This window comes from Eulemur rufifrons, chromosome 29, assembly GCF_041146395.1.
Source record: "Eulemur rufifrons isolate Redbay chromosome 29, OSU_ERuf_1, whole genome shotgun sequence".
Classification (NCBI taxonomy): Eukaryota; Metazoa; Chordata; class Mammalia; order Primates; family Lemuridae; genus Eulemur; species Eulemur rufifrons.
In genome coordinates this window covers 75,640,488-75,784,666 of record NC_091011.1, presented here as the reverse complement: position 1 = coordinate 75,784,666, position 144,179 = coordinate 75,640,488, and the positions used below count along the sequence as shown (strand labels likewise).

At 35.5% G+C, this 144,179-nt stretch overlaps 3 protein-coding genes across 5 annotated transcripts; 2 read left to right on the top strand and 1 right to left on the bottom strand.

The window, feature by feature from the left end:
• Window positions 1-11,900: 11,900 nt before the first annotated feature.
• Window positions 11,901-29,300, bottom strand: ASB15 (ankyrin repeat and SOCS box containing 15). The gene is made up of 9 exons (XM_069462299.1): window positions 29,194-29,300; window positions 27,627-27,679; window positions 27,406-27,537; window positions 26,124-26,282; window positions 20,641-20,886; window positions 18,842-19,013; window positions 16,636-17,206; window positions 15,958-16,111; window positions 11,901-12,073 (listed from the first exon to the last, which is right to left on the bottom strand). Exons 1-9 carry the CDS (start codon window positions 29,298-29,300, stop codon window positions 11,901-11,903), a joined length of 1,767 nt encoding a protein of 588 aa, XP_069318400.1.
• Window positions 29,301-62,158: 32,858 nt separating this feature from the next.
• Window positions 62,159-75,584, top strand: NDUFA5 (NADH:ubiquinone oxidoreductase subunit A5). 3 transcript variants are annotated; one of them, XM_069462029.1, is made up of 5 exons: window positions 62,159-62,179; window positions 62,500-62,544; window positions 65,669-65,785; window positions 71,844-71,909; window positions 74,985-75,584. In XM_069462029.1, the coding sequence occupies exons 1-5, from the start codon at window positions 62,159-62,161 to the stop codon at window positions 75,084-75,086; spliced, it is 351 nt and encodes a 116-aa protein (XP_069318130.1). In that variant the 3' UTR covers window positions 75,087-75,584. The 3 variants fall into 3 exon arrangements, with proteins under 3 accessions (XP_069318130.1, XP_069318131.1, XP_069318132.1); XM_069462030.1 differs by lacking the exon at window positions 62,500-62,544; XM_069462031.1 differs by lacking the exon at window positions 65,669-65,785.
• Window positions 75,585-87,442: 11,858 nt separating this feature from the next.
• IQUB (IQ motif and ubiquitin domain containing) lies at window positions 87,443-133,791 on the top strand. Its single transcript, XM_069462041.1, has 13 exons — window positions 87,443-87,547; window positions 87,674-87,968; window positions 89,961-90,095; window positions 93,641-93,802; window positions 93,889-94,061; window positions 94,267-94,422; window positions 101,207-101,417; window positions 108,107-108,282; window positions 117,661-117,831; window positions 122,702-122,878; window positions 125,961-126,209; window positions 129,887-130,072; window positions 133,609-133,791. The coding sequence occupies exons 1-13, from the start codon at window positions 87,443-87,445 to the stop codon at window positions 133,789-133,791; spliced, it is 2,379 nt and encodes a 792-aa protein (XP_069318142.1).
• The last annotated feature ends 10,388 nt before the right edge of the window (window positions 133,792-144,179 follow it).

The following is a 144,179-nucleotide window of genomic DNA, read 5'->3' as shown; positions in this document are numbered from 1 at the left end:
AAGCATCACCATTTTATAGTTTGGAATTTTTACTTGGTCACATTGTGTTTTTGAGAATTGTTTTTAGAGTCAACAATAATACAAGCCTTTTGAAAATTAGCATCTTTTGTTTGAAAAAAATTTCTACCTCGGGGAGAATTTTTTTTTTCGTAGTTTTTGATTCCCAGTCAAATGCACTCTGATATACTGTATCTCCCGATATACTGCTAATTCCCTTTTCAGTGAAAATAGAGCTTCCTCTTTCAACTTTTCTTTTCCTTTTGGTTTTTTCCTGAAAATGCTATTGTTTGTGTTTGTTTGTTTGTTTATTAAACATACATTTTCCAACTACCTGCTTGGGGACAGGTCTGTGCTGAAAGGTAGGATTACAAACAGAAAAACAGAAATTGATCCAGTCTCTGCCCCCAAGGAGTTCATGCTCATGAGAGGCAGGCAGACAGCTGACAATAACACAGTGCAGTGACAGCTCCAGCCAGGCGCCAAGGACAGGAGAGAAGAAGCAATGCAGTCCATGTCCTTCGAGTTGGAGAAGGCACAGGAGCACATTAAGAGCTTTCCAGGCAGAGAGAGCAGTCTTTGAGCAAAGGCACAAGAATATGAAAAATAAAATAAAATAAAATAAAAACCAGACTTTGGCGGAGGGATATAAAATAGGTGGAGTTGAGGCAGAAACTGTCTCTGATTCATGTACTATTTTCTAAAAATTGCATTGGTATCTGCCCCTGCCACTTTTTAATAGTCACCAGTACCATGCCCCGCACATGGTAGGTGCTTATAGTTGTTGAATACTTTTTGTTTGAAGGGCACTCTAGCTCATGCCAAGGAGTTGTGGACTTTATTGTTACCTGTTGTTAAGGGGATGTCTCTAACATTACCTGACAGCCGTCATCCACAGCCATCGTTTGTCACAGTTGCCTAATAGGCCACTGCTCATCTTAGCAAATGTCCTAACATTAATGGAGACTCAACAAGAAAGTGACCAAAACTCATGAGAACCTCCCAAAATCAGCAACACCAGCCCTGCCAGCACATCTGGTATTTCAATAAATAGTATTTATAGGTGGTGGTCAGAGCCCTCCTAGCTACACATGTATGCCATACCTACTTCAGTCTAACACTCCATGTGGAAGGACAGTCCCACTTCCTGAAGATGATTTTCTTTGCTTGTGGTTTATGTACTTTAGGCAGTTAATGTTTAGAAGTGTTGAGAGACCCTACCAATTGTTTTTTGTTCTCCTACTTTAATAATCCCCAAATTTCAGGAAGAATTTGGTAATTTCAGAGATTATTCATACTTCAAAATGCTTAGGCATTCCTAGTTATAACCACAAGGCAGAGTTAAATGAATGTATGAGTATATTTAACTAATATATTTAATATTTAAATATTATATAGTATATAATGTATATTTCATGTTTAATCAAAATCTTCATTACAGTGGTCCTCTGCTTTATGCTTAGTCACAGACTAAATATGTGTCATTTTAATGATTCGAGAGGATCTATATCCTCAAGCTTGAGAATGTTTCCTGAAACTACCTAGAAAATCTCTATCTAAGTGTCTTGCTGGTACCTAAAACTCAGCCTGCCCCCGCCCAGTATTTTGATGTCCCTTTCTGCCTTCCACATCCCCACCTCCAGGCTTCCACATTTCTGAAAACCGTGTCCTCATCCACCAGTTGCTGGAGCCTGTGTGTTACCTCTGGTTCCTTCCTTCACCAACATTGTCACATTCGATTGTAAGGCTTGGGCTCTTATATTTTAAACAGCTCTTGAATTCCTATTTCACTTCTTGCTGTTCCCCTGTCTCAACCTGAGTCTAAGCTGCTGTCCTCATTTTCCTGGGGGATGGTGGCAATGGACTAGCGGTCTCCCTGGTGCGCTGTTGAGTGATTCTTTCCCTTTTTCTACGATGCAGCCAGAGTAACCTTTTAAAAACAGAAATCTCCTCAGGTCATTCCCTTTCTAAAGCTCTCTAGTGGCTTCCATTGTCCTGCAGACAGAATCTTTAACCGTGAGCTCTGGGCCCTCCAGGATCAGGCCCTGCTCACCTCTCCAGCCTCCACTTGGGTCACTTCCTGCAGCCTTCACACTTGAGCCACACTGGGCTGAATTCTCCACACTTGCTCCATCCCCAAGCCATTGCACTTGCTCCTCTATTTGCCTGGAAAGCCTTTGCCTCTTCTACTTTGCACAGACCTTGAGTAATGCTTCCTCGGGGAGGCCTTTCCTGCTGTCTGAGGCCAGCTTCGTTCTCCAGCTCCCACAAAACTCTCTTTCATGGCTGTATCCCACTTGGAATTACTTGTTTCAAATAGGTCTTCACAGGAAAGGTGTTTTCTCCAAGGGAAGGGACTCTGTCTGTCCCATTTGCTGTCCCCAAGGGCTAGCATAATTATTATATATTCAGGAAGTAGTTAAAAAAAACACAAAGCAGATGAGTTGGGGTGTAGGCAAGGGTGAATCCAAGTCTTATAGAGCCTGAAGATTATATTATACAGTGTTGGGGACCTCTTTAAGAATAATAATACAAAATTAGTTATGAAAGTGAAAATGTACTTAAAACAATAATAGAAATCATGACAAACTACTGGGTCTTAGATGATTTAAACTTTTTTCTTTTGGGGTATCTTTAAGCAGTTTATATGAAATGCTTTCAGAGAAATGCTACCTAATTGCAGCCTGGCTTTTCCCTACACCCAGAACTCTCCACTACTCCTGAGAACCCTAACATTCACAAAGTCCTGGAGCTTCATGGCCAATCTGCCTTTGAGTGTGTCCCCCAGACAAATGAACAAGCCCAATTGGCCACTAAGTGCTCAGGTCTAATGGTGGCCTTTTTGTTCATTTCATGGATGGATCCTTGCATATTTAAAATGTCCTCAGATTGCTGATGCGGAAATGTGGAAGTCGTGCTATATTGTCATTTGCAAATTTGGAAACTTGGAAATTCTTTTGTTCTCACAAATGGTAACAAGCTGTTTCTAATTTTCACCCTCCTATAATACTTTCCTTTAAAAAAAAAAAAAGTCTTATCTAATCTCTCTCACTGTACAGGGGCAAGGTTGCCTCCCGAAATAGATCTAACGTGTTTCCCACTTACACAGGTTTGGATTTTCAACATTTCCTACAGAGGGTTTGTAATTAGGCTGCTGAACTAATGTAATGGCTCCTAAGGAAGCTAAGCTTCCGACTTTGCTCAGTCTGTTTGCTGGGAGCTTCTCAGATGGCTGGGAAGAGGCTCCAGGGGAGAATGTCAAGCAGAGGTCACGCTCTGCACAGACAACAACCAAACAGGCCACAGGGATCAGATGAGAACTGGCAATACCCTTATCAAGTCTTCACTCTCAAGCTTGGCAGCCAAGCAAATCTCCCAGCTATGTCAGCTTGTGGTAGCGAGCATGAGTCAAATTTAAAATTATTAGAGCTATTTATAATATAATATCTTGCAACTCCATAACATTTATAGTTTACCAAATACTTTTATATACAGTCAATGTGCCAGGCAGTATAACATAGTTACATGATCTCCATTTAATAATTGTGCATACGACCACTTACTGTGTGTGAAGTAACACTTGAAATAAATACTTCTGTATTACTTCCATTTTACAAGGGATAAAAATGGGTTTTGAGGTTCTGAAAAGTTAAAAAAATCTCCATAAGTGTGTTCAGCTAGTAAATGGTGGGTATAGTTATGTTCTATAAGTCCAAGCCGCTTCTCACATTGAGGTCTACTAGTTTGACATTTCAAAACGTACCAAAGTGAAAGACAGATGGGATGAAAGACAGAGATATGTAATAGAGCATCTAATGTTTTACCTTGTGTATAGTAGGTCTGATTACCATTTGTCGATGTGATTCAAACACGTAAAAATGAGTCCCGTGTAAGCAAATGAAAAGATAAACTGATAATGTAAAAAACTGCAAAGACAAAAAAATGATTTCCAGGAAAAGAAATGGAGAAACAAATGGCTGAATTTCATCAATCAGGTTTTTCATCTTATACAACAGTTTACCAATATGGAATTCCACTTATGGAACAGGAAACTTTTGAGATATATCACCTGAAGTTCTAATAAAGGAAATTTTGCTTGGGGTGGACTAGAAGGTCTTTCATTCATTTTAGCAACTACCTTAGCTGCAACCCCAAGTGTTGGTGTTACGGTTTTGAACAGAGTTGCTCACTATGGTATTAGGAAGAATGATGGGGAGGGTGAGAGCCCACGACATGGGTCTTTTCTTTGGGATGACTGTCACTTTAGAAAGCCCAAGTCCTGCAGGGAAATGGGACCTTAAAGGTCAGAAAAGCTTAGATCCTGTGGTGAAGGGGGGTAGAAACGTAAAGTCAGTATCAGAGGACAGAAATACGGGGACTCTGTGCCAGATGATGGGACAGTTAGTGCTTGAAAGCTGGTGTCTGCTTACTGAACTTTCTCATTTGCAATTTTATCACGAAAATCAAGGGCAGTGTCTTTTCACACAGACTCACAGCTGCTAGCTGACCTGTACTTCCATGGTTCCTCTGTGTTTTCAAGATCCATGGCCTCTGGAGTGTTTGCCTTCTCTGATTTTGTGCCTGACTCTCCCCTCTTTCTCCTTGTTCTCCTTCCTACTGCATCCTCAGGGAATCTGAGCTAGTTTTCAAAGGTGTGACAAAAAACTCATCCTACTAGTTATATGATCCTTTGCCAATTCATGCCTTTAACAGTACTGGAAACTCACTTTTAAAAACAATCTACATGTTTTTATGTATTTGTTTTTTCAATTAAAAAAAATGGTAAAGTTATATTACAACCAGCATGAAGATGTCAGAGGCTGGCAGAGCAAGCTGCATTTTTCTGGGTTTGTTACCAAAAGTTCGGTACTTGTCCCTGCAGCCAGGATGAGTGGTTTGAGGAGAAGGAAAGAGGAGTTTATTAATTTGCCAGCAAATGAGGAGGATGGCAGACTCTGTCTTAAAGTACCAATGTCCTACCTATAAGCAGAAATACAGGGCTTTTAAAAGGAATTTTCAGCTTTGGGCTATTGCTGTTTAACTATACTACTCTGGTGAAGACAATCTCCTGATTTCTGCCCAGGCAATTCCATTGAGCCATCTCCAGTGGTACAAAGAATAAAGGACACTCCCCTGCCCTCTGATTACTGACTTTGGGCAGGAATGCGGGTTTTAATTCCCAAAAAGAGTTGGGGAGGAGTTTAAAGAGACAACTTGTAATACATTTTGCCCTTCTTCAGGCCCTTCTGTTACAGCTTGAGGTCCAGTAAGATCAGTGAAGGCAGCAAGTTTTGTGTTGCCCTTGAAGGCTGTGTCATCATCTGCTTTTGCTGGTCTTATCAGCAGGACAAAACTAATAAATCATGTGCTGCTAGCACAAGAACCAAATGCTTTCCTCGGAGCCAGATTCCGTTGTTTTGCTGGGCCGCCCAGCGAGGTTGCAAACACAGCAGCACCTGCCTGCGAGAGCCACGCTGCTCCTATTCTTTTCTTTAGGGTGACTTACTGAGGTATAATTTACACACCATAAAATTCACCCACCTTAACTGTAAAGTTCAATGAGTTTTTAAAAAGTGGATTTACCAAGTTATGTAACCATCACCACAAACCAATTTTAGAATATTTCTATGACCTCAAAGAGATTCCTTGCACCCACCCCCCAGACAGAAGCCAGACAACCTCTCATCTGTTTTCTGTCTATATATATTCACTTTGTCTGGATATTTTATGTAAGTGGAATCATACAATTTGCGATCTTTTGTGTCTGGCTTCTTTCACTTAACCTAATGTTTTTGAGGTTCCTCCAAGCTGTAGCATGCTGACACCGTTGTATGGATATGCCACGTTGTGTTTGTTCATTCACCAACTGATGGGAATTTGAATTGTTGCCAATTTTTGCCTATTGGGAATGATGACCTCCTATTCTTGATGAACTGAAAATGATGAGATAGAAAGAACTTGGGATTTGGAGTCAGGAACCCCATGTTGAGTCCTAGCTCTGTCATTTACCACCTTAGTTAACTGTAAGTTTCATTTCCTTATCTATAGAGTGGACGCAATTAACCCCTTCCCTGCCCTGCTCCTAGAGTAATTGTAAGAATCAAGTGAGATGATATATGTGAAATGCTTTGTGAGCTGTAAAACATGGGACAAATGAAAAACATTGTTATTGAAGTAGTCTTTACAGATGTATTACAATGCACTCAAGATTCTTTCCATATTCATGAAACAAATGATCAAGTCTCTGAGCTGTAGAAAATATCTACACTTTTTCTTCTATGAACTTGGGGTTCCCACCCTTTTTCCCTTATCAAAGCCCATTATTTACAAAGGCTCTAAAATCATTCTACCTCTCTCAAATTTACTTGATTTTAAACCTAATTTTTGATTGTGAAATAAAAGGCTTTGTATCCTGTTGAAGAGAAGGTCTTCAGATGCTCTAGAATCACTGTAGGAAGTATACAACTCAGTATTGTTGAAATTCAGGTTTAATCAGGGCACCCTCCAACCCACAGACTCAATTTAACCGCTTGGGCTACTTTAGGTGATTGTGAAGGGCAGGCCCCACGTGAGGAAACTGGGTGCATAGTTGAGCCCAGATTGAGGGGCTTCTATTGAGTCAAAGCAAAGCCTGAACAAAATGTTAATCCTCTAAAGTGATTAAAATTTTTGTGTCATTGAAACCATACTAAACCAATTTGGGTGACTGTGTTTAGACATTCAGGAACAAAAATTGTTGACCACTGCATGTCATGCCTAGTTGTACAACTTGCACAAAGCATAAAAAAGAGCTTCCTTGAGAAGATGGCGTAGACTTTGTTTCAAACAGAAAGAACCAGATACTGGTGTCTCACACCTACTCAATCCAAAGGTAAGTAAGTATCATATTTAGTGCTTCCCTTCTACCTTTCCAACACTATAGGCTGCTTCCAGGAAGTTTTATCCTAAATCTCATTGGGAGATTGCAGGTTGGAAGGTTTTCAGAGCAAGAGCAATGGCTGTCCCCAGTTTACTGGAATCTGCAGCACAGAATGTCGAGTGCCTGTCAAGTGGCTCTGGTGGAATCACTGGCCAGTGCAGCCTTAGAACTCAGGCGCTCCCAGTGCCCAGATTCAAATTACTAGACTGTAGCCTTCTGAAAACAGCAAATCCCCAGACATCTCTAGCAGCGAAGTTACACAACACAGGCCACTGAGGTCAAATAAGTTTATTGCTTCTACACATCTTCTCCCCTGAGAAGCCCTTTCTTCCCTTGTCAACAATTAATAATCAGGGCTTTACTAAGCAAAAGAATGTGTGGGGTTTTATAGCCTCGAGACAATTCTCTGCTAAGTTTTCATTCTGTAAATGTTGTCAAAGAATTTAGAGATGATAGTGAGATGCCATATGTATTCCTAACATTATTTTTTCATCTTTTCAGATCTAATCACGACAATCTGCAGCTCTATGCCGTTAAGACCAGGTTCTTGACTTTTGTAATTCTGTCATTGGCACTGCCACTATGTAACAATGACAAGGGGAGCTCAGGTTTCACACGCAGTTACTCTGTGTTGCATATAGTGCTTTATACACTTATCTTAGACCTTGTTCAAAATCAAGGAACTAATAATATGCACAGCCTGGTTCAAAATGGTTCACAGTCTTTTTTTATGGTAATAGTCATTTGCATATTTAACTTAAGATAGTATAAAGGTAATTGAGTTTTTTTGGTCTATTTTTGTACTTTTTAACTAACAATTATATATATTTATAGTGTACAACATGATGTTTTAAAATATGTATACATTACAGAAAGGCTAAATTGAACTAGTTAACATATGCATTACTTCACATACTTTTTTTGGGGGTGAAAACACCTAAAATCTATTTTCTTGTTTTCAGTGCATTGTCATTAACTATAGTTACCATATTGTATAATAGCTCTCTTGACTTTATTGTTCCTGTCTAACTGAAATTTTGTATCCTTTGGTCAACAGCTCCCCAATCCCTCCTACCTCCCAGCCCCTGGTAACCACCACTCTGCTTTCAGCTTCTATGAATTTGCCCTTTTTCCATTCCACATATAAGTGAGATCATGTTTTTGTCTTTTTGTGCCTGGCTTATTTCACTTAATATAATGTCTATTTAAGTATAAAGTACATGTCCTTGCCTAATGCATTACGTATGGCACTGCAATAACCTGCAATACTACAGTGCATGTATGTGTGTGTATGTGTGCATATTACATGTGTATGTTATATACATACACTCATGTGTATGTATGTATGTAACATTTATTTTGTTTCATAAATAACTTGAAGCAGCTTAGAATTTTTTCATGTCCTAAATAAAAAATTTCTGATTTGGATGATGGCTATATACATAAGAAGAATGACTTGAATCCAAAGTTTGGATAGGAATTTCCAGTAAAAGGTCAATGACTAGCGAAAGGCTTAAGTGTGTTCTCTTTGTCCTAAGAGACTCCATCCTGTTTTAGTTTCCATACTATATGACCCATATGATTTTGTTCAAAAGCCTGCATTAAAGGGGGTGCTACCTATGAGTATTATATAATTGTTTTCACATCTTCAACACTGTCACTGTATTGCCTGGAAATGTGTCCTGTGACTAATTAAAAATGATTAAATGATATTCTTCAGGAGGCTTGCTTTCAACGTCCCTCTTGAAATTATTTTTAGCCAGAAATGGAGATCCTATTTAATGGTGACCTACAGAAAAACTAAACAGAAAAAAACAAAACAGAAAAAACCCACACTCAAACAAGAATTCAGATCTGTTTTTTTCCACCCAGAGTCTGTGTGTGATACAAAACAAAACACAGCGACTGAAACAGCCACAGACAGCTTGGCAGCATGGGGAGATGGCATCCAAACCCTACCACGTCGATCCCACAGTGGTTAAACAGGCACCACGGTAGAATGTTTGGCTTCTCCTAAGGCTCACTGGGGAGGTGCAGCTGTTACCCTCTCCCAGATAAAGTGACACACTCCAGCAGAAAGAGAGCCCTAATGAGATAGAAACTAATTCCTCTTTCCATCCAGCCCTCTCAAAAATAAAAACACTGCTAGAGGCCAGGCGCGGTGGCTCACGCCTGTAATCCTAGCACCCTGAGAGGCAAAGAGGGGAGGATTGCTTGAGCTCAGGAGTTCAAGACCAGCCTGAGCGAGAGTGAGACCCCCGTCTCTACTAAAAATACAAAAATTAGCCGGGTGTAGTGGCGCAGGCCTGTAGCTACCGTGACAGCACTACACTCTACCCAGGGTGACAGAGCAAGACTCTGTCTCAAAACAAAACAAAACAAAAGGATAAAAACACTGCTAGAAAAGTCCAAAATGAGGTGAGCAAAAGATCAAATCTGTTTTGGATGTAGCAATTACTTCGGTTTCATAAGACACATTCTTTCTCCTGCTTCACAAATGCCATAAGAACCACTTTTAAAACCCACAGCATGTGCAGTTAAGTCATTTCTTTCTATCCAAGTATTTCTTGAATATATTCACACAAAAAGACATCACAGAAAAAGCCAAAGATTTAGCGTATTGAAGCGTCATACAACAGACTTACATCTTCACTATTATTTTTTATTTATTAGAGCACTATGTTTAGGTAACAGTAAATTTTAATCACAATTAAGAGAGCAAAACAGAAATCATAAAATTACACAAAACATTACAGGTGAGATTAAATACATTACAGTTTAATTTATATAAAATATATCCTCTCCGGAACATAAGAGGTTAAAATTATAGCCTTAATTGTACAGGTTTTTTTCCCCCATACTTATTTATCTTTCAAAGGTAACTGAAGCTAAACACAACTTGAAAAATGTACAAACCAGTGAAGTATTACCATTGAAAGAATATGGTAACTCTTAAGATAAAAATAAATATAAGAAAAATACATTATTAAAAGCTGAGAATAATGAATTTAAATAATTATCTTACGAAGATCACGTAACTAATTCAGAAATTCAAAACTATTATTTTACCATGAGGTCACCGATTATTTTTGTCTGGGTTTTATATAACATTCAGTATATTCAACAAATAATTATTGAACTCTCTTTATTCTCTAGGGAATGTGTTTGGCCCTGAAAAAGCACTGGAAAATAGAACAGGCACAGACCCTGCCCTCACAGAGCTTACAGTCTGGCAGTGCAGTGAGGAAGACAGACGGGAACGTAGGCTTATAACACTGCATGAGAAGCTCTGTGCTTGGATCTTCCAGCTAGAGGAAGTGATAGCTCAGCTGAGACCCGCAGGGTAAGAGGGAGTTGATCAGGTGAAGAAGAGCAGAAAAAGTGGGAAGAGTGTTTCAGGTGGAGGGAAAAGGAAATGCTAACACCCTGAGGTGTAAGAGCGTGGTCTATTCTATGGCAGTGGTTTCCAGCCACCGTGAAATTTTCGCCCATCAATGGGGGAATAAGGACAGTGAGGTAAGTCTTTTCAAAGCTAAAGTCAATCAATTTTAATGACTAAGTTTATGACTACCTTATTTTCTGGCATTAAAATGGCCCCTCTTTTATGATGATGATAGTAGATGGCATTTTTTTTTTAAAAAAAATAGGTGATCCTATTTTTAAGCAAAAACAACCAGTGTGTAAAATCTTAAAGTCTGGGAATCACTGTTTAAAGAGTAAACTTTTAGAGGGTGTTTAATATAGTTAAAGGGAAGGGAGGAAAGGGAGACATCAAGAGATGAACTGAAAGAGGAAGGCAGGAGTTAGATCATGAAGGGCCAGGAGAGAACTTTGGACTTTAACCTAAGAGCAATGGGAATGACCTGAAGCAGAGGAGTGAGGCTCTGCCTAGGTGTGCAAAGGACCCTTCTGAGACGCCGCGTGTAGAGTGTGTATGGGAGACGGTGAGACAGAGGCAGGAAGCCAGACAAGCAGCATTGTATTATCCCAGAGAAAGGAGACAATAGCCAGCCTTGGGGCCCAATCCAGGGCACTGAGCATAAGATGACTTCAGGAGATAATAGGATTTGGCAATTTGTTATACTGGCTGAGGAAAATGGAGTGGTCAAGGCTGACGTCTAGGCTTTTTCCTTTGGAAACTGAATTGATCATTGTGCTAACTACTGAGCCAGAGAATGCAAAAGAGAAAGCCTTTTTCTGTGGAAGAAGGTAGTGAGTTCATCGGGGACATGTTGAATTTGAGGTGTCTTTGTGTTCCAATGTCCATCAGGCCAATTGTCTGCGTGGGTCTCAAGCACATGAGACAAAGAACAGAGCTTTGGATATAAATTTTGTAGTCACCAGCAAAATGATTGAGACCGTGGAGGTGGATGAAATTTCCCAGAGAACAGTGCATAAGAAGAGAAGTGGGCTTATGAGACGGAGTGGCCAGAGAGGGGGAAGGAGAGCCAAGAAAACAAGGTACTGTGAAAACCAAGGGAAGAGGTGCCATTTCAAGGAGGGAGCAGACAACAGTGTCAGGTGCTGCAGGAATCCACTGGACAGGGGACTGAAAGATGCTCGCTGATCACAGTGTGTGAACCTGCAGGCAGGAAGAGCTCTTTTACGCAGTGGAGCCATGAAAGACAGGGGAAATAGGTCAGCAACTGGCAAGAGATGTGGGTTTGAGAAAGTGGTTAATTTGTTTTTTAAACATAGAGACTTGGTCATGGACATTGTGGGAGCCACTTGATGAGAGTTTGAAGACTTGTAGCACATGAAGATAATCAGTAGTAATTCAAATACAAAATATTGGCTATCTTTAAAAACGTAAAGGTCTTTAAAGAAATAAATCATGATGTTCCCATAAGAATATTCGATTCACCTATAAAATTGTCAACGGACTTAAATACACGTAAGGATGCAAAATGATTCCAAAAAATTCTTTGAGGGAATCACATTTTAAAATATTTTTAAAACCACATATTAAAATATTAATTTTAAGTTATGGCAAGTTTAGCTCTTGTCCGTAGAGATCATACTCTTTAAATAATATGTATCTTTGAATAGCTGGTGGTAGAGGAAGCTTCTTCAGTAAGGTTGGCTGGCAGAGTCTTTGGAGTCCCATAAGTCTTCGAATTTTTAATCGACACAAATGCTTTAATGAACAAGGATTCTCTAAAATGAAAGAGGAAAACAAGCAAAAATTAAAAAAAAATATATTAGTGGATTGATCTCTAAGATTGTTTTAGAATAACATGAATAATGTCCTTCTGAAAAACATGTATGTGTGCTTTAGGAAGTGGTGATTTTAAGTGAAATTCATATTGCAATTAAGTATTTTAGACCATTCCACTAGAATGTAAACTCCATGAGGGCAGAGATTTAGCCTGTCTCTGTGCCAGGAAGAGTTTGGCTCATAGTAGGTATTCAACTAGAATTTGTTAAGTGAATGAATAGACTTGATTTTAGAAAGTAAATACTCACATAACCTGTTCATTTTTTAGAACTAAGTATTATAGAAGCCAGGCATGGTGTCACACACCTATAGTCCCAGCCACTATGGAAGCTGAAGCAAGAGGATCACTTGAGCCCAGGAGTTCTAGGCTGTAGTGTGCTATAATTATGCCTACGAATAGCCACTGCACTCTAGCCCATACAATATACTGAGAACCTGTATCTCAAAAAAAAAAAAAAAATCTTTCTGATGAATAATTATCCAGGAAATATTGATGCAAGTGATTCCATTTTGTCCATGGTTCAATCTGAAGTTTGTTTCCAGTGTCTGATGTCTAAACATTTCATATTTTCAAAAAAGTATACTAACATTATTTAAATATCTGTTGTTAATCTTTATTTTCAATTCTTAATCTATATTATATAGATCTATAATATATTGATATATTATACCAGAAATATGAATTAATGAAAGGGCAGCATAGCACACAGGCTTGGGATGTAGGTTCTGGACTCAGTCCTAACTCTGCCACTTAGTATTTGTGTGACCTTGGGCAAGTTACTTAACTCTGTGATTTTATTATAGTATTCTCATCTGTGAAATGTGGATAACATTAATGGTATCTACCTCACAGGGTTCTTTAAAGAGTAAACAGATTAAATCATATTAAATCAAAGTGTTAGAAAAGTGCTTGGCACATTGTAACCACTAAATAAATGTTAACTATCATTCAATTTAATAATAAATGTGATCACATTTCTATTACATTTGATATTATAAGCATTCAAATTACTCTTTTTAAAATTAAAACAATGCTTTCCAAAAATTAAGGCAACACTACTATTACCATAATAGGTAGGGAAAAAATCCATCTTTTAAAAAAAATTATTTTATTTTTTTTCCCTAACAAATATAGTCATACAGATACCTGGAGGAATCCTGACATCCAGTGGTTAACTGTGCTCATAGCAATAAACTGGCTTTGAGTCTGGTTGCAATAACGTATGACTGAAACAACAAAAATTCCCTGGTTTCGGTCTTACTTGGATTGCCTTTCCAAAGTCATTAGAATTAGTGATTCTTTTGCAATAAAAATATGTGGACAATTATTCCCATTTAGAAGCAAAATCTATTCTTTCTATGACAGGAGTACTATGTATGGAATTATAGAAACAGTCTGTGTTTTTAAGTAAGACAGGCGAGGGTTCAAATCCTTGCTTTTTCTGTTTATAACTTTGGAAAATTAATTTATCTAAGCCTTTGAGTTTTTTCCTAGTTATAATATCCAAACTACTTTAATATTTTTATTGCAAAATAAAATACAGATAGAGAAACTACACACATATATAGTTTTCTAAGTTATTATAAGTGATTAGGTGAACATCTTTAGCTACCTCCAAAGTCCAACCAAGGTCATGACACAGAACTTTGCTAGACACCCTAGAATTTCCTCTACAATCCACTCATCACCCCTTCCTTCCCCCATAAGTAACTACTCTTCTGACTTGTATAGTAATCAGTTCCTTCAAAGTTTCACTAAGTGCACTACCCCTACATTATATAGTATTGACAATATTTCTTTTAAAATTTTGTTATATCCTTTAAATATTTTTTAATCTGCAGGTTCTTCTCTGCACCCTCTTCTTGTCCTTTCAATTAATTTTTGAAGAACCCAAATGCCCTGTCATTTCCGACAACCTGAATTTTACTGATTACATTTTCACGGTGCAGTTCCATTGTCTTCTCTACTTTTTGCAAATTGATAGCTGGATCCAGGGACTTGATCAGACTCAGGTTTGATTTCTCTGGCAAACTTTAGCTGCTGCTGTGTCCTTTCACTGGGGACTGCATAATGTGATACTAGCAGCTGGTGATGCTCAATAATTATATACTTTAGTTTACTGGGGATAAACTGCAAAACGGTGATATCTAATTATACCAAATAATATAATTTGATATAATTATATTACATCAAAGTGGCAGCTACAAAATGGTGAATCTAATTATATAATTTCTTTTTCATTTGTTATTTGTAATATTTTTATTAAGGATGTTTTTGCTCATTTACTCTTTGGTTACTAATGGCACAAATCATATAGGTAAGGCAGAACAAACAGTTAAATCTTGCTTTTTATGCCAATTTTCAAGGTAATAAGTTGATCTTCTACTGTTCTCTGGAGATGACCAGTTTTTAAAATATCATATATTTAAACATATTGGATAGGTTTCAACTCATTGAAGTAATTATCCTTTCTGAAACTTAAATTGTCCTATCTTTGGCCAGTGGGACTCTCTTCATGTTGGTTCCTGACTTCTTTTGACATGATTCTTGAAGTATTTAAGAGTTTCTTTGCTATCTGGTATCCAGATGTTATTAGTTCTTGTTTTCATTCTAGTTCACTCTTCATATTTGAAATTAATTTTTTCTTTTTATTTCTAATTCTTTCTTCAGTTCTGTTACCTTATTTCTGAATTTTTCTAATTTTGATTCATGTTCTTTCATGTCATATATCATTTTTCTCATACTGTTTAGCTTTTTTTGAAATAGAAGTTTTCAATATTGATCTGTTCTAAGAATGCGATTTTCTGATGTTTTCATTGTGGGGATATTATTCTGTTCCGGTTTCTATTTTTTCTTTAATAACTATATAGGATTTGACTGTGATACTTTTCTGTTGCTCTTTTTTTTTTTTTTTTTTTTTTGAGACAGAGTCTCACTCTGTTGCCCAGGCTAGAGTGCCATGACATCAGCCTACCTCACAGCAACCTCAAACTCCTGGGCTCAAGTGATCCTCCTGCCTCAGCCTCCCTAGTATCTGGAACTACAGGCATGTGCCACCATGACCAGCTAATTTTTTTTTCTCTGTATATATATTTCTACATATATTTTTAGCTGTCTGGCTAATTTCTTTCTATTTTTTTTTAGTAGAGACGGGGTCTCACTCTTGCTCAGGCTGGTCTCGAACTCCTGACCTCGAGTGATCCTCCTGCCTCGGCCTCCCAGACTGCTAGGATTACAGGCGTGAGCCACTGCACCCAGACTTTATAATATGATTCATTTTCACAATAACTAAACTTTCTTCTAGAGAATACACAATGGCCTGTCTGTAAACACAAATCTTTGATGGTAAGATTATATCAATAAAGACCTGAGAGAAAGCAAGTCAAAAAGGATAATTCTAATCCCTTCCATTTATTCATTTACTCCATAAGTATTGATTGAGTAGTTACTGCTTACTAAGAACTATGCTAAACCTTGAAAATATATTATAAAAAGAAACAAAACAGATCCCTGCCCACATGGAGATTGATTGCAGACTACATATTGCATGATATTTATAGAAATTAATTTTCAAAAAATGAATTCTAGTCAGAATGTTAATATAGATGTAGTATTACTCATTATACAACTAAAGAGTTGGAAAATATCAAAAAAAACAACAAAAAAATATTTTACAACAAAAAAAATGTTAAGGATGATTTAACAACCCCAGATAATTCTGAAAATAAAGTAGCACTGAAAAAGTATTAAAGAAGACCTTAAGAAACTTCTCCCACATACATTTTTAATAAAAAAATTGTAGGCAAAACTGTTGTTTTTTACCTAGTATTTGGCGGATTTCTGGCCATTCTCTCTGTACTTCTAGCGCAGACTTCAGTTTCGCACACAGAGGGACATGATCCATGTAATCTATCAATATACGAATAACACTGCCTACCAGGTGCTTCATCCAAGGAACTGTAATAAACTCACAAAACTGAGAGAATTGATAAAATTTAACTTAGTGTACTTTAATATACCACATAAACACTCAATTTTGTTATAAAATTACTCTTTATCTTTTACAGAAAATAAAAGATCCCTCCTTATAATGAACAAAAATGAAAAATAAATTGCTTGCTTGTTTCTGTGAAACTATCAGCCCTGAAGACATATGCATGGCTCTGATGTGATTGTAGTCAACATAACATGGAAGAATCACGCTTCTTTCCACCTAGCCCTGATATTCCACCAAATAAGCATTAATGATTAAGCACATAAGTTTTCACGTTCTTCTACATTCAGTTTCCAATTCAAGAAGAATAAACAATATCTTTTTTTTTTTTTTTTTTGGCTAGCTTTATGCTTATATCCCCATAGCACTGTAAACAAAAATTCAAGAATAAGGACAATTTAAAAATTACAGTTGATTTTTCCTTTCTTGTAACATCCCTAAATGAGTGAAGGCTTGTAAGAGTTAGGATGATGACCCAATATGAAACAGAAAAGGATGTAACTCACCGGGTTATCTCTTATCACACAAGATGTCCATCCTGGCAGTACCTCTTCCTCTATCTCTGACCACACAAAGGAGTTTCCAAAGATGTCCCCATGCATGCAGTCAAAGCACATCTCCACTTGGTAGCCATTATTCAGCAATAGCCTCAGCATTACCTCGTCATTTAGGGCATACTGAATGACACTGGGGAAACGAGTGTCATTCACGTGCATAAAGTAACAGTTGACATTAGCTCCATGGGAGAGAAGCAGTCGGACAATTTCATGATTATTGGCCCTCACTGCCACAAGTAGGCAGTTGAGGGGATCCAGGTTTGGATCTGCACCCGCTGCCAGAAGGACTTCTGTGCAACGGATATCATTATTAGAAACGGCAAAATATAGCGCAGTCTTTCTCTCATCATCGTAGTTCTGGGAAATGTGGTCAGCAAGGAGGGTATTGACGTCAAAACCATTTTCAATGAGCAGTTCTAGGCACTGTACATTTTGTCCATCTGCTGCTGAGTGAATTGGTGTTAGCCCACTTTTCTGAATTGCGTTTTTGGATGTTATTGGGATAAGATATTTCAGTGCACTAAAAAAAAAAAAAAAAGTCAAATATCCACATTGCATAAGGAAAACCAAGAAATTGAAAAAATCAGCTTCCTCACTAAATAAGTGAAGGCAATTTATTTAGTTTCCCTTAATTTCACTAGATAACCTTATACTGAAATAATCTTTGTCCATCAAGCTATTATTAACATTTAGTTTAGTGTGATTTAGTTTAATTTAGATTTATCTTCCTATTCTAAATATTCCTGGGAAACATGCTGGATCTTATATGAATGGTCCTAGAACTTTGGTTCCTCAGGAACCCTCTCCGCTTTCCAGTTCTTCTCTGAGCAATACAATTTTCATAAGCAACCGACGCTATTTAATAAAAAATATAAAAGCAAGCCTTTCTGATGCCATAGAAGAATGCTTCATATTCTTGACCATTTGAATTATGGAATCATAGAAAGTGAGAGGTGGAAGTGACCTTGGATATAATTTAGTCCAACTGCTTCTTTTAACTGAAGAAGTTAATATGAAGTCTGGAGAAGTAAAATGACTTGTCCAAGGTCACACGGTTAGATGTGGAGGTGGTCTAGAATTTAGGCTTCTTGGTTTCTCATTAATTATTCCTCTTTTACTGATTCCTAAGCAATATATTTTTTTAATATTGGCCATGTACATCCTGTCTGCTTTCATACAACTTGCAATTGAATTATTAGCCAAAAGAAGAGTCTTTATTATTCCATCAACCTTACATCTGTCCAATTGAGATAACAGCTTATGTTTCTAAGTACATGTGATAAATCGTTGTAAATTTCACACTTGACTAACCAACTAGACATGTATGAGAGCCACAAGCAAGGATAACTTGATCTCTTGTGCCTAATTCAGAGCTACCATGTGTGAATTTATGAACACTGGGAGTAAATCCAGATAAACTTTAACAACATGTCACTTAGCATCAATTATACGTCACTGGCCACTTAGCCAATGTGGCCACTGAAAACTACATATCCTAAGTATTTCAAAGTTTTTCAACTTATAAAATATATGGAATTGACTGCAACCATCTTCTCATGGTGGGTAGTTTAATATAGTGATTCTAGACGTCTATTGATGTGTGCATTATGGCATATTTTGTGATTTAAAAATCTATCCAACCATTTCTATGGAGTAAAGAAATCTAAACTCATAATGAAACTTTTCTATTGAAGAATATATTTAGATATAATATATTTGACATTATATTATAAAATCCTGGAGGTGTTAAGAAATAATTGTAGTAACAATGATAGTATTGTTACAAATTTAATCCTTTATCAAGAGCGAAATTTTTAGAAATTCTGTAGTTTTTTGCTGAACACAATTTTTTTTTTTAACAGAAAGGCACTCTTGGTTGGCTTGTGCAGAATTCTCATGTAACTTAATTCCTTTTAAAAGAGAATTTCTTTTCTTTGTAAAATTACTATAAATTCATTTTTGGAAGTATAAGAATATGAAAAGAAGGAGGAAAATCAAACAAGTTCTAAGCATCTAAATACAAAACTTGTGAACATTTTGACTATTTCTCTTTGGATTTTTGGAGGGTATTATATAGAGAGAGACTTGTGATTATACTGTATATACATATTTGCATTTTTAACTTAAAATGATCACCCTGTAATTTATCACTCACAGATAATGTCCCTCGTAGGCAGCTCGGTGTATAGGAAGATGCCCTGCTCGGTTAGGTACGTTGCCACTTCCTCCATATTCCAGCAGGAGGGAAATGCAGTCAGGATTGCCACCTCCTGCTGCCTCAAACAGCACTGATGCCCCATCATCCGCCAAAGCAAATACATCACCACCTGGCAGCATAAAACACGTGGCAGGATGATAACTGGCCTTGTTAAAATAGCCCCCTTAAAAACAACCTGTTGTTTTCCTTTCTAGTTAGGACTTAAAAGTATAGAATTCAGAGCATCTACGTTCTCAGTGTTTTCAATGGACAGTTACGCAGCATGCTTCACTTTATTAGAAAATCTCTGGGTCACAAAAACATGAGAGAAACTAACAAGTCAATTTTCATGACTGGCAAATGCTTTCAGAAAAATGGATCATTAGACTTTTTTACTTGAAGACAATAATGAACACTCTTTCAATTCAACAAATATGTATCGAGTACCCTCTGTACACAAACACTGCATGTGACCACAAGATGAATAAAGTTGACTATCTTAAGGAGCTTAGAGAGGAAATGAAACAAAATGTCATCAGACAACACAAACTGTATGACATTCAAATGACATCAAGACTAGGAGGCAGGATGCAGGAGACAGGGGTCTGTGTTTGAATTATGGCTCTGTTGCTTAATGTGAGAACCGGGGGTAAGCCATTTACTTCTATGCACCTCTGTTGCCCCATCTCTAAATTGGAATAATACAGCTTATTTCACAGGGCTTATTTGATAATTAAATAAAGTTTGATCAAAAACATTCATCTTTTCTCCATAGAGGATCCTTGGGGACCATGTGATCCTAGCCTTTATTTGCAGATGAGAAAACTGAGGACCAGATGTTGAGCTAACCAGGCTAGGGTCTAACAATGAGTAGGTGGCCCAAACCAGTTTAGGAATTAGGTCTCTTAACTGCTGGTTCTGTAGTTCTGTGGTTATATCCTTCGAGGATATAAAGGATGGCAATGTCACAGTCTGTTGCGGAAAATTAGGAAACGATTAGGGGAAGAGGTATCTCAAGCAATTGACCTTGAATTGTGCTGGAGAGATGAAGGCAAAGACTTGAACCAAACCCACACAAAGGGAATGCCAGGTTTGTTTGGGAATACTGCTAGTTTATTTTGTCTGGAGTGTAGGATACAAGATGGGCATAGTAAATAATAAACCTGGAGAAACAATTGAGGATGATGCCGTAGGGATTTTTCGAATAGTTCACACTATTGTAGCTGTGCTTTAGGGAGAGGAACCAAGTTGCAGTATGTAGCATGGAATCTCTGATGGGGAGACTGGAAACCCAGAGAATGGTTAGCAAATATTTGCAGTGGTCCAGGGAAGATGTGAGGGACCTGACCATGATGGCAGATGGATTACAAAAATGGGGACAAGAGAGATGCTATAGGATTTTGCAGCTGATTGCGTTTAGGAAAGAAGGGGATGGAGAAATTAGAGGTAAATCCAACCTTTCAGTCCTGGCTGAGAGAAATTATTATATCAGTAAGTAGAAAATGAGGAGAAATTCAGTTTAGGAGAAGCCTTAGGGAATCACCTATGTGAAAATTGGGCTGCTTCTACAGAAAGCAGTAGGCCACAATATATAGGGCTTACCTGAGTTGTGGCATAGGGGCTTATTGATGGGGCTGAGTATGAAAGTCTGATGCCCAGTACATTCAGGGGAGGAAGAGGACACAGTGAGGAAAGGAGGAAAGGAGTGTCCAAGAGGCAGGACAAAAGTCAGGAAAGTGTAATTCCTTTTCACATACCTTTGTGGATTAGATGTTCCAACACATCACAGTGACCATACTCGGCAGCCACACCTAACGGTGTGACTCCAAATCCATCTCTCAGGTGGACGTTGCCTCCATGTTTTAGTAGCAGAGCTATGATATCTTTCCGGCCTTGCTTGGCTGCTTCATGCATTGCTGACCATCGCTTGACACATGGCTGGTCAAGGCTGGGGTTGTGTTTAATCAGAGTAGATACCATGTCATAGGAACCCTTTTTTACAGCTTGAAAATTATTTTTAAAAAAGAACAGCCAATAGTAAGTATATTACCACAAATACTTTAGGAGATATTAGACTAATAACCAAATTTAATATTAAAATATATATTAGTCATAATCTTTTCTTCTACAAGAGAATATTGTATTTCTCTAATGCCTTCTGTTTCTCATAGACAAATTTCCATTTGTGGAGTATAACGTATGCAAGACAATACTCTTTTTTCTTTAACATCTGGAGGAGGGGTAAGAGTTTCATGGAAAACAGTGTGCATCACTAGAAAAGGATGACGTGTTTACTGTTTCTACACTTTCATTTCTTCACTAACAAAATGGAAATAACATCTACCGTTGGGTTGTATGAATTAAATAATGTATATAAAATGCTTAGTACAGTACCCAGTATATAATAGGAGCTTAGTAAATAATAATTATTAGTAGTATCATTTTATCACTCCTAGGATCTGGGAGTCACATGAGTAAATAATGTTTACCAAGTTTTCCTTCATAGAAAAAGGTTTTTTCTTCCACCAAAGATAGCAGTAAGTATTACATGAACTTCTCTTTCCTATACTTTTAATGGGAGGTTATCAACAGGACTGTTTAGAATCTAGGCAGGTCAGCTTTTCTAAACAGGTGAAGTGGCAGATAGTACAGTACAATTTAAGAGGCTCAGTAAATCAGATGTCTCTCTCCCTCTCTGCTTGTCTCTAATAGCTCAAATTACACTGTTAAAAGTTTTTTCCCGTTTTGGATTATTAAGAGATTGTCTCCATTTAGCTGTAAATACTTATGAAAGATGTAAAACTTTTTTTTCTTGTCAATAAGTAAAATCTTAATAGGGAACAGATCAGGGCGAGTACTACCCGCAGCAAACGGAGATAAATACAGTTACATTCACTCAGTCCCCACTCACTCATTCATGCATTCACTCAGTTAATACCTGCTGGCTAAATGAAAGGCTCCGTGCTGGGCACTGTGGACAGCAGGGAATGAGAGACAGACTGGGCTCTCACTCATGGAATTTACAGTCTGGAGAAGAAGTCTGTACTGTCTTCTATTTGAAGAGAGACTCAAAGACTGGGCCTTTGCTGGGAAAGGCAGGAGGAGATGTGAGGCCACATAGAACATGCCAGGGCGACTAGGAGGCAGAATGCACAAGGTTCTAAGGCCAAGGCAAGGAAAATGGCTCCCACTGGTGTAATAAGAGGATGAAGACAAACTCGCCTACTTCCTTTGGAGGAAGGCAGGCCCCCACTGCTGCGAGATTCCACATTTTCTCCTGCTCACTGTCTAAAGTAGAATCTGTTGACAAATGCCTCTCTCTGAATCGCCCATCTGCCACTGGCAGCTCAAATTACAGTGAATGACCTCATCCTAGCTGGTGTTACTGCACAGCACACATCAAGCGAGCTAAATGAACTAAGAAATGTGTCCTCATTTATCTTCTTGCTCCTACTGCAGTTTTTTATAATTAGAAAAATGTATTAAAATAATGAACATCTTCCCTCATGATCTGTTTTCCTTTTTTCTGACTTAGAGAACATATCGATTAGTAACATTAGTCTTTTTTTCATGATAATAATAGCATATATGGGACATCTTTAATCTAACATAATTTTTTAAAAATCAAAGCTTCACTTCTAATTTAATTTTTTGGAAACAAGAATGCATTTTCCATAGAAATAATAATGCAGATGGTGGGAAACTTCTCCCAAGCTAACTCATGAAGACATTCTTAACCAATAAATGACTGAAAGAATGAAAAGACATAATATTGGTGTAACATAACTGATTAAGTAAAATAACTAAAAATTTCTGAAGTTTAATATATATAAAATTTTATATATGCTTTATATATATTATATATAATTTTTAAGTCTCTAGAATTTAAAATTCCAAAATTTAGAATTCTTTAGAATTTTTTCAGAAATTTTTTAATTCTTTAGTTTTCACATTTTAAAACTTGTATCTTCAACAGTAATGCTTAAAGAAAATCAAGCATAATTTGAAGAGTTTAGGAAATTAGATGGTGAATTTTGCATAGATTATAGGTACTTTCAAACACTGTATAATTCGCAGGTACTTTTCCTTTTTATTTTAAATTTGTCATTTTCTTTCTTTTTCTGATGCACATTTTTTGTTCATGTAATTTATTATCAGCTATGAATGTTTTTCTGACTCATAAAATATACAGAAAAAAGATTTTTCTGAGATATCTTGACAAGATTGAAACAAGAGATGGAGTGAAGAAGATGTGTATTGATGTGTGAGAAAGTAACTGTCTGAAGGAAAAAAATGAACTGATCAGTAAATGGCATCGGTTGTCAGGAACAGAGGGCCGTGGGGCTGAAATTTCATGCCAGACGGTTCCCCGAGCCTTCTCTCTAGCCGGGGCTCCATTGGCCCGGATAAGTTTGTGGCCATCCAACTGGAGAAAGGTGATACTAACTCCGGGCGGTGGGTAGAGAAGGAGTCCAAGTGCAAAACCCCTTAATAAGTGTCAGACCATCACAAATTAGATATCCACCACTCAGCAAGTAACTATGTAGCATGACTGTAATATATCAAAAAGTACCCTAGGCAAGGGCAGATGGCTGATAGGGAAGGGCCCTGGAGAAACCAAAAGTATTTTTTTTTTTCGTCCACTAAGGATATTCCATAAATAGAGACAAAGATGCCAGCATCAGACAAAGAAAAATAAAAATGACATTGTGCAGAAAAAAAGAGACAATACTTTTTTCTTTTCTCTCTCCTCTACAACTTAAGGAACTGTGAGTAGCAAATTTCAAAGCAACCCATAACAAAACTGAGGACATGCCATGGATGATCCATTTTCCTATAGAACTTAAAAAGACCTGGCGTGGGTTTCCCAACAAAGATCCCGAAGAAGGCAACCCGAGAAAATCCCTCTCCTACCGATGCGTGGATGATGAGGACGTAAGGGAGCATCTCCAGGATATTTCCTTTACAAAGACTTTTGTCCTCTCTTGATATTAGCATTTGGTTTTTAAAACATATTATTTCCAAATGTTAATTCTATTTTTATTCTGGTAACTCAATGATAAAAGTTCCTTTCCTACACTCTAGATCTTGCTCAAGTAGAGAATTAAATGAACATATGGAACTTTGAAATGCATGTAAATGCTTAGTTCTCTGTTGTGGGCCTTATCCATGAAAGAAAAATTTAAATGAAGCAAAACAAAAACAAATGAATGATAATCACGACTTAATTTCCTTTAAGAAATAAGTGGATTGAGAAAAGCAAGTGGAGAATAATTGTGTTTTTGCAAAGTGAAGCAGTGTACAATTCTGAAAAGATGTTTTTTGCTGAAACCAAAGACTACCTGTAGAAATAACACAGGTGTTGTTGCAAATACTACATGGTCTATGCTGGCTTTTAAAAAAATATACAGATCATATTTATAGTGGTGAAGAAACCCACAGGTGCATATTCCATTTAGCATCTGTAGAGCCTGCTCAGGAAAAGAGTTCTGGTTATTTATGAAAAGCATCATGATATTGTCACATAAAGGCTAGTTGAAACGTATTCAGGGAGTACTATTTCTTCCTCAGTATCAATATGTTCATTTAACTTTGTCAGGACTTTCTGGCTTCCTCTTTTCTCCTTCATGCTGCCTGGGAAATGGTGACATTAGAGCAAGCATTGAGTAATGTTGGCAAAGCCACCCTGACTACCCTGGGCCACTCACCTCTGGGATGATGTGTGAGAGAGAAATGACTTCTTTCTCTTTAAGTCAGTGTTCATTTATCTGTTTGCTTTGTGTGTGTGTTTTCGTTTTTTGTTACAGAAGATTTGCCTGTACTCTAACTGTAATGATTAGATTGATCTAATCTGAGTTTGGGAAGGCTGAGAGCTCTGACGTGGGGGCAAGAATGAGAGGGAAGGAATCAGACCATGACGACCACATGCTGTGATGACACTCTTACTGAACAAGTTCGAGTCCTGTCAGGGGCAGAACACCAGCCTAGCAGCCTTCTCCTCCCGTCTGCCAGTGATCCCCTCTGTATCCCTCAAGTCTCAACTCGAAAGCAAGGCTCTTTGAAAACTTCACAGATTCACTGGTTTTTTTATTCTCCTAATTTACTTTGAATTTTCTAATAGCATTTGTAACACTAATACTCCATTTAAATCATATGCAACTCTCCTTCTAGACTCTATGAGAAGAGGAAGATTAATCCATTCGTCTTTATGTCCAAACTGTCCAGCGCAGCATCTGGCTTAATGTGACTTCTCAATAAATGTTCGTTGCACAGATGTTCTTGGATTCATGCCATTGAATGCAGATATTTTACTAATGTTGGTGACTTGTTTAAGTTTTCTTAACAATATTCAGGTTGTTTAAAAATGTTTTAGTGATTCCTCTGTGAATAGACTCAGTGGTGGTGCTTAACTAGCTATGACTGTAGCTTGTGGTGCTTTATGCCCTTCCTCTGTGGTTACTGGTGAATAGTCTTAAGTCCTCACCTCCTTTTCCTCACCTCCTCGCACCACACACGTACAATTTCCCAACAGCTCTCCTCTCCTGAGCATCATGTATGAAAGGTTTTATATATGCATTTTCTCTAATTTTTATAACGATTCTACACAGTAGGGGTTGTATTTCCATTTTACACATGAGGAATCTGTAGGCCCATGATTGCATCTCTCTCTGCTTTTACAGATCTGCCAATTCTTATTGTTTAACAAATAGCCGGACATACAAGACAGACAAGAAGCTGATAAATGAACCTTCAAATTTATCATCCTTCCATTGTTGTGCCAGTGGGAACCGCCTCATAGTGCCATGCTTTGCATCTGTGTGCTCAGAATCTGTTGGCTCTACTTCCTTCCAGTTTGGCCTGATCATTCTGATGTGGAATCCCTTTCTATCACTTTCTCCTGGACACCTATTGCCCATGGAACCCTCCTTGCAATGGGGGGGACCCTACCTAGAGAATATTCCTTTAGAATTGGCATCTCTGGTTTCTTAAAACTAATTCAGATCCCTCCTGGCTAATTGCACCCTCTATAACTGGGTGCTGGTGGATGTGGCCATCTTTCACATTTGACCTCTTTGTGGGATAGGAAAACAAAATCACAGGACAGATGAGATGGGGGTTACCAAGGCACTCAGGCAATCGAGGTCACATAATTTTAGCCAATATACAGTGGTTTCCAGTAAATACCTATTAAATATTTGTTACAAACTACAAAATTTCTAGGAATAAAAAGGTCATTTACCAATGAGAAGGGGTGTCTCTCCTTTGTCATTTTTGGTGTTGGGCCACACTCCCTTTTCCAGTAAAGTTCTCACGTTTTCCACCAGACCAGCTTTGACTGCCAAAGTCAAGGGTGTTTCTCCATCACAGGTCTTGAATTCCCAGAGTGTCTTATAGGATGCTAAGACGTGAAAGCATCATGTTGAAAAGTTGAAAATAATTATTTACAGGATATCACATAAATCAGAATAACCCAATATTCTATACATCAGATTGAACAAAGCCAATCGATGAAAAAGGAAAGACTTTGATTAAAAGTTTACCAAATGGTGGTGAGGATAAGTAGATGCATATGGACTTACTAATCAAATTGACGGCTAGAAAACCAACATCTATGTTTCAAACTGCTTTTCTTTTTGAAAATGGGTTGCTGATTCTCATTTCTTAATACATTGTGAAACAACTCTCAACTCTTTGTATGATTATTTAAATTGTATCTGAAATTGCCACATGAAGTCTGTGAGTGTGGGAATGAGAAGGTGTGGGAATGAAGGTGTCATTGTGTCAAAATGATTCTTACCATCATCTCTATCTGTCTGTCTAGCTATCTAGTTTTCCAGCTGGCTGGCTGAATAGCTAATTATCAAGTCTGTATCATTATCTCCCTAACGTAGGGCTAGTGCGCAACATTGAAAGTTGAAAGATAGGACACTCTTAAAGTGTTCTGTAAGATGCTGAGATGTGAAAAACGCTGTTGGAACATAAAAGTTATTATTAATGTTTAACACTGGGTTGATTTACCACAATATTTGTTACTGCTTACATTATGAAAAAATTAATATAAGGAGAAATATTATAAGTATATCTTGCTGCACTATATAATATTCTTGTGGAGACCATTAACTCAAGAGATCATTCAAGATGAAAAATTAAAAACCAACTTCCAAAAGGAAAAAGCACAGTGCATGCGTGGTTCAATAGTAGAATTCTCACCAGCCAAAAGAAACAAGGCTTTATATTTGAATCAGTTAATTTATGACACATACAAACTTTTTGTAACTTTTGGCATAACCATACCTTCTCACTAACCTGTGTCACATTCCTTGGTAAAAGCATAAGCCCCAAGTGTCATAAAATGTGCTAATTTTTGTACTTTGAGTTTAAAACAGGGGTACTGTGTTTTTTCAAATTTCAACTAATCATTTATTCTGCTTTTTTCTCTTTGCTTGTTATGTTCATTGAAAACGCATATAGCTTCTACATTCTTTCTTTGGTTTGATCATGGGGGTTTTATGTCCTCTTACCATCAAGAACAATCTCAAGTATTTGTTGAATGGGTTGAACAACAGCTTCATGCAACGGAAACCATCCTTTATCATCAGCTTCATCCAATGCAAATTTATATTTCACACACTCCTGGAGCTCAAGAATGTGACCTAAATTAAACACACGGATTAATAACAAATGTCTGTCTTTGCAAGGAGGAATCTCAATCCATCCCCCTGTAGGCAATATACCCATTTACCTCGTTTTATGGCCTCCACAAGTTTTCTGTTTTGATCACTTAGCGGTACAAATCTACCAGAGAAATAAAAATAAGTCATATTTCCAGCAGTGGTATACTACAAGGAACCCCAAATTTTAATTTATACTCATTTTATCTACTTTTAAAATATAACTGTCTAGAAGTCAGATACAGAGTATATTTATGATACCTTGGAACTAAGAACATTTTCTGTGTATGTTTTATTAAATAAAAGCAAGGAATTCCATAACAAATTTATTAAACTCTATTAAGCAGAAATATCTGCTAGCATTCTAGGGTTGTGAATGCCTTCCGGGGAACTTTAATGTTCTAAAATCCATTGGAGATAAGGGAAAAATTTTAAAGACCAGAAATTTAAGTGTAATATGTTCATTTTTTAAAAGCTCAAAAGCAATGATTTTTAAAACACTGAATCTATTCAAAAGTACTACTAAATTTCATAATACAAGATTCTAAATATTATAATAGAATGTAAAGGTAGACTAAACTTTATATTTTTTTTTTTTTTTTTTTTTTTTTTTTTTTTTGAGACAGAGTCTCACTCTGTTGCCCAGGCTAGAGTGAGTGCCGTGGCGTTAGCCTAGCTCACAGCAACCTCAAACTCCTGAGCTCAAGCGATCCTCCTGTCTCAGCCTCCCGAGTAGCTGGGACTACAGGCATGCACCACCATGCCCGGCTAATTTTTTCTATATATATTTTTAGCTGTCCATATAATTTCTTTCTATTTTTAGTAGAGATGGGGTCTCGCTCTTGCTCAGGCTGGTCTCGAACTCCTGAGCTCAAACGATCCGCCCACCTCGGCCTCCCAGAGTGCTAGGATTACAGGCGTGAGCCACCGTGCCCGGCCTTAAACTTTATTTTTGTCAGAAGTATAATGTGTGTTGTTCAAGACAGAAATTTAGTTTTGCAGTTTTAGAATCAATAACTCCTACCTACATAATCCATCAATTTTATGCACATTTTAATTTATTAATTCCTATCATTTGGATAGTAGATAATTACAGGCGTGATGGTGGTTTATATATTACTTTGTCATATATAACAAAAGCCCACAGCTCTCCTCCTATTCATTGAACTAATGAGGTAAGTGAGTTAGCATTATGCTTCATATGTTAAAGATGCAAAAATGTAATATGTTACTTATAAAAGGTTAGCTGAGTCAGTAGCAGAACAAGCTCTAGAATATATAGATCTCTGTTACGTATCTATACACTAGTTGCATAAACTGTACTCGCAAATTTATTCAAACTACTTATTTTCATTTTGACTCCATATTAATTTAGAAAATAAGCAATCCTATATACCAAAATTCAACTAGGAATTTCCCAGCTAGTTTATTTCTGCTTTCCACATGAGGTGACATTTATGGAAGATCAGATGCTAAAACCTATGCACAGTGGTCCTTGTCAAACCATTAGATCCCCTGCCAGAAAAGAAAGGTAAACGTTTTCCTAGGGAAGGAGTTAGGAAATAGCATTCATTTTATCTTATAATGAAATGAATGCCATGGAGAAATTTGGGGGAGGATAGTCAATTTGAATACTACCTTTCAGGATAAAATACAGTCTTGCTGGCTTCAATGGATTCTTGGATACTGAGCTGAATATCGTAACTTGTAAGATGGTCTTCATCAGGGTCATCATTAGTGTCCATGGCGATATACAATTCTGAAAGAGGCAATTTCTTATTATCAGCAAATGACACTGAACAGAACAGAGTTAACATGAAAAACGCAAAATTAAAAACTAAAATGCATTTTCCTTTCCCTATTTAACAAATATGAATGCAGTTAACATTTTAATCCACATTATATATATGATGTCCCTTTTGTTAACTTAAAATGGTTTGACTGCTGAAACAGTTAATTACCTACACTTTAGGTGTCTGCACTGCACTTTCTAACTTTTTTTTCTCCTGAGACAGGGTCTTGCACTCTTGCCCAGGCTGCAGTGCAGTGGTGTGATCATAGCACACTGCAGCCTCGAATTTCTGAGCTCCTGTGATCCTCCTGCCTCAGCCTCCCGAGTAGCTGGGACTGCAGGCACACACCACCTGCCTGATTCGTTTTTTTATTTTTATTTTTGTAGAGATGGGATTTCACTATGTTTCCCAGGTTGGTCTTAAACATATGGCTGCAAGTGATCCTCTCATTTCAGTCTTCCAACACTTTCTGACTTTTGGCTTTCTTTTCAGTAATGGCTGCAGTTGGGATTATAAGAATTCAATTTTTTCAGAGCTTCTGATTTACACTAATTTTGGTCCATCAAAACCTGTGACACTATTGTATGTAGTACATCAGAAGCCTAAAACTCAACTCAAAGAGAAGAAGTGAGATGGTGGCAGTAATGTAGAACAGTGATCCCTTTATATTCTCTACAAACCAGCAATGATCAATTGTAAGCTATGACTTGTCTCGGAGCATCCTTTGAAGATAAGGGCCATCTGAACTCTATCCAGAGACCAGAAACCAGCCCTCCCGTAGATTCTCCATTCATTCCCTTTCCCAGTTCAATCACGAGCCACTGTTCTTGACTGGCCCTTCTCTCCTGAATATAATACTAAAAATGTAGATTATTCCTTACTGATTATTTCTTTCAAATATCCAGTTAGAAGAGTGAATATCTCCCTTTACTATTGGATCAATTGCTTTGTCTTCTATAGAGAGAAAATTTAGCAAAGTGCAGAAGTCAAAACAGTTCTACAGCTGAGTTGACCAATGTGAAATTATTTTTGATTAGTGGTATTTTGAAGCCAAAATATATTCTCCATATGAAATTTTACATTATAGGATATTTTTGCAAGGGGAGAAAAACAAAACAGTGTTCTGTAGGCAATTTACAAAATACAGCTTTACCTCTTCCTATTCTCCAAGGTTAGATAATCTCAAACTCTAAAGACAGTTAGAGTCTTTACATGCTAATAGCTAAGGTCCCTGACCTGTGGACAGACTGCACATGAACTCAATGGCATCATTATGATTTTATTGTTCATTGTTCATTGTTCGATAGCAGTGGCCTTACTATCACCTCAGAACAGAAAGGATAGAATAGTGACAATGTTCAGAGACTACTCACGAGATAGTAAAATGCTCCACTAAGCATGCTCCCCACACTGTGTTATCTCATTCTCCTCAAAAAGCTGATGTGAGCCCTAGGGATCTTATTTACCAAATAGATCCAAATGGTATTTTACTTTTAATTTATTATTTATTGGTTCATTGTCTATCTCCTCCCCTTAGAACATAACTAAATAAGAGCAGGGAATTAGTCTGTAACCTCAGTGCCTAGAAAAGCATCATCTCATGGTTCGTGGGCTCAAATAGGAGTTGAATGAGTGCACGAATGAGTTAATAAATGACCACTGAAACATAATCCAGGCTCTGCTTTGTTCTCCATTTCCCTCAGTATGGAGTCTTTTTTCCACCTGAACAAATGTGATTGCTTCATTTTTTTCTCTTCTGTGCTTTTCCATCTTACTCCTCTTCATTCACGAGGACTTCCCAGCTATTCCACACCCACGGCCCACACTGGCTCATGCCCAGCTCCAGACGTTTCTCCAGTGGAAGGCCTTCCTACAGTCTCCATTTCCTCTCCAGTCTTCTTTATCTGTAAGTATCTCCTCCTATGTAATATTTTTCTAACATCTGGATTTATACTCATTCTATGTTTGCTTTACAAGTTCTTCACACATTTTCGTTTTCTTGCTTGGACAATTAGTTTTCTGAGAAAAAAAATCACATTCTTTTTCCTTTATATCTTTCCCCTCCATTTCTACTCCTAGCCAATTATAGCAAATGGCTGCTCTCAGTGGTCACTGGAAAAAAGTTGTTGACTCATTTCTAGTGGCCAAGGACTGAGTCCTTCAGCCAGCATAACTAGATGACAAAGTTAAACCTGTGGCATTGACTGTTGCCTTTCTTGCTGATATTTCCATGGTGATGGAGAATTGCATGGTTCTGGGATTAGTAATGGGATACAGAGCCTCTCACCTATTTAAGTCACTGGCTTAAATCTAATCTTGTTTGAAATTTGGGCTCCCAGTACATGACATACCATAGGCTTCTTGGAGAACTGAGTTGGTCTGTAAAAAGTTTTTTATTTTTTAAAATGTCCTTTTAATTACTATCAGGAAGAAAGTTATCTAAATTCTTAACTGTTTTGTACCTGACAGCAGGGTAGAAATGGTGGGAAAACTGTTACTATGTGGACAAACTCCAGCCTTACATAGGCTGTCTCCAGTCTTTTACCAAAAGTTTGAGATGAAGTGAAGATCTGTGTGTAGATGAACCAAGATGTCAGTCAGACAATCAAAGGAGCATTCTAGGAATGGACTTAGAGACATCAAGATGCAATGAGAAAGTCAAGAGGAACGTTATTCATCTATACTTCAAATTTAAAATGACTAGGACTCAATCCCAACTGAGGGCCAGCAACAGCATATTGGAAATTATTGAAATAAAGTATCACTCAGAAGTGTGAGAGAAGGCCAGATAATATTTTGACATTCTTTAAGACCTGTTTCTAGGCATGCCACTTCTCAGTCTAGAGAAATTAATTTACTCTTTCTTAATAATTATTAATTATTAAATATTATTAATTATTCTGGAGAAGCCCTCTAGTGAGATCATTTGTTATCCATAAGTAGCTGATTTATAAAATAATTGGGGCAAATATATGGTACAATTAACCTTTAAATGAAGATTTAAAGCTCTGGTTAGCCTTGCTCAGGGTCAGGAACACATCTGATGAAGGCTATGGATTCTCTCTCCAGAAGAAGACATGCCCACTCAAAATTTTGCATATAATTTTAGGGAACTCATTGATCCTCAGAAGTCCTTTCCTGTTCCCCTGGTAAAGAACCACTAAATGAAGGATTTCTAAATGTTAAATGCCAAATATATTCCTCAGATATCAATAATTATTAGTTTAGTTTACAGACAGGCTAAATTAAATCCTAAATTTAGATAGTTGGAAAAGAGAAAGTTCAGTTTTAATGTAAATTTTAGAATATATTTGGCAATAATGAAAATGGTGATAACAATAATAATCACAAATTAGCAAGTGTTTGCTTTGTTTCAAGCACCGTGCAAAGCATTTTGTAGGCACTACCTTGTTTTAAATCCTTACTCCAATTCTGTGTTGTAGGTATTATAGATTCCTTGTGCGTAAGCGGAAACTGAGTCTTCAAGAGGTTAAAAGACCCACCCCACGTTACAGAGCTAGTAAGTGGAGTTTGCACACAGCAGGGAGTACCTTCACTTTTAAGGTCTTTTAGAAGTTATTGGAAAACATCCCACAGTCAGTTGCCTTTAAAAGAAAACACTTTGATCTTGCTCTTAACAGCCAGCTCTTGATGACAATAACTTCCAAAAATAAAAAATAGCTTCCAGGGACACATAAATCTTTTTCTTTTTCTCCATTCAGTAAGGCTTTATGTTGCTTAGGGTGGTCTGAGGTGAAAGCTTGCCTTCAATCCTGTACTTTTTGTCTTGAAGTCTAAACATTACTGTCCAAAAAACAGGATCAACATACCAGTTGGTGCCTGACTGAAGTGGTCAGGAGGTTAGCACGATGTTGCAAGGCATGATGCAGGAGTGAACAGAGTACATGGCACCTCCTTGCATCAGATTAAACTACCTTCAATCTATGATCCATGCTAATGCCTTACTGGTAAGGTAGTTGATATGTTTGAGACAACCCTCAGAGCTTCCTTTGAAACATGGCAGCTCCCACAGCATGGAACCAAGGTTCTCCTTTTCCCTGAACAGGGATGAATATAACTTTGTTCCCCATGAACTGTTTAGTTGGCTTAATCCCAATGACATCCAAGTCTGTTTGCCCCACCTCCCCTCACACTCTGTCTTGGGCATATAACAAAATTGAAACCATCTCCTAAACAGGGCTGGCCTTAAGAGTATGCTGAGTGGACAGTTGGTTCCATAGTGCAAGGACGGGTTCTGTGTCCCCAAATATCCCACACTGCCCCCAGCACCTGTCATATCAGTGTCATTCTGTTACATCAGTAAGAGATTCTGTTCTTTAGGGCTTATTGTTCCATCTTCCTGTGTCCCTTTTACAAACCCATAGCATCATCCTGGCCCTCAGTATAGAACCAGGATCTCTGGGAATAGTTACTGGGGATGGCAGGAAGCTGGGAACATGGCAGAAGGTCTAAGGCTGAGATCTGGTGGGAGATGATAAGAAAGAAGAAATACAGTAATTTTTTTTTACAGTTTTATACAAGGTCAGCCCAAATAGAAACCCAGGGGTTCTGAAGGAGGTGCAGGTTTTTGCTGCATGGAATGGGGGACACTGATTCCCTGAGGAATTTTTCTTTTACCTTGAAACTGCTATGGTTCCTCAGCTGAGCTCATCTGCTGGAGGTCCCCAAGAGGAATCATCAGTATATATCCTATCAGAGGAAGAGCAAGAGTTAAAGTACATTTTCATTTTTTGAGATTGTTAATAAAATACAGTTGTTATATTCAAAACAATGCTAATTCTCATTTTTCTGTACTTTGATCACTTATGTAATTTTAAAGATATAGTGAAATCAATACACATAAAATTTTGTTATAACTTTGTTTTTTTATTTGGTGGCTAAACAGTTTTTTTTGGCCGGGCGCGGTGGCTCACGCCTGTAATCCTAGCACTCTGGGAGGCCGAGGCAGGTGGATCGCTCGAGGTCAGGAGTTCGAGACCAGCCTGAGCAAGAGTGAGACCCCGTCTCTACTAAAAATAGAAAGAAATTATATGGACAACTAAAATATATATATACAAAAAATTAGCCGGGCATGGTGGTGCATGCCTGTAGTCCCAGCTACTCGGGAGGCTGAGGCAGGAGGATCGCTTGAGCCCAGGAGTTTGAGGTTGCTGTGAGCTAGGCTGAAGCCACGGCACTCACTCTAGCCCGGGCAACAGAGTGAGACTCTGTCTCAAAAAAAAAAAAAAAAAAACAGTTTTTTTTTTTTTAGAATTCTGTAGCACAAAGTGGCAAATTAGATAAATGGTTTCACTAGGCTGATTTCAGCATCAGAGTCAACTAGCCCCCTAGGGATTTCAGAGAGAGAAGTATAACTCTCTATCAGAATTGGATTCCAACCCACAGTCACAGGTAACTTTTACTTACAAAGAATAAGTTACAGCAATTCCCTCTTATGGTTTTTGCCTTTTCTACTAGAAAGGAATTCTATGGATGTTGTGGAGAATTAGTTCGGTTTAAATAGCATCTTCTTTAACAGTACAATACATTCTGCTGATAAATTTAAAACACACACACATACAAGCAATCTCAGTCCAGAAAACAAATGCTACTTTTATGTTGCCTCAAAGAGATATAACTCAACATTTTAGAAAAGATACAAAAGGCAAAATGGTCTCTATGGATACTAAACACAATACCTGGCATGTAAAGAGAATTCGGTAAGTATTTACATAATGAATGAATAATTGAATGATCAAATATACTCTACTCTTAGAATTAGCCAAAGAATAGATTAACCTTGTGTTTGCTATATAGGTCATAGATATATTTTTGCCAAATTCACTTTCAATTTTGGGGCTCCACTGAGTGATGCTTAATTTCTATGTAAATACACCCATGATAGAACCTGTCATACTAGTTTTGTTGATTTCTAGTTTCATATTACAAAAGTAGAAATTTTTACTCTCTACTATTGATTTCCAACTCAGATTCAATTATGACAGACCTGTAGGAAGATGCTTGTTAGCTTTTGAAAACTACACTCACAAAAGTTGAGGAAGGAGCTTTAGGTTGACAAGTTCATGGATTTCTAGGGGAATATAAACCTATGGAATAGTAAAGAGTAGAGAAAGAATGTCCCATGAAAAGGCAACTTATTAATAGACATGCCCTGATCACAAGCCAATGTGATAATATGCTTTTTAAAAAGCCCTTTCCTTTGTCTATAAGTCTACATCTAGGAATCTATCTTATAAAAACAATCAGAGACGTGAAAAAAGATTTTTTTGTGAGAATGTTTATCTCAGCTGTGTTTAAATTGCCAAAGCATTAGAAACAACATAAATGTCCAACAATAGGGAATTTTTATAAGACTTTATTATATACAAAAATCAATGGAATACTACATACTTATTAAAATTCATATACTTAAAGAATAATGTTGTGGGTAAAGTGTCAATTTAAGTATGTTGTTTATTTAACTAGATATGACTAACCACGTTTGAGGAATTAAGATTGACATTTTACCCCAACTTTAATACAGTATAGTTTGCAATGAAAAATTGTATATATTTAAAGTGTACAACTTGATGATTTGATATATGTATACATTGTGAAATATTCACCACAATCAAGCTAAGTAAAATATTCACCACCTCACATAGTTACCTCTTTTTTTTTTGGTGCAACCATTATGAAAAACAGGATGAATCTTCTTCAAAAATTTAAAACTAGAACTACCTTATGATCCACTTCTGGGTATATATCCAAAGGAATTGAAATCAGTGTCTCTAAGAGATATCTGCACTTCCATGTTCCTTGTAGTTTTATTCACAATAGCCAAGATACAGAAACAACCCAAATGCCCCTTGATAGATGAATAAAGAAAATGTGCTATGTATTTACAATAGACTATTATTCAGCCTTTAGAAAGAAGGGAATCCTGCCATGTGTGATGACATAGATGCACTTGAAGGACATTATGCTAAATTAAATAAGCCAGATACAGAAAGACAAATATTGCAAGATCTCACTTATATGTGGAATCTAAAAACTTGAACTTATAGAAACAGAGAGTAGAATGGTGATTGCCAAGGGCTGGAGTGAGGGACTATAGGGAGATGTTGGTCAAGGGGTTAAATAAATTCTGGAAATCTAATGTACAACAATGCAACAATATTGTATTGTATACTTGAAGTTTGCTAAGTGGGTAGATCTTAAGTGTTTTCACCACCACCACCAACAACAAAAGAGAACTAATATGGACTTTATAAAGCCAAAGCTTACAAAGCCCTCTCAGGAAAACTGGCCTGGCATCTATCTCTCAGGGCTGAGCAGGCCAGAAACCTTGGTGACCTTGAGGAGAGAGGAAAATGCCCAAATGTACAGTAAAGCAGGTAGAAACTGGTGGGGAGAGTCTCTTGGCTTGAGAAGGAGCAGAAATAGGAAAGACCTATCCATTCATCTGAATCATCCAAGCAGAGGCTTTATTACCTAAGTTATTGTATCTGTCTGCATGAGACCAAAAGTTTTATTTCCCACAAATTAGACAGGTGTGACTCCTGAGGAAGGTGAGGCCAGTTACAGACAATAAGAAAAAGCTACTTTTGCTTTGCACAATTGGGTTGAGGGTAAGTAAAAAACATTTTGGCTACATTAATTAGCTACAGTAACAAAAATTAAATATCTCTGGACCTTAAAAAGTATTATTCTTATGCATATACAGGTAAATATATACATACAAATACATATACATATATTCTCTCTAAAAGTATTTGTTCCTAGCATGGTGTGTTTCATTCGAGACAGCAGAAGTTCCTGTCTGATGCTCAAGTCTACTCTTTTTCCATTTGAAACTCACTCAAACAATCATGAGCCATTCCATGTCTTTATATCTTGTCTTGAAATCATGTACAGGCCATTGGTTTCTTTCTGCTCAAGGCAGTTGAGTGCAGTGGTTGGAACTTCGCTGAAACCCTGGCCTGCCTGATTAGCTGTCTCTGACGTGTGGCAAGTAGTCAGCAAACATTACCTGTTATTATTCTGTGATTGAACTCCCCTGGTGTGGAAAAGGAGGAATACTTCTTGGCAGTTTTAGTTCTATTCCTCACCTTCCAACAGGCACTCTGACACCCTGATTATTTTCTTTTCCTTTTTCCCTAGAATCACCAAATTTCAGAGTTAAAGACCATCAGGTAGCCCCACCTGTAAATTTCATTTATGACATGTCCGACAAGTAATTGGCCTCAGCTTACTGCCTCCTCACACAGCCGTTCACTTCCGGCGAGCTTTAACAATTAGGAAAAACAGTGAAGCTGAATCCATCTCTTCAAAACATTACTTGATAGTCCTAGTTTTCTTTTCCCAGAGCCACACTGAGAAAGTGCTGTTCCTCTGCAACATGAGAGCCCTTTAAATGTCTCCCAGAAAGGCTGTCAGGTCTCCACTGAGCCTTCTCCTCTCAAGTCTGGATAGCTACTCTTCCTATGCTACAGTTTCACTTTCTTCAGGCAGTCTTGATTGCTTTCCCGTAAACACGTTCGTTTACCCATCTCTTTCTAAAAGTGGCTCTGAACCGCAGGCTCTGAATGCAGCACAGCAGGTGCAGTCAGAACATTGCAACTTTGGGTGGATGTGGACCACTCCCCGCCTCCCTTTTCTTAACCACTATACATCTGTTAATTTAGCCCAAGCTCAGATCAATTTTTGGGCTATCATGTTATACACTTGATTTAGACCCCTGTTGCCCCAAATTCTGCAAGTCATATGTTTTTCCCACACTGTGTACTGTGAAATTCTGCGCAGGGCTCTATTCCTATTAGATTTCATCTTTTTAATATTTGACCTTTATTTCCATCTGCTAAGATCTAATGCACTTTCTGTCCCTCCAAGTATTGGTCTATTTGCTGACTTAATAAGCATGCCTTCTGTATGTTCTTATGTTCCACTGATAATGATAAATGTTGAACAGAAATTGGCACAGGACAGAGGCTTCCAGGTCAGCGTTGATCCATTAGTTAGCACCCTTGGAGAAAAGCTGTTTATCCAGTTACAAATCCTCTTAAAGACACCAGCAACCATATTAATTTCTCCTTTTTGATAACAAGACCATCATCAAGAGATATTGCCAAATTCCTTGTTGAAATACAGATGCACAGTATTTACTCCGTTCCTCTGCTCTACTAATCAAGAAGATGAAGGAGGAGAGTTGACCCATCAATTCTTATTTTTTTTCCCCTAAGGATTTTCAGACCATTCTATTTGTTCATTCAAAAATATGTATTCAATGTCTGCTATGTTCCAGGAACAGGGCTAGACACAGACATATAGGACCCACACTCTCAGGGAGTTTCCTGCCTTTAAATAATGTATTTTAGATTTTTCTGCAGAAACAACACAAATCTCTTCCCTTCCTTTTCAAAGTTTAGCATGCAGTCAAGCACACAGAAGGTCCTCAATAAATATTTGTTATATTGAATTTAGTAATTATTATAACTAACACCTGTTGAGTGTTTACCTGTGACAGGCGTTACATTAAATGCATTAAATAGATTGCTATTTAATTTCTACAACATACTTTCCCCCCACTTTACAAATGAAGGAACTGAGGCACAGAGTGGTTAGGTAATTTCCCTAACATCTATCAAGTGGTGGAGATGTGGGATATAACCCAGTCACTTGACAATAGAGGCCACACAGCCTTAACCAATGTACTCTAACTGATGGCCTGGCTACTCTGAAGGAAAAGAGGGTGGTCTCATTTTGCAAGCTAAAAATTCATAAACCTCAGAAAAAGTTTTCTAAAAGTGTTCCAAGCAAAAAACTAGCAAACTCTGTACTCACCATCAAATTGGTATTAACTGATCAACACATATGTGCACATATAGTAATAACATTCATCGGGTGTTGGGCAGGTGGGAGCGGGGAGAAGGGGATGGGTATATTCACACCTAATGGGTGCAGAGCACACTGTCCAGGGGATGGACACGCTTGCAGCTCTGACTCAGGTGGGGCAAAGGCAATAGATGTAACCTAAACATTTTTACCAGCGTAAAATGCTGAAATATTAAAAAAAAAAAGTCTGTGTTAAAGGCAAAATAACCAAAAAACAAACAAATAAAAAAAAACCTAGCAAACTCATTCAGCAGCTCCAGTGGAAATATAAAGAATTCAGGCAAAATTTTATTTGAAAATAAGGTAGTCCCATGAAAACAACCGCAGTGTAAGGTTGTAATTTTTATTACAATAATTTAACACTCTCAGCACAAAGAAGTGATAGGACTTCCCTTGTCCATATCACTATTTCATGGAAATCAAATCATTTAGATGTAAAAGATTTCTTAGAAGTTAACTGGTCATTTTAGAACCATATGGGTGATGGTAACAGATAAATTTTAAGGACTTTCCAATCTCAACATTTTGTGACATAATTTGCAGGAGTAAATTTCCAATTCTATTCTATTTATTCTTTTTCATCAAGTTATTTTAAGGAATTTTTCTATCTGGACATAAAGCATTCATCTTTTGCAACAAGTGATGAAAAAACCTTGACAGAGATTTATTTTAATTATTCACAAAAATCATTTCATTTTTTCTCAGAAATGAGGAGTCAGCTAAGACAGGTCTGGGATTCTATAATAAGTATATTGACAACTCCTGTACGGATATTCATTCTTGAGCTGTTTTTCTCATGATACAATTTTTTGTTATGCTTAACAATTATGCAATTGAGTTGATGTTCTATAAACAAACAAAACAACCCTGGCTTTATTCTATAATTTAAAAAGGCCCTAGACAGACAAACCCACAGGTGATCAATTAGAAAGAAAGAAATGAGTAGCTACCACAATTTGCTTTTCCACCTGTTTAAAACATTACCAATACCGAACTACTCAATAAGCCGTTTGGTGAAGTACAGATCAAATATTTCATAATCTCACCTTTTGGAATGATCATCTTGTCATTCTTATCCAGGGACTTGCCTTCCTAAACCAGAGGAAGTGCCTTGGAGCCAATGTGTTCCTCTGTGTATCTAAAATTAAATATCCAGTTGGTGGTTAAATTAAGATCTGACCTTGTACAACTGAAACATAAGCGGTCCCTGGCACATAGTAAAGTATTACCCATGACTTCACTAGACTCTCATCAAAAGGAACACAAGCCCACAGAGGTATAAGATTGTCTGTGTCCTGATTGGTTCAAAGAGCTCTCATGAAAACAGAAGATCTGCCAATTCAGCTGCAAGGAGGGTTCCTGCTGAAGGAACAAAATGAAACCACTTAAATAGAATTAAAACCTATTCTAAAGGTATTTGCTCAAGAGAAAAATCTGTGAATCTGTGTGTCGGCAGACCCTACTCCACTGCTGACAAATTTTAACACACACTATTTCTCATTCTTCAACTTTTAGACTCAGGTCTGATTTCATCAAATGCAATCTTTTTGTTACACTCATTTATTGTCTTTCATTTGACTTGCGTTTAATAACTATTAGTCTGATACACAGATGGAGCTAGGTCAGTCAGTGACATCTACTCTGATCAAGAATTTGTAGGTCAAGCTATTGAGCACATATAATCTAAAAACAGTGAGTAGCAGATGTAAAACAAGCATAAAATTAGAATTTTAATTGAGGAGGATTGTTTGTTTTCTAAAAAAAAAAAAACTGATAAATTTACTGTCATACTGATTTTCTAAAGAAAATAAACTTCCTTAAACTTGTTTTGACATGGCTATCCTTGGATTAACCCGGGCTGCTGTCAGCGTTCACAAAGCCATCTGGCTTCTGTCCGTTCCGCCACACTACATAGCTCTTCTTGACAATCTCAGTGGCCTTTTAGTTTCTAATTTACATCGGAAACTTATGTCTTATTTTAAATTCATTTTCGTTTCTTATTTTACAGGCCCTCTGTTGGATTTGCTGCCATTGATTTCTCCTTTTTTCCTGAAACTCTACTTCCTAGGCTTCTGGGAACACTATCTGCTTTTGTTTTTCTTCTCAGTTCTCTGACCTTTTCTTTGTCCTCAGTGTTTTGAATAAATATGTGGATTGTGGTGAATTTACCAGTTTTGTTTCAATTTGAAAAACTGTAAATGTGAAACAAGAGGCCTTGACTCCTCCTTAACTGCGATAAAGGCGGGTGTATTTCAGTCATCCTAGAAGCAAATTCTGAGAAATATTTTGTGTTTATACCATTCTTAACTGTGTACTGAAATAGTCGAGGATGAAGTTTATATCCTTGTGCACATTTTGTAATTATTAATCTAATATAGAATTTTTCAGTAACTAAATCAACCAATATTATGAAACACTTTAATTTTTAGATACTTTTATATTTACAATATTAAAATTTCACATAAAACTTTATAATGCAAATTTATGGGAAAATGTGAACCAAACAGTTTTAAAATGTGACTTGGTATATTTCAGTGGCATTTCTGCTTTTAACTTAAGCCTGTTTTATGCATTTATGCCTGTTTTATTCATTTATATAGCAGTTATTATAGATCTACCTATACCATGTGGTATTTAAAATAATGGTTAACATGATAGAAAGGACAAAAAAAGAGAGAGACATGAGATGCATGAGAACATGGTACTGAAGACATAGACCTGTGAACAAGTCTTACTTTTTTACTGCTTACTTTGTCACCTTAGATGCATCGTGTAAATTTTTGAGATTCAATTTATTCATCTGTAGTATGGGAGTAAATGATGATGATAATAATAACAATACAATGATAATGGCCCCCATAGTCTTATATTTATGAGGTCTATTTCTCAAGCAGTTATCTATACATACACTATAAAACATACTTTGAGTAACTCAAATATTTGAAAGAATGATCTATTCATAACGTTAATAATCACCTCCACATTTGCCTGTTCTGAAAGTTGGCTTTCCTGTGGGTTTTTTCAAAGTGGAAAAAAAATATATATCTTAGCTTTTAGAACAATGTGTCTCTGGTTTGTCTGCTGATGGTGAGTTTTAGGAGAGGGTGTGATTTAACAGTGAAGGACTACTGAATAATATTGTTGATCTAATACACATCCCTTCTATCTATATATAGCAAGAAATGCATGTCCTGTTTTAAGATGATAATTATAGCAACTGATATGAAGAGTCTCAGGTTAAAATAGGTGGAGCACAGTGTTAGAGGGACTGTCCTTGGACCTAACCATTTCTATTTGGGGAATAAGGGATTTGAGTAGTATTGTTTGTGAATTTCCGGGGAGCAACGTAGCACCTTGGCCTTCACGCTTAAGGCACATACTACTATTACACCCCTTACTTTGTCAGCAGGTACTCTGTGTTCCTGAAAACAAGCGTGGAGCTTGCAGGCCTTTGTGAATTAAAAAATACGCTTCTTGCTATGATTAGTCATACGATCACATTTACCCCCCAACAAGGACATTTATCATGTCCTTTCTAATCCACCCCATTCTCTAAAAAGCCTTATCAGAACTGCAGCTTTATATCTGCCTTCTAAGCACAGTGGTATTGTTAAAATACCTTGGAGAGCCCTACTCTAAGTCATCCTATTATTTTGCTGTTTAGCAAGCAATACCTATGCACATCTCGCTTGGCTCCATTTTTGCTTTGGTATCTTTCAGACTTTCTCCTTCTCCTCCTTCCTCCTTTTCTGCGCTTGTTCATTATTTTGGCTTTGGGGTCTGTGATAAAAAAGGCACATTTTATTTAAAATGTGCATAAAACAGAGTAGAAAAGTATGAGAAAAGAAAATAAACCCTTTATTTCCGGTATGCTTCACAGAGCCTTAATAACTGTTTTTGCTGTGCTTTACACTATTTTATTCAAGCTGGAAATCCAACAACTCAAACCTTGAGACAAATGTATCAGAGCGCTGATGTCCCAGGCCCCTGGAAGAACCCACGTTGTTGACATCACTCTGGTCATTTAGTTGCCATGCAGCTGCACAAAGGCCAGTGACAAGAGGGTAGTTTTTAGTAAGGTGGTGCTATGTTTAGTTCTACTACACCAGCGATGAGCAGAGAGTGGGGAACATTGTTTGCTGGGTCTCAGTTACATTCACCACCTTATTGCTTCATCTGGCAAAGTCCTTGGCACATGGAAAGCACTCATCAAATATGTGTTAAATATTCTGTTAAACACAGAATATGGGTTCATATGGGTTAACAGTTATTTCCCGCCCAATGTAACTAAAATTTAATTCCACTAAAATTAAGTCATAATAAATTTTTAGAAAGCTGGTTGGTCTTTCGTTCTCTCCCTCTATCCCTCCCTCTCTCTCTCTCCCTTCTCCTTACCTTCCCTCCCTCCCTCCCTTCCTCCCCCCCCTCCTTCCTTTTCTTTCTTTCTTTCTTTCCTTCTCTCCTTCTTCTCTTTCTTTCCTTTCTGATAGGGTCTTACTATGATGCCCTGGATGGCTAGCTTTGAACTCCTGGGCTCAAGTGACCCTCCTGCCTCAGTCTCCGAAGTAGCTGGGCCTACAGGTGTGCACCCCCACACCTGGCTTGATCTTTTTTTTTTTCCTTTTCCTTTTTTAGAAAAAAGTTCCTAATTTTCACTATTGTGAGAGACATTTCAAGTGTATCTAAGAGAAACAACCCTGAAATAAAAGAAGGCAGAGAATATGTATTTTAGTCTAAGAACTGTCAATGTTTTTGTGAATTAAGACAAATCATTTTATTGTCCATGCCTTGTTTTCCTACTATGTAATAACATTGCTCTTGTTATTTCATATCGTTGTTATGAAAATGAAATAAGATATAACTATGAAAGTTTTTTGAAAAAAATAATAATCCCTATACAGATACAAGACTTACTATTATAGACTCATACTTCTGGGACATGAAATGGACATTAAAAAAAAATCCCAATTGGTCATCTATTCTATACGCACAGACACACATTTTAGTATATGCAGAATGTGATGCTAGACACTTCAGGGTATGCCAAGATAGGTGGGACATGTGGTTCTATTCTCAGAAGTTTACCATTGTGTAGAGAAAACAAGTAGAAAAGCAGCCAGAGTTTTTTAAGAGGGGTAAAGACTTAAGCAGGCTGTGGAGGAGAGGGTCAGAGAACAAAGACATACACATATATTTGAGCTTTGAAAAGAGAAAATGGCTTTACATTAATGGCTCATCGAAGTGTAGTAGGCCCCCCTTGTCTGTGGAGGATATATTCTGAGACCCCCCAGTGGATGCCTGAAACCACGAATAATATGGAATCCTGCATATACTATGCTTTTCTCCTATACATACACACCTATGATAAAGTTTAATTTATAAGTAGGCATAGTAAGTGATTAACAATAACTAACAATAAAAATAGAACAAGTATAACGACATGGCAACATCAGTAACCCTGGAGCCTTTATTAAGTGAAACAAGGGTTAGTTAAACACAAACACTGTGATACCATGACTGTGAATTTAATAACAAATGGTCTTGGCAATAATTTTTTGGATATGACACCAAAACGATAGGCAATAAAAGTAAAAATTAACAAGTGCAACTAATCAAATTAAAAAACTTCTGCACAGCAAATAATCAACAAAGTGAAAAGGCAACCCAAGGAAAGGGAGAAAATATTTGCAAACCATACATCCAAAATATAGAAGAAACGTAGACAACTCAATAACTAAAACATAAATAATCTGATTAAAAAATGGGTAAAGAAACTGAATAGTCATTTTTCCAAAGAAGACATGCAAATGTACAAGTATATGAAAACATACTGAATGCCACTAATCATCAAGGAAATGCAAATCAGAACCACAATGAGACATCATTTCGCACCTGTCAGGAAGGCTATTGTCAAAAAGTCCAAAGATAACTAGTGCTTACTAGGAAGTAGAGAATAGGGAACCCTTGTACATTATTGATAAGAATGTAAACTGGCATAGACATTACGGAAAATAGTAAGGATGTTTCTTAAAAAATTAAAAATAAAACTACCATATGATCCATCAATCCCACTTCTGAATATATATCCAAGTAATTGAAATCAGTATCGCAAACAGATATTTGGACTGCTGTACTCATTGCAGCATGATTCACAATAGCAAAGATATGGAATTAACCAATGTGTCTATCAGTGAATGAATGGACAAAGAAAATATGCTGTATATTTACAAAGAAACAGTATTCAGCTTTTAAAAAAAGAAGGAAATCCTGGCATTTGTGACAAAATGGATGAACTTGGAGGATCTTATACTAAGTGAAGTAAGCCAGTAACGGAACAAATACTGCATGGTATCACTTATATGTGGAATCTAAAATAGGTGAACTCATAGAAACAGAGAGTAGAATAATGGGTACTGGGGCAAGAAAGTGAGCAAAACGTTGGTCAAAGGGTTCAAACTTTCAATTATAAGATGAGTAAGTTCTAGGGATCTAGAATGTACGGCATGGTCACTATAGTTAGCAATAATGTATTGGGTACTTAAATTTTGCTAAGAGAGTAGATCTTAAGTGTTCTCACCACACACACACATACACAAATGGTCACTATGTAAGGTGATGGATATGTTAATTAGCTTGGTTGTGGTAATCATTTCACAATGTATATCAAACCATTACATTCTACACTTTAAATATATAAAATTTTTATTTGTCAATCATACCTCAATTAAGCTGGAAAAATTTAAAACATAAAAATAAGAAGCTTGAAATCCAGGTCAGACAGTACAGATGTTAATCCAGCTGTATTACATGTGAATCCCTGCATGTAATAGGTCAGTTTGGGGACTATCCTAGTGCTTCCTAAACTGGGGTTCAGGGAACAGAGGGAAGGAATTTTCTTTCCAGATTTAAATAAATTTGTTTCTTTAACTATTTAACAAGGTTAAACAGTTTATTTTTCAGAAACATTAACCTGTAAAAGTGAATCTATCAGATAAGGGATTGGTACCAATTCAAATGCAAGATTACTTGAGTTCTTTGTTAAGATAATTATATTTTACAACTAAATCAAAGAGTTAGGGAAATGCTAACACATTCATTTATCTGTCTATGCCTTTAATGGTTTCACACTATTTTTATTATTACAGCTTTACGGAATGATGTGATATTTGGGAGGGCAAGTCTTCCCTCATAATTTTCCTTTCAAAAATATTTTTATTTCACACATTGTTTCTTTCAAATGACTTTTAGAATCATCTAGTCAAAATGGAAGGGTGCCTGGAAGTATACTAAGAATAGATTCCTTTGGGAAGAATTGACATGTATCAAATATTGAATTTCCTCACCCAGGAAAATATGTTTCAATTTATTCAAAACTTTTCTTTTGAATTAATATAAACTTTCATAGTTTTTTATTAAAGTCTTAAATATTCCTTAAGTGTTTATTCCTCAGTATTTTGTAATTTTTATTTCTTTGTGAATAGAATTATTTTTCCCCCAGTATATTTGAATTGGTTATCCTGGCACAAAAAAAAAGCTAACCCTCTTTGTATATGTATTTTGATTCAGTTGCTTTTCAGAACTCTTGTTCCAATGATTTTAGGTTGATTTTCTTGCATTCTGTACACAGTGCCATCATGCTGAGTTATTGGAAACTTTAGAGGAAATATTAGACTATCTCAGGGGGAACAAAAAGACAGATTTTACTAAGAAACATTTAGAACAAGAAGTTAGTATGTAACCTCTAAATGTGATTTCTGTAGAGTAGTTGTTCTCAGGTTTGGCCTGCATTGGAATCACCTGGCGAGCTTCAGCAAACACTCATCCTGACCCCCTCCCTCAGATATTCCGACTTAATTCCTGGGCACCAGGATACTAAAAACTCCAAAGGTGATTCTAATGTGTTGCCAGGCTTAGGAACGTTTTCTATAGAATCATCTAAAATAACAAATTCACTGTAATAAATAATATATTTCTTTCATTCCTAATTGTTAACCTTGCCCTTTGACTTATTTAACTCTTGGTTAAAAAGAAAAATCTTTTTTTTTTTTTTTTTGCACGTACCCATTCTTACCTTCTCAGCATCATCCATCACTTATTCAATAAGTATTTTCTGAGCAGTGCTATGCTCCAGGTATACTGATGTGACAATGAATAAAAACATATCACCATCTAACATGCAGAGATTTTTGTCTTTTTGAAGGTAAAATTTACAGTATTTTTCTTGCATTGGAGGTTGGGTTTTTGAGAGGGGAGACTAGTATGGAACCTAAGCAACTAGAAGAATAGAGTTGCCATTGACTAACATGGAAAAGTTTCCAGAAGCAGCAGCTTTAGGAAGAATAGGAGCTCAGTTTGGATCACGTAAAATTTGAAATACCTATAAAAGTCCCAGAAGAAAGATTAATTAGGCAGGTGAATATGAGTCAAAGTTTAGAAGAGAAATCTGAGCTGAAGAAATAAATTTGTGATACTTAAAGCTGTGAGGCTACACATGTAGATATAAAAATAGAGATGTTGAAGGGATGAACCCTGGGGCTAACCAGAGCTAAGAGACAGAATACAAGCCAAGGGAAAAAAATACTTTCAGCTGAAGGGAGTGATCGACTGTATCAAATTCTGCTACTGGACAAGTAAGATGAGGACTAAGAACTAACCATTGGATTTAGCAACCTTTAGGTTTGTTTTCTATTCCAGAATCATCTCACTGTCTAGACTTTATTTCTATGGTTTTCCATCTTTCTCCCCCTCTATTTTGCTTCTGAGTACATTATGAAAACGATACGAGAAGACAGTGTTCTTATGCTTAGGGGACTGATTGTAAGACTCATATGTAACTTCCCAAATCTAGAAATGATACTTCCTTTTCCTATGTCCTCCCTCTCTGAAAAATCACTCTCAGATCATTTTGTTTGACTTATTTTATGATTAAGGGCCATTGATCTATAAACATCAGTTTTTTTAAAGCTTATACTACCAACTTCTTTAGAATAAAAAGAATGTCACATAGGCTGGGCAAGGTGGCTCACACTTGTAATCCTACCACTCTGACAGGTGGAGGTGGATAGATTGCTTGAGCTCAAGAGTTCAAGGCCAGGCTGAGCAAGAACGAGTCTCCTCCTCTATAAAAAATAGAAAAATTAGCCGGGCATGGTGGCGCACACCTGTAGTCCCAGCTACTCTGGAGGCTGAAGCAGGAGGATCATTTGAGCCCAGGAGTTTGAGGTTGCAGTGAGATGACACCACTGCACTCTAGCTGGGGCGACAGAGCGAGACTCTGTTTAAAAAAAAAAAAGTCATATAACGCATATAACAGAACTTTAAGTAGAACTTAAAACTTCTTTATTATAATTTTTTAGAGAATTATTAAACACCAGGTGAACAAGTGGTTGAGATGGAGGGTGTAATAACCACTGTCAGAGAAGACTTTTGGAGTGGTTTAGAAATTTGCTGCACCTCATGGTCCTCAATTTCAGTTTCTCCTTTATATCATCCCCATGATATCCCCTCATATGATGTCAAATCATCAGAAAGCAAAGTGCTTAGACAGTTTGAAATGGGACAGCCTCTTACTTCTCTGGATCTTCCTTTTCTCAGCTGAAATATGGCCATTAGGCCTGGAGGTAGATGAGCTCTGATTTCCCTTTCAATTGTAGAATCCACAAGGCTAACGTTTTATATTCCATAGTCTGAGCATTCCTTATTTAAAATTTCAGATTCTGCTAAAATATATGTGTTTGTGATGCTTGCCATCTCTTTGCCTTCTGTATGAATTAGATTCTAAAACAGAAGCTAAGAGATTAATTTCTTAAACAAGATTTAAACTGATTTCTTTCACAGTCCTAAGTTATCATTTCTGAGCATCCTAAATGAAATGTATTCCCCGTTAAATAATACTGCATTCATTTATTTGCTAAGTATGTATTTATTATCTACTATGTGTCAGGTACAATAATAATATTATACAAGGCACAAGAGTAATAATATTACTCTTAGTGGAGGAGAGGAAGAGATGACCAAAAGAAGGTAAGGCTTAGCTTCCAGGAGGGGACAAAAGACTATGTCACAGAAAAGATAAAGGCTTGAGTTGAGACTTGAAGGATAAAAAGGACTTTTTTGAGGGGAAACCTAAAAAGGGACAGGCATTTCAAGCAGAGAAAATGCACGTAGGTCTGAGGGAAAATGGCATAATTAGGGGAAATTATGAACACTTAATACAGTTGGTCACAGGATGCATTGAGGTGCCTACAGAAAACGTGCAGGAGATTTAGGTAGGAGTTAGAATATGTAGGATATTATTATGTGTACCAAACTAAAGACCTCAGGGCTTTATTGTATTTTTTCCTCCGTGGCAGTGGCAATGAGAAAAGGCTTTCTCTTTGGGGTGACCTAGGGTGAATGGATTATTCATCAGAATCTAAAGGCTGTGTGTATAGTCTGAACAGTTTGAACATTCCCTTTGAACAACTCCCTGTGGATGTTCTAATACACCCACTATCTCCCCCTCCCCCCACCTCCCACCTTCACATATCCTTCCTTCCACAGGGACCATCAAACACTGTGGGATGATCCTGTCCCTCAAGTGTTCCGGGCACAAGAACCACTGTAGAAGGCAACAGGAAGCCACAGGAGGATTGTAGGCAGGAAAATATGATCAGATTCAACCATTTCTCCTCTTCCTCTTAGTTTTGTAGATATTTTACCATTAAAATTTAGATGGAGATTTCATTCCAAATTAATAAGACGTGTTCTCTGTTCACAAATGGACATGGAACTATGGCAAACAATTTACACCTTAGAATGCATGACTGGAGCAGTTAAAAAACTCTTTACTGATTGCTAATCAGTGTATTTGCTTTACCTAAAAAGTTCCTTCTTATAGTTTTAAATCGTTTGCAGAAATCTTTTGAAAAGTACCCTTGAGGTCTCATGTTTTCTCCTCAAAATGTGTTGAACTTGGGAGTGACAAAAGGCAGAAAATGTGCAAATGTATGTAGCATATTCACAACTGAACTTAAATAGCAAAAAAGGAAATTTTTATTTTACAAGGTAATTTATTAAATCGTTTCTTACATAGCAAATTCTTATAATTTTATGTATACAGTTTCAAACAAAAGACTTTTTTAGAAGCCTGTCTACTGTGTAGCAAATATCACAAGTTCTTTAGAACTTGAAACATCAAGAAAGATGAAGGTGGAAATAACAAAAATATATCCTCAGGACTTAGGTTGGGCAGGATTCCTTTCCTCTGGCAGGGAGACTAGGTATCTGGAAAATAACTTTTGTATAGCCACGCAGTTGAATTATCATGTCCTGTCTGCACTCCCACACTCAAAACAATGCTGAAGAAGGTCAAATAGTGAAGTCATGCTGTTATTTGGTAAATTAATTATTGATGACAGTCTGGTTTTGAATTCAAAGTGTTAGGAAGTTAATAGAGTTTCTCCATTGTAGCTTACAGACCTGCTATAGCCTTCTACTATCTAGTGAGAATCATTTCCTTTGAGCTGTGTTTTAGTATATTATACAGCGTACATGCTCTGAGAGAGATGTAGCACCTCTTCCCCTGCAAGGAATTGTAGGAAGACTGTGGGAGACAGATCTCACTTGGTTGTTGAGTTATTGGTATACAGAAGCCATTTCTAAATGAAAGTCAGCTCCATTGCAACAAGCTGAAGAAAGCCAGCACCACCTAGTGGGAGGAAAGTCACCCAGGAATGAAACACCTGTTGGTTTGCTTTCCAATTCTGTATTTCGAACTCTTTTCTAAGACTCGGGTGTGCATTGTAAGTATCACTCTCTTTTCATAACTGACTTAACCAGATGCTCTCTGACTGAGCTTCAACGCTGTGTTTTTGAGTGGTTTGCTGTTTAATAATTATAATGATTGCTAATATTTATTGAGCTTTTGTTATAAATAAGCATTATCGTAAGCTCTTTGCTCAGGGCTTCTGAGTACAGTTGTCTAGGTTGTGCCCTGCACAAGGATGCTTGAGTGAAGCAATGAGGATACTTAATCCATCTTTATCTCCACTCACCCATATGAGTGCCCTGGTGAAGGGTTGTATCCACCTGAAGAGATGATCAAAATTTTCTAAACTGCACAAAGGTGCTGTATGATGCAATCCTAGTCTTTTGTATGCATTATCTCATTTAATCCTCACACCATTCCTGCAAAGTAGGTATTATATTATTGTGACCATTTTTCAAAGAAGACGTAAGGCTTAGGGGGTTAAGTAAAATGACCCAAAGTCACATAGTCAGTAAGGGAAACAGCTAGAACTTTAACCCAGACAAACGTAACCATGATGCTAGGTGCTCCCAGAAGTGTGAAATATATGTGCACAGATGGTTAATAGCATCACTGCCTTCCCCATTCGCAGGCTGGAGTGAGAGATGCTGTGCAGTGTCTACCTACGCTGAGTAGTCCTTGCTCAAGTGGCTGAAAGCGGAGGCAAGCTCAGAGCTGTCCCTGTGTCTAGCAAGTTTGACTGTGATGGCTGCTTCACTCAATGACTCAAGCAACTCAACAAGTAGCCAAACCAAAATCTTACCAAGTGCTGCAGTCGAAAACCTGGGCCTGCCACGCACCTCAGGACTTCACCTGCTACCTTAGCTTAACTTCTGTTTGCTCTCTGAACAGGCAAGGCACATTCTTCTCTCTGGGTTCTTTGTCTGCCTTGTTGCCTGTTTCAAATGCCCTTTCTTGACATTCCCCCATTTCCATCTGTAGAAGTCCTGCTCCACTGAGACCCAACTTTAACCTTCTTTCTCCATCTCCATGAACTTTTTCTAATCTTGCCAGAACCTGTCTCTTTTCTTCCTTTATTTCCCTACCATATGTGGTTCGTTTGCCTTGTATAGTAATTATTTATGTACATTTGTTACATCAGGTTTTATTGTAACCTCTTTGAAAACAGGAGGTGTAGGACTTGGGCTTTGCACAATGTGGGCATTCAATAAACGTGAGTTGAATTAAAGGGCTGGGGACCTAAACAATGGCAAGAGACACCTGCAGCTTCATTATATGCCTTATGTTCTCACTTAAGTAAATGTCTAAATAGGAATTTCATAATCGAGGGAAAGACAAGCTGGGAGTCTTAAGCCAAATCCACAATGCATTCTACAGCATAATAGATTTGTTTTTAAAAAATACCTAGCGAATAATTTAATTAGTGTGATTTGCCATAATTAACTCAGCTCCCAGGAGCTGGAGGAGTTATAGATTTGCAAATCCCATGGTACCAGGCAGGTTGAAAACTTGTTCTGAGTTAATTTTTAACTTTCATTTTGACTACAATTATATATTAAGCCCTCAGGCGAGACTTAGGCAGAGATTAAGTAAAAGGAAAAAAATAGAAAACCATTTAGGGTATTTCTGAGAACATTTATAGAAAGTTTATTTGGTGTGGAAATGAACTACTAATAAAAAAATTCAGAGAACAAATATATAACTATCATAACCTCTACAGTGAGTATATAGCAATATAGAAATTTAAAAATAGTTATTCATTGAAAATGTAAATTTAAGATCTTTATTCTTAATCATAACTAAGAAGATATTTTTATCTAAGATTTTCCCAATTAAAATTTGAAATTCTCAAGGGAAAGCATATTATTAGTAGGGAATCAATGTATTCAAATATAATTAGTAAAATAAATGACCCATATCTTTATATATTGGATAACATTTACTATTAGTACTTGGTTATCTTTGCATATAAAATATCTTGCATATAAATTATATTATTACAGATTTATATTACTGAAGAAAGACAAAACTGGATATTTCAAACAGGTTGACAAAATAGAAGAAATAAGACTTTATAAAAAGGTTAAGGATCACAATGATTCACTAGCCTGAATCTCTACAAGAGGAAGGTAGACTGTGTAGCACATGAAATTCTAACAAGGCACACAAAGTCTCACGGAGAAAGAAAAGGGTGACACATTAAATGGAATCACTGTGGTAAATGGCAATCTCTCTCATAAACTCAGATCTTAAAAGCGTACATAAAAAAGTTGGCAAAGGTCTCTATAATAAGGATAAGTATAAAGACTTGTGACAGTAGTGTTAGGAAAGCTACAGTCTTAAATTAACTGAGCCTTCACAAATGAATGAATGAATAAATAAGGAAGCACTAACAGTATAAAGAGAACTTTTTAAAGGTCCAGGAAAAAAAAGTAGAAGGAGGAAAGAGGGGTATGTTCACAGCCTAGACAAATGGCAACATTAAGTTGACAGGTGTTTAGGCCAAGGCAAATTACTACTTAGAGACTAAAAATCATGGCGTTCTGATCACAGAAATATTGCTGGTAATTTTTTAGCAACATAGAGAATGAAAAAGGCATTAGGAGGCTTTAGATGAATGAATGTTTTCATAATTTTTTCCAGCTGATACAGAATATAAGCAGGTAGTTTGTGAGTAGTTATGACAGAAATAGATTACCCACCATCAGTGTGGACAAATTTTATCGTTTGAACTTTGTTTTACTATTTATCTTTTTATTCATTCAATATTTAAGAGTAATTTCTATGTGCAAAGACTATGGTTGGTATTTATTTTCAAAAGGAATGCCAGTAAACAAAGATCATGATTTCTATAATTCCTTTGAAAGAAATTGTCCTAGCAACCCTGGGGATATGATGAAGACACACGAGTGGGATGGAGAATAGTTAATTAGAGGGTTTAAGACTGTTTGAATAATCACATCCAAAAAAATCTTAATAATGGGTTGATATCAGTTTGACTCTGTATTGTTCAACATGTTTGGTATTTTTATTAACATTTTTGATCAATTTCTAAAAGCATCCAATTTGGGGATTTTCAAGATCTGGGAAGAAGAGAATTATTGCAGAAAGAATTAAAATTAACTTACAATGCTAAAGAAAGTATGAGAAAATGATATGAATTAAAGTGAATCTGAATAAAAAAGTGAAACTATGGTAAAAGTATGTTTCATTTTGATGTGCTCAACTATCTTAAGGCATTTTCATCAAACTCTAGTTCCCCTCTGCATCCTCCTCTTTGTAACTTACCAGGGAAAATCAGTTATACTTACTGGGCTTGTCTCTCAGTTTCCTCACAAGTGTCTCCACTATGTTCCCTACGACCATCACAGCTACATGATCCTTTAAAGATACTGCGTAATTCTATTTGACCTCCCTTTTCCACCTGGCTTACTGGCCTTGTGCTACCGTGCGTGTGCCGGGTCCACTTCTTGCTCAGCTGAACTCTATTATAACCTTATCCACCTCTTTTCATCCTGTTCCTTTTTCCTGCTGACTCCCTTTCCTTCAGGCGCTGATAGCAACATACTGATTCCCTCACTTCCTTCCTTCTTTTATGGCCTCTTAAGTCAGTCTCATACATCCTCCAACTATTAAAAATGCATGCAATAGCATTTTAAAGTCGTATAGGGCCATTGTAACCAAGGCCTCCTTATCTTGTTATTTGTTATAAGTAATGACTTTTTAAATGGCAGGTTAGCTCTTTTTGGGTTCTAGTCATTCCTGGACTAGACTTTTCCCCCTGATATCTACATGTATCCGAGATCCTTTAGCTCCAATTCCTTTATGTTGTACTGTTTGTTGTGTTTCTTCCCAAGTGAATTTGCCAGAACATCTAAAAGAAAAAAAGCTCTACATCCCCTCAAATGGTACAAGGTGCCAAGATTGCCATTAACACCTGACTCTTTAGCACCATCTTCTGGCAAAAGAACATCATGGTTTATGAAGTCAATTGGCTCTCTATGGAAACTAGGAAGTTTTGGATGTTTTGTAATATCTCTATATTACAAGATTACATTGTAATGGAAAAAGGGAAAGTTGCTGGAATGTATACAATCCATGAGACTATTTCTTACTACATTATATTATGTAGTGTATAATATATTGCAAATAAAGCAGCTCGTGAGATTTAAAGCTATGTTCACTAAAAAGTTTAGAAAAAAATTTACCTAGCTTTTCAGTGTACAGGGATTCATATGCAGGATGTTAACAGAACATTTAAAGGAAAGTTTGAAATTTATACACTAAAAGACGTTAAAAATTCCACTGTTATACCTTTATAAAAACTTTTATAGATTTAGTCGGAATTTGATGGGCGTCCCCTGCCAATTTTCTTTTCTCTTCAGTCATTACTCCAGCTTTTCCTATTTTCCTTCTGTCAGTGTCTAATACTGGCATCTCTCTTTTAATTTATTCTTTCATTGCTCTTTTATTGCCTTCTGAGAGTCTTGCCCAGTGCTCCCAGTAAAATAAGACTTCTTCCCAGTTTGTTTTCCTCTGGGGAAATCTGCTGAGTAAGTAGGCTTTGCCAAATTTGAAGGTGGGAGGAAAAGTCAGCTGGAGCAATCTGGCAGTCTTTGGCTTTACAGTTATTTAGAAAAAAAAAACAAAAACACGTCCCTCTGGTCAAATATTTTTGGTCCTGAAGTTACCCAAGGACCTTAGCTCCAATTCATCTTAATGTAGTGAACTCAATCCTTAGAAAGATAACAAGGGGGATATCTGCTGGGTACTGGTAGCTGCTTTAACCCAAAGACCTTTGTTTTACTATGTGTAAGGGTGTTTTATATTGACTCCATTCTGCTATTTACTTCTGATTTTATTTTTTTAACTCTTTTTGTGTTTTACTATTTTATTTTAATTCTCTAGTGTATAACTTGGCTCATGTTTGTTTCTTTACACTTTTAAAACTTGTTCTTTCTTCTTTTTAAAAAAAATTACTCTGGACGAATTTTTACCTGCTTTGTTGCTAAAGTCAGAAATCTAGGAGCCATTCTTTCATTGTACCCTTTCCTTCCCCTCTCTTATCCAATCTAGCTGTAAATCTTTTGCATTTTATCTCCAAATTATACAATGAATTAGCCCACTTCCACTGCCAACTATTTAGTTCAGGCTATTATTATTCTTGCCCAGTTTACTACAGTGGTTTTTCAACCATTTCTTTTTTCTATTCTTTCCTTTTTCCGATTTGTTCTTCCCATGTATCAGCTGGAGTCATAATCTTTTAATAGTGTAATCAGATCATATTATTCCATATTTAAACTGTTCCCAATGCACGATCTTTTCAACGCAGTCTCCGTTGCCCTGCTATTCATCCTTTTACCTCACCCATACTTCTGTTGTGGCATTTTCCTTCCTCTGTACTTTTGTCCTTTCTGTTCCCTCTGCCTGGAACACTCTTAGCCAGTTTTTGTATAACTGGGTCCTTCTCTTCCTTCTTGTCTCAGCATTAATGTCACCTTCTCAGAAAGGCTTTTCCTGCCTTTCCAGCTAGATACCCTCCTATCATAGCACACTCTTCATTGCCTCTTGGAAATAATACCATTTGCTAATTTTCTCTATTAAATCATTTACCTATTTACTGTGTATCTGGCCGCTGGAACAAAGTCCTTGATGACTGAGATCTGCCAATCTAGTTCACAGACAGATTCTCAGGATCCCTCATACCTATGGCGGTTTCTGACACACAGTGTAAGCAATCACTGTACATTGGCTTGATGAATGATTACTTTAGTTCGGTTTATGCAGTTTTTAAAAATGATCATATTCCTCATCTCACATTTCTGAAGTCCCTTCTCTATTTTGGCTATTTTCTCCCTCCCATTTTATTTTGTTTATTTTATTTCACTTAATTTGTCATTTTATGTCTGATGAGATTAGTCAAAAATACATATCAACATTTATGATATCTTTTCATCATTTTTGAACTTTTTTCTTATACCTAAATTTATCTTTCTATTTCTAAATTCCTTTAAGCTATTCATTTTTAAAATGATTATTGTTTTACCATTTTACTTATTAGTATATTCTTATTACCATTTATGTTAATAATGCTTATTAAGTTTAATCCCATAAAACTGTTTTCGTCTCCTTAAACAAATATCCTTGCCTTTTATCACTTCTTTTCTTTCTTGCTTTTAAATGGAAAGCAACAGTATTTGGTCTCTAAAAGTGGAGCTAGGTATGCCCTATTTCAATAGAGATACCTATGTTTAGCCTCGAGATTAAGTGTAATCCAGATCAGAGTGAGAGTGTTAGATATTCCCATTTTCACACATTGATTAACTCAAATACATGGAAGCAGATAGCCACTAAGTTTCAGCCCATTTTAGAATGAAATTTGGAAAACCGTCACATCTGAAACACACAGTTATCTGGCTATGGACACTTTTTGGAAGTGTTCATAGCATAGAGAGAGAAGAAGACAGGAAAAAAAATCCAAAACATTTTGAACATACCTGATATAGATGGAGGCACAAGAGATAGATAATATCCAAACTATTGGAATTTGAATATGTCAAAATTTTAATAATTACCTTAAACAGAATTCTTTTTTTCTTTCCAAGGTTGGGTGAGGAAAGAATACTCCCTGATTTGGGGTTATTTTTACCTTTGCTCCTTGATCATGAAAACTGCAGGGAAACTGGCAAAGGTAGTACTCGTCCCTGGTAGGTTTTCAGGAACGAGCGCATCATGCCTTGAGAATTGAGAGCCTTTCTTTTCAGTGCTTTGGCCTCATGCCTCCCTTAGTAATTGGCTCTGGAGCAGAGCTTCAGAAGTCACTAACTGGGTGGATTAACTTTGATAAGATCCAGCCCCTCACAAAAGAGCCTTGCACCACTGAGAAGCAGTGTATGAGGTCCTAACTCTTCCAGTCACTTAATTTTGCAGAAACAAGAGTTCTCTTATTGTATAGGCTAGAGATCTTGCAGAATAACTTTTGTGAAATGTGAGACCCAGATTTTGGCTCTAAGTCACCTGGCCTACTAACTTTATTTACAGAAGAACTTTCCGACATCTGTATTCTTCCCGAGGAGGACTGGAACATTTACTCCTTTGGGAACTCTCTCTCACCTGAGAATATGGTGCATTTGATCCCCTTGGTACTCACAGTAAGACATTCCCAAATCCCCTTCTGGTATCACAGATGCCAAGGATGATGTTCCTTTGTAGTTCATTCTACTGTCACTAGCCATAGAATACCACTCTTGAGCCACCTCCATACGTATTCTCACCCCTCTGCAGAGGGATTGGCTCAGAAAAACCTACACATTTTCTCACCACAAGGAAATTGTTAGCTATGCAGTATCTTAGCCAGGATCAGCTAGGTCTACCTAGCCTCGGTGTCTTTAGCAAATGTGGTACAGCAGAAGCCTGGACCCAAGGCTACAACAAGAGAAAACACATGTCTCTTTTATAATTGCATGATTCTACATTCTAGAACACGTCTCACAATGACCAAAATTCTTGGAATCTGGAGGGAGAGGGAACAAAGTCCACGGCCTCACAAACGTCCATTCATCTCAGTTCCAGTGACTAGATCAGCATTATCTGGTTTAAAAAATAAGGACATTTTCTCTCAATCCTAATGTGGTTTCCTGAAAAAAGTGATTTAGTGTGTCCAAATATATATGTCACTTCACAGAGGATGCATCAGATGATTAGTTCCAATTTAATAGTTTCTTTATATTTATATATGTGTATACATACATGCACGTGTATATCTTTTAAATGTCATTAATATATATACCTATATGTTAATATATTTCCCATGTCTTAATTTATAATTTAGAATATTCCATAAACTTTGTTGGATAAAGCAGTGGCATGGTTTGAAAGGATTGACTCCAATTTTGAAAGGAGTTCTATTGTGAGTCAAATGCTATCAAACAGCAGTGCACGTTACAAAGAAAACTTTTGTGAAAGGAAGATTCAATCACTGTGGCAAACTTCATTGTTGTCTTATTTTAAAAAATTGCCACAGCCATCCCAACCTTTAACAAGCACCACCCTGATCACTCAGCAGCCATCAACATTGAGGCAAGATCCTTCACCAGCAAAAAGATTTCAACTTACTGAGGGCTCAGATGATCATTAGCATTTTTTAGCAATAAAGCATTTTTAAATTAAGGTATGTATATTTGTTTAGACATAATGCTATCGCACATTTAACAGACTACAGTGTAGTGTGCACATAACTTTTATATGCACTGGGAAACAAAAAAAATTTGTGTGACTCCCTTTATTGCAATATTCGCTTTATTGCAGTGGTCTAGAACCAAACCTGCAATATCTCCAAGGTATGCCTGTATGTACAGATAAAATTTACATACAATTTTAACTGGTGGCTCATTTATGGAGGCCAAAGGTTAAAGACTCTAGGATAATCATCTTGATGTATCTTCAGAGTACCTCTCTAGTCTCCTCTTCTGCCACTTTTCCTTCTCCCAAATCAGGGAATATTGAACTACTTTCCCAAACATATGCTACTGTTTGTACCACAGGGTATTTGGAGATAGCGCCTTCGGGAGAAAGTTGGGTTTAGATGAGGTCATGAGAGTGGGGCCCTCATGATGGGATTAGTGTTCTTATAAAAAGAGACACCAGAGAGCTTGCTCTGTACCCCCTACCAGAAGCATACACAAAAAGAGGTAAATATGAGCACATAGTGGGATGGTGGCCACCTACGGGCCAAGAGAAAAGGCCTTAGAATGAAATCTACCTTGCTGGCCTTAATCTTAAATTTCTCAGCTTCCAGAACTGTGAGAAATATATTTCTGTTTTTTAAGCCACTTAATCCTTAATATTTTTGTTGTGACAGCCTAAGCTGACCCTGATTGATCATGTATAATACAACCTTGCTGAATTTATTGGTTTATAGTGCACGTGCTCTCTTTCTCTTAATATGTCTGTATACAAGATTATGCATCTGTGATTAGAAATAGTTTTATTTCTTTCTGTCTATTCTGGATGGCTTTTTCATTCCTTATCTTGCCTAATTGCCCTGGCTAACACTTCCAATACAATGTTGAATAGAAGTAGCAAGAGTGAAAATCTTTGTCTTGTTACTCATCCTAGGAGGAAAGAATTCAGTCTTTTAAGTATGAAGTTAACTGTGGGGGTTCTGTAAATGCCTTTTATCAAGTTGAAGAATTTCTCTTCTTTTCCTAGTTCGTTTCAGTGCTTTTATCATGAAAGGATATTTGTCAAGTACTTTTTCTGCGTCTGTTGAAATCATCATATAGTTTTTGTCTTTTATTCTATTAAGTGGTATATTAGATTGATTTTTGGATGTTAAACCAATCTTGTATTCTTGGAATAAATCCCACTTGGTCATGGTGTACAATTCTTTTTTATATGTTGCTGATTTGGGTTTGCTAGTATTTTTTTTTTTTTTTTTTTTTGAGGATTTTTGGATCTATTCATATGGGATATTGGTCTGAAATTTTCTTGTGGTTTCTTTATCTGGTTGGTATCAGTGCAATCCTTGCCTCATTGACCAAATTGTAAAGTGTTCCTTCCTCTTCTATATTTTGGAATAGCTTCTGAAGGGTTAAATGTTTGGTGAAATTTACCAGTGAAGCCATCTGGGCCTGGGCTTTTCCTTGTGGACAGGCTTTTTTCATGCTAATTCAATCTGTTTACATATTTTAGAGCTATTCAGATTTTTTATTTCTTTTTGAGTCAGTTTAGGTAGTTTTGTTTTTGTAAGCATTTGCCCATTTTATCTGTCTTATCTAATTTGTTAGCATACAGTTGTGTATAGTATTCCTTCTTATTCCTGTTTATTTCTGTAAGGTTGTTAGTTCTTTTACTCTTGATTTTATTAATTTAAGTCTTGGCAAAGGTAATTTAGACCTTGACTAAAGGTTTGCAAATTTCTTTTCAGAGAACCAACTTACAGTTTCATTGATTTTCTCTGTTGATATTCCGTTTAGTTCTGCTCTAATCTTTATTATTATTTCCTTTCTTCCACTTGTTTTTGGTTTAGTTTTCTCTTCCTTTTCTAGGTTTATGCCTCTAATCTTGCCCCACCTTTTCCATCTCATCATCCTCAACTGTAGCCAAATGCTTAAAGTCTAATTGCTCCCATTCTTTACAAAGGAAAATTCAAATCCTATTGCATGGCAAACAAGGTCATTCATGACCTTGACCAGTTTATCTCACCAATCAAATCTACCTCTCCACTCATATCAAATAACGTGGAATTATAGATATATTTTTTACCTCTATTCTTTTGTACATGCTTTCTCAATTTGTGCTTTTCTCCCACTGACTTTTTAGAAAATGCTTTCTTTAACTCCAGTTACCTACAATTTTTAGTTAGGTACTTCCTCTTCCCTACTACTACCATTGCACTTAGCACAAACTTCCTTTGAAACACTTACCAAATTATTCATTAATACATGCCTTCATTGTTCTGTGAATTCCAGGATGTGAGAGCTCGTCTTAGAATTATATCCCAGTAACTGACACCTAGTAGTGGGTGCTCAATATATGTCTGTGGAGGTAAGTAGGGGAAAAGTGGTATGGTCTGGCATCACTTAGATTGGGAAAACGAGAAAATGGACGATGGACTGCAGCAAGTGAAATAGAAAAAAGCGTTGGAAAATGGTCTTTCCCTGCATTCGGCTTTGGTTCAGAACACCGAGAATACTTATATTTTTGTGCGATGAATCAACTTTTCAGCTGAGAGATCACTCAAATCCTCATTTACTAAACTGGAAGGGAAGTTGAAGAATTCGCCAAAGGTTAAGCAGAGTGCAGGTTCCTACAGAGACTATGTCGGAAAAGTTTTCTGGTAGTCTGGAGTGCTTCCCCTGATCTTTGGGCAAGCCGTCAGCGGTGGCAGGAAGCCGTCAGAGGTGACAGAGGCAGGAGATGAGACAGAAGAAACGCAACACACAACCCTTCCCCTCATTGTCGCTCTTTAAGTCTAGTTCAGACGCTTGTTACTGATTGCGCATGCGCCATTTTCCCCCTTCTGGGATGGGCGCGGAAAAGCCTTTGCTTCTTTGGCGATCCTGAGGAGGGTGGAGCCAAACTGAGTAGAAGGTTCGGTGGTCGATTGGTCAGGTCTGAGCGAGGTTCCCAGAGGGCTGCGGATTGTCGACTCGTCGGCGCTGTCATGGCGGGTGTGCTGAAGAAGGTAAGACGAATGGAGGTCACTATTGGAATTTTAGTTGTGCTGTAGAATCAGTCCGTTAGCCCCCCTTCCCAGGGCTGGTGGCCGTAACCGGCGCAGGCTCGGCGGTGCTTTTTGGGTCTCGTTCTGCACTGCCCTTAGCGGTGACTAGGTTAGTTGTTTTGCTCAGAGGGGCAGAAAAAAAGCTCCGAACAAGCGGGACAGAGTAGCTAACTGGCTTTAGACTAGTTTTAGTCAGGGGGTCGAGCTTTTGCTTTTCCTTAGCACGGTGAACGCGTGGAAACCATGATAAACAGCATGAATTGGGTTTTGTTTTTGAACAGACTACTGGCCTTGTGGGATTAGCTGTATGTGAGACTCCGCACGAGGTATGTACCTCTTTTCTTTTTTTATTCTTGAGTTCCCAAGGAAGACTGGAATCCTGCGACCTTGACTGTTGCAAGGTTAATGGGATATGGATATTTCAAGCCCCAAATTACAATCCCACGTGAACTCTTGAGACAAGGGCAGTATCTATCCATTTTGTTGATCCGATGCCACTTTTTTTTTTTTTTTTTGCCATGACCTCTTTATTAAGGCACTTTTGTTGACATTTTCCTCGGCATTTTCGTGACTTCACTTGTACGGACGTTGTCAGCGCCTCCTTTGACCCCCAATCTGTATCTCCATTTTCTGCTTCACCCCCTTTCTGCTTAGGGTGTGCCTCAGATTCGACACATTTAAGCTTACTAAAGGTATCGCATTAGCAATTGCCCCCTTTACCCTTCTGCTAGGTTTTCCCCATCAGTATTAAGAAATGCATCCATCAAAAACAAAACAAAACAAAACTTCCTCCATCCTTCTCCTCCCTTCAATAATCACACCATTTCTCTATTTCCCCATACAGATAAAACTCAAAAGAGTTATCTGTACCTACTGTTTCCATTTCTTTCTCTTATTCACCTTAGAAGCACTTCAGTCAAACCTTGGCTAGAATTCTTCTTTTCAAGGCCACCAGTGATCTCCATGATGCTAAATCCAATGGTCAACTCACATTTCTCATCTTAATTGACCCAATGGCAACATTTGACACATTTGACACTCTATCCATTAAGAAACTTTCTTAATTGTGCTTCAGGACTCCCCCAGTCTCCTGTTTTTTCCCCCTACTCTTTTGCTTTCTCTTTTTCTGGTTATTCCTCTTATCTCCACTTTTAAATTTTGAAGTTCTTTAGGACTTAGTCTTTTGGTGACTGGATCCAGTGTAATGGTTTTAAATCCCACCTATACATTTATAACTCTTAGATTTCTATATCAAACACTGACCTCCCTTTATGAGGGCCTTGTATATTTAATTGCTTAGTGGACATCTCCATTTGTATGTTAGACAGGCAACCCAAACTTAACATGTTCAAAATGGGAGTCCTGATCTTCTCTCTAAAACCTGCTCTTCCCTCAGGCTTGCTCATCTCAGTGAATGGCAGCTCCGTTCTTTTGACTCAGGTCAAAAACCTTGAAATCATCTTTGATTCCTTCTTCTTTCTCACCCCACATGTGGTATTTCAGTAAATACTCTGGTTTCCACTTTAAAAAGATATCCAGATTTTGACTATATCTCACCACCCCCTCTGCTACTACTCTCTTCTCAGCCACTATCATCACTGCTGTGTATAATTGCATTAACTTACTAACTGCTTCTCCATGCTTGTCACAGCCTCAGTTTGGTCTGTTTTTTAGCCAAGTAATTGGAGTCAGTCTGCAAAATGTAAATCAGGTCATGTTACTCCTTTCCTTAAAACCCTTTAATGGGGTTCACTCTGGCTTTCACTCTAAGTAAAATAAAAGTCCTTATAATGACCCTGTAGTTCACTATAGAATATTGATTTGTCTCTCTCTACTAGAATGTAGGTTTCCGGAAGGCAGGGATTTGTTGTTTTGTTCACTGCTAAAACTCTAGCACATGATATATGCTCAGTAAATAATGTTTGTTGAATAAATGTCTTGTACTCATTATGAGTTCATAATGACTTTAGTCTCATTATTGTCTAGAACTGAACTCAAGGTTTTTCTCCTTCTAAGTGTCTTTCTTCCTCTGTGGACTGTATTTTTCTTGGTGGTATCAGAATCTTTCTACTCCTCAAGCTGCCTTGTTTCTCCTTCAATCTAACACACTAATGCCAGGTTAATTTTCCTGAAACACAGATCTAATAATATCATTTTCCTAAATCTTTTAATTGTCCAGAGACTAAAGCCCAAATGCTTTAAACTTGTAATGCAAAACCACTTACAATTGACTTTTTCTCCAATCTTATGTGTCTCTTAAACATTTCCGTATGTGTCCTATACAGTAGTCTCCCCTTATTTTTGGGAGATAACATTCCAAGAACCCCAGTGGATGCTTGAAACTGTAGATAGTACTGAACCCTATCTATACTATGTTATTTGCTATATATACATACTTGTGATAAAGTAGATTTCATCTACTTCTTCAAGTGGCATACAATTTAAAACTTATGAATTGTTTATTTCTGGAATTTTTCATTTAATATTTTTATACTGTGGTTGACCACGGGTAATTGAAACCTTGGAAAGTGAAACCTCCGATAAGGAGAATCTGCTGTATTCCAGCCATGTGCCGTCCAATAAAAATATAATGTGAGCCACAAATGTGAGCCATGTTTGTATGTAACTTTAAACTTTCTAGAAATAAGTTTTTTAATAAAGAAAAAGATAAATTTTTTTTTCTTTAGAGACAGGGTCTTACTCTGTTGTCTAGGCTGGAGTACAGTGGCCGGATCATAGCTCACTGCAGCCTCAAACTCCTGGGCTCAATCAATCCTTCGGCTTCAGCCGTTTGAGTAGCTGGGACTATAGGTGTGTGCCACCATGCCCGTCTAATTTTTAAGTTTTTTTTTTACAGACAGAGTGTTGCAGTGTTGCCCAGGCTATCTCAAACTGCTTGGCTCAAGGGATCCTCCCATCTAGGACTCTCAGAGTTCTGGGATTACAGACGTGACCCACCACGCCTAACCAGTCTATGACTATGTTCAATTAAATTTGATCATACTGATGATCTAATGCATATATACAGAAATTCAAATAAGAAAAATTGGAGAAAAAGAATTTGCAGTGCCTAGGACCTCAATTTGGGAAATACTGATTTAGTAAATTATTTGATTTCTGAAAAAGGTCATTAGCAATAAGTTTTATTTCTATTTCTCATCATACCTTTGACTTATGTACAACTTTTGTTATACTTACAGCGTATAGAAAGAGTTTCCACATGTATACTCAAATTTTTCCTAAGTTGTAAAGAGTGTGGATAGGGCATAGACATGAAGAAGTTGCAGCAAAGAAGAGTTAAATGTTTTTTTTTAAAAAGCAGGTATGAGATTTTTTTGTTTTTGGGTTTTTCTGTTTTGTTTTGTTTTTTGTCTATGAGACTTTTTAAAGTGTTCCATTAAATCTTTGGTAACATTTTAACCCATGGAAATTTGTATGGTTTCTTTTCAGAGGCTAAGAATATTGTATACAAAGATTCTTGATGTTCTTGAGCAAATCCCTAAAAATGCAGCATATAGAAAGTATACAGAACAGATTACAAATGAGAAGCTGGCTATGGTTAAAGCGGTAAGTAGCTAAATCAGTTTTGTTTTCTTGGGTTTATGATATCCAGTGTAACATTTAACCAAAAAAATTCAGTTTCTTACTTTCTGTATTTTTTTATACACTTTTCTTTCTTCCATTCACCTTCCTTTGGTGCTTTCATCCTTTCTTCCTTTTATTCAGCAAACTCCTGTTTGAGTGCTTTCTATATGCAAGGCACTATTAAATACCAAGTGCAAGAATAAGATCAAGTCCCTGCCCTCAGGTAACATTGCAGCTCTTCCTTTTACCTCTCTTTCCTATTTAGTCCGTTATTGATCTTTTGCTTCTTATCTGTAGATACATCAATCTTAATCTCTTCAATCTCTTCTTTAATCTTAGGGTAGAGAACAATGAAAGCAAAACAAAAAAAAGGGTCTTGTTTTTAAAGGAAACTGTCAAGAAGACTAACCTTTATTTAACTAGCAGTTAATAAAAGACTAGACTGGTCATTCTTACCAAACTATATTACACTGTTAAATTTTCACACTAGCAGTTATTTCATGGACTTCATGTAATTATCCAAAATAGTGTTCATGAACTCTTAAAGTAATTTATGTACATGCATAAGGGATCTTAATATATATTTCTTGTTAGATTCCCAAAATGTAGTTCAAAGAGAATTCATATTTTTCCCTTAGGGATATAGCAAAATAATCCAATTTGATTTGGAACTTTTCTTCTTAGCGCACAAATTCTGGAATTAATTTCTAGATTAAAGTCTCTAGAGGGGGTAGTTAACATTTCTTTAGTTTTCATGTTTTGCTTAAGGAAGATGAGTTTATGTATTTTTTTCCCATCAGAGTAAAAAATTTCTTTTTCTTTTCATGGGGTGACACTTTTCAACTCTGTCCTTAATTCCTTTTCTGCTGTCTTTGTCAGTAATCTTGTTCCCCTTTAAGCTCTATGCTCTATTTAGCATCTCTCATTTTATTATCATCTTTCATATAGCCTGAAAATACATTAATAGCTTATCCCTATGATAAAAGAAAAAATTGTATCCTTATATTTTCCTTACTTCACTCTATTTCTCTTTTTTCTCTCATAGCCAATGTAACCAAAGAATAGTTCTCTAACTTACTTCTTTACTTATTAGTTCTAAAATCTTTCTCTGCTATTTCAGTTGCCTTATAACTAATTGATTTGTTTGTAGTGCCATCATACTTCATTATATGCTCCACACTACAAATAATAGAGTTAGTTTTTCAATATGTAAATCTTATGATACGGTTATCCTTCATCCATGGTTCCAGGACTCCTGTGGGTGCCAAAATCTAGAGATGCCAAAGTCCCTTATATTTTAAAAATGGCATAGTATTTGCATATAACCTATGCATGTCCTCCTGTATGCTTTAAATCATCTCTAGATTACTTATAATACCTACTAAAACGTAAATGCTACATAATTTGTTATACTGTATTTTTTAAATTGTTGTATTGTTATTTTTCATTGTTTTTTTCTCTAATATTTTCCGTCCACGTTTGGTTGAATCCATGGATGTGAAATATGCAGCTACGGAGCGCTGACTGTACTTCCCTGCTTAAAATCTTACTGTTCAGTGTTTTTCAAAGGCTGAATTTAAGGATTTATACCGAGCTAGTTGTATGAAACTCACTTGGCTATTTTTATCTGTATGATTTTGATGTACTGCCATGTTTTTTAACCACCAGCTTAAGAGGATAGTCTTTAGCATGGTATGGAAAGCTCTCCAAAATCTGGCTCTAGGTTATCTTCTTAATCCTCTCCTGTCATTTTCTATTAGGTTATTAAATATGAAATGTCCGATTTTTAAACAAAAGTTTAGCTTATTATATCTCAAACAAGAAACAGTATAATTAATCAAAGTATGCGCCTAAACTATCAACACAGTTTTGCCATCTTAATGGTAGCTTGTTTATGCCAGCAGCAAAAAAGCCTGGAGAGCCCAAGTGGCAGTGAAATCACAAAAGGTGTTTGCCACAGCTTCTTGAGAACTGAATATTTTTCCTTGCAAAAAGTGGTCCAAAGCCTGGAAAAAGTGGTAGTCACTTGGTGCAAGGTCTGGTGAATATGGTGGATGACAAAAGAGTTTTCAAGTCCAGCTTCTATAGTTTGAGCAGTGTTGTTTGTGCAACATGTGGTTGAGCGTTGTCTTGCAAGAGGATTGACTTGTTTCTATTGACCAATTTCAGCTGCTTAATCATAAGCGTCTTCATAATTTCTTCCAGTTGGTTGCAGTAGACATCCACTGTACTCGATTGACCAGGTTTCATAAGCAGTAGTGGATAATACCAGTGCTGGACCACCTAACATACACCATTAGCTTTTCTAGATGAATATTCGGTTTTGGACTGTTTCAGCACTTCATCTTTATCCAACCATTGTTCCAAATGCTTGTAATTGTCAAAAAGAATCTATTTTTCATCATACATAACAATACAGTATAGAAATGGTTTGCTTTTATGTTGTGATAGCAAAGAAAGGCAAGCTTTGAGATGACTTCTCCTTCTGATGCTTGTTTAATTCATGTGGGACCCGTCTATCCAGCTTCTTTACCTTGCTGATTTGTTTCAAATGGTCCAATATTGTTGGAATAGTAATGTCAAACCTTGCTGCTAATTCACGTGTAGATTGAGATGGATTTACTTCCACTACAGCTTTTTGTTCATCATTATCCATCTTGGTCTCAGGTCACCCACGTGGCTCATTTTCAAGATTAAAAGCACCAGAATGGAACTTCTCAAACCTTGCCCTGCTGTGCATTCATTAGCCACAGCCTTCTCAAATATTTCGTTGATATTTCAAGCTGTCTGTGGTGCACTGGTTTCACGATGGAACTCATATTTGAAAATAACATGAATTTTTGACTTACCCATGGTTTCACAAAAATTGCTCTAAAAAACTTGAAAGATAATCACAAACCAAACCATGTGTTTGAAAGAATGAAGATATATCTTCACATTAAAAATAAGAAGTGTCAAAGTGAAATGTCAGAGATATTAGTTGTCAAACTTAGTACTTAAGGAAATCGGACATTTCATACTTAATATCTTAAATTTTTTTTTTTTTTTGTGCCCTATACTTTAGTGATACCAAACTGCTGGCATTTCTATGGATTCCATGCAATTTTAGTTTTGTGTTCATTTGTATTTTCTTTCTTCCTGGAATGTCCTTGCCTTGTCTGTCTGGCAGTTCTTACTCTATTCTCAAGAGTCATCACTTCTTCTGTGAAGCTTTTTCTTACCTTCCTAAGTAGAATTTGACATCTTCTTCACTTCTCTTCCATTGTACCTGTCACATTGTATTTTATTTATGTTTCCTCTACTAGCCATAAGCTACTTGTAAATGATATTGGAGTCATCTTTGTATCCTAAAAATTTAGCATAGTACCTGGCACATAAAGCCCCACAGAAATGTATGTCTATTCAAAAGGCTAAATACAGATAGTTTTTAACAACCCCAAGCACTTTATAACAGCTGTATTACTGATTCCTGTTTTTTGGTAACATTATAACATTTTTAACCCTGTATGGAGTCAGATACAAAATCTTTGGTGAATATTGCTATGATTATAAAGTATCTCTTTACTAAGTCTAAACTGGAAATAAAGCAATTTTTTTTCAGATTATTACTAGGGAGATAGTAATAAATTGGTGAAAAGCATTGGTTTGTGTCCTGTCCAAGATTTTCATCTCAGCTCTGATACTTGCTTGATGAGTTACTTGGCATATTTTCCATTTTCTCTATCTCAATTTCTTTATCTGTATCTTGGGTATAATAACACCTACCTTGAACACTTTCTTTTAGGACTGAATGAGGTAATATACATAAAAAGCTTAACACAGTCCCTGGCATGTAGTGAATACTCAGTACATGGTACCTTATAAAGGTTAATGATGGTATTATGCCATTGGTAAATAAAAATCACATTATTGATTCACTATCAGTAAGACAAATTTTGAATTGTTTTTCTAACAGAGGCTTTTCCTGAGTATTGTTGAACATTCCTTTCCTTTATCTTTACCCTCCTGAGTCTCTTTCGACAATGACCAGCTTCCCTGTTTTGCTTTTGATTTTTAATCTCATAGCTGAGTTAATTCTGTATTAAATAATCTTTGTTAATCTTCCTCATTTATTTTTTTTCCCTCTTTTCCCTTTTTCAACTGATTTTTATTTATTTACTTATTTAACCAAGAAACATTTACTGAATGAATGTTACATGCCATATGTGGTTCTAGGCATGGAAGCTTGTGCCTAGCTGACAATGAACAAAACAGATAAAAATCCTTGCCCCCTTGGAGATTACATGTTAGTGAGGGAGGCAAAAAAAAAAAAAAAAATGAAAAAGTAAGTAAATAAAGAAGGACATAGTATGTTAGAAGATAGTGCAGTGAAGGAAAATAAGGAATAATGATGTGTGCCACAGTGGGGATGGGGAATATTAAAATATGTATTAGTTTCCTGTGGCTGCTGTAACAAATTTTCACAAACTTAGTGGCCTAAATCAGTAGAAATTTATTCTCTTAGTAGGCTAAAAGTTGGAAATCGGTATCAGGGACTCAAAAGTTGTCATCAGTGCCATGCTCCCCCTGGAGGCTATGGGATAGAATCCGTTCCTTGACTCTTTCAGCTTCTGGTGGCTTTTGGCATTCCTTGGCTTGTGGTCTCATCACTCCAGTTTCTGCCTCTGTGCCTCTGTGCTCACATTACCTTTTCTTTTTCTGTGCGTAATTTCCCTCTGCCTCTCTCTTATAAGGACACTTAAAATTGCATTTAGGGCTTACATGGCTAATCCAGGAAAATCTCCCCATATGAAGATCCTTAACTAATACATCTGCAAAGTCTTTGCCATATGAGGTAACATTCACAGATTCCAAGAATTAATATATGTATGTCTTGTGGGGCATTATTCAGCTTACTATAACATAAATCATCAGTAGCCCTCATAAGAATGTGATATTTGAGCAAAGATTTGGAAGGGAGTGAAGAAGCAAGCCATGCAGATATTGTGGGCCATCCAGCAGAAGCTCTGAGGCAGGAGCATGACAATTCTTGTGAAAACTACACTAAAACTTTGTGTTTTTTTCTTCCCTCTTTTCATTCTATTTATAGGCCAAAAAAACCCGAAACACCTTGATAATGACAAAACCTTGTAGTATAGTTTCTGGCTCTCAAAAAGCTCAGTCTACAAGAAAATAAAGACATCATTGAATGTTCTAGGTACTATATTTATTAGCATTTTGTTTAATAAAATGTTTTATTAAAGAATAATATACATTAAAAATGTGTAGGGAAAAAAGGACATTTCTAGAACACCAAAATCCTTGTTTGTTCCCTTCCAATTTACTTTCCTCGTAAAAGTAACTACGAGCCTGACTTCTAACACCAAAAATTCATTTTGCCTGTTTTTGAACTTTATACAAATGGAATCATTAGTATGTACTCTTTTGTGTCTGGCTTCTTTTGCTTAATATTATGTTTGACAGAATCATTTATTGCATATAGTAATAATTCATTTATTCTCATTGCTCTATAGCATTCTGTTATATCTAAGTAACCATAATTTTTTGATCTACTCTATTATAGGTGGTCATTTGGGTTGTTTCTAGTTTGGGGCTATAATTTGTGCTGCTGTGAACATTCTTGAACACATCCTTTGTTTAACGTATTGTGCATTTCTGTTTGATATATATGTAGGAGTGGAATTTCTGGTTCATAGGATAGCATTTATTTTTAATGCTAATGCTCTCAGAGGAAATAAAAAATACTAAGAAAAATGAAATGATAATTATAAAATCTGTGCTTTAGAAAGACTGAATTTGACGTCTTTAATAAACATGTCAATAAACATTTAACACTTGTAATATTAAGACAGAAAAGCAATAAAATATCAGATGAAATGAATTTCTACCAAATATTTAGTAAAAACTTCGTAAAACTATTATAAAAGAAAAATTGTTATCAGCACTTTTTTACATATGGATTTTTAAAATATAGGATATTGAAACATTCAGATATTGTGCATTTAAAATTTTTTTTTCCATTTTTTTCCTGAAATGATAGGAACCAGATGTTAAAAAATTAGAAGACCAACTTCAGGGTGGCCAAATAGAAGAGGTGATTCTTCAGGTAAAGAAAAAGTTGAATATTTGGGTGTTTGGTTTCAAATTTTCATTTTATATAGAGGCACAAAACTAACATTTCAGAAAGAAAGGAAAACTAAATTTTTTTATTTATATCAACTCATCAAATATAAGACTAGTTACATATAGAAAATATGGTATTTCCAATGTGTATGTCAATTAAATATCATTGATTATAGATTGAATTTGTGAACCTCCATTAGAAGTGTGAAGTTTCATGCTCTCTGAATTTAGTCAGCATGTTCTCCTTCACCTGACCTTTGTTTAAATTAGTAACACCTTTGCTAGTCTTTTTAGATACAATAGCTTAAGAGTGTGGCATATTTTTAATAGGGAAAATACACACTTAAAAGAGTGTGGCATATTTTTAATAGGGAAAAATACAGATGTTTTGAATCATAAAATTAAAATGTACTTTTATTTTTATTTTTTGTTTTTGGAGCTTTTACCAAATTAAAAAACAATTGCACAGTGTATTTGAGAGCTTGATTTTACATTGTTTCCCAAATACTTACCTTGACAAATAACATATTTTCTTTCTTTTTTTTTTCTCCCCTTTAAAAGCTCTCTATTTTTGCCTACAAATAACATGTTGAATAGTAAAATACAAGCATGGTTATGAAGAGACATTGGATTGGAAACATTATCATTAGCATTATTAATTACATTTAGAATACTTAAATCTTAAATTATTCTGTTTGGAAATCTTTTTCCTTTTTCTCTCACTATAGCCACTACTTATACAAGGAAAAAAACCTCTACAGTTTAATTTTGTTTAATTTGAATTTGAATTTTTTCCTTTTGGTCATAGATAGCTTATAGAAATAAATAGGCTACAGATGTAAATAAGCAAGAAATATACTGTTTTGAGTATTCTGTAGTTGGCTTTTTAAATCATCTACAGTATTTTTACATTAGAAACAGTATATAGCTCATCTTCATAATAGTAGCTTAAAGTAGTAATCATTAGATTTTTTTCTATACCTTAGATTTAGATGAGTTATAATATTGCACTGGATTTATACTAACCCAAGATACATGCTAAAATTAGCTATATTGAATAAATCCTTTTCATCAAAATAATTTCTTACTCCCTGTTTTATGTAAATTAAGAGCTGAGTATGTAGCAAAATGACCTTTTTTTAGTGAAACATAGCAGATAGCCAAGAAAATAATAACTGAATCAAATGCTTAATAGCATTTTTTTATAGAAATTGGTTTTTATAAAGTGTCTTAACATCATTATAGACAAATTTAAGATATAGAGAAAAGCCTTTTGCTATTATGAATAATGCTTTGATTAATATGTTTGTTCAAATAGTTTTTTTCATTTTTCTGTTATTTTATTAGGATCAGTACCTGGAAGTGAAATTACTAGTCAAACATTTCTTACATAATATGAGTTAAATTCTTGGTCCATATTACTAAACTATTTTCTAAAAAGGTTAATTTCTAGTGCCACAGCAGTGTTCCAAAATACCAGCTTCAACACATCTATGCAAGTTTAAATCAATCAGGGAAAATGGTGCCTTTTTTTTAAGTAGTACATTTTCCCCCCAATTGCTAGCAAGATTAAATTTTTAAAATATGTTCCTATATTTTATAAATTATAACAATAATATTTTTACTCTGTCATTTGGTTTTAATGCTTTTTATATATATATATATTTTTTAATTATAAAAGATATTAACCTTAAACTTTTAACCACATTGTCTGCACATACTTCTTTTATTCTGTTTTTGCCCCTTGACTTCAATTGAATTTTTCTCCTGTATGTAGAAGTTTTTAAATTTTGGTTAAATTTTGTTGCTTCCCTGCCCCCCAATATTATAGGTTTAGAATGTCTTCCCCTTATATGAGTGTGATAAATATTCAATTCTATTTTATTTTTTATATTTTTTGTATCTTTTTTTAAAATGTGACCATTTTTTAAGTTTTCTTGCCTTTTGTTGAAGGACAGATTAAAGGAAATATTAAGTAGTATTGGAGATTAGGAAGGTATAAACTAACAGACATGATATACCAATTGAAAAGAATTGATAGATGGATCTGGAAAAAAAGGAATATAGCATTCCGACGGCTTTCTATGAAGTAATACTTTTTCAGTTATTCAAAGGCCTGTTTTCCTGGCCTTTATATTCATTTGTCAGGTTGTCATGGTACTAACTTACTGCAAACCTCCTACCTTTTGTTTCTCTTTTCTATGCCACGAGATTTCACTTTGATCATGACTTTAGTTGATATTAATTTACCATGGAATTATAGTTTTAGGGCATATTTGGTACTTTTAAGTCAGCTGTGTAGTTCTCCACATTTTCATGAGTTGTATTAAGGTTAAGTTAATTTTAATAATGTTTTATTTAACACAGTATAGCTAAAATATTATTTAAACATATAGTCATTATAAAAATATTGAAATAATTTACATTCTTTTTTTATACTAAATCTTGAAAATCTGGGGTATATTTTACCCTTTGCAGCACATCTGAATTTGGACTAGCTATGTTTCAAGTGCAAAGTAGCCACATGTGGGTAGTGGCTACCATATTAGATAACCCCATTTCTAGATGGATGGCATGAGAGGAATGAGGAAAGGGGAGTGTGTCAGAAGAGGAGGAAATTGGGCAACATGGGCCAGACACAGCTGGGTCCAATGCCTGAGAGTTAGGTACCTTCCTCATGCTCTACAGTGCCCTAAGGAGATAGATGGATGTTCAAGAGACCCAGGGCAAAAGGCAGGCAGGAACACAGCCATCCTTAGGGAATATTTCATCAGTATTTAAATTATTTTCTCATTTCAGCATTAGCAATACTTCTACCCCCTGATTTCTATTCATCTATTCTTTAACTCATTGTTTGTATAGTTGCTGCTAAACATAGATTGGCTTTTTGGACCACTGGCATAAATCGGGCATTGCCTTTTAACTGCAGAATAATATTAATAATAGTCTCTGTAATATGAAAGTAATAGCTCTAACAGTTAGATTTCAGTTACTAGCTTTGATAAATATCTGTTAAACAATAAAATAAAATGATCTTTTTAAAAATTTTTATTAACAGGCTGAAAGTGAACTAAGTCTGGCAAGAAAAATGATGCAGTGGAAACCATGGGAGCCATTAGTGGAAGAGCCTCCCGCCAATCAATGGAAATGGCCAATATAATCATCACTAAATGACTTTAGCTGGTTGATGGGATATTGATACAATTAAATGTTGTATTATATTTAAAATGTGTCTAAATTATTGATATTATCAAGAAACTGATACAGAACATATTTAAGAGACTTGTTAAAAATAGTGATTATGGGTAATAAGGTCTCATGAATCAGTTTTTGATTTGTGAAGTCATACAGATTATTTCAAAGATGATATTTCTTTGAACAGAGAAGTTGTGAGAAGACTTGAAAATTAATTAGAAAAATTCCTATAGATTTTCAGTGCAGAGGACAAAATTGAAAAGTGAAATATCTTTAGCAGTATCTTCAATATGTCATTTAATTTTTTTATTATCCTGAAAAAGAGAAAAGACACTTAATTGTTATTGTCCAAATAAGTTTATAGGTCACTGTTTGAAGTAAAGTAGTAAGAGTGAATATTTTCAAATGTGATAAAATAGCAAAAGTAGCTGGTGCTAAAATTTGAAATTATGGTTAACCTCCTTGGCTGTGATCTTATGTATATAAAGTAAAATTTAAATATATAATTATATACTGATTACCAAATCCATAATAAATATCATTTTAATTTAGGCTTTATTTGAATTACTTATTCCATTTACTTGGTTTTATATAGTCTTAATTTTATCAGTTGTTACCCTATTTTTGAAAATTATCAAATTTATTGTACAGTTGAAGAAATTGGTACTGGAAAGAAAGATTTCTTATTGTACAGAGGTAGTTGGAAAAACTTTTCCTTTTGTCTCATTTAAGGAAGTTAGCTTTCTAGCCTTTAGTATTTAATTTTCTTGATCAACCCAACTATATCAGGGTAGAGGTAGAATTTCTGTAAAAGAAGAGACATTAAGAGTTCCTGAAGTTTACTAGGCTTATATTCAAAACGTCTTTGTTATATAAGTTCAAAGTGGAATCACTGAGTAGTTTTAACAAAGTTTCTGAGCATAGGTGGGTATAAAAACAAGCAAATACTGCTCAGGGAAAAAACTTGACCGAGCTTAAGATTAAACAAAGTTATTTTTCATGTGTTCTCACCTTTTCTTACTAGCACCCCAACATTTCTAAATACCCAGTTAAATTTAAGTTTGTATCACTTTCCTTCATAGATAGTACTTTTGCGGGTATGCGTGCATGCACTGGTGCCTATGCATATATGTGTATACTTTGTTATCTTTTGTGGCAATCCAAAATCTTTCAGAATGAGAGAGAAAACTGCATTTTTCCTTTTTTCCAGTATATTTCTCCCCTTAGAGAGCTGTGACTTGAATGCCAAATAAATATTCAATAAGGTGAATTGAGTTACTTAGTAGAGGTTAGAGTGCAAAAAAGCTCTTTCTGGTGGGGAAGTGGGAAAAGTGTTGGAAACTCAGAAGCTCAGGGATTCTCGTTCCCATGGTTCTAGTGTCATCACAACTCAGTAACTAAATTGAGGCAAGTTGTCAAGTTCTCAGAATGACCTATTTCCAACTATGTAAAAGAAGTAGAATTTATGATTTATAACAAAACTTTTAGCTCTAAACATATACTTAAATATATAATACACTATTGAGGCCCAAATATCTGATCCTAAAATATGTTTGCATGGATGCTTTCAAGCTAATTTCCTAACCAACTATTTATTTGTGTCCTTTGGACACATAAAACAGATGACTTGGTGTGCCTTTGTCATACTTTCAGTCTCAATTCTCCCGTGATCCTTAGACATTTTTTATATTTCACCAAGTGTTCCTGAAGCCTTGGTGTTAAAAGGGGATCTTACTGGTGTTTGCATTAGAAATGCATGTTGTAGAGTAGTTGTCTTGTAGAAATAATATAATAATAATGGCTAATGTTTGTTGAGACTTAATATGAATGCCAGGCACTGTTGTAAATACTTGACTAATTTCACTCATTAAATCTGCACTGCAACCCTAAGAGTGAGATACTGCAAGTTATCTTCATTTTTCAGATAAGGAAACCAGATCCAGTGTGAAAAGTGTTCCCCTGCAGTTGTGCAACATGATACTCTGGAGGAACTGAAGCAAAGGGATGGTTTAATAACATTCAATGTCACATAACTAGTAAGACGTGGAGCTACATTTTGAACATAGGCAGTCTGGCTCTAGAGCTCATGCTCCTACTGTATTATTCTTTATGAATATACCTGGGATGCTATCGCTCCTGCCTGAACTGTATGGGCTGTACCAAATGAACCTAGATCCTGCTTTCTTGACTTTTTCTGTTGAAATACCTGTAAAGAACAAATATGAGGAGAAGTAGTAAACTAAATTTCAATTTGCAAAGATCTTCATATTGCCCATAGGCAGATAATGTTAATGGGGTAGGTATCTAAAAAGTATTGCAATTTGGTCCATCATAGTTTCTGCCATTCCAACTGTCTACATAGTCTTATACCTGATTGGTTTTTACTCCTTTCATCTTTTTCCAGTTTCCTATAAATTTCCAGATTGAGCATCCTGATCACTTTGGAAATGATTCCGTATTAAAAGATGTTCAGTGTTTTGAGTGCCTTCTAGACCAATTTGAGTAGTTTGCAGAATGACCCATTCCATTTCTCCCCACAGATTTCATTTAAGTTAATCACCGTACTCCATATACTTCAAAATAAAGGGAAACTAATCAATGCTAACAAAGAAGAAAATGGCAGCAAAGTTGATGTCCCCTTTCTCCCATGCCTAGACTTAGTGCAGAAGATTCCAATATCTGGACATTCTTTCCTTTGGGATGAAAATGCTTATACTGAGGATAATCATATAATTTATCATTCAACCTGGAATGATTTTGAGGATAAGAGAAAGTATTATTATAATAACTTCATAAGGATAATGTATGTCCTGGGCAAACAGGACATATGGCACCCTATTGCAGTAAGGCTCAGGTCTCAGGGTTGCCAGAAGGAACAAAGTAGTCTGTCATCTGAGTAGAATGAAAGTGATACCAACAGTAACAGTCATCATGTGCAGTCGGGCCTCAGGTTTCATTGCATCCCTTCACTCTGCAACATTGTCCACTCGCCCTGCCTTTCCCTCAGAACTAGATGGAAGAAAGGGAGCTTAGCTTTCATTGTGTATTTTTCTAATCCTAAAGTGCAGTCAGAAGAGTGAAGCTAATTAAGCCAATAAACAGTAATTATTAATATCTCTTTTCAAAGGGAGAAAATCAACTATGTATGCATAGGAAAATTCCTACATATAGGCTAATATCAGCTTTTTCTTTCTCCTCCCAGCTGCCATGATTATATAAACAAGTCAACACCTGCACAAGTGTGTTCAGGAGTATTGAGTTAAATACTAAATTGCTGAACATATCATGAGTATTTTGCATTTGCTGAGTGCTGTCTTTCCATTACAACTCAGTATTCAATTAGATTGTAGCCTATGCTACAATAATAGTTTAATAATGCTCATTTTTTGAGAAAAAAGTAAATGAGAAGATAGGATAGGAGTTTGGTTTAGAGGAGGATGAGGTTTTGTTTTAGATAGGATTCACAGGAAATCAAAGAGGGAATATAATAAGGGGTTTAAATTATTAATGGGGACTAGAGGAATTTATTTGAAAGACTAGATATGATAAGCAATATTTTAGATAGTGAAGAAAAGTAGTGAGAAAGGTAGTGACTTAGCATAGCTATGCTTAAATCCCAGTGTCTTAACACAAGTTTGTTTTTTATTCATATTTCATGTCAAAGGAGGATTGACAAAGAGTGCTCATAAGAGTTATACAAGAGATCCAGGTCGAGTATGGCACCATCAACACATACTGAAATGTACATAGTAGTGGGGAATTGGAACATGGCAAATCACACATAGACACAAAGAAGAAACAAAATCAAGGTTAAAAATTTGTTTTGAATGTGCCACAGATAAGTTGAGCTTGCCATGCATTGCTAATAATTTTCAAAGTGGTGATTAGGTTTATATTAGCGGCTAATTTTTTAAGGGTATGCCTAAATGTAATTTATGATATCAATAGATTAGTTCCTATATATGACTGGAAATAAAAAGCATTGCGAAGATTTCTTTTTTTGGTATTTCTCATGATCTTTAAACATTTGTTTTTAAGTTAACCTTTTAGCTTTTCTAAAGATAAGTATTACTATTTTATTATAGAATATTGTCATTTTATTCTCTTTTTCTATAGCCAACGGGTGGATTCTTCTTTTTCAGGGTAAAATAGGTTCATAATACCTTATCTAAATTTCAAATTTAAAAAATCTCTGAAAATAAAATTTTTTTGTAATTCATTTGGCAGCAAACCTGACCTGAATTGATGTAAGTGTCTTCGTGGTCTTTATCCCACTTTAATGTGAATATGAATATATTTTGCTATAGAAACATTACCATTTTTGATTCTGGACTGCTTCCCAGACCCACTGAATGTGTTACATGAGGTGTACGCCCATGTTACCTTTTAAAAATCTGTATAATTCTGAATATCAAACATATCTATCCCAAAAGGTTTCAGAAAAGGGACTATGGACCTATATTTCCAGTCTCTTGACAAGCTCACAAAAAGGTATTATGATCCAAATATAATCCACATGGATAATTTCCAAAGCATAATTTTCACATCCTTAGTTTTCTAAATTATTCTAATATTTTAAAAAATTCATTATTCATTTTAGCCTGGAATAACAATGGGAGATACTTTGAAATGCTTGATTTTATAAAGCCACTAGGTGGCATCTTTGTAAATATAAAAGCACAAAAAAGAATGCTTATTATATAAATGCTGAGACAAAGAGTAATGTTTCATAAGAAATAAAAATAAGTCATTTTGGGCAATAAATCCTGAGAAAATGCATAGATTTATTATGAAAATGAAAATGGAAAATGATATTGTAAAATTACTCTTCTACTTTTGGAATTGAGAGTCTAACCTTTCCAGGCCTTATAGGCTACCCAAGAAACCTAAGTGTTAAGTTAGGCTCCTATTTTAAGATTGAGTTGTATAAATTCATCTTCACAGCAAACTATAAATAAAATATGAATATGTGGTGGATATCAAGTCACATTTACCGCTGTGAGGTACTTGAAGATCTCTACCACCTGTCTTTCTTCCCTCCATCTCCTCCCACTATTCCTAAACCTAGTGTTTTCATACTGTTTCTAACATGGAGGACAATGTATCATAAATTTTGAGGAGGAGACCCAGAAAAGTGTTTAAAACCAATGGAATTCTTATTAGTAGCAGAATTTAAGATACATTATGATTTTGGAGATGGGAGTGGGTGTTTGGAAAAACTTGTCTGCACAGCTCGCTACCTGGTCTACCCACGAAAGACTAACCCTTGTGGTTACCTGTATGCCCTGTTCTTCATGAATATGTGGAAGTGATTAAAATGCATTTGCTTTTACTTAAAGTCATTACTAAAACTAAGCCAAATGTATCTGAGCATATAATACATATTTAATATTGTCCTAGTAAAAATTATCCATTTTAAAATGAGGTGAAGACTGAAAAAAATGACATTGGACATTAGGAAGTTAATGGGGAGATGAGTGCAATTTCAGCAGAATGATATAAAGAAATGAAAACACTGAACATTATGAATGAGGGAATGAACTTGCCCTATGTATAACAAAAATTTTAATTTTGTTAAACTGACACCCTTTTTAAATATCAAACGGTGTTAAGCATAGTAGCATAAAATAGTGGTTTAAAATCTAGGCTCTAGAGTCAGATTGTTTGGGTTTAATCCTGATCTCCTCACTAAACCACTCACTGTGTGTCTTAATTTCCTCATTAGTGAAATGGGGCTAATAGTAGTTTCTCCTTAATAAAATCATTGTAAGGATTAAATTTAGAAATATGTGCAAGGTGTTTAGTGACAATATTTAGTAAGTGTTGGCTACTATCATGAGATGTAGTTTGTGACTATATTTGCAACAGGAACATACTTGACCTTTCCCTCAATACTATTTTATGCTTCTTTAAAAGCTAACTTAAAGAATTTGAGAGGAAAAAAACTCATTATAACTTAGTTTTTAACATAAGCTTTGCTTTTTCTGACTTATGAAGGGAAGAAATAGCTACTATCTCCTTTTTCTCTTTGGCTGCCAGGAAGCTAAGAGCCAAAGTTGTAAATTTAACAAAAGCTAGTAGGCACCTCCTATTGTACACCTGTGTTCTCCTTTGACAATTTCTTGCCTCTCAGTTCATATTTATGTTTTCCCTGATTCTGATTTTTTATATCTGCAAGCTTAAATAGCTGTCAGTGTTTGGTTCTTAGAACTGTGCCCTTTCACAAGTGTAAGAGTGATCTTGGCGATAGATTAACATCCTTTTCACTTTCCTGCCTCTGGCCCCTCCCCTTCCCCTCCGCATGTTCTCCCCGCCCCGCCCCCTCGCCTCTGGCCCCTCCCCTTCCCCCTGTGGCGGGGCCCTGGCGGGAGGAGGCGGAGCCAGGGCCGTTGCTAGGATCCGGCAGGTAACAGAGAATCCGGCAAGTACCGAAGCTGCTTCCAAGGAGCCTGAGAAATCGCTTCGACAGGGAGTAGCTGCGTTTCTTAGTCAGGTAGGAGAACAGGTTCTGGCTGCCCTCTCCGGCCCAACGCGTAGGGCCGGTAACTCAACCGCACTGGACTCTGAGGACCATGTGAGAGACTCCTGGAGCTGCCTGGTCGGTCAGGGATGCAAAGCATCCCATCTTTCTGGGCTCCTTTTCTGGCCCCGCTTCTCTGATTTGGGATTTGGAAGCAGCAGAAATCAAGCTAGGAGGTGAACCTCACCTCGTACCTCACGCCTCACACTCACTATTATCACGGTAATAGTATAGAAGCAAGACCTGTGTGTAACCCAGATCTGGCATTGGAAAACGTTTAGCCTTCTGGGGCGACCGTTTTCAGTTTTTAGTAAGTCAAGGGCTTTTAGACTTTCCTTACCTCGTACTCTTACGCCTTCCCCTCCACTCATGGTCTTTGCCTCTTAACAAACTTAAAAATTCAACAAGCCTACCTATTTGGTAGAAGGCAAGACTTACTATTCATACACTAACATTCTAAATGTGTCAAGCTTTACATGGTAAGAAATGAAATATATTCTATGTGAAAACGGGGACTTTTTCATAAGCTAACCTAATATAGACTGCTCTTTTATTTTTAAACAATAAGATTAAAACATTTATGTTTGAATAGCAATACATAAAAATGGTAAAAAGTTCAAATAGTAAAAAGGATAAACAGTGAAAATCTTCCTTCTACCCATTCCCCCCACTCCAGGTCACCTTACAGAGGTGTTCTATGCGTACACAAATATATAGTTGTACCTGTAGCATTGTACATATTGTTCTGTGCTTTGCTTTTGAACTTAACCTGTATCTTGGAATCGTTTTCTATCAATATTTACAGATTGGTCTTATTTATGTATGTATGGGTGAATGTATGGATTTACTTTTAATTGTGAGAAGGTATTTCTATACATATCAGAAAATTTGCAAATTTTCATAAGCAAAAAGATAAATTTAACCTAACAATCTAAAACTTGTATATGGTAAAAGACAATATAAACATTAAATGTATAATGGGAAATATAAGTATAACATACAACAAAGGGGTATTTAATTGTTAAGACTCATAAAACAATGTAAGGATGTAATGAAACAGTCAAGGGGCTGTTCTTGGGGCTGTAATGTGGTGAGAAAGCAATTTGATGGGATTTAACAGAATTAAGATCTGCATGCCCTTTGACTTATCCAATCTGAGAACTTATTTTATAATGTACTTACACGTGTATATGGATATATACTAAGAAACTAGAGACAGTAAAAGCCCATCAATAGGGCAACAGTTGACTATAATATGGCTTAGCTCTACAATGAAATTACTATGAAGTTGTTGAAAAGAATGAGGCAAAATCGTATGTTATATGTAGAAATAAATATAAGATATATGTTAAGTATATATTAAAAATAAGTTATAAAATAGTATTAAAGTTTAAAATATACAAATATATAGTTTGTATATTAAAGATGTATTGATACGATCATAAGCAAATTTAGATATATACATATGACATTATATAGTAGTAACTTCATAGACAATTTCTGGAAGGATAAACTATTAACACTGCTGAACCATGAGGAGTGAAATTAGGTTATTAGGCCAATAAGGAGATACTTTTTTATTTCAACCCCTTCTGTCAGATTTATTTTTTTCCTGTAAGCACATATTGATCTGTTAAAAACAATAACAAAATTGACAATGATGAAAAAACATTAATTTTAAAAAGTCTTTTCAAACTAACTATCAGAGTGTTGCTACCTGTTAGGGCTGGAAATTGGCAACATTTTACATTTTACACTGTAATATATGTGCTTTGTCATTTGCATTTAATATCTGCTGCAGTGAGTGTTTATGCATGTTTATGTGTACAAGTAGATCATATTAATATACATAGGGGAAGTATTAGGAATAAGTATAATTAGCTCCTTATTCTAGATGGGTGAAGAAAAAAATCTGTTGCATGTTTTCTACTCAATTTTAAATCGTAGTTATGTTTCTCACTTAAAAATAAAAGACAGTCTCTGATAATGTGTCTGATGGAAAAACTGTCATTTAAATTCTGGATCTGACTACCGCTAACCTACCATGAGGCATTCCTGGGTCTCAGTTTTCTCATCTAGAGGAAGATCAGTGGTTCCTAAACTTTTTCTTAATCCTAAGACCCCTTTCCAAACCTCCTAACCCCTCATGGACTCCTACATTGAGATGCAACACAGTGTAGTGGTTAAGAGCATGGGTTCTGGATCCAGACTGCCTGGATTTGAATCCCAGATCTACCGCTTACTAGCTCTGTGATCTTGAACACATTATTTAACTTCTCTGTGTTAATTTCTTTATCTATAAAATGAGCATAATGATATCTACCTGTGAGGATTAAATAATTTATTGTATTTCCTAATATGCTTTATTTTGAAAGTATTTTTTATACTGAATTAAATGAGTAATTATGTAATACCTCTGAGGCATTATTAATGTACAATTATTAGGCTTTTGGAACTTTTTGTAATAGTCGATCAGTAATTAGCAAACATCTACTAAGTGCTCACTGTATGCTCGACACTGTTTGCTAAGTATTTTATATACATTATCTATATATACTGTATTTCACAGTTGCACAGCTAGTAAGTACCAAGAACTGTGAGGGGTGTGGTGTTTTACCCTATTTGCAAACTAATAAGTTAGCTTGTCACTATTTCTTTTCTTTTTCTTTTTCTTTTTAAAGTGGTGGAAGTATGGATGGAGAATGTGGACCAACACATTGCGTTTTCTAAATTTTTGAATATTTCCTTTAATACTGGAAGTTTGTGTCAATTTTATTGTTCCAAGTTGAAAATTACTCATATAAATGACAAAATTTTGTCACTATCTTCCAAATATTTATGCTTCATTTCTTTTTCCTTAATGTTTAATAGCAGCAATAACAGAGATCTTGCTTTTGTTCCCAACTTTAATGAGAGTGCTTCTAGTGTTTAAGTGTGTTGTTACAAGTATATACCCTTTATCAGAAAAAGGAAGTTTAATTTCATTTTTAGCTCATAATTTAAAGAAAAATCAGGAATATGTATTCATTTTTGGCATATGTGTAGATAGTCAATGTTTTCCCCCTTTTGCTCAGTTAATATAGTGAATTATGTTAACAAATTTTATAATGTTGATCTTTGCATCCTTTATTTATTTATTCACATATTCAAGTCAAGATTTTTTGAGCACATACTAATTGTCAGGCCTGTTTCTGGATGTGGAGGAGCAGCATTGATAAGGCAGCAAAGATTCTTCTTCCTGTGAAAGTATTATTCTAGTAGGTGTTAACAGACAGTAAACAAGTAAGTGAATGAATAAGCCATGGTTTTTAACATGATTAGATCCATGAAGAAAATAAAATTGGGAATGATTAGGGTGTGATTAAGGAGGCCTCCCTAGAGAAGCTGCATTTGAGCTGAGACATGGAAGATTAGAAGGAATTAGTTATAAAGATCTATAGCAACACACTCTTGACAGAGGAAACAGAAAATGCAAAAGCCTCAAGATGGAGAGCAACCCTAGATATAGTAAGATGTAGAGGGGGTGGTCAAGATGAGGTCAGAGAGGTAGGCAAGAGCTAGCATTTAGAACTTTGAAGGCCATGGTGAGTACTTTAGATTTTATTCTAGAAAACATTTTATTTTAGAGGTATTTAAGTATGAAAGGGCCATGATCTGATTTACAAAAAAATATTTCTTTGGCTGCTGTGAGAATAATGGATTTTTTTTGGTGGGGAGCATTCAAGGATGAAATTAAGGTGACCAGCTATTGCAGTAATACTGTCAAATGTGACAGAGTGATGGACAAAAGTAGACTGAAACTAAGTTTTTAGGTCACTACTGACAGGGCTTGGTGAGTGACTAGATAATGGGTTCGAGAAAGGGAAGAATTAAGGGTGACTCCCAAAGTAAACCTTACTTGGTTATGTTTTATATATATATATATATATATATATATATATATATATATATGTGGTAAGAGAAGGGAGTCTAATTTCATGTATGTACTTTATTATACTGTTGTAGATAATTTGCTCATGTTACAGTTATGAAATTTATTGTCCTAGGGCCAGTGGAATCTACTCTACTTCCTTGGTGGGCATCCGAGCTGATTTGATCTCTCTCTATCTTGATTGGATATAGGCATGGATTCCCCTTTAGGTGTCTACTCGGGCAGTGCTTTTAAATGTTGTGGGCCATTACATGGGACCTTTTTCACACTAAGTAGTGTCAGGTGGAACCTGACAAAGTTTCAGAGCATAGGTGAGCAAGCATAGTTCCTGCTGGCTGTGTGAGAGACAATGTAATTGCTGTTGTGAAATGGTCATCCTTGCTGGATAGCTATGAGAATAATCACAAGATGTAGACTCTCTGAGGCTCCTTGATACTGGTTGATAGATGGTTCTTACTCCTCATGGGAGACAATTCCCCATGGTTCTCTTACATTTCTGTTCAAGAGACACTGACAGCTTTGTTCTGGACTGTCTTTCCAAGGATATTTGTAAAGTGAACAGCCTTGGAAGATAGAGATAGTGTCTCCTTCTAAAGCACAGGTCAGATTTATCTGTTGTTTAGTATAGTGACAATAATATCATGTTGTGCAAAGGTTGTGAAAATTTGCTTACAGTTCGTTATAAAGGATTGTAGTTTCTTCAGCTGTGATGGAAACCCACTGTATATGTAGCATCTAATTGAGCTCTTCCACGTTGTCTCTGTGGGACTTGGGGGCACAGGAATTCTATGTGAATATGCAGCTCCTGCTATCTGCTGTGCCATGAGTAATAAAGTCCTTTGTCTCTGACCTAGGAGTCTAATGTATTCAGAAATCATCCATGAAACTATGGTAGGCTAAACTGTTAGCTTGCAGGTAGGACAAAATCTCAGATTCTTCACAATTCTTGACTGTTCCTATTCAGACTTACTCTTTTTAAAATTTTTTTTTTATTTCAGCATATTATGGGGGTACAAATATTTTTTACATATATTGCCCTTGCCCCACCTGAGTCAGAGCTTCAAGCGTGTCCATCCCCCACACAGTGCGCAGCGAACCCATTAGGTCTGTATATGCCCATCCCCTCCTCCCCCTCCCATATGCCTGAGACCCGATGAATGTTATTACTATGTGTGCACTTAAGTGTTGATCAGTTAATACCAATTTGATGGTGAGTACATGTGGTGCTTGTTTTTCCATTCTTGTGATACTTCACTTAGTAGAATGGGTGCCAGCTCTATCCAGGTAATATAAGAGGTGCTAATCACCATTGTTTTTTGTAACTGAGTAGAATTCCATGATATACATATACCACATTTTCTTAATCCACTCATGTATTGATGGGCACTTGGGTTGTTTCCACATCTTTGCAATTGTGAATTATGCTGCTATAAACATTCTAGTGCAGATGTCTTTTTTATAGAATGTCTTTATTTCCTTTGGGTAGATGCCCAGTAATAGGATTGCTGGATCAAATGGTAGTTCTATTTGTAGCTCTTTGAGATATCCCCATATTACTTTCCACAGAGATTGCACTAGTTTGCAGTCCCACCAGCAGTGTATGAGTGTTCCTGTCTCTCTGCATCCACACCAACATTTATTGTTTTGGGACTTTTCTTTTTTAAGTTCTCTTTTTGTTAGTCATTTTTACTTTCTGTAGTATTTTATTTAAAATATTTACCAATGGTTTTTACCTGATGCCATTGCTAAAATAATAAAAAAATAAGCAACATTGTAGTATATTATGAACATTACACCAGCAATGAATTTGATATTTGGTGTAAAATTTTTATCTATGTAGTAAATGTGTTCATTTTTCTTAATTCAGGAAATGTCTGATCAGGGAGAAGAGTATGATGTTGAGGATATAGCTGAGTCAATGGAAGAAAGTGATGATGATCTCAACACTGTCAATATTCCAGTTCCCTCAGAAGAGGCTGAAGAGTCAGACCAAATTGATGATCTCAACACTGTCAATAGTCCAGTTCCCTCAGAAGAGCCTGAAGAATCAGATCAAATTGATGATCTCAACACTGTCAATATTCCAGTTCCCTCAGAAGAGCCTCAAGAGTCAGATCAAATTGAAGAACATGAATCTGAATTAGAACAATTCAGTAAGGACCAGGAAATACCTGGTGAAGAGCAGAGTGACCAAAGCTTTTCAAGCCAGGAACCAGTTGATGAAGAACAAAGTGTGGAAAAGGATGTGTCATCCACACAGAGTTCATCTACTTCAGGACATTCTGAAGAGCAGGATGTAATGCAAAAACCAAGTGATGATACTCTGTCATTTCTGGATAAAATAAAAGCGATAAAGGAGTCTTTGCAAAAATCAATGAAAGATTCTTTAGCAACAGGTATTACCTAGGGAAGATGGAATATTTCATTTCATTTCAAAGAATGGTTGCTCTTTCTTGTTTGTTTATTTTTGTTTAAGATTTGTTTTATATTTGATATTACTTTCCCTTATCCACCAAACTTCTGTAGTTATACCATTTGTAGCTGCACTCTTAACTACATGTGAAAACTTTTCTATTCTGTAGTATATATTCTTCCTTAATAAATGAGCATCAGTAAATTTTAAATTAATATTTATGTTTTAATCAAATACTTCATTGGTTTTAAAAATATTTAGGGAACTCAGAAAATGGTGGAGAAATTCTTGACAAAAATTAGAATTCTTTTGCAAGGCAATTTGTAATTAATTGTTGTACATACTCTATAGATTTCCTAGTTTCGTATCCAGTGCTCATTCCATATATCATGTTGCTTTCATGTATTTCTGTTGTCTGTTTACAGTTAACCTCATATTTAGCTTCCAAAAAATCATTATTGTCTTTTATTGTAGGTTAATTTTAAAGACATATAAAAATAATGTTGATGGCATTATTTTTACAGTTATTATTACATTCTTGGTAATAGAGCAAAGGGGGAGAAGCAATATAGTGGTTACACAGAGTCCATTAGTCCGTTTGCACTGTTAATTGATGGTTCCTTTTCCTCCTTTCCATGAGTTTTGAGAGAGTTTCCACCCACTGGGTGGAGAGCATGGGCCATGATTTAACAATAATAACAGCAGCTTAGATTGGCTGGTAAATGTAGCTTTTGAATCCAGTGGAGTAGTTTACCCTTGTGTGATGTGTCCACACAAGAATGAAATGGAGGAAGGAGAGAAAACTAATTAAGCCCAATTACAGCTGATGGAAGTGAATATCTCTCAATTTTATTGTTCATTGTAAATTTGGGTTTCATTTTTGGATATTTCTGGATTCAGAGTCCAGAGTGCTCACCATTTCACAAAAATATCCCATTTTTGGATATTTCTGCCATTCCTTGATACTGTAACTTATAAAAAACACCTGATGATTTAAAAAATAGTTGTCTTGGTCCTGTACTACCTGAGCTTTGCAAATCCCTTTACACACCTCCTCTTCCCAAATCTTAAGAAGTCACTGCTATGAAAGTTTTAAAATATATTCGATAGCTTTTTGTACCCATAAAACAATTAAAATAGCCTTCTGATAATTTAACATCTGTGAAACCTTTCTGTTTGTTGATAGGGAACTGTGAAAATAAGTTTTAACAAGTTCAGAGAACCTTAGCATTACCAATACCTAGTAAAATTTTGTTATGGAATTATTGATAAATATCTCATTTAACTTTATAAAAACTGTTATGTCAGGCATCTAGACATATACAAAACTTTTTGGCCTGCAGTGCACATTCTATACTCCATCTTACTTATTATATCTTTTCCATTAAAATTTAAAGTCTATAGATGTAAAAGAAAAAAGTTTGCCTTATATTAATTAGTTTTTAAATACTGTATTTCCTTCCTATAATTTATAAACAAGTAATAATTTTGTAATAAGAGTTTTTATTTTTAACATGTAAGCATTTGAGTATTTTGATTTCCTATTTTGTGGAGTGGGGAGTGAGCTATATAAAGTCCATCTTTGTGAAAAGAAGTTATAGTGCTTTTCTAAGTTCTGGGACATCTCTGCCTCAAGGTCTCCCTTTTCTATACTCACTATATAAAAATGCCTAATTTCCTGAGATGTTTCCTATGCTTAGATCTAAATAAAGTATACCAGGTGTTGAACATCAGTGCTAATTCTTGAGATTAGCGATTAACTTTCAAAGCAAAAGATTGCAAATGAATGTTGATTACTTCTCTTTATAGAAAATTAAAAGTAACTCTTATTGAGGTGTGGTGAGGAAACATGACAGAATCAACCTGCGTTCCATTTGATTAATTGACACATAATTCTGTACCTGTTTGTGGACTGTAGTTTATTGACCCTCTCTATATTTGACTATCATTCTTTCTTTTCTCTTTTCATTTACAGTAAAAGTTGTACTTATTCCTGTGGGTCAGGAAATTGTAATGCCTTTTAAAGTTGACAACATTGTTCAATACCTCAAGGATCATTTTTCATTCCTAGTCGGTGTCCCATCTTATGCTCTGCAGATGACCTATTCAGGTAAGTTGGGAGGCTAATAAAACTTACCAAGACTTCTCTAATTTTAACATGTAAACAATTAAGATTTTTGATTTGTTAAATATCTTGCCATAAAGTATTTGAACATTATATTGTGCTTATGCATGCATTAATTCAACACATTTTTACTGAGGACATACTTTGTTCTAGATACTTTGCTAAGTAATGGAGATACAAACAAACATGAAGTAAGATTCATGTTCTCAAGTTGTTTACAGATCAGTAATGAAGAAGATGCATCCAATAGTTACCACATAGCATGTAAATGGTTTGATGGAAATATGCACAAAAAGCTAAGGGCCAGGGAGAAAGGAACCTCCCTAGGAGATTCTAGAAAGTTTCATTTAATAAAAATGGTATTTCTTGTGCTAAGTCCCAAAGAGGTGAGAAAACCTGGAACTTTTGAGACGTGGTAAGAAGTTTTGAGTAGCTGGAAATTGATTACATGTGGGGAGTGTGAGGAGATGAGATTGAAAAAAATGGATGATGAAGGAGAATGTGTAGAACGAGAAGAGTACTGAAAATGGTTTATGAGTGTTTTATATATTAAGGTCAATTCACATTCTCATGATGTCAGGTTAATAATATATTTTGTGGATGATACTGAGCAGCCTTACTGAATTTATATTAGCTTTGTGTCATGAGAGAACATAGTCTTTATAACTGTGGTAATTTATCAGACTAACATGGATTAATATATGTTTCTATAGAATATGTCTGGATAGGTCCTAACATTTTAGTTAAAAAAGTTTTGGTGTTGACTTATAAAGATACCACAAAAAGTTTCCGGAGAAAATGAATTCAATTTTAAAATTATTTAAAAAATTCTATTATGGTGAATGTACTCCAAAAGTAAGATGTTTATATTCAAATAACTGATTAATAAAGCTTGATTGAGTAAACAAAGCTAAAATTTAAATAATTATTAGTATTAGTAATGATAATGATGATAGTCATGTTGATGATGGTGGTTAATTTATTGAGCACTTACTATGTGTTGGTATTTTCACAAAACATTTTGCCTACATTATTTTTCATCTACACAACTCTTTGAGGTAGGTATTATTATTATTCTTAACGTCTTGTTTTGAGAGAAGGAAGCTAAAGCTCAGGGAACTTGTGCAAAGTCACACAGCTGATGATTGGCAGTCTGAGCTTAAATGTAGTTATGACTCCAAAGAGGGAATTTGAAACTGCTGGGCATTAACTATAAGGTGAAGTTCCAAATTGGAGAACAGAGAGCACTTTGAGACTGTAGTAGCTGGGTAGTGGTACTCAAGGATCTCTGTTCTTTGCATTTTTGACCTTTCTTGTTTATATGTAAGTACCAGGCATCACCACTGGGTAGCAGGCTTATGTCAGCAGCATTATAAAAGAGCTTGATTCTATGCCAACCATCTTCTAAGATAGGTGCTTTCAGCTAGAACTAGAACTGCAGCTCAAGTTGGGTGGGACTAAGCCCACTATATAAACAAACAAGTAGAGGAATGGAGAGGGAACCACTATGAGTTTTCTATGGCAGTGGTACCAATCCCAAACTTAGAGGCTTAAAGCAACGCATATATTTCTCTTATAGTTCTGGAGGTCAGAAATCCTAAATCAGTTTCACTGGGATAAAGTCAATGTGTCAGCAGAGCCACTCACCCTCTGGAGGCTTTAGGGACGATTCTACTTCTTTGCCTTTCCAGCTTCTATAGTTGCATTCCATGCATTCATTGGCTCATTGGCCCCTTCCATTTTCAAAGCCATCTCTCTTTGCTTCTGTCATATTGCCTTCTCCTCTGTAGTCAAATCTCTTTCCTCCTTCTTAAGAAGATTGTGATTATATTTAGGGCCCAATGAGATAACTCTCCATCTCAAAATGTTTAATCAAATCTGCAAAGTCACTTTTGCCATTATAGGTTATGGACGGTTAGGATGTAAACATATTTTGGGTCATTGTTCAACCTATCACAAAGCCCATATGACATTTATGTTAATTTTTTAAATTAAGAATTTAAGATGTGAAATTGAAACTCAAAGATCTTAGAATGTGCTTTCCTGAACATAGCCAAAATAGATTATAGATGGTCCCTGACTTATGACTGGGTCATGTACCAATAAACCCATCATAAGTTGAAAATGTCATAAGTCAAAAATGCATTTAATACACCTTACCTATAGAACGTCATAGCTTAGCTTAGCCTACCTTAAATGTTCTTGAAACACTTACATTAGCCTACAATTGGACAAAATCATCTAATAAAAATCTTATTTTGTAATAAACTGTTGAGTATTTCATGTAATTTATTGCATATTGCATTGAAAGTAAAAAACAGAATAATTGTATGGGTACTCGAAGTGTGGTTTCTACTGAATGTGTGTCACTTTTGCACCATTATAAAGTTGAAAAATTGTAAGTCAAACTATTGTTAAGTCAGGGATTATCTGTAGTGGTATCTAATTTATTTCTAAGAATGAGTGTAGTTTTGCTGTGTTCTAATTCCTATTTATATTTAGGAAGATCGTGTATTTGAAGATTGATACGGATTTCGTCAGTAAAGTTTCTGTGACACAAAATAGTAGCCAGTAACATTATTACATTTTTGTATGCCTTAAGACAGATTAAGAAAATTAGTCGACTTATTGAATATACCAATGGCAAGGTTGAAGTGTGAGTAGGGAGTAAAAGTTGAAGCAACAGCAACATAAAAATAAAGTGATGTACACTTTTTCCTAGTACAAGATAGACTTACCTCCACCTTGGCATGAATTGATTTGTATGAGTTTCTGGTTATGAAAAGAGAAAAAAGAAGGGATTCTTTGGAATTTTGCATATATGCTTTTCTGCATTGGAGAATGGGATGGGTATTGGAATAATTATCCTTCTCCTGATATGGATATGCCTTGTGCTTATGTATAACACATTGTGTTTTTTATAGAGTAAATATTTAGAATATTATTTACTCACACTATAGGATTTTTTATTTTTAAATGTTTATAGAATTTCATGATGATTATATTTATATTCCTAATTGAGAGTTGTAGCTTTATTTATAATTCTGAATTATTGCTCAAGAATGCACTATAACTCTTCCTATTATAGAGTTTTCTATACTAACATTACAGCAAGAGGTGTAAAACATTAATACTATATTTAGTAATTAAATGATATGTGTTTCTACAAGCATCTTTGATGTTTTCCATCTCCTTAAAATGAGCACATATAATTAGCCATTTTTAGAAATCTAAAATGTATAACCATCATGGTGTCTATAGTTAATAACAATACATTTTATACTTGAAAATTGTTACAAGAGTAGATTTTTTAAGTATTCTTGCCACAAAAAATGATAAATATGGGAGATAATGGTATGGATATGTTAATTAGCTGTATTCAGCCATTTCACAATGTATACATGTATCAAAACCTCATGTTGTATATCATAAGTATATACAATTTTTGTCAATTAAAAAAAGAAAAAAGAAAATCAATGAATAACCATTTTTTGATCATAAAACTTCTTAAAACTTTATTTATTTTTTAGGAATAATTCTTAAAAATAATGAGACCCTATTACAACATGGAGTCAAGCCACAGGAAACTATACAAGTGGAAATCTTTTCTGCATATCCAGATACATATCCAATCAAAAGAATACAAAGATTAAATGATCTCTCTCAAACCATAACTGTCACCATACAAACTGGTTAGTTATTTGATGTCTTTTGAAGTATTTTTGAGTCCCTCTATACTTGAACTTTCATTCAATCTTGCTTTTATCTATCTCTTCAGGCATTGATCAGTACCAGGAGGTACCTGTTGAAATTGTAAAATCTGACTTTCATAAACCATTTCTTGGTGGATTCAGGCATAAAATAACAGGAATAGAATATCACAATGCTGGAACACAAACTGTACCTAAAAAGATTCCTGAAAAAACTAGTGTATTTTGTAGGGATACACAGGTAATATTTAAATTTTTCCATTTAGGTTTTTGAAGCTATTGAGTCAACAATTGTTATACTGCATGACTCTCGCAAATTAAATTGTATAGTAATTACATAGCAATTAAAATAATAAAAGAAAATTAACTTAAATATGTAGAAATATATTTTCACTCATGTGTGTATATGGTGGATACTTATTTCAATTTTTATATTTTTCTTTTAGACAGTTTTTCAGAGAAGAAAGTTACAACAAACTACAAATACAACATCTACACAGATGACTAAAATTGGTGTGTATGTATCAAATATAACTGATAAATTGGTAAAACCAGGAATATATTTTTCAGCAGCAGAATATCATGCTAAAAGATTAAAGGCGGTAAGATAACTTTTGTTGTGGATGACGACAAATTAAATATATAAATCAATTGTTCTGTGTGTGTCTGTGTTTCTCTATGGCACAGCTTGAGGAAGAACCCACATGAATATGGGTCACATTTCATTACTAATAAAAGCAGTTGTTATCTCCAATATCCCTGCCGCGCCCCCTCACCCCATACAGGGAACCAGAATCCTAAATGATCCTATTCCTTCCCTTTTTCTTAGGGAAACCCAGGTGCTTTGCCTGCTGCCTTTGGCCATTATTAGCCTTTGCAACACTTCTGTCTCCTGGCTTTAACCTTTGTCATAGTAGAATAACCTAGGGAGCTTTCCAGACTAATTGAAACCAAATAGGACATTAAAATCTACTTTCTCTGATATTAATATAGCCACTCCAACTGTCTTATCTTATTATTTGCATAGTCTTGTCTTTTTTCATCCTTTTACTTTCAACGTATTTGATCTCTTATAGACAGCATAGTTGGATCTACCTCCTAGCATTATTTGCTGTGAGTGAAAATGACCTGAGAGCAGTGATTTAAATAAGAGACTTTGTTTTTCAAATGACAAGAAATCTGGAGTTAGTGTGTGTTTTTTTTTTTTTTTTTTTTTTTTTTGCCCAATCAGCCCAAGACTGAAGAGAAAAACTTGTAGTACAAAAATGGCAAGTCTATTGACTCACTGTCCTAAAGAGAAGACTGCACACCAGGGGAACCACAGGACTAACTTTATAGCTGGCTTTATCAATGCCAGTTGTTCTAGTCTGATGAATTTTTACTTTTCATTCCAAACTAATTTTCACCAAATAAAGGAAAAGATGGAGTCAATGTAGAATTTTGGGGAAGAGTGAAGTTTAGGTGAAATTTAAGTGAAGCGGTATCTTGATATTCTCAGTGCAAAACAAAGCTGTATATAAATGGGTCAATATCAGGTCTAGAATTCGAAGTGCACCAGGTTCATGTTCCCTTGGAAACAAAATTAAAAGAGTTGTAGAATGTTTCTTCTCTGCATTTCTCTGAAGTTCAGCATCTTGGTTGTAAATCGAAGCTGCTTCTCTCTGTCAAAGTGACTTAGGTCCTCTAGGCAAGAGTGGAATGTTTCGTTCTTACTGATCTAATTCTAAACAGTAAAGTTTCTAATAGTTTACGATTTTAGAGAACAAAGTTTCTCAATGAGTAAGAAAATAGTAGTCACTCAAAGAAGGGGTTGTTAAGACCTTTTATAGCTGCAGAATGTCCTTGGGAGAAATGTTGTTTCTTGTTAACTTTGTAGCTGGCTTTATTAGTGCCTGTTATTCCAGCCTGATGATTTTTTACTCTCTCAGTCTTAGTGTAGTTTAATTTTTATTTTCTTACTGCACTGGGATTGGATGATGGCTCCATGATGTCATTAGGAACCTAAATTCCTTTATCTTTCTACGCCATTAAACTACCTCATCATGAGCTCATGAACTTATAACTATATGATGATAAAATGGTTTACTAACCTTCACTGTCATGTCTGCATTCTATGCAGGAAGAATGGAAAAGTCAAGGGGGTCCCAGGTATACCATCTTCAAGGGTTTCCCCTGAAAACGTCATCCAGTGACTTCCACTTGCATCTCATTGACTTGAACTGTGTCATGTGACTATCCCCACTGCAAGAATGTGTGATAAATGCATTTTTAAAGTAGCATATGTTGCTCCTCAATAAGATTCAGATTTTCTTAGTAAAAGGAAGTAGGGGAGACTGGATATTAGGTATGGTAATGGAAGTCTCTACAATACTTTCTATGCTCCAATAAAATGATTTTAAAGCAATAAAAAGGTTAAACATACAGGGACAAAGAATACATGAGAAGAATAAATGTCAGTTGATTTTTTTTTTTTTGAAGTTGTAAAGCACATGAAGTGTTAGCTTAACTTACTAGAGCAGAAGAAGTGAAAATCTAAATGCCTGCTGAAGGGAATGGCATCAAGAACCAAGTTGATTTACCCCATATAATCTTGGAAGGTGAAATGGAGGTTCTGTGGGAGGTGGACATGTGAGGAGTGAGCTGTAAACAGAGGGATTAGTTAAAAGTCAGTATAAGGAAGTACATTTCCATTTAATAAGTTCTTTTATCTTCAATTCTTTTCTACTTGGGCCATGTTCATTTTATTCTTTTTATAGCTTTTTTAGTTCAATACTTAATTTTTTTTTATTTCAATAGATTTAGGGGATAAGGTGAAGTTTTGTTACATGAATATATTGTATAGTTGTGAGGTCTGAGCATTTAGTGTACCCATCACCTGAATAGTGTACATTGTACTTAGTAGGTAATTTTTCATTCCTCAGCTTTTTTTTTTTTTTTTACAGGTGACTAGATACTTTCTTTTGCTAATTTTAAAAATCCTTCTTTCCTTTTTATTTTAGACATTCTGATTATAATATGCCATAGTGAAGTCCTTTTGGCAATGTATTTGCCCGGGGATCATGGGGCTACCATATCTGGGTGTTTAACTTTTTGGTAGACTTGGGAAGTTTTTATCAATTATTTTCATAAATATGTTTTCCAAACTTTGGTCTCTCTTTGTCCTTGAGAATACTGATAATTTATAATTTGGTCACTTTACATAGTCCCAGACATCTCAAAGGCTTTGTTCATTCTTTTCCATTTTTTTTCTTATTTTTGTCTGACTGGATTATTTCAAAAGACCTGTCTTCCAGTTCTGAGATTCTTTCTTCTGCTTGGTCTAGTCTATTAGTGAAGCTTTCAAATATATTTTGTGTCTCCTTCCATGAATTTTTCAGCTCCAGAATTTCTGATTTATTTTTTGATAAATTTATCATTCATATTCTGAATTGATTTTCTGATTTCTTAGTATTAGTTTTGAGATTTCTTTTGCATCCCATTGAGCTTCTTTAAAAATCAGTATTTTGAATTCTTTGTCTGGCTTTTCCAGGAATTCTTTTTGGTGAGGATCCATTGCTGAACAATTATTGTGGTCCTTTGTGGTGTCATATTTCCTTGCTTTTTCATGTTTCCTGTGTCTTTACATTGATATCTGTGCATCTGGTATAACAAGCACTTGTTCTATTTTTTTTGAAATTGCTTTCATAGGGGAGAATTTTTTCCTGCAGGTGTATATTGTTGGTTGATTAGGACACATTGGCTTTGATTTTGGATGCCTGTGGTAGTGTGATCTTTGTATGATTTCTTTGGCAGTACATAGGGTCATTGGTATCTATTATTTAGTTGAGACTGTCATGATGTTTTGCTGGGCATTTGAACAACAGCTGAGGCAGTTTTTGGGTCCCAGGGGTGGCAGCAATGGTCTGGGTATGCCTATTTTTAGTCCTCAGAGCAGCTTACACTGGCACTGTTGTTAGTGAGTCCCAGAGAGCTGATTCTTGGGCCTCCAGATGGGTTGCTCAAAAGCTTATAGTGGGAGCAGAGGGCTGGGTGTGTGTGGGTAGGTTCTCAGGCCCCTGGGTAGCTGGTGTGATGTGGGTAGTGGCAATAGCAGTGGTGGAGCCACCCACTGGGACCCAAGTGGTCTTTGTTACTGTTGCTGGTAGCTGCAAAGGGTTGGGTGTGCTAGCCCCCATTCCCCAGTTGCCTGTAGCACGTCAGTGGGTATTATCTTAAGTGTGCTTAGGAGAACTTTTTCTCCCCTGTCCTTCCTGGCCAGGTGGTGCCTGTAGCCACATAACCTTGAACTTGATGCAAGGATCAGGTTCAGCCCAGTGTTAAACTATCCAAATGGTGCTCACTGTGCGCCTGCAATCAAAGAGGGTGGGGTCCCTTTCAGGTGAGTGCTGTGGGAAATAAACTGTTGGGAGTGCAGTCCACTTAAGTCTTGGTCTTACAGTAGTAGGGTAGTGAGTATTGTCCTAGGTGTATATAGGACAGCTTAGGCTTCTCTCCCTCCTCAGCCAGGCAGCAGCTATAGCTGTGTAAACTCAAACTCAGCATGAGCAGGTACATCTGTAGATCCCTGATGCCTATGCCCTCAGAATGATGCCCAGCCAAAGCCGCTCTAGCTTCAGATGCCTATGTGATTCTATGTGGGTTCCCTTTCTGGAGAAACATGTCTGTGAAATCTCTAAGCAGCTGCCTTTGTTAGGCCTGCAGCCTGCATGGGTTGACAGGTTCTCTGGTAGCCAAGATTGTAAACCTATTTTTGGAGTATTGAGCCTTTAGGGGTTTCTCCCTTACTGTTTCCCCTTGTCCAGGAGCTTCTCTGAGTTCTCAGCCAGTCCCTGGCCAGGCAGGCTACATTGAATCCTCTTCTTACTTACTTTTGGTGCTTCCCGTTACTTTCTTGGTGAATCCTAGCAGTCTCTCCTAGATGATGTGTTTGAAATGTGACTATCTGCTTACTATTCTGGTTCCTTTCTATGGAGGAGGCACATACTACTTGCATCTAGTCAGCCATCTTGATCCTATTATGTTTTGATTAATTTCTAAGTCACCTTTCTTCATTCTGTCTGGAACTTATATCAGACATAGTTTGGAATGGTTGGATTTCTCTTTCATGTCTCTTAATTTTCTTTCATTCTTTCTAATTTTTATGACCTTTTGTCCTGCATTCTAAAAGATTTTCTCACCTAAGTTTCTTGCTTATATATTCCTTCTTAGGCTCTGTACATGCTGCAAATCTGCTTATAATAAACTACTAGTTTTCTGCCAATATCCATTCTTCCCTTTTCCCATTGTAGCAAAGCTTTATCTGGGCACATGGCTGTCCCATTGAAGAACACATTTCATAACCTCCTTTGTATATCAGTGAGACCATACAACTGAGATCTGGATAGTGGGATGTGAGGGACAATGGTGTGAGCCACTTACAGGTGTTGCTCTTAAAGTGTTCTTTGCTCTTTTCCTCCTTTTTACTGGTTGGAAGATGATAAGTGGACCAGCCAGCTGGGACATAGAAATAGGAAGCCATTTGTTAAATATAAGAGCTTTCCCACTAGGCCTAAACTGCATTGCCAATCCCTGGATTATGATGAGAGAGGGGAAAAACTTCTGCGTTGTTTAAACAACTGTGTTTTGATGTCTTTAAAAAGTTTAACAAGTTTAATAGTGCCAGGCTAATACATATTCTATTAATTTTTTTTAAATTTCAAAAATAAAAATTTTGTCATAGTCTTTTGTTGGCTTATTATATTGATTATTTTCTGTTTATTGCCTTTCACGTCTCTCTGAAAATGTTAACTATAGCTAGTCTGGTCTTGTTTTTTGTTGTGTTTTGATTTACTCTAGCAAAGTAGTGTGACAACTTTAGCAGCAGCATCACCTGGAGGGCTTGCTAGTATACAGAATGCTCTATACTTCACCCCAGAGTTTCTGACTCAGTAGCTCTGGGGTGGGGCCTGAAAATTTGCATTGCTATTAATTTTCCAGATGTTCCTGGTTGAACAAGTATAAATTCTTCTCATTGTTGAGTGAGAAGCCTTTTATTAATATTTTGTTGGTTCTTCTCAAATATTTGGTTATTCTTAGGTGTGTACTGATAGTGTTTTTAAGATTCTAAATGTCCAATATGCTAACAGCATATTTATTTACCACAGTCTGACCAGTGATTTTAGGGAACGTGTAAAGCTTGATTCTGGGAGAGAGGTAGTTTTCTGGATAGGGGGCTGTTTTTTGTTTTTTTCATTCAGGGTCTCATCACCCTTCTGGGACACTAATCACTCTTGCCTAAGGACAAATAATCTCTGTTTTTTCTTGCCTAAATTGTTTTAGAGAAGCCTATTTTTTTTTCTTTTTGCATTTTTTAAGCAGTCACTTGGTTAGTCATCATTCTGCTCAGAGCATCCTCCAGTTTGGGGCTTGAAGCAATCGTAGAGGCACTTACTGTATTTTCTAGCATGCTTCTCCAGTACATGATTAGGTTATAGATTCTTATTTCAATTTATTCTATCTGTATCTTTTCTTGAAGGAATTTTTCAAAGTTTGTATTCCTGTGAGGGACCCTTTTAATGTGATTCAGTATTTTTATTGATTTCTGTTTTATTTAATTTTTCTGTAATTATCAGACTTTAAGATGAGGGAAAGGGATGTGCCAGCACATGCTTTATGTTCAATCTTGATCCAGCCTCTCCACATTTTATTTTTATGAGTTTAGTAAATAAAATTATAAACTTTCTCAGCTATATCACAAACTTTTTGAGGACCTAGTACTATGCTATACTTTCAAACATATTTGTGTTTTATATGATTTGATAAATAATTGTTTGCTTAAGTCTCCCTTTTATCTAACCTACCTTTGGTGGTTTTCACACATACTTACCTGCTGTGTGTTTTGGAAATACAATTTATTTTACATACTAGCCCAAACTAATTGCAATTAAGATGAGCTAGAGATAATTAATATTTATAACAATAATATTTATTGAGGACTTGTGATATACCAGGCTTGGGCTAAGCATTTAGTTTATATGCATACTATTATTATTACTGTTTTACAGATGAGGGTAATAAAGCACAGAGATGGTAAGTAACTTACCCCAAATCAAACAACTAGTTAGTAGCAGAGGTAAGGTTCAGACTAAGTTTTACTCCAGAGTCTGTGCTCTTAAGCATTATACTAACATCCTCCTATAAAGGCGTATTTGCAGAGATCTCAAAATCACATAGCAGTGACATGCATTATCCATGGTTTTTATGTTAGTATATGTGAGAATATCTGAAATAGAGCTAAAACTAGACTCTCAGTATTTTGTTCTTCTTGTGAAATCGGAATTGAAATAATCATCATTGCCTTTCTTTATTGCCTGATCAAAAAAGTGTCTCCTTTTGATTTAACTATAGGTGATAGTGCTACAAACTTACTACAGGCAATGGCATGCCAGAACCTTGGTAGAGAATTTAAGAAGACAGAAAATGTTGAGATTGGAGTGGGAAGCACAGGAAGAACTAAGAAAGATAAGAGAAAAAGAAGAATGGATGAGATTGGACTATTACCGGAGGCATAATCCTAAAACAAATGAAGACTTCGAACTTCTTTATAATGCACTAGAACGTAAGTTTGACATAGGCTTTGCATCAAATATTAATTTAAAAAATTTTCAATAATAGGTGAAACAGGTTTACTGAAGACAAAAGGAAGACTTTATTATTTTATGGAGATGTCTTGGGAATCTGGACTAGAGAATTTAGAAAGATGAATAATATCTTACGTTTGGTACAAAAATTAAGGCTGAAATGAAAAGGAAGTGCTTTTATATTAACAATTGATAAATAAAATGTGCTTACTGCTCTGTGAATTATGTAGTTTAGCATATTATTTAATTTGATTCTCATCCATGTGAGATAAAGAGAGAAAGTACTGTCTAATCTGGTTTTCTGATGGTTTTGGGAATTTGTGACCTCAGAGATGAGCTGTTCTTTAATCCCTCAATCCAGCATCCTGTCTGGTGTTGCTCTTTAGAGGAGGGGCTTGGTAGTACCTTTTAAATTCCCCTTTATTAATAATAATATATAAATGTATATTTATATGTATATATTCTCAATACATTGACTTTTATACCTTATTTCTTTTACAGTATGTGTGCTAGTCGTTGATAAATCAAAAGCTTCAGTTACTTGAACAAGCCAGGCACTCTTTACTCAGGGCAATGGAGACACTATTTCCCTTCTTGGAGCCATTTCCCCATTGCTTACCTTCTGATCTCAGGTTTAATGTCACCTATTCAAAGGTTTTTGTGACTGAAAATATAACTTGGGTATTCTATTGTTATCTCATGGTTTTCATTGTACCCAATACTTTCCATTTGTATCATCACAATTTGTAATAATACATCTTTTGTTTCACATTGATTCTACCACTGTATTGTAAGCTCCATGAGGGAATAATTCATTTATTTTTTGATGAGCTCTCTTTTTCTGTGCTTAATTCACATGCCCAACAAATGTTGGTAAAATGAATGAACGAATGAATGAATGAATGGAAGAAACCCAGGGATGTAGTAATGTAACTGACTCTAGCTTCTGCCTTGCCAGTAGTATCTGTTAAGGCAGAAATAATGGAGACAGAAGAGTTATTTATTACATTAGATACCTAAGAGTGGAGAACTTGGACTTTTTGAAGACATGGAAGAATTTTAAAAATTAAAAATAGCCTCAACAATTATTGGTAGTTGAATGGGACACTATTATCCAAGGAAATAAGTCCTGGACTTCTCTCTGATTATTCATAACATTAACTTTAAGCAAATTTTCTTACACGCCTTTGATTTTGTGTGTGTGTGTTGTGTGTCCTATTACTCAAGTGACAGTTTCCTTTGTAATTGGATACTTTTTTAGGTATTAGATATTGGGTTTATTTCAATAGCTATAAGATAATATGCAATTTATCAAAGATGTAATTAAACTCTAGGTCTAATAAACAATAAGTGTATCTCTCTGGTAATACACAGAATTGGGCGGCTTTAGGAATGGTTACAACTTCATGTAGTAGTGTTTGAGGTAACTGTGAAGCCTCCTCCCTGGACTTGTATATCTATTTCCCCTTTGCTCCTAATCACTGATCTCTGGAAATACTCTTCGTTTTACTTTAAACTTGATTTCTACTTTCCTTTTCTCTGTCAGATGATAACAAAGGTCATTTCTAAGTGTTGGTGGTTTAATAGAGCACTATTAGCCAGCTGTCTGTGAAAGGTCTTGTTGACAAGTATAAAACTAAAGTTCTATTAGAGCAGAGCACTATTAAAAAATATTCCAAATTTATGTGTGAATAAACTAAAGGATGCCATTGTTATTTGTGGTTAACAGGTAGCTGTGCAAATAATAGAAAATATGTTGAATGAGGTTCTGCCTTTTCTCCTTATTAGTGTTGTTAACTAGGACAAGTTACTCACTTTTCCTAAGCCTCAGTTTCTTCATCTATAAGAAAGGACTTAATAATTTCTGGCACATCTGCTTTAGAGGGCTTAATAAAGTAAAAAATATAAAATATATTTATGGAAGTACTTAAAAAATGCAGCGACCTATGCATGTGTGAATTACTGTTCTATATTAAGTAATTTTATACAGAATTTCTATATTACAGTAAAACAGATATATTTTATGTAAGTCCACACATGATTTGTATGGAGGAAAACAAAAATGAAGCAAATGAAATTTCTTATATAAAAAAGGCACCTCTCAGTCCTTTCTAATTCTAAAATTCTAAATTAAAACCCATAGAACAAACATTTTAAAGTTCTCTTTTGTTAAAATCTCAGGTTCACAAGTGCAATAATTTATATTACTCTTTTATTTAATATAGTTTTCATTTCATAATCATAACTCCAGTCCTTGAAATTGCTGCCCTCTTGTGGCTCATAGTGACAACTGTATAGTTTGAACTATAATTCCTATTATGAAGTTTTACTTTTCCTCATGGTAAGCTGTCCTTTAGTAATAAAAGCAAAATGATATCAATTTAAGAAAACAAATTTTACTGTATAAGATAATACGTTGAAGATAAGGCTATATCCAGGCAACGATATTTGATTTTTACGTCTTTTTAAAAATAGCAATATGTTGAGGGTGACTTCTTTCATTGATCTGAATTGTCAGTAGGGTGGATAGTTGGGAAAAAAAAAACAAAAAACAGATGCTAAACATCCCATATTCTAAAGAGACCCTACAATAATTGGGGTTGTTTTGCTCATTTAAAAATTTTATATAAATGGAATTATGTGGAATGCATTTTTTTGTGCCTGGCTTTCAAAATTGAATATTGTATCAAGGGACTTATCCATGCTATTGTGTAGTTGCAGTTTGTTGTTCTCATTTCTGACTTCTTTGCCTCAGTGTTATATCTGATTTTCATCCGTGTTTTGCTTAGAGTCCTAGCTGGTTCTTTTACATTTCCACATAGTATTGCATTATATAAATATACCACAATTTATTTATCCATTTTCCAGTTGCTAGATGTTGCTTCTGATTTTTATTTTTGATGAATAAAATTGTGATTAATGTATCTTACATACATTTGTCAGTGTATATATGCACTGTCTTCAATATTTTTAAGCATTACATTGCAAACTTAAGTGAGCTGAATTTTTTTCTTGTTTGTTTGGAATTCCTGGAAGGCTTAGGGTGAAGTAAGCCTCACACAAGCCACCTACTTATTTCCTTTTCTCGGCCTATGGATATTTGCTTTTGTGCTGCAGGTAGACTTTTTGGGTTTCCTTACTCTGTATGTGTGGGGGAGGTGGCAGGGGAGGAAGAAGGAGGGTAAAGACTCAGTTCCATTTTCTTACCTTTAGGCCCCTGGCCTAAAAGGCCATGGAGACTAGCAAATGTGCTCAGGGCTCTTGAAGCTGTTGAAGCTATTTGCCACTGTGGATTCTAACTTCTTGATTTTGTTTTTTGACACATAAGGGTTTTCTTTACTTTCTGGTGAAATCAGCTCTTCTTTTAGAAAAATGTTTATTATATTCCAAGTGTTTAGCAGCGGTACTTTTTTATTTCAGAATATATATAGAAGTTTCTGTTCTACTATTTAGTGATAGAGTTACTGCTGGTCATTGGTTTTCACTGTATTTTGAACTACCTTGAGAGAGAATCACCTAGAAAGGCCTTTGGATGAATCCTGTATGACAAAGATGTTAAAATATCCTCAGCCAGAGAAAACTTCTGTAGTGAGAGATTTTACTGTGAAAGAAAGCGGTATACATATGTAGAAGTGTGTATACATGTCACAGCCAACAGCACCTAGTTAGCTCCTGTCTATGGAAGTTCAGCAAGTTAGTGAGTTGCAGTTGTGTTGGCATTTCTGCTCTTAATGATTTACTTGACTGTCTTTATCAGTGACTAGAACACAAGGAAATAGTGGTTTAAAAAAGATGACACGCAGCATAGTTTATCATTTTGTCAGGTTTGAAAAATTCTTCTCTGGAATGCTAATATCCTCTATTAAGAGCAGGAACTGTTAGTTACTGCATATGGTTTAAGACAAAATTGTCATCACAGGTACAGTCTACTAATTTGTTGATTAATGGTGGACTTTAGCTGCAAATGAAAACCCGCACGTCACTTCACAGAGTTCCATTTGTCCTATTCCAACAAGTATGAGTTATTTTTGACATCATTTCTTCACTTTCCAAGCAGTCAGGAATATTTGTTTCAACTTTTGTTATTAATTCTAGTTTAATTGTATTGTGGTCAGAAAATGCAGTTTGCAACATTTCTGATTTTTACTTCTACAATATGATAAATTTATATAAATGCTTCATAGACCTTTGAAAATAGGTTATATTTTTATATTTTGGTGTTTAAGATTGATTTATCTAAATTAAGTATGTTAATATTATCCAAATATTTTATTCTTTTAATACTGTTTTTACTTGACTGTCATAGATTAACTCATTATTATTTTATTTATGTTTCTATAATATAAAATATACTTCCCATAGTTGTGTTTCTGACCAGTAGACATTTTCTTCATTTCTGTGGTATTCCTTATAAACAGTCATGACACACCTTTCACCATAAAATTTATCTTCTACCTCAAAGATTGAAATGTAAGGCCTCCCTCCAATTTTAGATAATAATATTGCTGCTTCTGCTTTCTTTTTTGTTCATGTTTGTCAACCTTTCATATTTCACCTTTGGTGTCACTTTGTTTTAAGCGTGCATCCTGAAAACATCATGTCACTGGATTTTTATGAAATTATTTTATTTCAACAGAGAAATATAAGTATAACCATTTCATATTTTCAACATAACTATTGTTTTGTTTTGCTTCTCTCATCTTGCTTTCTGCTTTAAGATTTTTTTCTATCATCTTTGCATAAACTATTATGGTTTTTATTATCATTTGCAGTAATTTAAAATGTTAGGCATTCTTCTGAAAGTTTTTCAAAGACTTTCTTAAAGCATATTAAACTGTCAAATGGCTTCAAAACCTACCCTTTTTGCTAGTTTTGAGTCACTTAAATTGGGGTGTACCATTTTCTGCTACAATGTTCACTTTCTGAGATGAGACAGCAGCAATTTAGGGGACATTTGTGCCCTCCTTTGACAGTGTCTTCCATTTATTCAATAGTATCTGTACTATATCTTTTAGAAATTTCCCAAAGTTTTTACCATAAGTATCCAATTCCTCTCTAATTTTCAGTACTGCTTCAAGTCTCTCTCTCTTCTCCCTCATTTCATATTTCTTTTACCATTTCAGTAGAAACTTAGGAGAGGGAGATAGCAGCTTGTATAGAAGCCTCTATCTTGACAGAAATTTGGTATACCATATTTTAAGAGGTGCTGTGAGAAACCAGAGGCACTTGACATGGATGTGATGGGAAATAAGTCAAATGATGTACAATTTAAGAAATGGAAGTGTTTATATCTGGAGTAGAGAAAACACAAAGGGATGTGATGGCTATCTTCAGATACCCAAAGGGATACCATGAGGCCCAAGAAATAGACTGATGCTGTGTTGCCTCACCGGCTAGTACTGGGACCAGGATGGGCAAATTAAACTTGTGCAAGCTGAGAGGAGGACACTTTCTGAAATGTGGGGTTGAGCAATTTAATTTCCAAGTTTCTTTCCAATGTTATTCTTCTGTTAATGTAAATAAGGTTGATGTTTTTGAAACATGAGACACTAAAGAGTTTTTGTCCCCAAATTTAGTATACACAAAAATTGAATGGAAACACTTGTTAAATGCTAATATCTGAGCTCAGAAATTTTGATTTGTTTAAGTTTGAGCAACTCATTCTTTATTGATAGTAACCAATGCTTTGAAATATCATAAGTATTGTTATAACATAACACATTCGTTTGAGTAAACAGGAAATATGATTACTTTAGTAATCATATTTTAGTTTAGTAAACAGGAAATATGATTACATGTTAAATGTTTATAGCATTTGCTGCTATAATTTAGGGTTTTGTAAGGAAATGGAAAATGGTACCTAAGTGAATGAAGAAAACAATTGACATCAACAATTCTACAGAAAACGGTGTCAATTAGGGTCCTAGAGGAAGCTGACACCAAGAGAGTTGAGTTAGAAGTGAAAGATAAAGGGGAGAAGAAGCAGACAAAGGCAAGGAGAGTCTTCAGATTGAGATGACATTGACACCTGTGGAAGTTGAGAGAGGAAAGGAAAGAGGGTAGGGTATGGAGAGTCTCAAACTGATACAACTCTAAGGAAGTCTAAACCAGTCCAATGGTCAGCTTTGATATGTTTGACCAAGAAGAGTCCATTCTTGGGCAGACATGGCCAGGCTCTGATTCCCTCACGGCTCTCAGTCATTGACTGAGAGCTTTGTTGGCAGAGTGTGGCCTCTGCTCCAACACTGCAGCAGATCCAAAGTGCTGTAGCTGGAACTGTCAGCCACCTCTACTCCTCGTGGCAAGTACTCTCTTGAAGGGAGATCCAAGCAGTGTACATTCATGGCTGCCACAAAACCCGAGTCTTATTTTTTTCAATGCTGGGGAGTGCTCCTGCTTACTTGAAGGTATAATTGGACATTGTCTATACTGATCTCCTTTGGCTTCTGTTTGTTTGACTCTACTCTTACTGTTTTAAGTCCTAAGCTTCCATTTCTTCCTTTTCCCCCACACATCAGGCGTACAATATGAATGATTCTATTCATGTATAATTTTGTTTAAATTGAATCAGAAATAAAAGACATCTTGTCAGGATGTGATGGTAAAAAATGCTCCGTAAAGATGTGGGATTTTAAAAACTCAAGAGTCTTTCATATTATTCCTCTAGTCTGGCGGCAAGAAGAAGTTACACGCATTAACCAATCTTTCACTGGAGCTGAAAGGAAAGCTGCTTTGTGCGAAATTCTGGAAAAAGAGACTCAGATAATTGCTTCCATTGGGAGACATAGATACATTGCTTATACAGAGCGTCAGGATGCAGCAGTACAAACTTTTTTGGATAAGGTTAGTGAAGTAACTATTATTTAAATATGAATGTTTCCTGAGTTTAAAAATGTGGAAAAATGAACTAAAGGAGAGAATTATATTGTGAGAATTTACATGAATTTTGTTTAGCACTTTGATGACACACTTCTTTAAATTCTCTATATTTTTTTCTCCTGGTGTAGCTTTAGATTTTAACTGCAGCCTAGAATAAAGATGGACAAGTAACATGAAATTAATATATTCTCGACTAAAGAGATTTGGCCATGAAGGAAAAGATGGAGACACCAATCTTGTGACTGTTCATTTAGATTTAGGCTGGCTATATAAATTAGATGAGTTGCACACTGTGATAAAATGAAGAGTATTAAAGTCACAAAATGTCTGGGTCTGAGGTGCCACAATAGTAAGCAACATGGGGGAAATAGCTATAGACTTGTATTTTTGCATTTACTTACCACATCATTAACTGACTGCAAATTTCTGACCAAAAGAATATACAATTATTGAAAACCATGAAAACATACAATTAAGGGAAAAACTAAAGTAATTACCGTTTTTGTGGTCAAACTGCCTGTTTGATTTTGAATAGCCTGTTTCCATAGTGACCAATTTCCTTTTTTAAGCCTGATCTTTCCAAACAATTTAAAGTCAAGAAGAAAAGGGATGGATTTCTCCAAGCTATAAGCTTGTAGTAATTCTAGTTCTATTATTCTTATTATTTAAGAACATTTGTTCTTAAAAACCATATATATATTTTTGATATTCTAAATGCTCTCCTCTCATCTTACTTGCACACTCTCCTATTTGATCTCAGTTCATTTATGGCTTTAACTAACTATAATGCTTGCATCCTGCAACTCCCTAAAGTTCCAGGCCAGGTCTCTCTAAGGAGCTTCCAAATAATATATCCAATTGCTGTTGTCATTGCTCTTTGAATATCCCAAGAGTACACCTGAAGTTGACATGGCAACCCCTAAGTCATATCATCTCACCATTTTTGTCCCCTCACCTCCAAACTGATCTTGTTCTCTAACACTCATCTAACCTGTCTCTATGAATATTTCTTCATCCACTCATTGCTCCATACAGAAACCTGGGTGTTTTTCTTCACTTCCCCATTTAGTCACCAACCTGTTTGTTCTACTACTTTAATATCTTCTTAATTCTTTACTACTTTCTTTCCAAACTGATTGCCATTATCTGTAGGGAAATGGCTCTGCCATGGCACCCTGATGACTTTGTATGTATCAAATAAGCCATGTAGGCAAAGACTTGAACCACAGCTAATCTGAGTCTTGTCAAAACGCCTTGTGATCCCCGTGGAATATGAAAGGCTGGGAAGCTTCTGAGGAGCTCCTGTGGGGCAGCTCTCTCTCTTGCTGCTCTATTTCCCCTAGGATGATGTCACCTGACAGGCCCTGCCTTGTCTTCTTTTGTGTACATGAGCTTGATTCTGATTTAATTGAATCTGGATTTTTCTTCTCATCTGGATTACATGTTTCCATATTGGGCTGTTGCCTCCAGTCTCGCTTTTCAATTTCCTCCTCCATCATCCACACCACTGCCATAGTGTCCTCACTAAACACAGCTCTGCCCCTGCCCACCCGACTGCCTTCAGAGAATGGGGATTTTCAAGATCTGTTCTCTGCACACCTCACACATCTCACTGTTGTATCACTGTCATCTCTCCTCGCACACTGTACCCACGTTGCTCCTGCAATGCTCAGTTACATGCATGTCCCCAGAAAGACCATATGCTTTTGATGTTTTTGCATCTGGTGCTGCCTTCACATGGAGCATCCTTTCCTTCATTCCTTAGTAGCCAGCTACTCACCCTTTAAAACAAGCTTAGATGCCTCTTTCAGAAACAAACTGCTGATCCTCCTACTTTAGACTGTACTATATGCTCTCATGACACTCTGTCTCACTTCTGTCTGGTGTACATAAATAGTGGTCAATTTTTATTGTATCTCTTTACATTTCTGAATCCCTCCTATTCTGAACTTTTTAAGAGAAGAGCTGTCTTTTATCTCCTTATCTTCATATCTTAGCATGGTGCTTATCACAGAGTATCAATGCTTGTGGAAGAAGGCAGAGAGGAAACATAAGGGACAGAAATAATAGTTGTATAATTTTATATTCCAAGTATCATCAAAAAATTAGTGGCATTTTAAATTCTTGAATATCTTAATTCTAGAAAAGATGAATTTACTGTAGGGAAGCCATAATATTCATGCTTTTCCAAAGTCATATTTTCTTTTTTTTAAATTAAAAGTTTTCTTTTAATTTTTTAGAGGCAGGGTCTCACTCTGTCACCCAGGCTGGGGTAGGGTAGCACAATCACAGCTCACTGCATTCTGGAACTTCTGGACTTAAGGGATCCTCCCACCTCAGCCTCCCAAGTAGCTGGGACTACAGGCGTGCACCACTACACCTGGCTAATCTTTTTATTTTTTGTAGTGATGGAGTCTTGCTCTGTTGCTCAGGCTCAGAGTCATATTTTGAACTAAACTTACTCGTTTAGCAAGTTGCTTTACGTTGCATCCAGCTTCATTATTGGGAACTCTCTTCGTTATATGTCTGACTGTTAACCTCACCAGAGAGGACAGCATAGACCTGGGCAACATGAGTGTTTGAAGGAGCTAGAGCCTCTGAGTGCCTGTGGACAGGGAAAATGGGTGGCACCCTTCCTTCTGTGAGGCTGGGCCTTCTACAGGATTTTCCACTTGTGCTATCATGCTGCTTTCTGTTTCTTATAAACTATTTAAAATTCTATTGTTGTAAATACTTACACAATATCTATTCTTTGTGCCTGGAATCACCTCCCACCCCAGGCTCCATGTCTAGCATTATCTCTAAACATGTAAAAAAAATTTTTTTTGAAATTATATATATAGTCTATAAGTGGATCAAGGTCCAACACATAAAAGCAACTTCAGAGCCAACTGATGATCATTAATAACCTTTTATCATGAAGTATAGCACTCTAAGAAGGTCTTTATGTAAATCTCACCAATAAAAAAAAAAGGGGGTGTATGAGATGAGGAAGAAAGATCTGTTTTTTTTTTTTTTTTGAGACAGAGTGTCGCTTTGTTGCCCAGGCTAGAGTGAGTGCCGTGGCGTCAGCCTAGCTCACAGCAACCTCAAACGCCTGGGCTTTAAGCAATCCTACTGCCTCAGCCTCCCGAGTAGCTGGGACTACAGGCATGCGCCACCATGCCCGGCTAATTTTTTTTTTTTCTATATATATTTTAGTTGGCCGGATAATTTCTTTCTATTTTTAGTAGAGACGAGGTCTCGCCCATTGCTCAGGCTGGTCTCGAACTCCTGACCTTGAGCGATCCACCCGCCTCGGCCTCCCAGAGTGCTAGGATTACAGGCGTGAGCCACCGCGCCCGGCCAAGATCTGTTTTTTGGTTTTTGCACATACTTTGATAAGTTGGCGGAGTAGAATCTGAAGCCCTGTAAGATCATGAGTATAGGAAGAATTGCTCTGTGCCAGGAAAATGGAGGTTCTTGATTGTTGTCCTGGAGAGAAGGAGAGAAGGTAGAGTGAGGAGATATTTGGAAGGCAGTGAGGGCACAAGGTGACTTTTGTGACTTCTTTAGTTATGTTACCAAATAAGTGAAATATTAAGTACAAGATATTTTTTTGTTTTGGAAGGGGAGAGGGAACTAGAGAGGTAAGCTGGGCGTCATGTCCAGAAGGATGCAGGGCAGCACACAGAGAGGAAAGGCCAGAATACTGAGGGAAGGTTGGAAAAGTTAGCCACAGAACTTGTAGAAATCAGGGGGAAGACTTTTTGTGGGTTGTAGGTTTTAGAACTGGAGTTCTAAATCTATAGTCACTCCAGCTGATAAATCAGTTAATCTCAATCCCCAGGTTAAATTCAGGGAAAATAGACATTTTAAGACATTTTAGCTGATACAAGGGGATTTTACCTTAGTTTTGACCAAAGTGTTGCACTAGGACAGGAAAAGCACAGCCACAGAATGTATCAACTAGCTTGAGGACAATCCCTGATCCAATTATTTAAGACTGGATAGCCTAATTGTCCAGTCTTTAAAAATATTGATTAACAGTGATTGTTGGCCTGCTTCTAGCCTGTTATAATAAACTAAAAACTCATTACTACTCTAATACAAAATCATTTTAATAATCTTTTTGTATATGATGCCATACTAAGAATGAGAGAAGCAATTAAAATAAATTTTACAGCCTTTTGATATAAATACTTATACAATGTCTATTTCTCTTTATGCCTGTCCACTTCCCCCAACCCATGCCTAGTATTGTCTCTAATATTTAGGTGGAGTCAGTGTTGATTTCATAAAATTTGAATGAAATAACTTATTATTCTCTAGTGTTTTTGGTTGCCATGAAAAAATGCCTTATAATTAATCCCTGCAGCTAGACAAGTTCAATTTTTTTCAGATGTCAAAACTAACATCCAGAGTTCTATGCAAATTTTAGGCTCTACATTTAGCACCATAACATGTAGATATGTAAAGAGAAATATTTACTTTCCTATAATTTGGAAATAACTTTGGAGAATACAGGTTTATGTTCTGGTTTTGGTTTCACTTCATTGAGTCTATACTATGTGGTTTATTGAACCAGTATTTTATTTTTAATCTTTTTATAACATAGAATGTCTCTGAATAATGAATGATATGATTTTAAAGTAGTCCGATCAAAGCACTGAACTAATAAGTTATAATAGACCTATACTAAGTTCTCATTCTTAATAAAAGACTGACTCGAAAGACTTTTTTGAAGTATTAAATAATTTGTAATTTTAACACATCAAACATTAACTTCCACAGGTTATCAAATATTAAAACTCACAGGTTGACAGAGATGAAGAAATTCAGGTCAAGAAATTTGTATGAAAAATCATCATCTGGTTTCTAATATATCTTGTGTGTTCTTTACTTGTTTGGGTAAAGAACCCAATGTACCTATGTAAAGAGACCATTTGAATTTCTGTAAGAGGTTTTCTCTAGAGTCAAGGCCATGTATTTCTTGATTCTCTTTAATTTGTACAGCACTTCTTATAATCACAAGCTTAAAAAACTATAATTGGTGTTAGCTGTGTCATTTAAATGCTTTCTCCGTACTCAGGTGGCTAACAGCTAATGGGATAGAAAAATGCCCCCACCTCTTTCTGAGCACTGCATTGAGCAGGGGTGCCCCTCTATGGCTGCACAAAACCCCTTTGCTGTGTAAAAGAAAAGTTGATCACTACCCAGCAGCTTTTGGCAGTGGGGCGGGCAGGTTAAGGTTATCTGTAATTTGTGCCCTTAAGGACCTGAGAATTAATTCAGGAGGAAGAAAAGGGGGACTGCACAGTGCAGTCATTTCTGCTCTTCTGTGGAAGCCTGCTGCTCTCAAGGTTTTTGTTATCTCTCCATCTCCCCTTCTCTGAAATGTGTCTTCCTGCTGTTCTTCTGTTTCTCTCTTCCAGAGTCTATGCTGTCTCATTTGTTGGCAGCTAAATGGAATTTATTACGCTCCTATTTTCTGAATCAATTTGAGAACATGATTGTTGTGTATCTCTTATTACAGCCAAAGCTTTCAAAAGAAAAAAGGAAATAGGAAAGAGAAATAAGCAAAGTTGACATTTTCCTGTATGAGAATAAAAAATACCTTAAGGCCTAAAATTAAAAAAGCCTAGACTTGAAGACCAAGTTATCAGTGTTGGCAGAAATACATCCAAGTATAAAAACAGCTTTGCCGAACAGATTTTTTTTATATCTTCTCAGTGCCAGCTTTAGGGAACTTGAACTTCAAATCTAGGATTATTTGATTGTGTCATTCAGTTCCCTTTAATCTGGCTAACTTCTAGCTATTCTTCAGGCTTTAGTCTATTTTCTTTTCACCAGGTAAGTACTTCCTAGCAACCCATAGTTACCTATTTATCTGCAATCATCAAATATGCTCACTTTTCATTTTAATTACTTTTCTTACCTTTACATCCCATGAAGTTTGAAATTTCTTGAAATCAGGACAATATTTTATCTACTCAGTGCCTAGTACATTGACTAATGTATAGTAAACACAGTGAATATGCATTGAATGAATGAATGACTACTGTAGGCCCTATGAGATAAACAGAACTACATGAGAAATTTATTTCTTATGACCTTTTGGGAGAATTAGAGTTAACAAATATAAAATTATTATAGAGCAATTTGGATCCAAATTTCATTGTCTCTAGTGACTGAAATAGAGACACTGCATATTTGTGTGTGTTTATATGTGACTGTATGTTTTTACAAATACAATAGGATCTCAAATACAAGTGATATCATTGGTCCAAATCATAGTATTTAATAGAGGAATCTTATGGAAGAGGTAGGGTTTGAGTTTAAAATTGAAGGATGGAAAAGATTTGAATGTAAAACATATTTGGAAAAGTCCAAGATATTATCATATTATACAGTATTTGATAGGGCTAAAAACTTGGAGGGAAGGTAGAGCTAAATCAATCCATCAACTGAAAAAATGCCATGAAATAAATAAAGTAGGCATTTCATAAAAAGATTATTATACTTGTATTGTTATAAATAAAATAAATTACTACCTTGCCGAGTAAAAGATATTGTCCACATTACTGGAAGAAAGCAAATTACATGTAATAGAGCGACCCTGAAGAAAATTGCATGCAAAGATTAAGAAATTAGTTCCACTTTAGAATATTGTAACATGAAACTTAGCCTAAAAGAATGCTTATTCTTTAAAACTTGTAAATAGACAACCTATAGAATGGGAGACGATATTCATAAACTATACATCCAACAAAAAACACTCGGAATCTGCAAAGAACTCAAATAAATCAGCAAGAAAAAAACAACCTCATCGAAAAGTGGGCAAAAGACATAAACAGAGGTTTTTCAAAAGAAGACAGACAAATGGCCAACAAACACATGAAAAAGTGCTCAACATTACTAATCATTAGGGAAAATGCAAATTATTAATAAAACCACAATGGGATATCACCTTACCCCTGTTAGAATGGCTTTTATTAAAATGTCCAAAAACAATAGATGCTGGCATTGATGCAGAGAGAAAGGAACACTTATACACTGTTGGTGAGACTACAAATTAGTATAGCCTCTATGGAAAACAGTGTGGAGATTCCTCAAAGATATAAAAGTAGATTTACCATTTGGTCCAGCAATCCCTCTACTAGGTATGTACCCAAAGGAAAAGAAGTCACTCTATCAAAAAGATACCTGCACCTGAATGTTTATTGCAGCACAATTCACAATTGCAACCACTTGGAATCAACCTAAGCATCCATTAATTCTTGAGTGGATAAAGAAAATATGATATATGTATATATACCACGAAGTACTACTTAGCCATAAAAATGAATGAAATAATGTCTTTTGCAGCAAATTGGATGGAACTGAAGACCACTATCCTCAGTGAAGTATCTCAGGAATGGAAAAACAAACACCACATGTACTCACTAAGTGAGTGCTAAATAATGGGTACACATGGGCACAAAGAAATGTAAAGGACATTGGAAACAAAGAAAAGGATGGGAGGGGTGTAAGTGATAAAAACTTTCCTTTCAGGTACGATGCACACTACTCTGCTGACCGGCACACTAAAAGCCTGACTTCAGCATTGTATAATGTATCCATGTAGCAAAAACATTTGTACTCCCTTAATATTTTGAAATAAAAAAATAATAAAACTTTCAAAAAGAGCTTTGAAACAAACTTTAAAATTGGTAACACTCTGAGGCTTACCCAAAACAAGGCTATATCCATTTAAAAATTACTTTATTTCTAAATGATAATTAAGTGATAAAATATTTTATTATTGAGCTATTTCCCTTTTATAATCCTTTAATTAATTTTACTTAATTATATCAGTCTGCTAATTAACAATACATTATTTAATATTAAACTTATTCTCTAGTAATATAGATTAATTAAGGGGCTGCAGCTTCTCAGTTACTGGATAACTAGCATTGAGAATTTTAAGTTTCTGATGAAGTTCCTAGCTCTGAACAACATTCATTTTGGCTTTGATCAGAATATGATGCCGTTACTTTGAAAACATATCAAATATATTAAATAGTTGTTTTTAAGAGGTAATTTGCAGTTCTCAATGTAATTTAGCTAGTACGAAATGTAAAAAATTAAAAGTAAATTGATGTTATAAACAAAAATTCCTCATAGTACTGTCATTCTAAATACAGCCTTATATTAATTATGACTCTGTTTGGCTAGTCTATATTCCTGGTGATTTGTTTCAATACATAGAGCTTCTACTTAAACTTTAAATTATATCACATCTAAGATTTAAATGATTGCAAGTATGGCATATATTGTGCTAATAAGGACCTCAAAACAATTACCAATTGGCCTACAAAAATATCCAATATTTGAACAGTTAACAATCGTGATCAACATAGCCTTGTTTCTGAAAAATTATAATCAGGTGAAGAAACTGAGCAGCTTTATACCATAAAGTAGACGAGCAGATAGGCAGCAAGTTCTCACTGTGAAAATTCTAGGTGAATGTATCTTCTCTAAAAGTCTTGATAGGAGGGAATATAAGCAGTGGCAAACATAGAAGTACCGTCATTAAAGATTATCCTGGTTACCCTGAGTCTGTAGAGGACTCAGTTTGTCTCCTGTCTCTAGTCTCTGAATTCTTAGCCTGGGAGTCCTCAGATGAACTTCAGGGTAAGTGAACTCAATCTTTGGCCCTTCATTCAGGAGATGGGCTAGATTGGGGGGCACCAAGTTAGTACTGGAAATAGGGAGTAAGAAGTCAGGGAGGCAGGGACCATAGCACTGCTGTGATAGCAATATGGCTGTATCACTATGGACATTATCTGCTTTGTGAAGAATTTTGAACTTGTTATAGATTTATTTTTATATGACACCAAACCATAACTCACAAAGTCCCTTTTTGCTATATCCTTGGGTCTAAATATATTGAGGATTGTCACAATTGCTTCATAGAAGTCGTCTTCAAGCGGCAAGGCATGATCAAGACACACTATGTCCACTTGATATAATTGAACGAAGCAATTTTTTCAACATTGCAAATGGCATGCTTTTCCCCCCATGGGGTTAATGAGTAAGTCCATATATCTATCAAGCTATTCAACATGCAAATTAGTAGCAAATCTTGAATCTTGTGTAAGTGTTTGCACTTCTACAGGCTGAACAGCTCTCTCTCATGGTTTTTCTTTTTTGAAAATGCTTTACTTTTGTCAGGTCTACAAAGTCATCAATTAATTTTCTTAAGTTTTAGTGATACCTTTAGTCATAAAGCACATTATATTAAGTTAAATATTTAAAAGAAACAAAATTGCTATTTTTAGCTTTTAATTAGCTGAAAATTATAAACATATCATTTTTAAGTGTTCAGCTCCGAAGATGTGGAGAACAGCTGATGGCAAAATAGTTGAGATGGATACACAGTTCACCATCAGAGCCAGGGAACTACAATCCATCTACAAATGCATTATGCTGAAAAATATCTCTCAAGATGAGAGGTTGGATGTACTCTTAACTCTTAAACACACTGTGAAGGTATGTTAACTTTCTCTTAGTTTGGGGATAGAGTCCACTATTAATAAAAAAATTTAATGGAATACTAAAGCAAAGTGTTTTGCATTAAGTATTATTTTGTTATAATTTGGGAAGTATATGGTTTGTTCATTAATATTTACCTAAAAGTTCTCAAAAAAATGTACTATGATACATAATAAATGTAAATATAGCATAATGAATATTCTAAATGTAAGTATATCTTTATGCAATGAATGCAAATGTATGTAAATATATAGCATGAAATTAGTAGTTAGTTCAATAAAACAGCAATTACCATCTACATACTTTGACATTTTTCAAAGAAAAATTTATTTTTAGCAGTTTTGAAGCAGCACCAGTGTATTTTAATCTTTTTTTCTCATCAGTTATTGATTTTCTGTGTTTTTAATCCTGCTTTTAATGAAAACAAAGTTAGTGGATGTCACAGGTCAAGTTTTCCCAAGAAACAGACCTTGAGATGAGATTTGTATTTGGGAAGTTTATCAGAGAGTGCGATCAGGATAGCTCCTGTGAGGGGACAGAGAAGGCAGGATTGGGCAGATGGAGAAATTAAACTGTGGTGGAGTCTCAGCAATGACGTCAGCCAGTGTCACTGGGAATTCTGAAACTGGGAAGTCCCTCCAGAGTTGTCCTGACTTTTTGCTCCCACATTGACTATTTATTGGATGTGGGATGTGACTTTGGATGAGATATCTTTCTTCAACAGAGAGCAATTCTCAGAAAGAGACTCACTTCAGAATTGTCAGCCAACAACTTACCAGGAGGGGGAGAGTAAGTGCTTCAGGTCTGGCTGCAGCATACACTGCTGCTTGGATCTACTTGCTTCATGCTGTAAGTTTTAGGAGCGGCTCCTCTGGATTTGAATAGGACCTTTTTTCCTGGAGAAATTTATGGGAGTAAAGTTAATAAGAAAAGCTGTAGACCCTATTGTAGTCATTGGCTTTAAGGTCACCACAGATCAGATACTCATTGTCTCTTTTCTCTACTATCCATTTTAGACATTCTTCACCCTCAACTAGCAGCACCTTGACTGATCTAGGTGGCCATTTTAACTGGGGTGAGATGATATCTCATTGCAGTTTTGATTTGCCTTTCTCCGATGTTGAGCATTTTTTTCATCTATCTGTTGGCCATTTGCATGTCTTCTTTTGAGAAACCTCTATTCGGATCCTTTGCCCATTGTATAATCAGATTATTTGATTTTTTTTCCTATTGAGTTGTCAACACTCCTTATGTATTCTAGTTATTAGTCCCTTGTCAGAGGGATAGTTTACAAATATTTTCTCCCATTGTATGGGTTATCTCTTCCCTTTGTTGATTATTTCCTTTGCTGTGCAGAAGCTTTTTAGGTTGATGTGATCCCACTTGTCCAATTTTGATTTGTTTGCCTGTGCTTTGGGGGTATTACTCAAGAAATCCTTGGCCAAACCAATGTCCTGAAGCATTTCCCCAAGTTTTCTTTTAGTAGTTTCATAGTTTCAGGCCTTAGATGTAAGTCTTTAATGTATTTGATTCTATTTTTGTATATAGTGAGAGATAAGGGTCTAGTTTCATTCTTCTGCCTATAAATATGCAGTTTTCCCAGTACCATTTATTGAAGAGACTGTCCTTTCCACACTGCATGTTCCTGGCACCCTTGTAGAAGATAAGTTCACTACAGATGTGTGGATTTATTTTTGGGTTCTCTATTCTGTTCCATTGGTCTATATAACTATTTTTTTTTATGCCAGTATCCTGCTATTTTGGTTACTACAGCTTTGTAGTATAATTTGAAGTCAGGTAATATGATTCCTCCAGTTTAGTTCTTTTTGCTCAGGATGGCTTTGGCTATTCTGGGTCTTTTGTAGTTCCATATAAATTTTAGGATTACTTTTCTGTTTCTCTGAAGAAAGTCATTGGTATTTTGATGGGGATTGCATTGAATCTGTACATTGCTTTGGGTAGAATGGGCATTTTAACAATATTGATTCTTACAATCCATCAGCATGAACTATCCTTCCATTTTTTTGTGTGTGTGTGTGTCCTCTTCAATTTCTTACATCAATATTTTGCAGTTCTTGTTATAGAGATCTTTCACTCTTTGGTTAAGTTTAGTCCTAGGTATTTTGTTTTATTTGTAGCTATCATAAATGGGATTACTTTCTTGTTTTCTTTTTCAGATTGTTTACTGTTGGCATATAGAAATGCTATTGATTTGTGTATGTTGATTTTTGAATTCTGCAAATTAACTGAATTTGTTTATCAGTTCTAATTATTTTTTTGTGGAGTCTTTAGATTTCTCTAGATATAAGATCATATTTTCTGCAAACAAGGATAATTTGATTTCTTTCTTTCCAATTTGGATGTCCTTTATTTCTTTCTCTTGTCTGATTGTTCTAGCTAGAACTTCCAGTACTATGTTGAATAACAGTGGTGAAAGTGGGGATCCTTATCTTGTTTCAGATATTAGAGGAAAGGCTTTCAACTTTTCCCCATTCAGTACAATACTTGCTGTGGATCTGTCATATATGGCTTTTATCATGTTGTGGTAAGTTCCTTCTATATCCAGTGTTTGAGAGTTTTTATCATGAAGAGGTGTTGAACTTTATCGAATGCTTATTCAGCAACAATTGAAGTGATCATATGATTTTTTCTTCATTCTACTGATGTGATGTATCACATTGATTGATTTGCATATGTTGAACCATCTTTGCATCCCTAGGATGAATCCCAGTTAGTTATGTTGAATAATCTTTTTAATGTGTTGTTGAACTTGGTTTGCTTAGTATATTGTTGAGGATTTTTACATCTATGTTTATTAGAGATATTGGCCTGTGGTTTCTTTTTTTTTGCTGTGTCTTTGTCTGGTTTTGGCATCAGGGTGATACAGTTATCATAGCATGAGTTTAGGAGTATTCCCTCCTCCTTGCATCTTTGGAATAGTTTAAGTAGAATTGGTATTAATTCTTTGAATGCTTGATAGAATTTAGCAGTGAAGCCATCGAGTCCTGGGCTTTTCTTAGATAGGAGACTTTTTATTACTGCTTTTATCTCATTACTTGTTATTGGTTTATTCAAGTTTTGGATTTCTTCCTAGTTCAATCTTGATCAGTTGTATATGTCTAGGAATTTATGCATTTCTTCTAGGTTTTCCACTTTATTGGCATATAGTTGCTTGTAGTATTTCTAATGATTCTTTGGATTTCTGCAGTATCAGTTGTCATGTCTCTTTTTTCAACTCTGATTTTAATTATTTGGATTTTCTCTCTTTTTTCTTAGTTAGTCTGGCGAAAAGATGTGTCAATTTTGTTTATCTTCTCGAAAAAACCAACTTTTTGTTTCTTTGATTTTTGTATTTTTTTTTGGCTTTATTTATTTGCTCTCATCTTTATTATTTCTTTTCTTCTACTAATTTTGGGGTTGGTTTGCTGTTGTTTTTCCAGTTCTTTGAGATGCATCATTAAGCTGTTTATTTAAAGCTTTTCAGCTTTTTTGATGAAAGCCCTTATTGCTATAAACTTTCCTATTATTTCTTCTTTTGCTATATTCCATAGGTTTTGATATGTTGTGTTTTCATTTTTACTTGTTTCAAGACATTTTTAAGTTTCCTTCTTCATCTCTTTATTGACCCACTGGTCATTCAGGAGCATATGGTTTAATTTCTATGTGTTTGTATATTTTCCAGTGTTCCTCTTGTTATTGATTACAAATTTTGTTCAATAGTGGGCAGAGAAAATACTTGGAATGATTTCAATTTTTTTTTGAATTTTTGAAGACTTGTTTTGTTTCCTAACATATGGTATGTCCTTGAGAATGTTCTATGAGCTGAGGAGAAGAATGTGAATTCTTCAACTGTTGGATAAAACATTCCATAAATATCTATTAGGTCCATTTGGTGTATAGTGCAGGTTAAGTCCAATGTTTCTTTATTGATTTTCCATCTGGATGATGTGACTGACTTTACTTTCTGAATCCTTCATTCAAATGTATATCTTCTAGTTTTCCTTTGGTTAGTGAGGGGAACTTACTTGTATATTATAATACTACTTATAAATACTTCTATGTTTACCACTTACCTTTTACTTGCAACTGTCTCATTTAGCCATACTTATTTCTATTACTTTATTAAAAATTATTGTGAGCTATAATAAACATGCAGAAGAATGAATACTCTCTCTCTCTATATGTGTGTGTGTGTATATATATACAGTTTAGGTAATATTGAACAGGACATTACCAACATTTCCAGGTCCCTCTTCCCCTTCTAATCATAATCCCTCCTTTCATCTCCTAGAAGTAACTACCATACTGATTTTCATGGTAGTCATTTCTTTGATTTTTCTTCATAGTTTTACCGCCTCTATATAAATATCTAAGTAATATGGTTTAGTGTTGCTAATTTTTGAATTTAATGTAATTATACTATATGTATTATTTTGTGCCTTGCTTATTTAGCTCAAAATTAATTTGTAAGAGTTAAGGTTGTTATTGTATATAGCTATAGCTAATTCCTTTCTATATATTAGATGATATCCCATTGTATGAGTAAACAATAGTTATTTATGTAATCAATTTCTTTATGGATATCTGGTTGTTTCTAATTTTTTACTAATGTGAACAATAGAGCTCTATGTGTACATTTCTCTAAAGCACATTAGAGTAGAATTGCTGGGTCATAGATTGTGCATATCTTCAACTCTACTATTAGATAATGACAATTTTTTTTCCAAATTAGTTTTACCAATTTATATTCCTGTTAACAATGTTTCATTTTTTTTAGATTATAGTTTTTGGTGTGTTTAGATGGTAATTTCAAAAACAAACAGTTAATTTTAAAATTTTGTACTGAACATTCTTGTGTTTTGTGTAGGAACATGAATGTAAACTGACTCATGATATTCTAGAATTGATTGACAGAGAGGTTGACCTTATGATGAGAGGAGTCAAACATCATAACCTTGAAGGACTCAGAAAAAGAATTGCAACACTCTTTTTACATTATATCAAAACACCTCTGTTTAATCCTGAAGTTGCAAGATACCTTAAGGTATTCTACTTTTTTATCATCATTTATTACTTTTTAAAAATCCTAAAATGTGATGTGGCAAATTTAAGTATATTCAAATTTTGCCTTAACACTTTACTTGGAATCCATGTGGAAGACCATCTCATTGGTGAAATCTCCTTTGAATGATTATTTTGTGTGTTAATCAACTAAACTTATTTGTGTGCCTTATTCTGTGTCTGTATTTCCAGCTTTTAATTCTTTCTTAATCTCTGAACCAACTTTCCAATTGAATATGTTGAATGCATCGTGATCTCTGATACCTCCATGCTATTGCATATACTGTTGCTTCTACCTGGAATGCTATCCCCTATTTTACCCAGCCAATTCCTATTCATTTAAGACTCAACTCTCAGGTCCTCATCTTCATGAGGCCTCAGAGAGGGTTAAAGTCTTTATTTTTGAGATTGTACGTTATACCTTATTTATGGTCTTTATAATTGTTTATGTTCTTATAATACTTACAACACAGTTATACTTATTACCAGTCAGATCCATGTAGATATCCTGAAAGAACTTCAAATGTAACATGTATTTAAATTAAACTATCTTTTCCAACTCCAGGCTTCTGTGGGGATTTTGATCTTTATCTAAAGCCAAGATAAATGCCTCATTGCCTTCCTTGCTAAAACAAAATCTCAATATTTAGTCAAAACTTCTAGAAGAATAAAATTTGTTTAATTTTTATTTTATTTCCTTTGAATTGATTTAAAAAATTTAATTGTATTGCAAAAAAGTTAAAATATAACAAAAATCTAGTTCTAGTTCTCTATGTACTTACTCAGTTTATATATATTTGGAGTAATATAATAGAATTTTGTTTTCTTCACTTTTACATAATGTTCTACCATTTTATTTACCTTTTAAATTTACCTTTGGTAGAATTCACTCTTTTTGGTGAGCTTTAAAAAATGGATAGAGTCATGTAACCAATAGCATAGTGAAGACAAAAAATAGTCCTATCACCCTTCACATGGTTTCAAATCCTTGGAAAACACTGATTCGCACATTACTTTTATAGTTTTATATATTTCAGAATGTTATATAAATGGACAATACCATGTGTAGTCTTTTGAGACTGACTTCTTTCACTTAGCATATAACAATTCAGATTCACCCATGTTTTTGAATGTATCAGTAGTTTATTGTTATAGTTGAGCAATATTCTTACAGTCTGGATATACAAGGAGTTGTTTTCTTTTTTCTTTCTTTCTTTCTTTTTTTTTTTTTTGTCCTTTCACAGTTGTAGAACATTTGGGTTGTTTAGAGTTTGGGACTTCTATTAATAAAATCACTGTAAACACTTGATATGAGCTTTTGGGTAAATTGATTGTTTTGGGGTAAATACCTAAAAAATGGCATTGTTGAATCACATGGTATATGCATGTTTACCTTTATAAGAGACTGCAAAACTTTTTTTTCCAAACTGGCTGAATCATGTTGCATGTCCACCTGCAATATATAAGAATATTAATTAAAACAAAGGATTTAAGATTTTTTTCTTGTATCTAGGACAAAACCATAGATTATCCTTTACTCCTTCCATTTTGGGTAGAGATATACCCTTTAATATTCAAAAATACATACTAGGTCAAAAAAATAATGTTACTTACTTTAAAAGGGAATGGTTCATTTGCACATTTTTGGTTTGCATAATGGGAGAAGAACATGAAGGAACACCACTACCCCCGCCACCGCTTTCTGGGGGTGAGCCAGGACAAAGCACTCAATGTTCTCTGAAGAATTCTTTAGAGTTTAATTCTGTAGCTTAAATGGAGCCCTTTGTCATCATACTCATAATGGGGATAGGATATTTTCTTTCTTGCACAATTTCAGATGGGTAGAGAATACCTTTGCATGGCTTTATAATAGTCTATCCATCTCTAAGGGAAAGGTATGCTCACTAGTTTTTATGAAGCTGATTTATATATTTGTCCAGTTTAGTGCCTAGAAGGCAGGAAGATAAAATAATTATTCAAGTTAAATGAAATATGTGATCTCAGAATAAGAAAAGAACTCAGAGAAGTTGCCTTCTAGTTCTTTGATCATATCCCTAGATCACTCTTGTTTTCTCCAGCAGAATTGACTACCTTTTAAATTTACATACTGTTTTATCTCCCAAAATTATAAGGCATGAAACAACGAAGTCTTCAAAAATATTACCTTTTGGGAAGATGGAGTATTTAGGAAAAGTAAAGCAGAGTAGAGGGGAAGGTGCAGAAATGTAACAGAGATTCAAAACAAAAACATAAGAAGGGATTATAATGGTAAATACTTAAAATCCACCTTGAGTAAGAAAAAAAATATTACAGAACATTGATGCTCATTTCCTTCTTTTTAAAAAATATTTTTGAAAGTTTTATGTATCAAATGCCAACTCTGTTGCTGCTTGATCTTTCCTTTCATGGAGGCCAGAAATACTAATGCATCATAAATTAGGAAAGACTGGCTTGTATAAGCCATGATTCAGTTTGTGCTGAAAATGTTCACCATTCATACAGTCATTCCTTCGTTCATGGTACTTTAGCCCATAAAGAATCAAGTAGATCAATGTTTCTATGGTAGAATTACTTCCTGCCCACTGCTTTAGATGCAGAGTTTCAAATTTTGAAAATTGACCATTGAACTATTTTAAGTTTATTTTTAAGACAAATGAAATAAGAAAAACAATTGGTTTAGTGGGATTTTATTTATATGTGAATCTATTGCCTGTAGGAATAATTATTGTAACAGCAACAATAAATCTAAACTCTTCTTAAAAATAAGTGCTGAAAGCCTCTGTCTACTCATTTTTTTTAGTCAATTTTCTAAGTGATTTTTATCACATATGTCTAAGGGTTGATGAATAACAGATTTTTAATATTTGGCAAGGTAAATGAATATTGCTTGAAATTTAAATTTTGTATAGACTAGGAGGTTAAGGGAAAAATATAACTTTTAAAATTAACCAACTCTATCACATTCTAAGATAAGTTAGCTCTTGGTGCTTCTGTTGGTTAGTATAGTATTTGGCCTGGTTTTATACTTTTCTTTCTTTCTACTTTTTTTTTTTTTTACTATTTAGGTCCCTCAAGACCCATTGAAGTTTTATAAGAAGATTTACTTTTGCTACAGCTGTCAGCTATATTTGCCTTCTACAGAGTTTGCTATATCATCCACCTCACACCGTGTATTCCGGTGCCGTCGCTGCACTAACCTTGAGAATGAGGCTAAACAACGAGAATCATTTTTGAAGTACAAATGTTTACTTCAACGGCTCTACTATTTGGAAGCTGATTATGAAGATGATTCTAAAATTGCTTTCTTGATGCAGGTATGGTTAATAAGCGGTGCCAACAAAGCTGAAATTTGTCTCTGTCTAGGAGGCTGTCTTGCAATCTTATGTATGTTTGTGTGTGTGTGTGATTGTTTAATAACTGTCTTTTCTGCTAGACAGTATGCTCTGTGAGGGGAGGGCTATACCTGTTTTCTCCTCTTGCTCACCATTATGTCTCTGTAACCTAATATAGTGCCAAGTTCATATAGGTCTTCAATATTTATTGAATGAATGAATGAATGAATGCTTTTCCAGAAATTGATGTTGCATATGCACATGTTAGTGTTTATGGATAACAGTAATAATTAGCATATACTTAAGATGACTATGATGGTTAAGTAATATGAAAAGTGAAAACTAAGGTTCATAGAAAGTAAAAAAGTACCTTAGGGAAGGGCTTTGAGTAGATGGATACTTGTCTACTTAAATTATTAATATGATACCATCCATAACCCATAACTGAAAAGTTCTGAGTCCAGAGTTCTTTTGAAAGAACCATTGCATTGGATCATTGACCCTGTCAGTAATCTCCCTGTTATAAGAGCAGATTCCTAGCTCCTTCTAGTTCTGAGAGAGGCTGGGGCCTGTGAGATCATGGACTTTCACCTGAATTCCTACCTTAAACACTACTTTGGTCTCCTTGGTTCTTCCATGATTTCTCTTGGGTTGTTTAGGCCAGAGGAGAGTCTTTGTCTCTGCAAAATAAAAGCAAATTCCTGACACTGTTTGGACTTATGTATGGGAGTGAGAAAAGAAAAGAAAAGGTCTTTTTGTTGATAGGACTTTGCCCAACATTAGCAACTTATTGATAAAAGTAACTCGTAGAGCACGATTGTTCCTAAAAATGATATTTGTGTTCACAGACTGTCAAAAAGTTCAATTTTCTGTAAATTAAAGTTATTAATTAAAATTAAATTATATTTAATATCAAATATGAAAATAGGCACTCCTATGAATAAAAATTTTAGAGATTTCAAAAAAAGATTCCAAACATAGTGTGCTTTGTTCAAAAATTCTTCTGAATCAATAGCTTTCAAACTCTTAAATGATAATCTATAGTAAAAATGTATTTTTGTTACAACCTAGCACAGGCATGCATGATAATAATAATAGCCAAATACTCATATAATGCTTATACATCTCTACACGTTTTTTTGATTTAATCAATGCAACAATTCTATCAAAATAAGTACTATTTCCATTCTGCAAATGAGAAAACTGAAGCACTAAGAGGTTAACTAACTTGCCCAAGTTAACACTAATACGTACCACTGCTGGGATTTAAACCTAGGCAGTCTGGTTCCCAGAGTCCATACATGTAAACACAAACAAAAGAAACAAAAGTTTCCTGAAACAAGGTTTACTTTTACCACTATGGATATGTTGTGATATTTTCTATTCAGTCTAAATTTACTCATTCTAATTTCCATTTGGAAAAGTTTGGTGTCACTTAAGAGGTAACAACCCACAGTTTGAAAAACACAGATTGAAATGATTACATATTTTTTCCAATAGAAAGAATATTTTATTAATAAAGATGTTTATTTCAGAGTTTAAATTCTTTTATGCTTTTCTTTAAGAATTGTTGATATGACAAATGTATATTTCCTTGCTAGGAATCTTAGATTCATTAGGGCTTTAATATAACTCACATACAAGTGTCACCTCAATATTTTCGTATTGCATTAGTCAGTGTTCTCCAGAGAGACAGAACTAATAGGAGATCATGTATATATAGCTATGAGGAATTGGCTCACACAATTATGGAGGCTGGCAAGTCCAAAATCTAAAGAGCTAATGTCCCAGTTCAAGTTCTGCAGGCTGCTGTAGAATCAGGAAGAGCCTATCTCAGTTAAAAGGTCATCAGGAAGGCAAGCAAATTCTTCCTTACTGGTGTGTGCGTGTGTGTGTGTGTGTGTATGTGTGTGTTAACCTTTTGTTCTATTCAGACCTTCAACCAATTGGATGAGGCCCACCCACATATGAAGGGCCATCTGCTTTATTCAGCCTACTGATTTAAATGTTAATCGTACCCAATAATACTATCTTGGAAAAACCCAGATACTGTTTAACCAAATATCTGGGCACCCCATGGACCAGTCAAGTTGATGCATAAAATTTCATTACACATATTGAATAAAAAAATTCTAGGGGAGCCTCACCACCTTTCAGATAAGATTGTCTCTGTTAGGTGTGAATTAATTTGAATACTGTACCTGTGTAGGGTTTTGGTCTCCCTTGTCTTACTTTTCCAATATCTAGGCTTAGCAGACAAATATGAATGTCCAATAGCTTTTCCTCCTTCTAATGGTATCATTTTAATTAATATTTATTTTAGTAATATTGCTAGGCATAAATGGAATGCATAAACTTTCTCATGAAATAGTAAAGTTCATGGACAGTAGCAAAGATTAGCATATACTGAATTTGAACATGATGACGTAAAAAAAAAAAGCCAAGATATATAAAAAGTTCTGCTTAGAGAAGATATTTGAGTGTTTTATGAGACAGTTTATCTGTAATCCATACAGATATGCCTAATATAGCTGCCAAGAGTATTGTTCTCTTTATACAACAATTTCAGGAACAATGACTATTTGAAAGGTAGGCAGTAGGCAGCTCTTAAAGGCTGCCAACCACAGTTACAATGTGCATATTTGACATTTACATGAAAATAAATACTTCATTCTCTTTGATGCAATTTTGAAATTATTAATAGAATTGATGCAACTAAATTAAAAACAAAAATGTAAACAAGGCACATATTTTGAATATAAGCAAAAATATATGAAACATTACATTTTAAAAATTCTGTAGATTCCTTTTTCTATAGCAGCTGTTATAATATCATCTTTTTTAGCATTAAGTAATAGCTAAATTTCATTAGTTGAGTTTAATATTTTGAATTATCCATTTATGAAACAGTATAGTAGCTGATGGTGACAAGAATTTTTTGTTTGTGATTTTTACTTTAGTAAATTGTTTAGGCTTTTGTCCACTGGTTTTATAGAAAAAACTTCTGCTCTCTCATGCAAACCTTTCACAACAATGGTTCTTTTTTTCTATGTTTATACTTTGTGAAGATTGCCCCTCTCTGACAATTCTAAATTTATATATGCAGACCTCGTGAAATATCATTCTGTGAGTTTTAGCTAATATAGTTTAAATTTTAAAAAGTTTTAAACAGTTATTTCATTTCTCCCCTTTTTAATTAAAACAACAAAATATTTTAATTAACACTGAGTTAATTACTTAATCTTTATTAAATCTCAGCTTTTTCATTTGTAAAATGGCAGAAAAAAACCTTTAAAAGATCCCTATAATGGCCCTGAAAATAAGATGATAGTTACCAATGAATTTTTGAAAATTATTTAATACCATATATTTATTAAGGTAATATTAAGGTAAAATTAGCATACTGGAAGAAATCTATATAGCTTACTCTGAATTAAAGGTGGGGTCATGACTGTGAGACTGATAATATAGTTTAGGCAGAATGAACAGAAGTTCGGTGAACAATAGGGGACTATGTACCACTTAAACCTCATAAATAATGTTTTAACTTTTAAAATAATATGCTCAGTATAATTTATTTCCTCACGTAATTAAATAATCTTAAAAATTTATGTTTATTAGAAAACAACATTATTTTTTAAACTTATTTTGACATGCAGCTACAAGATATCCAGTACCTGACAGAAAACATCTGGTCTTCCCAGTCAGTGCTCAGTGCCTGGGACAATCTCAATGATCTGGTCATGGTCAGGTGGGATAAGTCCTTGGAGTGGTCCCCCTGGAACTGCATTCTTCTTACCAAAGATGAAGGGGCTGCTCATCTCAAGCTAACGAGTATTGAAGAGGTAAGAAAGTTGAACTATATTTAGGAAGCGCTTTTAATCATTGGAGTTATTGGAGATAACTTGACTGCCATAATACGTACTTCCATCAGATGAAGAAACAGAACTTATGTATTAACAGTAACAAAATATGTGGATGGTATATATGGCAGAGATTAAAATTAAAAGGAAGCTAAAGTAAGCACGTAAAAGATCAATATAAGAGATTTGAACATATTACAAGTCCTAAATATGCTACCAGTCCCTCCTAAGAGCAAGTTCAATCATATTCCACAGTAAACTCCATGAAGGCAGGGATTTTGTTTACCTTATTTGCATCTATGTCTCTAATACCTCCAATAGTGTCTGTCACAGATTAGGGGCTTAGTATAATAAGTATTTGTTGAAAGAATAAATGAATATTACCACCACACAGGTATTTTGGCACCCAGAATCTGTCCTCCTTTGATTAATCCTCACGAGTCTGCCTAAAAGCACACTCAATTATCAAATAAATTTTGTTCATAATTTTGTGCTCTCAATAGCATTCATACTGATGGAGTATAGTTCTGAGGCTCCATTTTTGATTTGCTTCCAACTAACCAGGAGTGGAGAAAGCACTGAAAAAATTAAATGTCATTTACTGTAATTTCGGTAACTTACAAGGTGCAATCTGTAAAACATTTTGATGAACAGAATTGAGGGCCCCTGAGGAGTTCCTAGAGAGCTCCGCTTACACTGAGCCCAGGATCCCAAGAACTGATACTGATTCTCTGCTTTCTACTGATTAAATTGCTCACCTTTAATTTCACTCAAGATGTCTGCTAAGGGAAAATAAAGAAATGACGACAAATATCGTAGTCATTTTGAATAGTGCTATTCCCTATTTCCTTTTTTCGGGGCGGGGAGAGGAGCTGATGTAAAGAGAAGAGATTAAAATTTTAGCTTTTTAAGTAATGTTTCAGTTTTAAGAAGCCAGCGTAAGAAAAATTTTCACTCTAGGGATTGAAAGAAAGGTCAGCAGAAAATTGAAGCTGTGTTAAATGTTATATTTAGTAAACTAAGCTGCCTCATAAATATTTAATCACAGGAAGCATAGCCAATACAAGCAATATCGTTTCATCTAGGGCCCCCGATGAGATTGAAGTTCATTCCCAAAGCTGATATTCTGGTGCTTCTTCAATTAATCCACACAACTCCCTTTGTGCATTTAATCAAATTTCTGCAGTATCAAATTAAATGTTCTATTCACATGCATTTCTAATTTCAGGATGCCAATCTTATCAAATTTCTGTAAATAGAGCTAAGGTTCACAACCAGACAAACTCAAAAAACATTTGCTTTTTTATGGTTTTGGACTGATGTAATCTTTTAGGTATTAATATTCAGTGTAAGGAATAATTCATATCTTGCAAATCTTGCAGCAAGTTAAAGAATTTTCAGAGTTTCCTTAATTCACAGAAATGCTTGCTTTCTCAGGGAGTAAAAAATACTCAAAAGTTAAAATAATCTTGACTCCCGCAATTATGACTGATAGGTTATAGGAAACACATGGAAAAAGACTTCTGTGAACTCTGAGGCAGACTGATCTCTCATTTGTGTGCACATGGCCCAAGTAGGAACAATCACGGACTTAAAACCACAGTACTGATCCAGTTCTTTCCCATCTCTGTCACTAACAATTTACAGGACGTTAAGACCTGCCCTCCTCGGTTTATAAATTTTTAGAAAGATTAGCTAAAAATGTGGAATCAGTAAAGAGGGATAAAAGCAGCCCTGGCTTTGAGTTCTGGCTCTATCATTTATGACCTGGGAGAAATTGGAAAAGTGTGCTAATGTCTCAATGCCCCAGTTTTCCCATATATAAAAAAGAGGTAATAATATCTCATCATAGGAAAGCTTTGAGGACTAAATAGACCATTATTTAAAGCTCTCAGCATAGTTTTTGGCATGAATCAACTTAGTAACCATATATATGAAAGCACTTTAAAATTTTTGGGTGCATTTTATTTCTAATTGTAATAAAAGCAAGACATTATTGGTTTAAAAAATCTGAAAGAAAAAAAGGGTGTAATAAAAGAAAATAAAAGACTCCTGATATCCACCCATCCCTATTTCCACATTGTAGGGATAATTACTATTTCTTGTGTATAATTTACTGAAATCCTTCTGGAAGCTTTCTATGTGTATATAAGTAATATATAGTTTTTTGTAGCATTGATTTTTATGTTAAATTACTCTGAAACTTTGTTTGCTTTACCTAACAATAGATAATGGATATTTTCCATATTATATTATTCTTAAAGAGTTACTTATTATTCCTTTGAATGTATGAACCATAATATGCTTATCTTTAATAATTTTTAGTTTTTAGTTCTGTAAAGGTACTTTGAAAACCTACAAAGTTCTGTACATCAGAAGTGTGTTAGTTTTTCGTGAATGAAATATGAGCTAAGAAGTGATGGAACAATTAGATTAGTGCAAAGGATAAAATATTTTATCATAGTAAATTTGTAGAGAGGAAACTAGGATACTCCTACATAATACTTTCTGAAAAAATAACAAATCCTTTGGCTCGTTTTTCCCAGGACTTTCTTTTACCTTAGATTTGACCCTATGAAGACATCTTTAGTGAGAGAATGTCTCACTCTCAGAAGATAAATTTTAGGAGAAAGTACAGGTAGTATTTGTAATTTGATTGCAAAGAGGGCCAGTGAAGATTAATAAAGAGAATAGATGGTACTTATTAACTTAGCCAGAATTTACTTTTGAATGTGCCAAATGCTTGGAGAGAAACAAGTAAATATGTTATGAATATTATTCTTCATCGTTTCAGGTGCAAATAACAGACAATTTATAATGATTTAATCAAATGTGGGTTTAGTTTTCTCATGGAATACGAAGTCCAGAGGTTGGCATTCTGGGGCTAGTGCGGCATCTGCTCAGTGCTTTCAGAAACTCAGGCCCTCTAACCTTTTACTCGGCTGTATTTAACCTTTGGCTTTCATGCTCATGCTTGTGGACTCTAGTGATATGATAGCTACATCATCTCCTGCATTATATCTATATTTCAGGTTTGGCAAAAGGCTAAACGTCCTTGATAGGTGAGTCATCCCACTCTTAAAAACCCCTTTAAAAAGCTTTTCTGTAAGCTTTATGCAATGACATATATGTGTATATATAGACAGATATAGATACATACATACGTATCAGAAGCTTATCACATCACATGGCCACTCCTAGTTAGGGTGAAGACTAGGAAAGTTGGGCACATCACACCCTATGCAAAATCAGACCTCTAAATACAAATGGAAGAGAGAATGAGTATTGAGCTAGTAACTAGCAGTGGTTTGAACATAGGTCGGAGGGAGAATTGAGGAAAACTTCCTGGTTAAAGTGTCATAGGAGCTGAGCCCTAAATGATGATGGACAAAGTGAGGAAAAAAGAAAAAAACATATATATATTCTGGGCTGAAAGAACTGATAAGCATGCCAATGTTTTTACCTGGCAAAATATATCTGTGATATTTAATAGAATTTGAGTTTTTTTTTCTTTGCAGGGATACAAACGCTCATTTATTCACAAGATCAAGCACAAACATATCCTGGCTAAGAACTATTTTTCTCAGGTTCCAGCGCTGGCGTCATTTATACTTGATGATGGTGAAATGGATGTGATCAGAAAGAAATATCACTCAGACACAACACTTAAGATTATAGAATCCAAGAAGCCTGGTCCTTAGAAGATCCAGGAGTACTTGTTTGACTATCAACATTTTTGTCGACTGCTCATAGGGTAATACAGAGGTCATACACTATGGAAATGGAATTTTATTTTTTAATTGATTTTTTTTTGTTTTTCATAATATAAGTTGAATAAAGAGAAAACATCCTTATGTAAATGTTTTATTGCTAGGCAATTAGTGCAAAATTGAAATGTAATTTTGTTACTGAAATTAATATTTTAAAGAGAACATTTTATTTTTACATATTTTCACATTAAATTTTTTAAAAAGTTCAAGTGTTATTATAGTTAAAATCTAACAGCCAAATAAAGACTAGGCTTAACTTTCAAGTTACTTATTTTAGATAAAATGTAGTCATAGGACACTAGTTAGCATATGGATAGGAGGAAACATAGACTTCTCTTTCTTGAAAATCTTCATAAGTAGGATAAAAGAATTTATATTATAGAAATTTGAATCTTGGTTGCTTACTGTCTAGTTTCATCTTCCATCCCCCAAAAGCAACTGAAATTATTCATAAACAAACAAACAAAAATCTTTATTTCATGCTGGAAAACAGTGTAAACAGTGGAAATTTTATCCTGTAGGAGAAAAACTCCTTGTGGGACAATGGTGAAATGCTATAGGAAGAGCAAACTTGGTCAAGCAAACCATAACAACAGCCTTCTCCAAGGCAGTGAGAGGGAAATAGCCAGATGGGGCAAATAAAGTGCTTTAATAATCCCCCTATTGACCCAGGGGTGAAACAGCTGACTGTAGCATTTGCTCATAGGAATGGAAGATTCTGGAGTACAACTGAGGGGGGTGGACAGGAAATTTGAAGTCTGAAAAAGAAAGACAGAGGTTGGGATATTTATTCCCCTGGCTTCTCCCATCTGCTTATTGGTCCATTGTCAGTGGCTGCATTACCTAAGATTACAGCTCCTGTTGGGTGGTCATCCCTTCTATACTACAACTCTCTTTTTATTCTAGGAACCATTTTTTTTTTTTAAATGCAGACTGGGTCTTGCTCTGTTGCCCGGGATAGAGTGCAATGGCATCATCAAAGCCGCTGCCACCTCACATTGCTGGACTCAAGCGATCCTCCTGCCTCAGCCTTCCAAGTAGCTGGAACTAAAGGCATGTGCCACCATGGCCTGGCTAATTTTTCTATCTTTTGTAGAGATGGGGTTTCACTTTTGCTCAGGCTGGTCTTGAACTCACGGCCTCAAGGAATCCTCCTGCCTCAGCCTCCCAAAGTGCTAGGATTATAAATGTGTGCCACCAGGCCAGCCTGATTCTTTTCCTTTTAACTTCAGCTTACAGGTGATAATGGCTTTCTTTCTTCTTTTTTTTGTAGTTAGGTTTAAAGAAGTTCATTTTTTCTTGTTGATTTCCTTAGCATCCTCTCCTTTATAAAGTCTCTTACTAAATACTAATCAAAATAAAAAGTTTGAGTGTGTCAACAGGTGTCTGCTGGACGCTGACCAAAGCAATTATTGGTACCAAGAGTGGTTCCAGGAAACTGACCTTAAAATGGAATCCTAGGCTTAGGTTGCTCACATATTTGAAGAACATAAGGAGAACCTCCTTGCCAGGGGGAAATGGGACATGGGTAATATGTAACTTGTGGTAGCGTCATGATTACTCAAATTAACACTAGCAATGGCATAGAATGGGGTGCAGATGGGGGATAAAGCATAGGAAGATCCAGTGGCTGAGGCAGTTATTCACTTTGATGTCACTTTTGGAAAAAGATTGTGGAATAGGATGGGTATTTCTTATACTAGAGAGGGTTTATAGAGAAAGGGATAAACTGAAAACCTTGAATGTCCAACTCAAGACCCAGATAGAAATTCAGAAAGCCTTTATGACAACTCTAAAGAAATTCCTTATCTCTTGCATATGCAAGGCACCTGTGCTGAGGATTAAGTCTAGAGCCTGATTAAGGTTTGCAGAACTATATTGTCAATTAAATGTGATTTTCTGTTAGATCTTAAGCTAAAGTAAGGATACTGGTGAGGAAGAAGAAGATGTGGTCTGGTATAAGTTAGTTTGTACACTGGAAGAGTTGCGGGATCTTACCAATTTTTATTAAGAGTCAAGGGAGCATGTATAAGGGTATATTCTAAGGGTATTAGACTGAAAAGGATAAAGTAAAAGATTATAACACCCAAATTTATATTCTTGCCTGGAATTCAGGATTTAAAGTGTTGGCTTAAAGCTCTGAGAATTGCTAGACATGTTAACTGTATCCTGGACTCAAAAGTGGCTTATATCAATGAGCTACTGTATGAAGCCTCTGACAAGCCCTAGTAAAGAATAACAACACAGATATCTAGGGTATTGGCGTAAGCCCTTGCTATTTTCTTCTGGCAAGCGTTCTCTTGATCACAGTGGAAACTGAACATCCAATCATGATTAAATGATTATGGTACTCAGAATACCCATGATAAACTGTGTGTTATCAGATCCACACAATCATAGAGTTGATCATGCACAGCATCATTCCATTGTAAAGTGCAAATGCTATATATATGAGAATGTCCCAGCAGGTCTAGAAATTACATGGAAACTGCCTGAGGTAAGTAGTTCAAACTCCCACGGTATATGCTCCTTCAGCCTTTCCACTTACCCCTCAATTAACAATTACGGCTTCATGAAGAGTTACCTATGATAACCTAAATGGGAAAAAAAAACAAACAAAACTGAACTGGTTTACAGAAGGTACATACACCACAGTGTCAATGCATGATCTTGTTGAGAGAAAGGTCTGCATTCATGCTGGCCACTATATTACAGCTCTACCTGGGATGGCCATGGGAGACAGTGACAAAGAGAATTCTCTCAGAGGGAAGAATTTCAGGTGGTACATCTGGTTACCCATGTTTTGTGGAATGGGAGATGGCTGGTGGTATAGCCCTACAAAGTTTGTGGGTAGTGGCTAAAAAGGTTGATCAACAGGAAAGAGACCTGGAAAGAATAATATTAGAAGTGAAAAGAAGTTGTGGGGGAGATGTACGTGGATAGACATGCCCTACGTAAGTGTGCTCCGGGTGGCATCCACTGTAGAGGAGGCTATCAGTGATCAAGTGGACAAGGGGATTCCTCCTGTGGATACCAGTCAGTTTCTTTTGCTAGCTTTCTGGTGCTTGCTCAATGAGTTCATTTACAAAGTGAGTATGACAGTATGGGCAAAGCTTATTTGTGGACTTTAACAACAGAGATTTTTCCTCAGCAAGGCTGACTTGGCTACCACCCCTGCTGGGTATTTAATCTACCAACAGAACAGGCCAACAATAAGCCACAAGATGATAACATTCCGCAGGAAAACCAGCTGGCCATCTGGTGGCTGGTTGATTATATTGGATCCCTTCCATTACGGAGTGGGCAGACATTTGTTCTCATGAATATAGATATTTAATATGCATATGGATTTTTCTTCTCTCTTTATAGTATTTCTGTCGACATAATCATTCATAAACCTCCAGAAAATCTTACTCATCACTATAGTATCACATATTACATTGCCCTCAACTAAGAAACTAATTTTACAGAGAAGGAAGGAAGACAATGGATTCATGTTCGCAGAATTTACTGGTTTTACGATGTCTCTGTCACCCAGAGATATATGGTTTGCTAAAATGAAATGAAATGGCCTTTTAAAGGGTCAGTTATGGCCCATCTGGGTCATCTGGGTGACAACATCTTAAGAGGTTAGAGTGCTCTGGCTGACAGCATGCAGTATATGCCTAAAATCATTGGCCAGTATGTGGTAGTGTCTCCTTTACAGCCAGAATGCATAGGCTGGGAAAGAGTGGGTAGAGGGGGCTAATAGATATTGTCTCTCCTATCTTCAGCATGTACAGGACTGGGAACAAAAAGATAAAGCTGAGAGTGGCCTCTTTCACTATTATACCACATAACCTACCTAAAGAATTATCATTTCCCATCCTTTCAACCTTGGATTCAATGGATTTGAAGGTCTTAATGCCCAAGGGAGGAATTCCTCCAGGGAACACAGTAATATTTTCACTAAATTGGAACTTGAGATTCATAAAACAATTCTTCAAAGAGCCCAAATGGTTAGGTAAATGTGTCTTCCTAAATGAACAGGTTATAATTTCTATTTTTCACAGGTTGAAAGCTACCAATGGCTGATTGAAAAAGAATATTTTCACATGTTTTTGCTATATTATTTTATTCTTATCAAATTTCATAAGTTAGAGTGCCTTGTAACTCCAAATGATATTCCATGTAGTGAACTATGGTGCCCTACTAGATGTAATACACCATAGTGTTTTACTGTATCCAAGAGCTATCTATGGGGTGAATAATATTACATTATGGGCATTATAAGACATCATTTTGGACTCTAAAACTATCATACACTGTATTTTGTAGGACAGTAATATATATTTAAAAGTGAGACTGTTTCAGAGGGAGACCTGAAAAAGAGTTTGGTCAAGAAAATAATATGTTAGATGCTCTTGGCTTGAAGAGTGATAATTATTTACCACCTTAAATTTAATGTACTGCAAATTAAAAAAAAATCTTATATTACACACATCTAATTACATAAAAAACAGATTAAAATGTTATCAATGAATGTCAATTAAAAAACATATACGTATACTCAATTTTCAGTCTTGATAATTCAGAAGGAAATATTTCTATAAATCTTATACATTTATGTAATCAGAAAAGGAAAATATATACTAAACTATGAACCTTACAGATATGAATAGTTTGTGATCATGACAGAGTCAATGTCTGCTTATCATAGCATCTTGTGGACAGTTGTTATGTTTGTGAAACATAAACTGAATCTGAGTTCCTTCACTACCACATACAATGTAGAATTAAATTACAGTTCTAACATATACATTCTAAGAGTGATTGGTCTCAGATTCTAGAGAGCTAGCATTTTTATATCATGTCAAAACAAATTAAGAGCATATCAAAACTGAATCCAGAAATGTTTAATTATTGCTGATTCAAGTGACTTGGTGTGAAGATGAATATAAGGAATGTAGAAACATATCAATCCTGAACAGAGTATAAAAGTTTTATACCAGTCACAGTCTATATTTTTCTGAATCTCTGACAAAATAATTTACTGGGGTTGGGTATATAAACACAAGCAATGAATGAAGGAAATTGGATTGTCTTTTCATAATCGCCCTTCAAATGATGGTTATCATCTGTGCTTACAAGCCTATCTCTTTTTGGTAATGTGCACTTTCATATGCTGGATTTCCCCTCTGGTATTTTCTGCCTTCACTCACCTGCTTCCCTTTATTTTAATTCTATGCATTTTTCAAGATCAGCCTAACTGTGCCTCATTTATTCATTTCCTCCATTTATTCAAAACGTATTTCTTGAGTTTAATATGGACTAGTCATTATGCCTTGAGGCTACAATGTCAAGTAAATACTATCCATACCCTCAAGTAACCCATGTAGACAGGCTGAAAAATAATTGCAATCTTTCTGTGCCTCCCCATCTATAAAGTAAAGTTGGCAGTACTACAGCAGAAGGATTGTTAAAAATTAGAGTGTATATGTAAAATATTAATATATTGGACACAAGAAGTGTTTAATGTTCTTTTTTTTTAAATTTCAGAATATTACCAGGGTACAAATGTTTTGGTTACATGGATTGCTTTTCTACTGCTTGAGACAAAGTTATAAGTATATCCACCACCCAAATAGTGTACATTGTACCCGTTAGGTATGTTTTCACCCTTCCCCTCCTGCCACCTCCCACCTGCTTGATTTCCGTCGAGTTTTACTTCCATCTGTGCACAAGAGTGCTGATCAGTTAGTTCCAATTTGCTGCTGCGCCTGGCCTGGTAGAGGGTGGAAAAGCCTTCAGTAAACTTAGTGTCTCGCTGTTCCCTGAGGGCGCTTATGAGGCAGAGGGGAATCCTCCCTTACCCTTTCCCTAAGCTGGGAGCCTCTCTGGGTTTGATCCTCCTCAATATCTCCTCCTCTTTGTCTTCTTCCTTCTCAGCTTTGCAATTTTCTCCACGGGGGCCCCCAGCCGTCTCTGACTTCTCTGTCTCTGATCTACACCTGACCTGCAACTGTTCTCCTCTCTCCTCTGTTCAACATCCTGCCTTCCCGCTGGGAGGGTCCAACAAGTGATGTCCGTAGTCAGCCATATTGGTTGTCTCCTGCGTGTTTAATGTTTGCTAAATGAATAACATTTGCTTGTTTAAATTATTTTTTTAAGACAGCATGATTTTTTTCTTTCTTTTATTATTCAATATTCGGTGTGTTAGTGAGAGATAGGCAGACTTAGGTTTACCTTCCAATGATTGGTCATTTTCTTAGTGGTGTATGTGGTTATCAACTCTAGAATAGTGACATGCCACTATGGGAACTTGCCCAGTAGCCCTTGTATCCTAATTTCACCCAAGTGTCATCTCTTATCCTTACTGTTTCCTTTTAATGTATATGAAAACTATTAAAAAAAGAACTCTGCTTTAAAGAGGTGAAGGTTTCAGATATATAAAGCGGGAACAGCGACTGTTGAGGTTATTGAAGAGGTTATTGTGAACTTTCTGTGGCATTTCCTCAGAAAAACTTCCTGAACTTCATAAGAGTTTAATCTGTAAATGGATCGTTCAGTCTCTCTCCTCCCACTCAGCTTGGCTTCCTGCTAATGCTTCTGTTTGGCAGCTTCTAATGGCCTTCCTAACCTGCATTTATCTTTCCCAAATTAAAGGCAGCTGGGAAATTTTAGGGAGACAACAACTCAATAATTCTCTCTTTTCTAATTTGTAAAGGCAATAATTCTCTCAAACTTAAGGAGACTGATTTGGATTCAAAACAAAGAACTGTAATGCGGTCTTAAAACTTTTTAGGCTTTATTGTTCTACAAATATTCTATAACAATATGAAAGTTTAAAAATATCAATTAGAATAAATAAACATCATAAATTGTGATAGCTCTATTCTCTTTACCTGCTTTAAGTTGATATGAATAAAACCATCTGGAGTTTATTTCCCATTGTAAGTAAGCAACTAGTATTTAATTTCTATTATGCACAGCAAGTAGCCAGGAAAGGACCCTTGAGCTGAAAAAAATACATGTTTTCAAGTTGCTTTAGAGTGAAGAATAAGAAATACTTGCTAAACAAAACCCCCCGCTGTTTTTATATTAACAATATTTTTGTAATTGTTTTCTTTGGAGAACATTCCAGCAATAGTAACTATTTGTAGAACAAATTTAATATCTGCTGTTTTATTCTAGCTTTTAAATTACATTATTATTTGACCTATCACATCTTGATCTGCTTTTTTAACCATCTTTTCCACACACCCGTTGAATAATTCTTTGGGGAAAATTTCATTGTATAAGCCAAAATGTCACACACTGGTCAGGCTCTTTCCATGAAGTATGGAGAAGGAAAGCAGCCTTGGGTATTTGACATGTAATAACAATACTTTGTTTTAAAAACATTAATACATTAATATAAATGCTATGAATAAGAAACTAAAATAGTAAAGTGTTATTCTTTTATTAAAAGCAATATTTTCCAAGACACAAATTTGACACCTATGACAAGACATTCATAAAAAAGATCCCAAATTTTCCAACATACCTATAGTTTCAGTTTTTATTTGTAGTGGTTGAAAAGTACATTAGGAATTGTATTTTTATTGGATCCTTTTATTGTTGAGGTAAAATTTATATGCAGTGAAATACATAGATCCTAAACATTTTTTATTTTCTTGCTGCTACTGTGTAGTACACACACACACACACACACACACACAAACACACACGCACGCACATATCTTGTGTCTGAGACTTTGCTAAGCTTACTTATTAATTTCAGTAGTAGTTTTTTAGACTCCATAGGATTTTCTTCATAAATAACCATGTTGTTTGTGAATAAAGACAACTTTACATCTTTATTTCTGGTCTGCATGTCTTTTATTTATTTTGTCTTGCCTTATTACACAAACTATAAATTTATTTAAGTATAGGTTTTTTATAAATTGGCTTTCTTAGGTTGAAGATCCTTTCTATTCTTAGTTTGCTGATAGTTTTATTTATGAATAGATTTTGGATTTTGTCAAATGCCTCTCTGCATCTATTGAGGTGATTATGTGATTTTTTCTCCATTCCTCTTCTAATGTTGTGAACTACATTGATTGATTTTGAATGTTAAAACTAACCTTGCATTCCTGAAAGAAACCCCATTTGGTCATGATATAGCATGCTTTCTACATATTTCTTTATTTGATTTGCTAATATTTTGTTCAAGACTTTTGCATCTATGTTTTTGAAGGTATTAGTCTCTAATTTTCTTTCTTTGTAATATTTTTGGACATCAGTAAGAAAGTAAGAATTGTATTTTTCTTCTAAATATCTGAAAAATTCACAAGTGAAACCATCTGGGACTGAGGTTATTTTGTGTGATGATTTTAATAACAAATTCAAGTTCTCGTATAAGCTTTGGGCTATCCAGATTGTCTGTTCTTTTTGTGTCTAATTTAGAATTGTGTGTTTAAAAAATTTCCATTCATATGAATTAAATTTATTGGCATAAAGTTGTTAATAATATTTCATTTTATTCCTTTATATTATATGATTTCTAGTGATATAACCTCTTATTTCTGATATTGGTGAATCATGTTTTCTTTCATTGTTGATCAAGGGGTTTATCTTGCTAGGGGTTTATCAATTTTTTTTTTTTTTTACTTCACAATGAAAAAACTTCTAGTTTAATTGATTTTTTTCTATTGTTTGTTGTCTATCTTGTTGATTTCTCCTCTTATTTTATTAATTCCTTGCTTCTACTTTTTTTTGGTTGATTTACTTGTCTTTTCCTAGTTTCTTCAAATAGAAACTTAGATAATTGATTTGAAACTTTTTTTGTTTCCTTTTCTTTTATAGGAATTTCATGCTATAAATTTCCCTATAGGCAGTGATCTAGCTATATTTACAAATCTAATAAATTGCATATTCAATATAATTTTATTTTGTAAAAAATGCAAAATAGTAAAGTGCCATTATTTAATAAAAGCTGTATTTTCCAAGAAAACATTTCAGTTATATCTATTATGTATTTGACTCTGTGCATATTATGTTCCTCAGATTCACATATAAACTAAAGGTGCATTTTTTGAGAAGGAAAGTTTGTGACAGATTTTATTCATATGTAATTATATGTGTAATGCATAATTTGACTTTGGGCATAAAAATGATTTCCTCTAAAATAATTTATGAGGGTATCACATCAGCTGAATTTATTAGATTTTAAAAACTACTCAATCTATGAAATAAGAATGTTCGCTCAAGGTAAATTTATTTTAGTAGTTTGCTCATCTATAAAATCCAGATGATAAATGTTTTTTAATTTTAATATAAAAATGCTCTAGGATTCCTGTTCTCTCTCTCCCCACAACCCCCATTCTCTGAATTGTTCTGATGTTGCCTTATGGGAGATGCTAAATATGCCTCAGAAAACTTCATACCTGTTGGAAAATATCAACCATATTTCTGGGAGGAAAGTTCCAATCAGGAAACAAAATAATGCTCTGTCTACAGTGGTCTGGATTTTCATTTTCCAGCATTAATCTGGAAGGTAAATGCAACCACATTTCGCCTGTTCATAGAAGGAATGCCAATTAGCATTTCTGACTTTAGTGTTTATTACCCACCATATGTTTGTCTCATATACATATACATTATCTAGAATAATGTGGCTAACCCCACAGGTTGCAGAAGAAATCAAATTTAAGATTTTTATAGTGTTCTCATGTATGTTTCTTTCGGCTGGAATGTATATGCACACCACAAGCTAAAGAATCAGAAGGTGTAACCAAAAGGTACTGATGTACATTTGAATAAGCTTAATTTTTAGTCCTGATACTGCATTTTACTATGTATATGATTTTGAATAAGTAACTTAATTTTTCCATTTGTACAATGAGCCATTTGGCCTAGATAGTCTCTGTGGTGTCTTGCATCTCTAAAATTTTAAGTCTGCAATAACCACATACCAGCTAGGAATTTGGGTAGGCTCAGGAGAAGAATAACATCTGAAATGTTTTGTCAGTGTTCTCCCAGTCAATTTGGCAAACCCCAGCTGATTGCTGACCACGTGCCTAGCACGACTTGTGCCAACTGGGCTCTAGGAACAAAATGTTTTTGCTTTACATACATCTCTAAAAATGATGCTCTCTTGTGTAACAACAGTGAATCTGACTAAAAAAAATGATATTGAGTAACTTAAACTATTTCTTATAGGCCTCTTCTCCACCTTTGACACTCAAGTTTCCAGGATTATGTAAATGTCACTAATTTTATTTTATTTTAATTTCAAAACATTAAGGTGGTACAAATGTTTTTGTTACGTGGACACACTGTGTAATGCCGAAATCACT

Excerpts from the sequence above, each read along its gene's own strand:
- ASB15 (XM_069462299.1), bottom strand. The coding sequence starts at position 29,300 with ATGGACACTAATGATGACCCTGATGAAGACCATCTTACAAGTTACGAT. Across the intron at positions 26,283-27,405 it reads ACTTGAGATTGTTCTTGATG|CATCCTATAAGACACTCTGG; the intron begins GTAAGAGGACAT and ends TTCACGTCTTAG. Across the intron at positions 20,887-26,123 it reads AGAGACACCCCTTCTCATTG|CTGTAAAAAAGGGTTCCTAT; the intron begins GTAAATGACCTT and ends ATAATTTTCAAG.
- NDUFA5 (XM_069462029.1), top strand. The coding sequence starts at position 62,159 with ATGGCGGGTGTGCTGAAGAAG. Across the intron at positions 62,180-62,499 it reads TGGCGGGTGTGCTGAAGAAG|ACTACTGGCCTTGTGGGATT; the intron begins GTAAGACGAATG and ends GTTTTTGAACAG. Across the intron at positions 71,910-74,984 it reads TAGAAGAGGTGATTCTTCAG|GCTGAAAGTGAACTAAGTCT; the intron begins GTAAAGAAAAAG and ends TTTTATTAACAG.
- IQUB (XM_069462041.1), top strand. The coding sequence starts at position 87,443 with ATGTCTGATCAGGGAGAAGAGTATGATGTTGAGGATATAGCTGAGTCA. Across the intron at positions 94,423-101,206 it reads ATGCTAAAAGATTAAAGGCG|GTGATAGTGCTACAAACTTA; the intron begins GTAAGATAACTT and ends ATTTAACTATAG. Across the intron at positions 108,283-117,660 it reads TACAAACTTTTTTGGATAAG|TGTTCAGCTCCGAAGATGTG; the intron begins GTTAGTGAAGTA and ends ATCATTTTTAAG.